The 144,179-nt window shown below is 52.8% G+C and overlaps 3 protein-coding genes across 3 annotated transcripts; 1 reads left to right on the top strand and 2 right to left on the bottom strand.

Moving 5' to 3' along the window:
• The first annotated feature begins 2,749 nt into the window (after positions 1-2,749).
• Positions 2,750-15,835, top strand: LOC133353837 (patched domain-containing protein 1-like). The gene is given in 5 exon segments (XM_061570275.1): positions 2,750-4,780; positions 10,169-10,371; positions 12,043-12,306; positions 12,779-13,615; positions 13,617-15,835. Coding segments are annotated over 5 exon segments (3,012 nt in total). The 5' UTR covers positions 2,750-3,633; the 3' UTR covers positions 14,178-15,835.
• Positions 15,836-32,774: 16,939 nt separating this feature from the next.
• On the bottom strand, positions 32,775-56,514 carry LOC133354007 (uncharacterized). Its single transcript, XM_061570571.1, has 4 exons — positions 55,364-56,514; positions 46,353-46,590; positions 39,908-39,971; positions 32,775-34,181 (listed from the first exon to the last, which is right to left on the bottom strand). The coding sequence occupies exons 1-4, from the start codon at positions 55,407-55,409 to the stop codon at positions 34,140-34,142; spliced, it is 390 nt and encodes a 129-aa protein (XP_061426555.1). The 5' UTR covers positions 55,410-56,514; the 3' UTR covers positions 32,775-34,139.
• A 12,439-nt stretch (positions 56,515-68,953) lies between these two features.
• On the bottom strand, positions 68,954-122,930 carry LOC133355076 (ensconsin-like). The gene is made up of 21 exons (XM_061572368.1): positions 122,061-122,930; positions 103,759-103,851; positions 103,377-103,457; positions 100,688-100,851; positions 99,114-99,240; positions 97,470-97,588; positions 96,641-96,671; positions 94,554-94,676; positions 84,327-84,457; positions 83,650-83,771; positions 82,551-82,819; positions 82,280-82,473; positions 80,436-80,911; positions 80,110-80,290; positions 79,632-79,736; positions 78,995-79,045; positions 78,657-78,723; positions 77,848-77,938; positions 77,312-77,493; positions 72,518-76,832; positions 68,954-72,408 (listed from the first exon to the last, which is right to left on the bottom strand). The coding sequence occupies exons 1-19, from the start codon at positions 122,206-122,208 to the stop codon at positions 77,313-77,315; spliced, it is 2,754 nt and encodes a 917-aa protein (XP_061428352.1). The 5' UTR covers positions 122,209-122,930; the 3' UTR covers positions 68,954-72,408; positions 72,518-76,832; position 77,312.
• Positions 122,931-144,179: the final 21,249 nt, after the last annotated feature.

The following is a 144,179-nucleotide window of genomic DNA, read 5'->3' as shown; positions in this document are numbered from 1 at the left end:
GGGGGGTCGGGGGAGGAGTTGAGGAGTGGGGGCAGGGGGCGCGTGACCTTGCTATAGGGTCACAGAAGAGACAACGGATGAGAGGGAGAGTGGGAGGAAGGGTTGGGGTCATTTAGGGAGATGAGGATGGGGAGTGGGGGGAAGGGTGGGAGGCAAATGGAGGGAGGTGACAGAGGTGATGATGGAGGTGACGGTGGGAAGTAATGGAAGGGAGGGGGAAATGGGTGACGAAGGGAGAGAGGTGACGGAGGAAGAGATGAAGGAGGGAGGGATCTCAGCAGGGAGGAAGATGATAGAGGATGGGGATGGAACGAGAGATGTGATGGAGGGAGGGGAGGGAGGGAGGGGTACTCGATGCGAACGAAGCAAGTAGAGCCGCGATGGATGGAGGGGAGGTGATGGAAGAGAGAGGGGGGAGGGAGGGGAGGTGATGGAGGAGAGAGGGGGAGGGAGGAGGTGATGGAGGAGAGAGGGGGGGGAGGGAGGGAGGGGAGGTGATGGAGGAGAGAGGGGGGGAGGGAGGGAGGAGGGGAGGTGATGGAGGAGAGAGAGGGGGGAGGGAGGGGAGGTGATGGAGGAGAGAGGGGGGGGAGGGAGGGAGGAGGGGAGGTGATGGAGGAGAGAGGGGGGGGAGGGAGGGAGGAGGGGAGGTGATGGAGGAGAGAGGGGGGAGGGGAGGTGATGGAGGAGAGAGGGGGGGGAGGGAGGGAGGAGGGGAGGTGATGGAGGAGAGAGGGGGGGAGGGAGGGAAGAGGGGAGGCGATGGAGGGAGGGAGCGAGACAGTGAGTATAGGGAACTCGGTCGTCCTACAGCTCCGCTGCTCAATGAGACTGAGACATTCCCCAAATGGTCCAGAATCTCCTAAGCTAAGCAGGTTAGTAATAGGATGGGCGACAACCACCAGCACCACCAGCAGTGCTTGCCAGGTGTTGTAGCACTTTGGCGGCTGGAGAACGCGGCGCCGTGATTTGGTGCGATCAGCGGAGAGATGTGGTCCTGATCACTTGGATGGATCGAGTCCGTGGAATGAATCCATCTGTGCGGAGATGCGAGTGCTGTGTCTTTGCTATGCGCGGTGGGTGTTCTCCGTGTGCTCCGGTTTGCATGGACGACCACCGCCACGACCACGACTATCATCAGCAGCATCAGCAGTAGCATCAGCAGCAGCAGGGCTTGCCAGGTGTTGTAGGCGTGGGGACAGACAGTGCGGTAAGTTTAACACGTAGGAGGCTTTCGGGGCAAATAGCTTCCACAATACAGGTTTTTTTTGGGTTAGATTGCGTAAATGTATAAATGTGTCGTTAAACCCGCCACCACCCGACACGGCCAATTAGTAAAGTCTGTCCCGTAAACAGAAGGTGCCAATTCGTTACCAGTGTAATGACAGGGTGACACCTGCTGGCCTGGAAGGGTAACCACGGGTAATGGGCAAGGTTATGCAACAACTAATCAGAAGGGGGCGCATCTGGGTTACATGTAAAAGGTGGGGTTAGTCGGGAAGCTCCGGGAACATGCTCGAAGGTTCTGGAAGGGGGCGTGACCAGAGGCGAGGCCTGGCCACGTCGAGATGAGACATATATATACATCGGCCTGTGTTGTGCCCAGTGTGAGAAATAAATAAGAAGAAGCCCTCTCCACGAGGCTCATTACACTAATTCTAGATTTGAAGCTTTCGTGACTGCAAGCATTCATATTCTTAGGTTTTTTCGGTAAAGTCACGTAGGTAAAAAAAAATCTAAATTAATAAAAGTAAAATAAAATACAAATCACGACGTTTCGGAGGCAACACAAGCTTCCGTCTAGTACGGCACACCCGGTGTGTTGGAGAGCCAAGCCACAACATCCACAATCCGAGTACGACGTTTGGCCAGTAATTGCAACCAGCATCATCAGGCGACAGCCACATTTGTGGAGAAGTCCACCCATCTTGTTCCTAAACGGAGGCGCAGACGCGGTGAGACCGGCAGGTGGCGGAGCATCTCCCCCTCGTGGACGGCTGCGTTGCTGGGCTGTCTCGGGGTTTCTCCCCGTTGCCTCCTCCTCCACACACGAAGCCAAAACTCTCATCGCCAAACCACGGAATTCACGGCGGCGCAAACATCCCAGCGGAGTGGCAGCAGCAGCAGCACGACCCTCCTGACAACGGGTATTGAGAGTCAGCAAGGATGTCCTTCGGTTTATTTATTTATTTATTATGAATTGTATAGGACCACTCCTCATCGGGTTCGTCTCCTACACGTCTCATCAGCAGCTCGTACAGCCGGTTAAACAAATGCCGTTGTAGAGGTCGCGCGCGTAAGGCGAGTCGTACAGGAGTGCGACATCAGCAGCAGTCGCAGCAGTATAATCATCAGCGGTAGCAGAAGCAGCATAACCAGAAGCATTACCATCAGCAGCAGCATCAGCATGAGCAGCGTCGCCGCCTCTCTCCCATACTCACCACCTCTCCCCTCCCTCCCTCCCTCATCCTCCTCCCTCCCTCATCCTCCTCCCTCCCTCATCCTCCACCCTCCCTCCCTCATCCTCCTCCCTCCCTCATCCTCCTCTCTACCTCCCTCCCTCCACCTTACTCAACCCCTCTCCCCCACCGACCTCCCACCGACTTCCCCGTCTCCCCCACCGCCTCCCCCTCCCCGTCCATCCCTGCTGCTCGCTTTCCGCTCGCTTCGAGGCTGTCGCATGGAGCAAGAGGCTCACAGCTGGCAGAGCCGGTGGGCAATGGGGAGGGAAGGGCTGGGCTCTCGCAACAGCAACAGAAGCAGCAGCATCAGCAGCATCAGCATCAGCAGCAGCATCCTCATCAGCAGCATCAGCAGCAGCAGCATCAGCAACAGAATAATCATCACCACCATCGGCGGCAGGAGTATTGTATTATCATCATCATTCACATCACAAGTGAGAAAATCGGCGGAGTAAGCAGAATCAGCAGTAGCAGCTGCAGTGTTGGGACGGAGCGCTGCAGTAGCGTTCACATTATCTTCGTGATTATTATGACTATCTTCAGCAGAAGCAGCAGCGTCATCGTCACACTTCATCATCATTAGCAGCAGTGGCAGTCGTCGCTTTAGCGCTGAAGTCCCAATATCATATTTCCCATAATCTTAGGAATTTTTTATTCTACAATAATTATCATCAGCAGCAGCAGCGTCATCATTACCCTTATACTTCACCATCGTCATCAGCAGAATCCAATTCGTCTTCGCCTATTTATCATCGCCATCCCTCCCGCACCACCATCATCAGCACCGTTAACATCATCGCCATCCATCTCCTCCTCCACCATCGTTATCTGCAGCCTCACCCTCCTCCTCCTTCACCTCCACCCTCTACTACCCTTATCCTCCACCTTCACCACCACTTCTGCCTTTCACCACCGTTACCACCACTCTCAACCACCACTACCCTCACCACCTCTATCCTCTCCACCACCACCACCACCACCACAAACACCATCCTCACCTTCAATACCACCCTCACCATCACGACCGTCGCCACCGTCACCACCAACAGACAAAAATCCCCCCTCCGCCCCCGTATAAAAATAGCCTCAACAGACTGTTGGGAGGGGGGGCACGTGCCGTGTATAGCGAGCATCATCACCCACCCTCGACCCACCTCGTTCTTCCCGCGCGATGCTGGGCGCTCTGCTGCACGCCGCTCTGCAGCGGTGCCTCTACCGCCTCGGACTCCTCGTGGCCGGCCACCCGGCGCCGTTCCTTGTGGCACCCGCTCTGCTCGCCGCTCTGCTCGGCGCCGCCCTGAGCCGCGTCTCTGTCGAGAGCAAAGCTGAGGCTCTGTTCGCGCCCGCTCACAGTCTCGCCAAGCTGGAGGGCGCCCTGGCCGACGAGCTGTTCCCGCTGGAACGATCTCGCCAGCGGCTCTACTCGGAGCTGCACACGCCGGGTCGATACACACGGCTCATCGCGGTGGCGCGCGGAGGAGGCAACGTGTTGGACGAGGGTCGACGCCTCGCACTCATCTCCCTGCACTCGGCTCTGGTCACCATGCCCGTGGGACGCAACTGCACCTTCTGGGACGTCTGCTCGATCGACTGGGACCGCGAATGTGTCCAAGATGCCATCGTGGAACTCATGGGCGGACTTGGAAGAAGACGAGGAGGAGGAGGAGGCAATGGCAGCAGCAGCGCTAGCGACGCGTCACGCCGCCGTTCCTCCATCATCATCCGCTACCCCAAAGCGCGACTGCACGACAATCAGGAGGTCTACATCGGGCATCAGCTGGGCGGAGTGACCCTCTTCCAGACCGACCGCGTGCTCTCCGCGCGGGCCCTGCAGATCACCTACTACCTCGACTCGGCTCACGCGGCCTCCGAGCTCTGGGAGAGGGAATTCATGACGGCCGTGGAGAGCGCTCGACACAGGCACGCGCACGACTTGGCACTCTTCCCCTTCACCTCCTCGTCTCTCCAGACCGACTTCTACCAGAGTGGAGTCGTGGCCGCACCGAATCTCGCCGGCGGATTCGCTCTGGCCATGGTGGTCGGCCCGCTGCTGGTGGTGGCGACGGCGACGATGGTGGGAAGAGGTGGAGGAGGAGGTGGTGGAGGAGGTGGTGGCGGTGGAGGAGGATGTGGAGGGTGGTGGGCGACATTGAAGAACAGCAGAGGCAGGACACGCTCGGAAGATCTGTGTTTCGGGCTGCTGCTGTTGGCTGGGTTCGTGAGCATCGCTCTGACCACGCTGGCTACGGCTGGAGTCATGACTCTCGCCGGGACACCCTACAACTCCACGCTCATCATCGTCCCCCTCGTGGCGCTGGGTAAAGTAGAAACACCGGCGACGAACTCACAATCCGTGATGAATTTTTGCTGATGGCATCGCAGTCGACGACACTGCGTGCGACGCGGTTTGAGTAAATTGCCGCTGCTATATGGACACCTAAACGTGATGATGGTTTTGATGATTCATAATTATTATTTTGTTCTGGTTAGACCATCCATCCCGTAATGATCTGGCCAGATTTGTGTCATCTCGCCCTCCCCCCATTACCCCCCCTCATGACCCCCCCCATACCCCCCCCAGACCCCCCCCCATTACCGACAGTGAAGCCTTCATCCAGCAGTGGATTGACTATACGTTTCGAGAAGCCTCCGTCGTGACGAAACTAACTTTTAATTGACACCCGCAGCACTCTGGCGACGTCACTGCAGGCGGCGTTCCGTCCAGAAGCGAATTGAACAAATCTCTCTCTCGCTCTCGGCGAACTGAACGCTACAATGTGCTCACTATGACGTCGAAGGGCCATTGCCCGAAACGTCGCTTAAAACGTATTTTGTTTTTAGATCCTTTATATTAAGTTCACTTACGTGCTTGCTTGTTTGCTTACGACCGTGCAAATCTTTCGGTCGTTTTTTAACCCACTTCCCGTGATCCAATCGAGCTGACATTTTCCACACAGACTCGTTGTGCGAGACAATTAATGTTCGTGAAAAACTTTTTTTCAAAAATTTTACACTGTTTATGGAAAACAAATTAAATATGTAATTACCAATTGCTTAATACTGGCAGACAATCATCTGACCCATAGGTGGCAGCCATCTCAAGCCAGAGGACGAGAGGACTCTAGCCGCCACGCATATAAAGGATTTATAGTGAAAAACTTTGTTTTTACGGGTTATACTTATTTTGAAGCCCCCGATCACAGTGTTGTTGACGCACGCGTTGAGATCGTTCGTCGCTCATTGTGCATGGCCATCACTGCCAACGTAGCATCACCAGATGATTAGCACGGTTGGCTACGTACGGTGCGAAAGAAGTTCAACGTACATACGCACGCACGCTGTATGCGATGCGGATATGCTCCGGTGATTTCCTAGCAAGGGCAGTCAGCCCTTTGCCAATCCACTGCTGGATGGACGATGTGTCGGTCGTGGAGATTGTTTGACCATACTTCACCACTCTGGTCGGTGAAGAGGCGGGGGGCAGGTTTGGTTCAGACATCACTCGCCACCGATGGGGAGGTAGGGAGGGAGCAAGCGGTGTGAATTAGTGACGGGGTGAGAGGGTGGATGTGTGGGTGAAAGGGTGGATGTGTGGATGAAAGGGTGGATGTGTGAGTGAGCGGATGGGTGAGCGTTTGAGTGGGTGATGGGAGGGTTGTGTGGGTGAGTTAGGAGGCAGAGTGGGGTTGTTCGCATTCATTTGGGTAAAATCGCTTGAATATTAAAACACGGGATATTGTTATTTCCACCCTGAGCCGTATGGGAAAAGTGAAAAAAAAATTGGCCAGACATTTCCAATGGAGCAGGACCCTCTTGAAACTGAGTATTGAGACTCACCGATGCTTTTGTGGATAGTTGGCATTATTACGATGATTGTTCCAACACGGACATAGATACCGATCTCGCGAATGGCAGTACGCGCGGCCAATGAATTGAGTTTAGAATCCACTCACACGCACGCGCTGTGTGCACGCAGGGATCTACCCAGCACCGCGGTGGTTCATTACTCACAGTGGACATTAATAGCGCAGAGATGTGAGTGGAATAACGCAAAAGCCTCGCTCCCACATCGCGTAATTAGACCATGAAACATTCAGACGCGAGTCGTGGCTCACGGAGACTGGGGTGGGCGTGTGGCTGAGTGGGTGAGTGAGTGAGTGAGTGGATGGGTGATGTGAGTGAGTGCATGAGTGGGTGAGTGAGTGAGTGGGTGAGTGAGTGGATGAGTGAGTGGATGGGTGAGTGAGTGGCTGCGTGGGTGGGTGAGTGAGTGGATGAGTGAGTGGATGGGTGAGGTGAGTGAGTGAGTGGATGGGTGGGTGAGTGAGTGATTGAGTGGGTGAGTGAGTGGATGGGTGAGTGAGTGGATGGGTGAGTGAGTGAGTGGCTGAGTGAATGAGTGAGTGGAATTGTGTATGAATGGGAGATTGTGTGGATGGGCGAGTGGGTGGAAATGTGCGTTGGTGGGTGAGTAGGCGAGTGAGTGGATCATTGAGTGAGTTGGTGAATAAATGAGTGGGTGAGCAAGTGGGGTGGATGTGTGAGTGAGTGGATGGGTGAGTGTTTGCGTGAGGGTGGGTGAATGGGTAAAGAGGATTGATGTGCGTGTGGGTGATTGAGTAGGCGAGTGGTGTTGTGTCCGCATTAATTTGCGTAAAATCTCATGAATATTAAACACGGAATCGCGTAATTTCCAGCCCTGGGGACTTAGGCAAAAATGAAATAAATTTAGAACAAAATAATTACAGGGATGAACGTTACAGTTAATTAATTGACTTTCGAAAATCCCCAGTTACCAAATATAAACATTCCTCGTGCAACCTTTCACAAACTGGTGTGGACTAAGCTCTACACACATCGAGACGCACAGACACACAGACACACAAACACTGCATTTGATAACAACAGCAACAACATTTCGATTTAAAGCTTTCGTGACTGCAGGGATTTATCTTCTTGGTTCTTTCGGTAAAGTCACGTAGAATGGAAATAATAAAATAATACAAATAATAAATAATGCAATTAAAACATAATAAAATAATTCTCACGACGTCGTAAGAATTATTTTATTATTCTTATTTTTATTATTTTATTATTTCCATTCTACGTGACTTTACCGAAATAATCAAGAAGAGCAACAACATTTGCTTACCCGGTGGAAGCGTCCGGTGAGCCTTAAGCCATCTTTTGAAAAAAGGTTGGTTTTTCGTTTTTTTTTTATATATTACGGACTTGTCATTCCACTGCTGGATGAATGCCTCTGCGCAACGTTGGTCATGGAGCGGTTGAAGGGGTTTCTTAACCATACCTCACCCTATGGGGGCAAGGATACGCTCAGATCACTCGCCACGGATGTTCGCCCTGACTGGGAATGGAATCGAACTCAGGTAGACAACTTGATAGCGACCTACAATCGCCTGAACGCCTCCTCTCGGCACGACCCTCTGGGATTATATACTAAACTATTTGTTTTTATTTTACCAGGTAAGGCCCACTGAACTATGCAGTTCTTTGTTCAGAAGCGAGCTGGCTGTCACAAATCATAGCTCAACCAAGTGGCTTATCACGTGGACGTTTACAGCAGTGGCCAAATACGCACGTGGATTATAAATGTGGGGGGAGCGGAGGGGCATGGGGAGAAATCCACGCGACCACGAGGAGAGAGAGACACGCAGACCTCAAATATACAGCAGCAGGCGTCAGGGTTGGGATCGAACCCACGACCTCCTGCATACCAGGCGAGGTAGTTAACATCTCATAGCCACCGTGATGATGATGCGAGAGAGAGACACGCAAACTCGAAATATACAGCAGCAGGCGTCAGGATCGGGATCGAACCCACGATCTCCTGCATACCAGGCGAGGTAGTTAACATCTCATAGCCACCGTGATGATGATGCGAGAGAGAGACACGCAGACCTCAAATATACAGCAGCAGGCGTTAGGGTCGGGATCGGGATCGAACCCACGACCTCCTGCATACCAGGAGAGGGAGTTAACATCTCGCCACCTCGGCACCCCAGATATTCTGGAGCCCCAGAGCTGTAACCGTGAATAAGTGCATCCGTCTCAGCTGCACCCCCCACCCACTCATCAGCCCCGCCCCCCACCACCCACGAACCCCCCCCCCACCCCACCCACACTCTGGCTGTGATGACATTTTATAAATGAAGCAGGCGTGATATTTAGAAACGCGAATGTTCAATTTACTCGCCTATCGCGTTCGATGAACGGATAGCCGGTGGAGCGATACAGATATAGATAGATACACACACAAGACAAAGATCCCCCGTATAGCCTTAACAGACTGTAAGGGCAAGTGCTGTTAGCGAGCACCTATGAAGGCCGGAACGGCACACGAGGGGGTGGGTGGCCAGCACCATGCCCGGCCGCCTTTGTCTCCCCAGTCACTATGCTTACACATCGCACCAGGTACTCATTTGAGGCTGAGTCTACCTTGGGGAGGCCCAGTGCCGGTTTAGATAATCGTCACTGGTGTTGGCCGTGAGCGGGAATCGAACCCGGGTCGCCGGGTTCATAGCGCAGCGCGCTAACCGCTACACTACCGAGCTGGTAGGAACGTTGGGTTGCTCGGTCAATGGCCTGCAGGGTCAACGGCGGCGTGGTGTATTCCGCAAATATGGCCGACTGTGAGGGCGGGCACAAGCCAGCGTGTGTAGGTTAAACGTTGAGTTTCATAAGGGCACCACGGGGTGACCAGCCCCTCCCCACCAGCCCCACCCCTCCAAACTCCCACCCAGCCCCTCCCCACCCTCCCCACCCAGCCCCTCCCCACCCAGCCCCTCCCCACCCAGCCCCTCCTCACCCTCCCCTCTCCACCCAGCCCCACCCCTCCCATTTTTTGATGGACGACGGACGGACGGACACAATAATCCCCTGTGGGCTGGTGTAACCAGGACGTTCCTACCAGTAACATCTCCGGTATAGCCTTAACATACTTTTAGGGCACGTGTTGTTAGCGAGCACCTCCAAAAGACACACACACATATACATGTACTGGTACAAGTACACACACACACCTCAAGTCTGAAGATGCTCTTACAGGAGGGTGTTGCATTGCGATGTTTGGCCAATTCCACGTTAAAATAACGTGTTGATGGCTTCCAGTGGCAGGACAGCTGGAGACTAAGGAGAAAACCCATCACGCTGCACAGATGGGCACACGATGCCACTTGCTGGACTGCCAGAAGCCTTCTATGTTCCAGCTGCTTCTCACTCTGTCTCTCACTGTGTTTCTTTCTCTCCTCCCCTCACCACCTCCACCTCATCCGCTCGCCCTCCTCACCTCTCACCAACACAACCGCTCCCCAACCCCATACATCCACCAATCCCCAACTCCCAAGAAACCCTCCAACTGCCCCTCAAAATCATAGAACGCTCTCACCCCTCACCAACCTTGCCCCGCCCCCCTTCACCAACCGCCCCCCACAAATCCCAACTCTCCTCGTGACCACCCCCCTCCCCCCCCATTAAAAAACATCATCCAACACACTCACCTCCCAATCCTCACCAAGGCCCTTCCTCCCCCCCTCATCTCTCCAACCCCCCCGAAATCTTCCACGGTACCCCCCCGCCCCCTCGTGCCCCCCGCCCCCTCGTACCCACCGTCCCCCGCCCCCTCGTGCCCCCCGCCCCTCCCCACTCCGTGCCCCCCCCCCAACCCCCACCCCCCACCTCAACCTCAGGCCACGGCTCGCACGGCGCCACGGAGCTGCTATGGACGTGGCGGCGTTTGGGCTGGGGGGTGCGGGGCCCCCCCGCGCGAGAGGAGGAACGCCTGGCGGCGACGTTTGCGCGCGCGCTCCTGCCGCACACGATGCTCACCGCGCTGCAGATCGTCACGCTGGCGCTGGGCGCCTCGCCGCTCACCAACACGCGCGCCGTGCAGGTGAGCGCAGCGCCCGCGGCGGTGGCGGTGGCGGCGGCGGCGGCGGTGGCGGTGGCGGTGGCGGCAGCGGCCATGCCAAGTCTTCCCAGGCAGTCAAACCCACGTGACACCTGGGTGGTGTCCTGCACCTAGCCTGGCACATCAGTCAACCCATGGCACCTGGGTTTGTCCCGTGGCGTCCTGCACCTAGCCTGGCACAGCAGTCAACCCATGGCACCTGGGTCTATCCCGTGGCGTCCTGCACCTAGTCTGGCACAGCAGTCAACCCATGGCACCTGGGTTTGTCCTGTGACTTTTTGCACCTAGCCTGGCACAGCAGTCAACCCATGCAACCTGGGTTTGTCCCGTGACTTCTTGCACCTAGCCTGGCACAGCAGTCAACCCATGGCACCTGGGTTTGTCCCGTGACTTCCTGCACCTAGCCTGGCACAGCAGTCAACCCATGGCACCTGGGTTTGTCCCGTGGCCTCCTGCACCTAGCCTGGCACAGCAGTCAACCCATGGCACCTGGGTCTGTCATGTCACCTCCTGCACCTAGCCTGGCACAGCAGTCAACCCATGGCACTTGGGTCTGTCATGTCACTTCCTGCACCTAGCCTGGAACAGCAGTCAACCCATGGCACCTGGGTCTGTCTTATGATCTGCTGCCAGCAGCGAGCCTTCGACACTGCACGTGGCCTCAAAGTCCACCTAGCCTGGCACAAGCGCTGTTGGTGGACCTCACCAGCACTAAAGGGGCGAATGCTGGCTTCTGTGTTTGTTGTTGGTGTCTACGCACGTGACCTGCAATCCAGCAGGCAGTAGCAGCGAGGGTTTGTAAATCGCTGCACAGATGTGTGAAAAAGAGCTTTATAGCTCATCGGATTCTCCAGTATGAATACATATTCCGATTACGAGATTGTGTAACCCTGGGCTCGCCCTCAGTATGCAGTACAGCAAAGTGTGGACCCGTTTTGTCTGATGGGATAGAACGTTGCCCCCTCGCACGCACGCGGGTTTTCGTCGGGCGCCTCCGGTCTTCCCTCACATGTAGCATCAAACACTCGCCGCTAATCGGTGGAAAGCATCTTAATAAATAGAGGACCGCAGAGCAACCGATGGGAGCGCCGGACGCCCACAGGCTTCCGGCTCGGTCCGTGGTTTCTGAGCAGCGGTTGTGAGAGATTCAATTCGCATGAACGGACGGACGGACGACGACTCAAATATGTAAAAACGACCCCTTTAATGTTGTTGTTGTAGTTGTCGATGTTGTAGTTGTTGTTGATGTAGGTGTTGTTGTTGTTGATGTAGGTGTTGTTGATGTCGGTGTTGGTATTGATGGTGTTGATGTAGGTGTTGATGTAGATGTTGATGTTGTTGATGTAGGTGTTGTTGTTGTTGATGTAGGTGTTGATGTAGATGTTGATGTTGTTGATGTAGGTGTTGTTGTTGATGTCGGTGTTGATGGTGTTGATGTAGGTGTTGATGTTGTTGATGTAGGTGTTGTTGTTGATGTAGGTGTCGTTGTTGTTGTTAATGTAGGTGTTGATGTTGTTGATGTAGGTGTCGGTGTTGATGTAGGTGTTGATGTTTTTGATGTCGGTGTTGTTGATGATGTAGGTGTTGATGTTGTTAATGTCGGTGTTGTTGATGATGTAGGTGTCGATGTTGTTGTTGTCGATGTCGCTGCAGGTTTTCTGTCGATGCGCCTGCACGGCCACTGCGCTCAGCTACTGCGCCTGTGTCACCTTCCTGGGCGCCTGCGTGGCTCTGGCCGGCAAGGTGCGCGCCCTGCCCCCGAGGTGCTGGCCCGTGCCGTCGGCCACCACCACCACCACGGCCACAGTGGCGGCAGCAGCGGCGGCCACCGCCGTGGTTGTGGCCGGAGGAGAGAGGGTGGCGACCGCGGCGGCAGTCGCCGCTGCCGCTTGCGGCGGCGTGGAGAGCACGGCACAGGTGAGATGGAGGTGACATGGATGGATGCAGGTGAGATGTAGAAGGTGAGATGGGTGGATGCAGGTGAGATGTAGAAGGCGAGATGGGTGGATGCAGGTGAGATGTAGGTGAGATGGAGGTGACATGGGTGGATGCAGGTGAGATGTAGAAGGTGAGATGGGTGGATGCAGGTGAGATGGATGGAGCTTGCGAGATGATATTTGGCCTTGGTAAGTGAGTGGTTAAGTGCGTGAGTGCTGTATATGGGTGGGTGACCGAGTGGATGAAAGGGTAGGGTGAGTAATCAGGCTGAATGAGTGGGTGGGTAGGTGAATGATTGAGTCGATGGGTGGATGGGTGAGTGGGATGAATTGGCTAGTGGGTGAGTAAATGGGTGAGTAAATGGGTGAGTGAGTGAATGGATGTGCGAGTGGTTGGATGGGCGAGCGGAGTGGACGGGCGAGTGTCCGACGTGACACCGCGTGGCTCGCAGGACCTCAAGCCGCCGCGCCGCATCTGCGAGCAACCGGACCTCATCAGCTCCAAGGAGCCGCCCTGCTCCACCGCTACCACCAACACCACCAACACCACCAACACCACCAACACCGCCTCCACCGCCGCCGCCACCACCACCGCCGCCGCCACAACGTCCGGCCCGCACCCGCCGGACGCGTCCCCCCGCCGCTTCATGCGCGACCGCTACGGCCCGTGGATCAGCGGCACGTACGTGAAGCCCTTCGTGGTGCTGCTCTACCTCGTCTACGCCTCCTTCTCCTTCATGGGCTGCCTCCAGCTGAGGGAGGCCTCCGACCTCACGCACCTGGTGGCCACGCGCTCCGCCACGGCGCGCTACCGGGCGGTGCAGGACCGCTTCTTCAGCGACTACAGCCCCGTCATCGGATTCTACATCTACGAGCCGGTGGCCTACTGGAACGCGAGCGTGCAGGAGGACCTGCTGGACATCACCCGGCGCTTCATCACCGTCTCGTGGCTCGAGCAGTACACGCGCTACCTGCGCGCCGCCAACGGCACGAGCGCGCTGCCCCGCGACCTCTTCGTGTCGACGCTGTGCGCCTCGTTCCTGCGCCGCCGCGAGTTCGCGCACTTCGCCGACGACGTGGTGCTCGCGGGCCCGCCGGGCGAGCGGCGCATCGCCGCCTCGCGCGTCTTCATGGTGGCCAAGACGAACGAGAACACGCGCGAGGAGATCGACGGCCTCCTCGAGGCCCTGCGCAAGCTGTCGCTCACCTCGCGCGTCAAGTTCACCATCCACAACCCGGCCTTCGCCTTCCTCGAGCGATACGCCCTCTGGGTGGGCGCCCCCGCGCACTGCCGCCGCCCTCGCGGCCGCCCTCGCCCTCTTCCTGTCGGCGGGGCTGGCGCCGCCGGGGGCCGCGCCGGCCCACGCCTGGGTGGCCCTCTGCGCCGCCTCCGTCCAGTTCGGCGTGCTGGGCTCGCTGGGCCTGGTGGGCGCGCAGCTCGACTGTGCCGCCGCGCTGTGCCTCGTCTACTCGCTGTGCTACGGCGCCCACGCCTGCGCGCCCCTCGTGGCCACCTTCGCCATGGGACGCGGCAAGAGCCGGGCCCACTGGACCGCGGCGGCCCTCGACGCCCACGCGGCGCCGCTGCTCCACGCGTGCCTCTGGTTCTGCGCCGCCGTCGCAGCGTTGGCGGCCGCGCCCTCCAACCTGGCCCGGACCGTGGCACGGTGCCTGGGCCTCGCGTCCGCGCTCTCCGCGGTCCACTGCCTCGTCTTCCTGCCCGTGTTCCTCACCATCTGCCCGCCCTCCAAGGCGGTGAAGCGGCGGCGGGCGGCCGACGGGGAGGCGGAAGAGGGCGACGCCGCGGGGGGGGCTGCCGACGGCGCGGTGGACCAAGCGACGTCCGTGTAGGTGACCGCGCCGAGGAGCTGGCGCCGTGCAGGCGGCGGGCCGGAGGAGGGCCGGGGGAGAGGCGGCAGCCCCTCCGGGGTGCCCCTCCCGGCGGGGGTCGCCGCACCGAGCGCGGAGGGGCACGCCGGCGCTTTGGGCCCCCTGGCTGCCAAATAGCCTGGCTACGGCGCCAGGCAAAGGTAAAAGGAGCAGGCCTTGAAATTGCTCGCTAGCGTCGATACCTGGCCGAATGGAAGGAGCCCCACTTGGACGGAGCTTAGGAGAGCCACTCGACAAGGGGTGTTTTGGCCTACTCTTCCATGCCGGCCGGCACCTCTTGGAAGGGAGCGAGGGTACAGCGCTCTCCGATGAGCGCGCCGAATTTGTGCCGCCCGCTTCGTTCGGCGCGGCGTCCGACGTTCCGCTCCGCACGCTGGTACCCTCGGGCAGGAGCTAAATTCAGGAGCAGGGCTTAATTGCTCTCACCGAGTATCCTTCGCTATGTGGGCTACGGTGGGTGACCCACGTGACCAGGAGCCACAACCCATCGCGAGAGGTACGATTGATGTGGCGAGCCGGGCGTGGAAATTAAGCCCAGGGTGCAAGCAGTCGTGACTCGGTCGTGATCCGATCGTAACTTACGAGCGACTTTGTAGTAACTGGGTCCGCCGCTGGGTACAGAAGGCGACGTGGTTTGGGAACATCAAGGGAAGGGACCCGGGTTGGAATGGATATCCAAGTTCTCCCACCTCTCAGGTCGCAAACCCATAACCGCGTCTGTCTTGGAGTCTCGGTGTGGGTGACCTTAGGTGGGGCGTGTGCGCTTGGAGAAGCAAGGGGTTGGTAGATCACGCAGGGATCTGTGTTTAAAAAAATAAAATCGCTAAACCCGCTGGGCTATTGCTGCGAGGTGGCCATGGGATGGCAGTACAGCAAGTGGGTTGTTTCCACGGGTGTATGTCGATGTGTGTGCGTATTTGTGTGTGTGTGTATGTGGGGAGCGGTATTATAGTGGTTAGTGCGCTGCGCTATGAATCCGGAGACCCGGGTTCGATTCCCGCTCAGCGGCCAACACCGGTGACGATAATTATCTGAACCAGTCCGGGGTCTCCCCTAGGTCGACTCAGCCTCACATGAGTACCTGGTACGGTGTGTAAACATCGCCACTGGGGAGACAAACGCGGTCGGGCGTGGTGCTGGCCACCCACCCCCTCATGTACCGTTCCGGCCGTCATAGGTGCTCACTAACAGCACTTGCCCCTACAGTCTGTTAAGGCTATACGGGGAAACTCTGTATTTTTTGTGTATGTGTGTGTGTGTATATATGTGTGTGTGTATCTATGTGTGTGTGTATGTGTGTGTACGCGTGGTGGGTTTTCTCCCGGGTCTCTCCCGTTTCTTACGGCACGACGCCAAATACGAATTATTTAATGGCATTGATGATTATTGGCCAAACATTCGGCGAGAACAGGAGCCCTCTCTTGCCAAACGAGTCTTGATCCTCAGCGCGGCATTTCTGGAAAAAAAAGAAAGCCAAAAAGTGCCAAATTTGATCAATTACTCGCAATTGTATGCACGTCGAATGTATGTATATGTTGACATTATTTTGCAACCGTACATACCCAACCGTGCTATATCGGAGTTGCGCGGGGGGGGGGGGTAATTGTTTTTTTAAATCTAGAAATTCAACCATATCGGCAGAACGAGGCTAGTTTACATCTTGTGACGCGTAGGGACAGCTGCCACTGGGGGCGGGGGGGGGTCCCCTTAGGCCAGACCGCGTGCCACGGGGCCATTGGAGTTGGTCGAGACGAGCCGCGATTGCCGTCGAGGAATTTTAAACCGCACGCAAATTTCAAACCCTGGCAGTCAAACGAATAAAATGACTTAAATTTCGATTTAAAGCTTTCGTGACTGCAGGGGATTCATCTTCTTGGTTTTTTCGGTAAAGTCACGTGACTTTATCGAAATAACCAAGAAGAAAAAAATGACGTACGCACAAACACCGTAAACACGTGACATGGGTGCGTTTACATTACATGACGGTCACAACGAGGAACGGATTCGGGGGGAAAAAAACTACGACCGCCGGATTCAGAGGGTGGAGGGACACAACGTGGTACAACGTGGTACACACCCCGATGTGTCCTTGAGCATACAATATTCATGTTTCGGTTCATTGGTGGACAATGACAGTGACGACTTCGCTGCAGAGGGGGGGGGGGGTCAGGGGGGAGGGTGAGAGATTGGCAAAGTCTCAAGAGGGCAGAGGATGAGATTTGTATCGGCCCGTGGGTCTCGATTAAACGAGTTCAGGCAACCCCCCCACCCCCCAGTACCACGTGACTCCGAATTAAATGTGAGGTCTCCCATGGGGCAGTGCGGGTGCGAGAGTCAATTAATAAGTATAATTATTTAATTACACAAAGGGTCACCTCCCTCTCCGTGGCTCTCCCCCTCTGTGATCCCTCTTCTCGTTTTAGCTGATCAGACGAAACGTCGGTTCTGGTTTTTGAACATCGGTTCATTAATCACCCCCAGCCCGTTCCTACCCTTCATCCTCCCTCCCTCTCTCCCCCCGTCTCTTCCCCCCTCGTCATCATTCCTTCTCGCTCCCCCCGTCTATCCCCCCCCCCTATCTACCAATTCTCTATTTCCCCCTCTGTCCCCTACCACGCTCTCCCTCTCCTCCCCTCCCTCCACTCCTCCCTTTTCCCTTCTGTTCCCTCTCTCTCCCTGCCCCCTCCCCCCTCTTTCTTCCTCCTACCTCTCTTCCCCCCCTCTCTCCCCTCACTCGCCCCCTCCCTCCTCTCCCCCCTCTCTCTCTCGCCCTCCCTCTCTTCCCCCCCTCTCCCCCTCACTCGCCCCCTCCCCCCTCTCCCCCCTCTTTCTCTCTCTCCCCCTCCCTCTCTTTCCCCCCCCCCTCACTCGCCCCTCCCCCCTCTCCCCCCTCTCTCTCTCCCCCTCCCTCTCTTCCCCCCCTCTCCCCCTCACTCGCCCCCTCCCCCCTCTCCCCCCTCTTTCTCTCTCTCCCCCTCCCTCTCTTTCCCCCCCCTCACTCGCCCCTCCCCCCTCTCCCCCCTCTCTCTCTCCCCCTCCCTCTCTTCCCCCCCTCCTCACTTTCCCCCTCCCTCCTCTCCCCCTCACTCGCCCCCTCCCTCTCTCCCCCCTCTTTTTCTCCCCCTCCCTCTCTCACAGAGGTCACGCAATGTGAATCCTCGGATTACAATTAAGATAAATAATTTTCTCGACAATTATTTTTTTCCGGAACATTGCTCGGCTGCCTCGCCTGGAGGATTGATTAATCGGCATAAGGCACTACTACGAGAGTACAAGGTACGATTATCCATACAGATCCTCTAGTATTGCATTGCGTATTTCCTGTAATATTATGAGCAGGTTTATACAAACGATGAGCACAAGATCGGTCGAGGTGGATGTAAGTGGGAGTGCCACGGTGGTGAGATGTTAACTAACTCGCCTGGTATACAGGGGGTCGTGGGTTCGATCCCGACCCTGACGCCTGCTGGATATTTGGAGTTTGCGGTGTCTCTCTCCCCGTGGTCGCGTGGATTTTTCTCTGGGTTCTCCTCCGGTTTTCCGCTCCACATTTAGAAACAACGTCACGCGTTCAGAGTATTTGGCTGTTTTACATTTCTCCGTGATGATAAGCCGCTTTGGTGAGTTATCATTTGTGGCCAGATCGCTTCTGAATAAATAGTTCTATAGGTCTGTGGGCCTTAGCATGTAAAATAAAAACATTGTTAGTTTAAAATAACTCGGAACGGCATTCCGAACTATTCCTGATAACGTCACCGGACACAATCGCCGACACTTAATTCTCAAAACAATTATTCTAAGCAAAAAACGATTAATATTGAACCAGCAGTGGATTGAGAATGATGCTTAAGAACATGTGTGATACACGCCCCGTAGTTACGAGAGATGAGCCGATTCTTTGTGATGGTCTCGATTTAAAATGTAATGATAGTTTGCATAATTACAGGATCAAAATACAACTACTGCTACGACTGTAATCGTAATTTTGCCATATTCGCTGGATTGTAAAATACGCTTTGGAAAGTAAGACGCACCGAAAACGTGTACCCGGTGTCAGTAAACTAAAATACAAAGATCCCCCGTATAGCCTCAATAGACTGTTGGGGCAAGCGTTGTTAGCGAGCACCTATGAAGACCGACACGGCACACGAGGGGTGGGTGGCCGACGCCACACTCGACCGACTTTGTCTCCCTGGTGTCGATGTTTACACACCGCACCAGGCACTCATTGGAGGCCGAGTCGGCCTAGGGGAGGAACGGTTCAGATAATCGTCACCGGTGTTGGTGGCCGTGAGCGGGAATTTAATTCGGGGTCGCCGGGTTCGCAGCGCTGTGCGCGTGAGCTGCTGCGTCACCGCTCCCCACTGACACACACGCACACACTGACACACACATACTGACACACACACACTGACACACACACACTGACACACACACACTGACACACACACACTGACACACGCACTGACACACGCACACACACTGACACACACACACACACTGACACACACACACACTGACACACACACACACTGACACACACTGACACACACGTACACACTGACACACACACACTGACACACACACACGTACACACACTGACACACACACACTGACACACACACTGACACACACACACTGACACACACACACACTGACACACACACACACGTCTCCCGGATTCTAAGACGCACCCCAACCTTGTGCACTGTCATAATAATTGACGTTAATATTCGCGCTCGCCACCGCCCATCGCCGTCTCAGCGGGCATTGTTTTTTTCAAGGGGCACCCCCAGCGGCAGCTGTGTCGACGATTTGATGCCGTGCATGACCCCCAATTAAAATTCAGGGCACCAAAAAGTGAACTGCGGCGTCGTACGATCCGCAGACATACGGTACGTGTTGTGTGCTGTACATAGATGTTTGGTAGCGATGGGGTCTAAGTACGGCAAGTCCTCATTTAATGCGGTAGATGCGTTCCTGAAAATTGGCGCATTGAGCAACAAAAAAAGAAACGCGTTAGGCGAGAAAAAAAAATCCCAATGAATAATATAACGTAACGCTAAAGATACGATGTACTACTACGCACACGCAGTGAGGTGGCGGGACGAAGAACGGAGCGTACGCCGCCGCTTTACTCTATCGCGCTGCGTACCGTATCGCGCCGCTCATCCGCGCAGATCAAGAAAGTAGTTCGTCGCTGACCACTCAGAAACCGCGTTATAACGGGCGCGTTGTGCGAAGTTTGCCCTAGTGGGAGAACCGCGGTACAGCGTGAACAGCGCGCATTAAGCGAGGACTATCCTTACGTATTGATGATTGGGTCTGTGTGTGAGTATTGCAGTCTGTGTGGCGTATTGAAGTCTGTGTGTGAGTATTGCGGTCTGTGTGTGAGTATTGTAGTCTGTGTGTGAATATTGCAGTCTGTGTGGAGTATTGCGGTCTGTGTGTGAGTATTGTAGTCTGTGTGTGAGTATTGTGGTCTGTGTGAATATTGCAGTCTGTGTGGAGTATTGAAGTCTGTGTGTGAGTATTGCAGTCTGTGTGAGTATTGCTCTAACTGAGTGTGCTGTACTTTTATACGACGGCTTTACCCAAGAGCCCAGTCCTCGCGGCCCACAACGCCCCAGTAAACGCGTGCTAACATTGGGCGAACGTTGACGTGTGGCTCGAAACGTTGGACCAACGACTGACGTAACGTTCACAGGTTTACTGGGACGGCACCGCACGCAATTGCCTTGTTTACCGATCTCATGATTTCAATTGCGAGTTAGGTCTAGGCACACTGCACGCACCTGATGATTGGTAAACGCGCCCCCCCCCCCCCCCCCCATGGCATTGAGAGCTGCTCACACCACCGCAATCGTGAACCTTTCCAGAATTCATTGGGTGCTGCTCCCTAACAACACTTGCCCCAAAAGGTCCGTTGAGGCTATATGGGGGAGAGGGGGGGCCTTTGTCTTTGTGTGCGGAGAGATGTCGTGCAGTGGTCACGAACACAGCGTTCGGATTCCGGATCGCGACCGATAACAGCGGCGAACATTTGAAGCGATCCCGTTCACACCCCCCCCGGTTAGGTCGACTCAGCCTTTAACGAGCACCTGGCTGCTGAAACACTGGGGATACAAAGGCAGCCGCGGGCAGGGTGTTCACCACCCATACTCCCAGCTCGGTGTGCTTCGCCGGTGATCACGGTGCGTCATCGCTAACAGAATCAGGCGCGTGAAGCGTCGATCACCTTTTTGCTCGGGGACAATAGCGATAGAAGGACAGCCGTGGAAAGGAACCGCAGGACCTGGAGGAGTTGGGTTCAACACCGGGTCCGAGAACGCCTTTCGTAACTTTCGCCAGCAATATCAGATCGCCACTGCTGCTCAGGTAACGGAACGGATCATTGTTTTGCCAGCCAGGCCATCGTCGTCATCATCATCATCACTGCGACGATCTTGAGGTGGATAAACACGGGCGGTAGCGATTCATTGGCCTAATATGGGCGAATGCGGGCTAGTGACTACTGGACAATCTGTGAGAAAAAAGCTTCATAGCTCATCGGATTCCTCCAGTATCAATACATATTCGGATTCGTCTAAATTACGCCCATAGGTAGTGGTGATGGTGGTGTACGCAGTGGTGTACACGTAGGCAGTGGTGATGGTGGTGTACACATAGGTAGTGGTGATGGTGGTGTACACGTAGATAGTGGTGATGGTGGTGTACACGTAGGCAGTGGTGATGGTGGTGTACACATAGGCAGTGGTGATGGTGGTGTACACATAGGCAGTGGTGATGGTGGTGTACACATAGGCAGTGGTGATGGTGGTGTACACATAGGTAGTGGTGATGGTGGTGTACACATAGGTAGTGGTGATGGTGGTGTACACATAGGTAGTGGTGATGGTGGTGTACACATAGGCAGTGGTGATGGTGGTGTACACATAGGTAGTGGTGATGGTGGTGTACACATAGGTAGTGGTGATGGTGGTGTACACATAGGCAGTGGTGATGGTGGTGTACACATAGGCAGTGGTGATGGTGGTGTACACATAGGCAGTGGTGATGGTGGTGTACACATAGGCAGTGGTGATGGTGGTGTACACATAGGTAGTGGTGATGGTGGTGTACACATAGGCAGTGGTGATGGTGGTGTACACATAGGTAGTGGTCATGGTGGTGTACACATAGGCAGTGGTGATGGTGGTGTACACATAGGTAGTGGTGATGGTGGTGTACACATAGGCAGTGGTGATGGTGGTGTACACATAGGTAGTGGTGATGGTGGTGTACGCAGTGGTGTACACGTAGGGAGGTGTGATGGTGGTATACGCAGTGGTGTACGCAGTGGTATACACAGTGGTATACGCAGTGGTATTCTACAGCGGTGTAAATGTATATGGGCAGCATCCGTAGCTGCGTGAAATCAACCAAGTTCCATCCACTCAATTCAATAATTGCACGCGTAAGCACGGGGATCGATGGTCATCAATTAAAATTCACGACAACCGCGGGACGATTCGCTTCCAACGCGGACGTCCAAATATAAACTCCTCCTCCTCCTCCCGTTCTCGAGACCCAAACGTCATCGCATCTCCTCCCCGTGGACGACGCCGACTTGATGGACCCATCAACCGCATCATCGGCACACCACCGGCTGGTCCTATGCGCACACACCTCCTTCGTACGTGGAACATGAATGACACGAGCCGCAGCCGTGCGATTGTGGACATGCAACAGAAATTATGGACCGTAGGGATACACCCATAAAGACTCTACATGGAGGAAGATATACATATATACACGTAGAGACTCGGAGATATAGAGACTCGTACAGATACATCGAGATGCATTAAAGACACGGCCATAGCAGTGCGATTGTGGGCATGCAACCCACGCTATGGAGAGTACAAATAAACCCACTGTGATTTAAAGCTTTCGTGACTGCAGGGATTCATCTTCTTGGTTCTTTCGGTAAAGTCACGTAGAATGGAAATAATAAAATAAAAATAAAAAAAACATAATACAATAATTCTCACGACGTTTCGGCCACAACGCAAGCAGCCGTCTTCAGGTGGAGAACAGGACTATCGAGAAGACAGAGTCTGAATGACACACTCCAGGCTTGGAGCGACTATTTAAGCTGGGATGGAGGGGGGAAGGGCGCCTTGACAAAATAATTTGCATATCAAGAGGAATTTAGCATATTTTAATAGTCGCTCCAAGCCTGGAGTGTGTCATTCAGACTCTGTCTTCTCGACAAACCTGTTCTTCACCTGAGGACGGCTGCTTGCGTTGTGGCCGAAACGTCGTAAGAATTATTTTATTATGTTTTATTTTTATTATTTTATAATTTCCATTCTACGTGACTTTACCGAAAGAACCAAGAAGATAAACCCACTGTGCTTTGCGCTCCTTCAATGGAGGAGGAGGAGGAACAGCAACACGAACTCTCTCTCTCTGCTGCTGGCTACGTACGGTGCGAAAGAAGTTCAACATACAGACATACAGACATACATACGAGTGTGTCTCGTCGTGGCCACCGGCAGAGCTGGACATTGACACGCAGCTCCTGAGCGCAGTGCCGCCGCTACCACCCCACACACACACGCGCGCGAGATTACAGGGGAACTTCACCCGAACTGATCGACAATTTGAGCAGCAATTAAATTACCTGTGCGCAGAGACAATCAGCCTCGACTTGCGTGGGGGGGGGGGGGGGCGGATGAGTGGGGGGGGGGATGGTGACATTTGGGGGGAAGTGGGGGGGGGGTGTAATTGGAGGGGGGGGGGAGAACGGGGGGGGGGTGAAATTGATGGGGGAAGTGGGGGGTGTAATTGGGGGGGGGGGGAAGTGGGGTGTGAATTTGAGGGGGGAATTGGGGGGGTGCGTGATTGGGGGTCAGGGGGGAAGTGGAGGGGGGTGGGGTGGGAGGAGGGGTAACTGGGGTGCAATCTCCATCCACTGGCCCCGTGTATCCGGCAGAGTAAATTGTCTCCCTCGGTTCGTCTCCGGCCAAAGACGACGGCTGGGTGAGTTATCGGCGTGTTGACTCATTTACTGCCGAGTCGTTGCTACAGAAGCGCCAAGTTCCTCGACCGCCAACATCATCATCATCGCTCTTGATTGTCGCCTGTTAAAAGGAGGGCAGCGGCTTAGGAAATGAAGGCCGTTTGATATGAAGGCGATGTCTCATTCAATAATTCATCCGCCCACCCACTCACTCGCCCATCCATCCACACACTTATTCACTTACCCACCTATCCATTTACCCGCTCAGCCCTCTATTCACACACTCATTAATTCCTCCATCTATCCGCCTACCCACTCACCTCTCTATTCACACACTCATTCACTCACCCACTTACTCACTCACCCCTCTATTCATACACTCATTCACTCACCCACCTACCCACTCACCCCTCTATTCACACACTCATTCACTCATCTCCCTATCCGCCCACCCGCTCACCCCTCTATTCACACACTCATTCACTCATCCACCTATCCATCTACCCACTCACCTCTCTATTCACACACTTATTCACTTGCCCACCGATCCATCTACCCGCTCGCCCCTCTATTCACACACTCATTCACTCCTCCATCTATCTGCCTACCCGCTCACCCCTCTATTCACACACTCATTCACTCATCCACCTACCCACTCACCCCTCTATTCACACACTCATTCACTCACCCACCTACCCACTCACCCCTCTATTCACACACTCATTCACTCATCCACCTATCCATCTACCCGCTCACCCCTCTATTCACACATTCATTCACTCATCCATCTACCCGCTCGCCCCTCTATTCATTCACACACTCATTCACTCATTCACTCACCCACCTACCCGCTCACCCCTCTATTCACACACTCATTCACTCATCCACCTATCCATCTACCCGCTCACCCCTCTATTCACACACTCATTCACTCACCCACCTACCCACTCACCCCTATATTCACACACTCATTTACTCATCCACCTATCCATCTACCCGCTCACTCCTCTATTCACACACTCATTCACTCACCCACCTACCCGCTCACCCCTCTATTCACACACTCATTCACTCATCCACCTATCCATCTACCCGCTCACCCCTCTATTCACACATTCATTCACTCACCCACCTACCCGCTCACCCCTCTATTCACACACTCATTCACTCATCCACCTATCCATCCACCTGCTCACCCCTCTATTCACACATTTATTCACTCACCCACCTACCCACTCACCCCTCTATTCACACACTCATTCACTCATCCACCTATCCATCTACCCGCTCACCCCTCTATTCACACATTCATTCACTCATCCATATACCCGCTCACCCCTCTATTCACACACTCATTCACTCATTCACTCACCCACCTACCCGCTCACCCCTCTATTCACACACTCATTCACTCATCCACCTATCCATCTACCCGCTCACTCCTCTATTCACACACTCATTCACTCACCCACCTACCCACTCACCCCTCTATTCACACACTCATTCACTCATTCACTCACCCACCTACCCGCTCACCCCTCTATTCATACACTCATTCACTCATCCACCTATCCATCTACCCGCTCACTCCTCTATTCACACACTCATTCACTCACCCACCTACCCACTCACCCCTCTATTCACACACTCATTTACTCATCCACCTATCCATCTACCCGCTCACTCCTCTATTCACACACTCATTCACTCACCCACCTACCCGCTCACCCCTCTATTCACACACTCATTTACTCATCCACCTATCCATCTACCCGCTCACTCCTCTATTCACACACTCATTCACTCACCCACCTACCCGCTCACCCCTCTATTCACACACTCATTCACTCACCCACCTATCCATCTACCCGCTCACCCCTCTATTCACACATTCATTCACTCATCCATATACCCGCTCACCCCTCTATTCATACACTCATTCACTCATTCACTCACCCACCTACCCGCTCACCCCTCTATTCACACACTCATTCACTCATCCACCTATCCATCTACCCGCTCACTCCTCTATTCACACACTCATTCACTCACCCACCTACCCACTCACCCCTCTATTCACACACTCATTCACTCATTCACTCACCCACCTACCCGCTCACCCCTCTATTCATACACTCATTCACTCATCCACCTATCCATCTACCCGCTCACTCCTCTATTCACACACTCATTCACTCACCCACCTACCCACTCACCCCTCTATTCACACACTCATTTACTCATCCACCTATCCATCTACCCGCTCACTCCTCTATTCACACACTCATTCACTCACCCACCTACCCGCTCACCCCTCTATTCACACACTCATTCACTCACCCACCTATCCATCTACCCGCTCACCCCTCTATTCACACACTCATTCACTCACCCACCTACTCGCTCACCCCTCTATTCACACACTCATTCACTCATCCACCTATCCATCTACCCACTCACCCCTCTATTCACACACTCATTCACTCACCAACCTATCCATCTACCCACTCACCCCTCTATTCATACACTCCTTCACTCACCCACCTATCCGTTTCTCCCCTCAACCCTCTCTCTGTTACCACTTTTTCTCTCTCCCCACGAGTGTCTCCCTCCCACGCGGCACTCCCTCGCACTCTCACCTCCCGCTTGCCCCATCTCCATCTCTCTCCCTCTTTCACTCTACCACCTCTCAATCCTGTAACCCCCTCCCCTCTCTCTCCCAATTATCTCTATAATCTCCCTTCTCCCCCCTGTCCTCACCCACATCTCTCCCCCTCTCACCCGCACTCTCCCCTCTCTCTCTAACCCTCCCCCCTTCGTATCTTCCCCCTCTTTCCGCTCCTCTCTCTATCCCCCTCATTCCTGTATCCTCAACCCTTCTCTCTACCACCACTATCCGCTCTCCTCTCCCTTCATATTGTTTCATCCCCCTCCCTCCCCCTCGTTCCCCCTCCCTCCCCTCCCCCTCGCTTCCCTCCCCCTCCTCCCCCTCCCTCGCTCCCCTCCCTCGCTGCCCTCCCTCGCTCCCCTCCCCCTCCCTCGCTCCCCTCCTCTCCCCCTCCCCCCTACCCCTCCCCACCCCCTCCCTCCCTCCCCCTCCCTCCCCCTCCCTCCCCCTCCCTCCCCTCCCCTCCCCCTCCCCTCCCCCTCCCTCCCCCTCCCGCCCCCTCCCCCCCTCCCCTCCCCCTCCCTCCCCCTCCCCCCCTCCCCTCCCCCTCCCCTCCCCCTCCCTCCCCTCCCCCCCCCTCCCCTCCCCTCCCCTCCCCCTCCCCTCCCTCCCTCTCCCCTCCCCCTCCCCCCCTCCCCTCTCTCCCCCTCCCCCTCCCTCCCCTCCCCCTCCCCTCCCCCTCCCTCCCTCTCCCCTCCCCCTCCCCCCCCTCCCCTCTCTCCCCCTCCCCCTCCCTCCCTCTCCCCTCCCCCTCCCCTCCCCCTCCCCCTCCCTCCCTCCCCCTCCCCTCCCCCTCTCTCCCCCTCCCTCGCTCCCCTCCCCCCTCACCCCAGCCTCCCTCTATTCTCCCTGAAGCCATCAAATGTCACTGCCGCCGAGTGCGCGCGCCCACTCAGCCTAATGAGACAGCGCCGCGTCAGCACGCGCTGCCGTGCTGAGGCTGGCGGGGGAGGGGCTGATAGGGGTGATGGAGGGGGTGGGGGTGATGGGGGGTGGGGGTGATGGAGGGGGTGGGGGTGATGGGGGGGGGGTGATGGAGGGGGTGGGGGTGATGGGGGGTGGGGGTGATGGAGGGGGTGGGGGTGATGGGGGGGGGGGGTGATGGAGGGGGTGGGGTGTGATGGAGGGAGTGGGGTGTGATGGAGGGGGTGGGGGTGATGGAGGGAGTGGGGGTGATGGGGGGTGGGGGTGATTGAAGGGGTGGGGGTGATGGTGGAGTGGGGGTGATGGGGGAGTGGGGGTGATGGGGGAATGGGGGTGATGGGGGAGTGGGGGTGATGGGGGAATGGGGGTGATGGGGGAGTGGGGGTAATGAGAGGGTGGGGGTGATGTGGGAGTGATGATGTGGGGGTTGTGATGGGGGGGGGGGTGATGGGGGCTGGGTTATATTCCGCAATGGTTAGCGCACTGCGCGATCAACACCGCAATGTGAGTCCGATAACAATGCATCGAATCGTCGTTTATTATAATTGTTGCTTTGTGTACGAAACCGTCCTGTGCTTCTTGTGCTTCTTGTGCATTCACCAATTCTCCCCCTGTTCTACACGGATCGCCTCCGTGTCCACCCATAGCTAAAGAAAACAACCCGCGCAATGCGAACTAAACTTAGCTCGTTTTCAGAAGCGACCTGGCCACAAACGACAGCTCAAATAAGTGGCTTATCGTGTGGGAAATTGATAGCAGCAGCCAATTCCTCTGAACGCGTGTTTGTTTATACACGTGGAGGGGAAAACCAGATGATGCACGCCACTACGTGCGTCAGGATCGGAAACCGCGACCTCCTTGCATGCCAGCCGAGGTAGTTAACATCTGGCCACATCACTGATATTGGGCAAAACATTTCCTAACGGTGTCAATTTACCAGCGAATTACTCAACTTGCACCACGCAGCAGCAGCAGCAGCATCGGCTCCCCCTACTAGCGAAACATCACGGCAGGACCCTCCTGAAAAAGAGCGTTGAGACTCAAGTGGGTGAACAGTCGAAGTTGGTAGTAACGAGAACCACGACCACCGCCAGCGAGAGAGAGATTGATGCTTCGAGGACGTGTCGGCTTTCACGACCAATCTTATGTATTCATGAATAGCACGCGTGTCGTTCGCCCGGGCGCACGTTTCGTTCGTTCACGTGACCACGTTACTCATTCATTCGTTCACGTACGTTACCTGCGTCGGGTGGAGGAGGGGACGTGACGACGCAAACGTTGGCGTTGCAACTCGACGCGTGGTGACGGTCCGCTCAACGTTGCCCTCCGTGGTTGTGATTTTCGCGTGACCGCTCGCTTTGTGTTAACCGACGAAGTCCGTTTCGTCGTTTGCTTGCGGAGCAAACAACAACAACAACAAAAAAGTGGCCTTATGTGGACATCAAAGAATAATCGAAAATTAGCATCTCAATAAAAAAAAACGTACAAAACTTTTGACTACCGCGTCTCTCGTTTCGCCCTGTTACTTGGAACGCAGCGGTTTGGAGTAGGGAGGGAGGGGAGGTGAGGGAGGGGATGGAGGGGAGGGAGGGGAGGTGAGGGAGGGGATGGAGGGGAGGGAGGGGATGGAGGGGAGGGAGGGGAGAGAGGGGAGGGTCAGGGAGGGAGGGGAGGGAGGTAGGGAGGGGAGGGAGGTAGGGGAGGGAGGATAGGGGAGGGCGGATAGGGAGGAGAGGGAGGGAGGGGAGGGAGGGGAGGAAGGGAGGGGCAGGCTGCGGCATGGATACCGTGCAGGAACACATTTCAAATGTACGCGGGAAACGTCATCAAATCCCCGGGTTCGATTCCCGCACGCGGTCACCATCGAGTGAGGAACGTCTCAACCAGTCCTGGAGCTTACCCTCGGGTGAACTCAGCCGCGAATCGGCACCTAAAGCGGTGTGCGTAATATATCAGCACTGGGGGGGGGAGGAGAGGGGTGACAAAGGCGGCCGGGCGTGGTTCTGTCCACATCACCCCTTCGTGTGTCGTTGCCAGATTTTGTAGGAGAACCACTGGCTGGGGGGGGGGGGGGGGGCACGATCGAAATCCCTAATTTCGATCGGGTCATTGGGGTTTATTAGTAATAAATCGGCATTTTGCGATCCCCACTGCCACTGTGTAGCTATATTATTACGTGCCAGGGACTCTATGAGATGATAGGACAATAGTCTGAGAACATAATTGGCATTAAGTAGCGGCAAAGCGGTTATAAGTGACTCATAGAATTGTGCGCAGTTGCGTGTACAGCCCACGACTTCCCTGAAGGCATCAACACCTTCAGCGAGCGCGATGCCGATCACACAGCGCGGTTCGAATTCGATCCTCGATCGATGGCTGCGCCATCGCCGCACACGCGTCGAATAAAAAGCAAGGGGCAACTCCTTACTTACTAACAACTCCTCTATCATTTCTCATTGCTGGAGGGGTTACCCCACCCCCTACCTGAAAACCCTGGCCCCGCCATTGAGGAGAACTGCTCGCGACCAGCACTTGCCCCAAAAGAACGTTGAAGGCTATACGGGGCGTCTTTGTCTTTGGTGTTTCCTTTTTGTTGTTATTAAATCCAAGGATTCATACTCTTCGTTTTTTCGGTAAAGTCACGTAGGTAAAAAATGAAATAAAAATTAATAAAAATAAAAGAATAAAAATCACGACGTTTCGGAGGCAACACAAGCTTCCGTCTTCAGGTGAAACCGTCACAGCAAAATATCTGTATCAAGCTTCAAATCTAGAATTAAATCCAAGGTCGTAGTGTTCTCATCACGTGGCGTGGGACCCCCCCCCCCCCCCGCAGCAATGTGTTAAATGTCTCGCTGTGAAAGGGGGGCAGGGGATGGGAGGGTGGGGTGGGGGGGCAGGGTGGGGTGGGGAGGGGGCCCACAATCTGGGTGAGATTTGACTCACCACCGCTGTCATCACAGCCGTGGTCTGCAATGGGAAATTGAGAAGTTGCCGCGGTGCCCCCAACCACTGCGCCACCGCTCTCGGCCCATCGCTCTTCACGCGAATCGTCGCCGCGGTAACGGGCGCCTCCCACGCGCGCGTTCTAATCGCCTAAATTTGGGAACCAATTTGTAATTTTCCTCCCTCCCCAGCGAAGGCAGGGCACACGGTGTCCTGCATGCACGTCCCTCCCAGGAACGCGTGACGCACGGAAGGCACCGGCCGCATTCTCTATCCGCTGCTGGACGGTTAAGGCTTCCCGAAACCACGCGTCGGTAACGGGAGCGGGGAGGGGTGGGGGGGATGTTGGCTGTCACGATCAGACTTCTTCACGCCATAGGAATGTGGAATTTGCAACACTGGCTTAGCAGGGGCTGTCAGCCGAAGTGACCAGACCCTGGTACCCGTGCCGGCCCGCTGGTGTGAGTGGAGCGTGTGATACCTCCTCAATCCCTAACCGACCGTTGCGTGTATACGCGACACGCACACTCTGCGTGTACACGCAATCAACATTTGAGAACAACATCGATTTATTGACAGAAGTCACGTGCCTCTCCTACGTAGTACGCGACACCACGCAGTCGGTCACACAAGATCGGCCACGGCAAATATGAGCATTGCCGGCGCGCTTATTGTCGATGAGAACGTCTCAGCATTCGTCGTCAACTCACACTGCGTGACTTTTCAACGGATGCAATGTATAATAGACGACGTTTCGGGCAATCAGCCCCCTTCCCCGTCGCACACCAAACTGCCTACTTGCTGTACTGGCTCCTGTAGAGTCTACAGAGAAGGGGCTATTTGGCTCGAAACGTCACCCACAATATGTTTATCATTCAAAGGAATAATTGACACGCGTGTTGAAGATGTTGTTTGTTTGTTAATTGTGCTTGTGCACCATTGCCAGCAGTAAACATCAGTAGCGTGACCTGATAATATTTTTAAAATAAATTTCTTACAAAATCTATCGCCCCAATGGTCCCCCACCGCCCCCCTATCCTCTCTATTTGGATCTGCCACTGGAGGCTGTGCTTCTGTGACATCTACTTTCGCGGGCCGTTCTCTAATACCGCTCGCGAGAGTGATGGGGATATCCACTGACATCTCGCTACGTGACTACTAAGACGGGAAGAGGTGGGGGGGGGGGAGTTCGATCATAAAAAAATATATCGAATTATTATATTAATTAACCCGCATTATTTATTGTTTCCGAAAAAATAATTATTATAATTTATGATGCGCATTCCATCCTAGGACTCCCAATGCGCATTATTAATGTACGCGGCGGAAACACGAAGCTCCGATAAGCACGGCTGGCTACGTACGGTGCGAAAGAAGTTCAACACACACACATACGTACATACGGAGGCACGATGGAGAGGGCAGAGATAGAATGTGTTCACCAAACAAAAGCTAAACAAATTGGGGGGGGGGGGGGGGGTGTAGTGCCGGAATATCCTAGTAGCACAAGTAGCTATAAATGCTACGGGTCCCGCACTTTCAAGCGCCCCGCGCTAAATGCTTTCGAGCTATCAATTCCGGTTCAGTGATTCTGCACTTGCTCTATCACTATAGTACTATACCGCCTTCAACTTGTATGAACGACTGGGTGTTAAGGTTAGTGATTTGTCGTATTATCTGTCTGTATAGCAAATGAAAAAATACAATTACTTTACTATGCAAGTAAAAAATTAGTTTTTTATATTTAGGTGTTTTTTTTTTAATTCAGGGCCCTTTTATAACATTTCTGCTACAGACACCCGCACTCGCTTAATCCGGCACTGGAGGTGAGGGGGTAACTTTCCAAGCCACGCGAAGTCGTCCGGACGTCGCTGACCGTACAACGACGCAAGGCGTCTCATCGACAGACGCGAAGAAGGGAGATGTCGCAGCAACACCACCGCTCCGCTTACTCCTGGACGCGGTGGCTCTGCGCTTGACCACCTCCAGTTGATTGTTCATCCCGGCGGAGGCAGCGCCACGGGGTGTTGGTGCCTCCACGCCTCTCCCAAAGAAGAAAGTGACGCACCAGAGGCACACCGGCCGCATTCTCAATCCACTGCTGGACAAATGCGCCCCCTGGTAACGGGAGCGGCGGGGGGGAGGGGGGGGATGTTGCTCTGCCATCTACATCAGCAGCCGTACGACAAGAAGGAGGCGGAGACGACGACTTTGATAGCCCAGTCGGGGCACGAATTTATTGTTGTTGTTGCTGCTCAACCGCACCTTTGGTCAGCGCGGTTGGCTACGTACGGCGCGAAAGAAGTTCAACATGGATATATGCACGATTGAAATGAATCACGCGGGATGGTGAGGGGAGGAGAGGCAGATTGTCGGACGCTTAGTCTGTAGTGTTGTCCTTCCCCCGCACCTCCAATCGGCAGGCTTGGCTACGTACGGTGAGAAGGAAGTTCAACGTACAGACACCCAACTCCCGTGCAACCCCCCCCCCCCCCCCATCGCTCACTGTGCCTCTCGCACGCCTCCTCCCCACCCCGCACCGATCGCCACAACAGTCAGTGTCACGATCACTACCCGCGGGCTCCGTGCCATTGGGGCTGATGAAATATTAACGCGCGCTATAATCCGATACACCCCAACAAGAACCGACCTAGCCAGCCACCCACAGCCACCCACCACCGCTAACCAACCCCTACCGTGCAAACGAAATAATTGGCTCGAGGCAGGGTAGAGGGGCAGCCCTGCAATTGCTCGCCTGCTGGCACGGCTGGCGGTAGCGGTCTCGCCTTCGCTGGGCAGCCTCAACAGACCGTTGGGGTTTCGATTTAAAGCTTTCGTGACTGCAGGGATTAATATTCTTGGTTCTTTCGGTAAAGTCACGTAGAAGGGAAATAATATAATAATAATACAAATAAAACAATAAAATGCTCACGACGTTTCGATTGCAACACAAGCAATCATCATCAGGTTTAAAGTGGTTTTCATACCTGATGGTGATTGCTTGTGTTGCAATCGAAACGTCGTGAGAATTGTATTGTTTTATTTTTATTATTTTATTATTTCCCTTCTAGGTGACTTTACGGAAAGAACCAAGAAGACCGTTGGGGGTCTGTGCTGTGTAAACTCCTGGCCCACACCACTGACCCCCCCCCCCCCACACCGTCCACAATGCTGACGTATTCGGGTACGCATTTAATGCTGAGCTGACCTAGGGGAGGCCGTGCCGAGCTGCGCAGGTGCACGTTGACGCGTGCTTGTATGCACGTTGAACTTCCATCGCGCCGTACGCAGCCAACTGTGCTGGTCAGAGGTGCGGCACTTGCCCCAGCAGTCTGTTGAGACTATACGGGGGATCTTTACCTTTGCCCAGGGTGCAAGCGATAGAGAGAGAGAGAGCTCTTATTCAATGTTGAGCAAACAACGTCTTGTGGAGACCATACAAACCATTTAGTGGGTGGACGCTGTTGATTAGCTGCCTGGCTTGGAGAAGGGGTTATTGGTGTAAGGCACTACCACTAGAAATGCAATGGTTGCCTATCCGTACGAAGCCTATACTGCCGTACCCGATATCCCTATGATCGTACGAACACGTTGTTTTACGTAATAATTAAACATGTGAGAACCGATGTTCAGTTGCCCAAAGAAATCGTCGAACGCACTGTTCCGGACCGTTCCGGATGAAATGAATCACTGGCGATGGCCGCGGGACGGAGGTGGCCACGCACGTGGCTGCCCACAACCCAGCAGCAGCAGCAGAAGCAGCAGCAGGAGCAGCAGCAGCAGCAGGAGCAGCAGCAGCAGGGGTTGGTGAATCACACACACGCACACACAGACACATGGTGTTGTTGTGAAACTCCCTTCCCGCGGGGAGCGTCGAGAAATTGCCGTCACACCGCCGGCTCGCCACGAGAAGGCGATAGACGCCAAGTGATGCCATCAACTCCATCTGCTTCCATCCGCACGGGGATAGAGCGTTGCCCCCTCGCACGTGCGGGTTTTCTCCGGGTGCTCCGGTTCCCTCATTAATTGTCCGATAGCACCTTGACACATAGAGGACGGCAGAGCTTGGGCAGGATGGGGGGGGGGGCGTGTGAATTTGTCGTCGGCTCCTCGCTGTGGCGAAGGCCGCTGCTGTTGCTGCTGTCTTCCTGGTTCTTCGTCTGTGGTTCCTCCTCCTGGCACCTCTGAGTCGTCGTCCCCCCCCCCCCCTCTCTCTCTGCGATGCCGAGTTGACGTGATAATTATTGGTGTGAACAACTCTCCCACCCCTCCTGCGCCTCCCCCCCACCACCCCACACCCCGGAGGTGATACATATCTGGTGTGGACTTGAGATTGTCAATCCCGCTGCGTTGGTGTCTTCTCCCAGGGCTGCCCGAGCAATCACGGCGCCTGGAGGCTACTCTGGAGCTTAGCCACTTCCACCTGCAAGATCAACACACGCACACACGCACACACGCACACACGCACACACACGCACACGCACACACGCACACACACACACACACGCGCACACACACGCACGCACACACACACGCACACACACGCACACACACACGCACACACACGCACACACGCACACACACACACACGCACACACACGCACACACACGCACAACACGCACACACGCACACACGCACACACACACGCACACACGCACACGCACGCACACACGCACACACGCCCCACACGCACACACACACACACGCGCACACACACGCACGCGCACACACACGCACACACGCACGCACGCACACGCACACACACGCACACACACACGCACGCACACACACACGCACACACGCACACACACACGCACACACGCACACACACACGCACACACGCACACACACACGCACACACACACACACGCACACACACACGCACACACACATACACACGCACACACACGCACACACGCACACGCACACACGCACACACGCACACGCACATACACACGCACACACGCACACACGCACACGCACACACACACGCACACACGCACACACGCACACACACAAAAGCAAAAGGTCACCCGCATGGCCTACACAGGCTGCTGGGGCAAGTGCTGTTAGCGAGCAGCACCTACGAAGACGGTCGGCACGGCACACGAGGAGGTGGGTGGCCAGAACCGCACCCGACCGCCTTTGTTACCCCGGTGCAGATGTTTCCACACCCCCGCAGAAGGCACTCAATCAAGGCTGAGTCGACTTAGTGGCGGCACAGAGCCTGTTCGGATAATCACCACTGCCGTTCGCCGTGGACAGGAATCCATTCTGTTCCATTTTGTATTAATAAAGCGCCCTTTCACCAAGGCGCTTAACAATGCTCGCTGACGACGGTACACAAACAACAAGGATCAGGGATGGGGGATTGGGTCGTGACTCGGGTGGAGGGAGCGAGGAGCAATGGGAGGGCACCGAGGGCGTTGGGCGGTGCGCTGGTTTGGGGGGGTGACGGAATAGGACGGGAATGGGGCCGTAAACCCGAGGGCAGTGCGAATAGAGGGAAGCGACGGGGGGGGGAGAGAGTCGGACGTGGAGAGGGAGCTTATACTCTTCGTTTTGTCGGTAAAGTCACGTAGGTAAAAAAATGAAATTAAAATTATATTTTCTATTTTTTATATTTTTTATTATTTTATTTTTATTAATTTTAATTTCATTTTTCTACCTACGTGACTTTACCTGAAAAAACTAAGAGTATGAAATCCTTGCAGTCACGAAAGCTTCAAATCCAGAGGGAGCTTATTCCAGGTGTAAGGGGGCAAGCAGCGAGAGTGAGCGAGATGAGGCTCAGGGTGGCAGAAGGACAGCGAGAAGATCGGCATCAGTTTGTGAACTCTCACACACACACAACAAAGACAAAGATCCCCCTATAGCCTAACAGACTGTAGGGGCAAGTGCTGTTTTCGAGCACCTTTGAAGGCCGGCACGGCACACGAGGGGGTGGGTGGCCAACACCACGCCCGGCCGCTTTTGTCTTCCCAGCGTCGATGTTTACACATCGCACCAGGTACTAATTTGAGGTTGAGTCGACCTAGGGGAGGCCCAGGACCGGTTCAGATAATCGTAACTGGTGTTGACCGTGAGCGGGAATCGAACTCGGGTCGCCAGGATCGTAGCGCAGCGCGCTAACCGCTACACTACCGTAGCCGTCGCAGACTCGGGCACGTTGAGCAGCACCACTCTGCGTCACGACACAAAGGACTTGGATTGTGTGCTCCAAGACAGTGGCGTCATGGAGCACGAGAGGCAAGAGATGAACAAGTAACCCCCCCCCCCCTTCTAACCCTCACCCCCCCATCAACATGTGTCTCAAGAGAACAACAGAAGTGATTGTGGTCTCCACTGCGAGCGAGAGCCGACGTGATGAGGTGAGAGGTTTCGGAGTTGGAAGGGCGCGCGGGTATAGCAATATGTTGGTGATTGACAGTAGGGGTGGTGGTGGTGGTGGTGATGACAGGATCATTATGTAGCTCGTTAATATTAATGAGTTGTAATTGCTCATTAATACTAATGACCCAATTCCTGAGTTAGGTCAGAGGTGCCAGTGTTATTAATTGTGATCTGCATCAACGTCTTCAGAATCCCCCATGGAATCATCCACCCTGCCTCTTACTCCCCTCCTCCACGCACTCCCTACCTCTCCCCTCTCATCTCACTCTTCTCTCTCACCTCTCCCCTCTCATCTCACTCCACTCCCTTCCTCCACGCACCACACGCGACCGCCGCTCTCCAAAAAGAGGTGTGTGAGTGTGTGAGTGTTGGGGTGTGTGGGTGGGTGTTGGGGTTTGTGGGTGTGTAGGTGTTTGAGTGTGTGGGTGTTGGGGTGTGTGGGTGTCGGGGTGTGTTGGGGTGTGTGGGTGTTGGCGCACGTGGGTCCATGGACAGCGGGAGGGGGGGCCCCGAGGGGGGAGCCCACACCCGCCCCTCACACCCCCCCCCACAACCCCAACGGAGCTCACAGCGATTTGTCGGAACAATTGTCGTAAATTGAAATCTCCCTGGGGGGGTCGGGGCAGGTCGCGGGTTTGGGCGCCGCGACCCAGCGAGCGAGCGGGGGGGTGGGGACGAGCAGAGGCGGTGAGCGGTGGCGGTCCCACTCGGAGCGCTGGGGGCTCATTGCCGTTGGCTCTCTCGCAATGTGGTGGTGGTAGTGGTGGTGGCCTTCACTTAAAGAGGCGTGAGAGCCTATTCCGTGTGGGGTAATGAGTCAATGTTTGCAAAGGGCCCGGAGCGGGATTGGTATTGTGTCATTATCGTCGGCACTCGTAGGAGCAGTGGAAGAAGCAGCGGCAGTAATGTAAGTCGCAGCAGCAGCATCATCAGTATCAGTCATCATCAGTCCACTGCTGGATGAAGGCCCTCTCCAAGCCGTCACCACGATCCTCCGATGGAACGATCCAGCCAGCTCCTGCACGCGCGAGCTGATTTCCTCGCTCCGTCTCTTCTCGGATGCTGACATTGTTCTAACATTGGAATGCGATTGGAACCCTTGGCCCAATGTTGATCCAACGTTGGCATGCGTTTGGAGTAGTTGGGTCAACGTTGGGTCAACGTCGGGGCAACGTTCATCCAACGTTGACCGCTTTGCAGACAAAGGAGCAGGGCCGAGATTTCGACGCGCGGCCGATTTGTCTCAACGTCGGCCACGCTCGACCCGCTGCTGGATGATCGTGACCCATTGCATCGACAGTGCGATTTTAAGTTGTCACTTCATTGTCTGAATCTTGGTGTGGTCTGCGACTGTTGTTGTCCTGCTGCCTTGCCCAAGCTTGCATAAATAAATCTGACTTATATAATGTATTTATTTGTGTATATTTTTTATTTAGTGACTTGCTTTAGCTTCTTCTCTATTTTGCGCTCCTATCGTTTTTTTTGTAATTGTTGTTGGAACTTGCCAAATCCGCCCCTTTGCTGGACATCCGTGAAAAAAAAAATTGGAGCTTTATAAGCTCATCCGATTCCTCCCGATTCCGAACACCTCGCTCCACTATCGCTCGCGGACCGCACGACGTAGCGATCCAGCCGGCCCCCTTGCTGCGCGCATCGCGAGCTCATTACCGTGGCTCCATCTCCTCTGTGGGTCGTCCTCCCAGGACGTCTTCCGTTCCCTGGTTCCCACTCCATTACCACCCTCGAGCGTCGTACCTTTTGGCCGTGACGCGTCCTGGATGATTATGATGTCATGATGATAATGTTATGCTGATTATATCATGATGTTATGATTATTATGATGTCATGATGACGTCATGATGATTATGTCATGATTATGATGTCATGATGATGATGTTATGATGATGATGTTATGCTGATGATGTCATGATGATTATATCATGATGTTATGATTATTATGATGTCATTATGATGTCATGATGAGTATGATGTCATGATGATGTCATGATGATTATGATGTTATGATGATGTCATGATGATAATGTCATGATGATTATGATTTAATGATGATGTCATGATTACCAACCTGCAGTCTGTTCTCCAATCCACGTGTTCCTTGTTTTGCCTCTCAGTGGAATTCCAAGCAACAATCCCCCACCGCCACCTACCCATGCTGCTTTGCGCACGGCTCAGCGTCCGTTCCGTGTTCTTTTAATCGTCGGCCTGCGGTTCGATGCACACCGGCGGGGATGAGTGCCCACACTTTACCCCACCACGCACGATCTGCCTGCCGAGCGACTCGCTGTGGTGAGGGTGTTGGACCCCTTCTACGCTGCTCGGTGGACAACACGAAGGCTGGGGAACGCATCCCCGTGGCACTCATGTTACGAGTCACTCGGTATACGACGTTTCAGCATAGGAATGAAGCGCCAGGAAACGCATCTACTTTGTAAGTGGAGGTAGTCAGATGCAGATCTCTCGCCTACTTCAGCAGTTCTTTCTTGCTGTGGTTGTCCCACCTGACGACGATTGCTTGTGTTGCGATCGAAACGTCGTGATCTATTATCATTTTTTGTACCTACGTGACTTTACCGAAATAACCAAAGAGTATGGATTCCTGCAGTCACGAAAGCTTCAAATCAATAATGTATGAGATTGTTAAGCGGATTTACAGACCCCTATGCCTTCGTCGCAGTGAGAGGTGTGACCACATTATTCCGATTGTAATTACTGGCAAAACGTCGTACTCAGATTGTAAATGTTGTGGATTTGCTCTCCAACACACCGGTGGTGCTGTACTGGCAACGAATTGGCCACGTTCTGTTTACGTGACGAACCTTACTAATTGTCTGTGGCGGGTTTAACGACACATTTATATTTACCCGATCTGCCATTAATCCCTCTGTAACCCGCAGCTCATTATATCCCAAACACTTAGCAGATTGATACCTTAAAATTGTTACTGGTATCGAAGTAAACGTACAGTTTAACACGTAGGCTTTCGCGACCAATATTATTCATAATACGGGTTTTTGGGTTAGATCGCGTTAGTATAAATGTGCCGTAACCCTCCACCATCCAACACGGCCAATCAGTAAGGGATTTGTCGCGTAAATAAAACGCACCAAATACTTACTAGTGTAGTGTATAGTGTAGTGTGTAGTGTATAGTGTAGTGTATAGTGTAGTGTATAGTGTAGTGTATAGTGTAGTGTATATTGTAGTGTATAGTAGTGTAGTGTGTAGTGTAGTGTATAGTGTAGTGTGTAGTGTAGTGTGTAGTGTAGTATATAGTGTAGTGTGTAGTGTAGTGTACTACTTCAGCCCACCGGTGTGTTGAAGAGTAAATCCACAACATTCACAATCTGAGTACGACGTTTCGCTGGTAATTACATGCAGCATCATCGGGCGTGTGTGTGGAGAGAGGGGGTAGTGTGGCGATTAGCTCACAGCGATACGAACCCGACTCGCGCCCGCGCGTCACCAACACCGGTCCTGGGCCTCCCCTAGGTCGACTCAGCCTCAAATGAGTCACGCGGTGCGGTGTGTCCTAAACATCACCACTGGGCAGACGAAAATGCGGTCGGGCATGGCTGCTGGCCACCCACCGAATTGCACTCGCCCCATCAGTCCGTTGACGAGCTACAGAACGAGGTGGTGACTTCGTCTCTCTGGATTCCAGGGCCCATGTGGCCGGCCACCGATGAGCCCGCGATGAGGATGGTGACCCGAGGAGACGCGGGCACGGCTACTCACCCACAGCGAATCCAGGCAGCGGCGTCCCTCCTGCAGCGTCCGCGTCGCTTGGGCCACGTCGAGTCTACGGTGGGGGGGGGGGGGGGGGCAGGGGGGAGACACGCTCAAGGCCTGCGGTGTATAATGCCACTGCTGGATAGAAGGGTCCTCCTACCCCCCCCACCTCCTCCTCCTTCCCCCCCTCCTTCTTTCCCCTCTCCTCCTTCCCCCCCTCGTCCTTCCCCCCCTCCTCCTCCTCCCCCCCTCCTCCTTCTCCCCCCTCCTTTTTCCTCCCCTCCTCCTCCCGCCCTCCTCCTCCCCCCTCTCCTCCTCCCTCCCTCCCTCCATCCTCCTCCTCCCTCCCTCCTCCTTCTCCCCACTCCTCCTCCCCACCTCCTCCCTCCCTTCATCTTCATCCTCCTCCCACCTCCTCCCCTCCTCCTCCTCCCCCTCCTCCTCCTCCTCCCCCTCCTCCTCCCCCTCCTCCTCCCCCTGCCCCTCCTCCTCTCCCTCGAGTGATAATAATATAATAATAATAATGTATGTGTGTTGAACTTCTTTCGCACCGTACATAGCCAACCGTGCTCATCGGAGGTGCGTAATTATACGAGAGTCGTAGGTGTACGTGTTCAGGAGGGCCACGCTGCTGCTGCTGCTGTTGCGTTGTCATTCTAAAGATGTTTTCAGCCCCGTTAATAATGACTCAAGTTTATCACACAAATTGGAGGAAACAGGAGCACGCGGAGAAACCCCGCACGTGCGAGGGGGCAACGCTCTATCCCCGTATGGAAGGGACACAGATATATATATATATCAGTATATATCAGTCCGCACGTTGCTCCAGCGCCTTCTCCTGCCACAGCCAAGGTACGGCCTCCTCGCAGGCGACCACGGCCAGAAGGGAGTTTCACAACAGCATCATCTGTGTGCGTGTAATCCACCAACCCTCGCTGCCGCTATCGCTGAAGCTGCTGCCTGCACAGTCAGGACCATTCCACGGTTAGCGGCTTGGCGGAGGAGGTGCGAGTACCCACGCTTTACCCCGCCGCACGCGCGTGAGCGAGATGCCGCGATCGCAGACTCACTGTGGCGAACCCATCGACAAACAGCGAGCGGAGACAGAGCAAGTCTCGAGGGGGGTACGGCGAATCCGGGCGACCGTCCCGGGCCCCGCGTTTTGGGGGGGCCCGCACCCAGCCCCCCCCCCCCCCCCCCCCATGGATGGCCGTGGGTGAAAATTTTTTTTTCTACATGACTGGCGTCGACGTTTCAACTGCCTCTCCACGAGATGGAATCGTACCGGCGACCTCTGAGCTGGAAGTGCCGTCGCGCTGCTCACCAATTACGGCGCAGCAGGATGCAACTGCCCCCCCCCCCAACTCTCATACCCCACCCCCCCGCCCTATCCCCCCACCCTTATACATAAATCATGAATGGCAAAAAAACAAGGGGAGGCTTTGAAAGCCAGAAGATGGAGAGGCGGCCGCACGCAGAGCGAGATATTTGTGACGCAGAGGGGGACGGTGCGCTAGCGGGGATATTGGTGAGGGGGTGGAGCGCTAGCGGGGATATTGGTGAGAGGACGGGGGGCTGGCGGAGAGCGTGGGCGGCGAATGGCTCGTGACCTTTACTGTTCATGGGACGATCGGAGGCGCTGCAGGAGAGGGGGGGGGGGCTCACCCCCCCCTCCCCCAGCGCCCCGGGCCCCCTCACTGTGCGGCCGCTTTCCCCAATCTCAGTCTCTATGCGAGTCTACGGGTCTCTGTGTGAGTCTACGGGTCTATGTGTAAGTCTACAGGTCTCTGTGCGAGTCTATGGGTCTCTGTGCGAGTCTATGGGTCTCTGTGTGAGTTTCCGGGTCTCTGTGTGAGTCTACGGGTCTATGTGTGAGTCTACGGGTCTATGTGTGAGTCTACAGGTTTCTGTGCGAGTCTATGGGTCTCTGTGCGAGTCTATGGGTCTCTGTGTGAGTTTCCGGGTCTCTGTGTGAGTATACGGGTCTCTGTGTGAGTCTACGGGTCTATGTGTGAGTCTACAGGTCTCTGTGCGAGTCTATGGGTCTCTGTGCGAGTCTATGGGTCTCTGTGTGAGTTTCCGGGTCTCTGTGTGAGTCTACGGGTCTATGTGTGAGTCTATGGGTCTCTGTGTGAGTCTACGGGTCTCTGTGTGAGTCTATGGGTCTCTGTGTGAGTCTACGGGTCTCTGTGTGAGTCTACGGGTCTCTGTGCGAGTCTACGGGTCTCTGCGTGAGTCTACGGATCTCTGTGTGAGTCTACGGGTCTCTGTGTGAGTTTACGGGTCTCTGTGCGAGTCTACGGGTCTCTGTGTGAGTCTACGGGTCTCTGTGTGAGTCTACGGGTCTCTGTGCGAGTCTACGGGTCTCTGTGTGAGTCTACGGGTCTCTGTGCGAGTCTACGGGTCTCTGTGCGAGTCTACGGGTCTCTGTGTGAGTCTATGGGTCTCTGTGTGAGTCTACGGGTCTCTGTGTGAGTTTACGGGTCTCTGTGTGAGTCTACGGGTCTCTGTGTGAGTCTACGGGTCTCTGTGTGAGTCTACGGGTCTCTGTGTGAGTCTACGGGTCTCTGTGTGAGTCTACGGGTCTCTGTGTGAGTCTACGGGTCTCTGTGTGAGTTTACGGGTCTCTGTGTGAGTCTACGGGTCTCTGTGTGAGTCTACGGGTCTTTGTGTGAGTCTACGGGTCTCTGTGTGAGTCTATGGGTCTCTGTGTGAGTCTATGGGTCTCTGTGTTAGTCTACGGGCCTCTGTGTGAGTCTACGGGTCTCTGCGTGAGTCTACGGGTCTCTGCGTGAGTCTACGGGTCTCTGTGTGAGTCTACGGGTCTCTATGTTAGTCTACGGGTCTCTGTGTGAGTCTACGGGTCTCTGTGTGAGTCTACGGGTCTCTATGAAAGTCTATGGGTCTCTGTGCGAGTCTACGTGTCTCTGTGTGAGTCTACAGGTCTCTGTGCGAGTCTACGGGTCTCTGTGTGAGTCTACGGGTCTCTGTGTAAGTCTACCGGTCTCTGTGCGAGTCTACGGGTCTTTGTGTGAGTCTATGGGTATCTGTGTGAGTCTATGGGTCTCTGTGTGAGTCTATGGGTCATTGTGTGAGTATATGGGTCTCTGTGCGAGTCTACGGGTCTCTGTGCACGCCTGCGGGTCTCTGTGTGAGTCTATGGGTCTCTGTGTGAGTCTACGGGTCTCTGTGTGAGTTTACGGGTCTCTGTGTGAGTCTACGGGTCTCTGTGTGAGTCTACGGGTCTCTGTGTGAGTCTACGGGTGTCTGTGTGAGTCTACGGGTCTCTGTGTGAGTCTACGGGTCTCTGTGCGAGTCTACGGGTCTCTGTGTGAGTCTACGGGTCTCTGTGTGAGTCTACGGGTCTCTGTGTGAGTTTACGGGTCTCTGTGTGAGTCTACGGGTCTCTGTGTGAGTCTACGGGTCTTTGTGTGAGTCTACGGGTCTCTGTGTGAGTCTATGGGTCTCTGTGTGAGTCTATGGGTCTCTGTGTTAGTCTACGGGCCTCTGTGTGAGTCTACGGGTCTCTGCGTGAGTCTACGGGTCTCTGCGTGAGTCTACGGGTCTCTGTGTGAGTCTACGGGTCTCTATGTGAGTCTACGGGTCTCTGTGTGAGTCTACGGGTCTCTGTGTGAGTCTACGGGTCTCTATGAAAGTCTATGGGTCTCTGTGCGAGTCTACGTGTCTCTGTGTGAGTCTACAGGTCTCTGTGCGAGCCTACGGGTCTCTATGAAAGTCTATGGGTCTCTGTGCGAGTCTACGGGTCTCTGTGTGAGTCTAGTGGCTCTGTGTGAGTCTACGGGTCTCTGTGTGAGTCTATGGGCTTCTGTGTGAGTCTACGGGTCTCTGTGTGAGTCTACGGGTCTCTGTGTAAGTCTACCGGTCTCTGTGCGAGTCTACGGGTCTTTGTGTGAGTCTATGGGTCTCTGTGTGAGTCTATGGGTCTCTGTGTGAGTCTATGGGTCATTGTGTGAGTATATGGGTCTCTGTGCGAGTCTACGGGTCTCTGTGCACGCCTGCGGGTCTCTGTGTGAGCCTACGGGTCTCTGTGCGAGTCTACGGGTCTCTGTGCGAGTCTATGGGTCTCTGTGTGAGTCTACGGGTCTCTGTGTGAGTCTACGGGTCTCTGTGTGAGTCTCTTGGGGTCTCTGTGTGAGTCTACGGGTCTCTGTGTGAGTCTACGGGTCTCAGTGTGAGTCTACGGGTCTCTATGCGAGCCTACAAGTCTCTGTGCGAGTATACGGGTCGCTGTGTGAGTCTACGGGTCTATGTGTGAGTCTATGGGCTTATGTGCGAGTCTACAGGTTTCTGTGTGAGTCTACGGGTCTCTGTGCGAGTCTACGGGTCTCTGTTTAAGTTCTACGGGTCTTTGTGTGAGTCTATGGGTCTTTGTGTGAGTCTACGGGTCTCTGTGTGAGTCTACGGGTCTCTGTTTGAGTCTACGGGTCTCTGTGCGAGTCTACGGGTCTCTGTGCGAGTCTACGGGTCTCTGTGCGAGTCTACGGGTCTCTGTGCGAGTCTACGGGTCTCTGTGTGAGTCTACGGGTCTCTGTGCGAGTCTACGGGTCTCTGTGCGAGTCTACGGGTCTCTGTGCGAGTCTACGGGACTCTGTGTGAGTCTACGGGTCTCTGTGTGAGTCTACGGGTCTCTGTGCGAGTCTACGGGTCTCTGTGTGAGTTTCCGGGTCTCTGTGTGAGTATACGGGTCTCTGTGTGAGTCTACGGGTCTATGTGTGAGTCTACAGGTCTCTGTGCGAGTCTATGGGTCTCTGTGCGAGTCTATGGGTCTCTGTGTGAGTTTCCGGGTCTCTGTGTGAGTCTACGGGTCTATGTGTGAGTCTATGGGTCTCTGTGTGAGTCTACGGGTCTCTGTGTGAGTCTATGGGTCTCTGTGTGAGTCTACGGGTCTCTGTGTGAGTCTACGGGTCTCTGTGCGAGTCTACGGGTCCTCTGCGTGAGTCTACGGATCTCTGTGTGAGTCTACGGGTCTCTGTGTGAGTTTACGGGTCTCTGTGCGAGTCTACGGGTCTCTGTGTGAGTCTACGGGTCTCTGTGTGAGTCTACGGGTCTCTGTGCGAGTCTACGGGTCTCTGTGTGAGTCTACGGGTCTCTGTGCGAGTCTACGGGTCTCTGTGCGAGTCTACGGGTCTCTGTGTGAGTCTATGGGTCTCTGTGTGAGTCTACGGGTCTCTGTGTGAGTTTACGGGTCTCTGTGTGAGTCTACGGGTCTCTGTGTGAGTCTACGGGTCTCTGTGTGAGTCTACGGGTCTCTGTGTGAGTCTACGGGTCTCTGTGTGAGTCTACGGGACTCTGTCTGTCAACGCACCACGGGGGACTGCGACGAGCGAGGAGTCGCACGTTTTGATGTTCAGAGTTGGCAGTGGGGGGTGGAGGTGGTTTTCAGATGATGACCCCTTCGCTCGGTGACCTTTCCAAACGGCGTGTCCTCGTCAACGTTCAGACCTCTGAGTCACCCAGCTACGCGGGGGGCCAGGGGGGGGCCTCTCTGTAGTTTTGGAGGGGGTGGGGGAGCGCCTTCCATCCCTTCCCTTCACAGGGAGTCATCGTTGAACACGCTGGTAGCGGTAGTAGATGCGCTTCCTGAAAAGTGCCGCGCTATGCGCAAAAACGGTTGCCCCTGATAATAATGTAACGATCAAGTTTGGCGAGATACGATGTACGACTGCTACTACTAGGTGCACGCGCCCAGAGAGACGGCAGGACAAATCACCGAGGGTGCATCGCCGCGTAACTGTGTCACTGTACCGCTCAGCCATGCAGCTCAAGAAAGTAGTTCATTGTCGACCGCTCAGAAATCACGTTCTAACGGAATACGTTCCGCGTTATAACGGCGCGTGCATTCCTCGTTATAGCAGTGTGTGCTCCTCGTTATAACGGCGCGTGCATTCCGCGTTGTGCGAAAAGTGTTCCCCCATGGAAGAGAGTGGTGTTCGAGCGAGAACGGCGTTACAAGCCTGAACACCGGCCGTGCGTTCGGCGAGGATTCGCCGTTATTGTTTTTCCACCACCACCACCACCGACAGCCGATGATGGCAAACGCTCGGCCGTTATTCACCCTGGCTAACTCTAATGAACGTGGCAACCTGTTCGTTATACCCGGGGGCTCCACCGCCACGCGAAGGGGAGTGGAGTCAAGTATGTGACGCACGGAGAGTGGACCAGGAGAGCGAAGAGAAGGTTAGCGCACCACGCGGGAGGCGGGATGGGTCAATCTGGGCCCCACATCGCACGATATTCACGAGCAAGTTTTGCTGGCTGACTGGAGGGAGACCGGGACCAAATGACGTTTACACGGCAAGCTGCTGGTCAATAACAAAAATGACCACAAAAAAAAACATTCAATGTATATTCTCAACAACCCACCCACTCCCTCCCCCAATCGCCCACACCCTGCCCCCCACCCCCCCTCTTGGACCCACCCCGTCCACACCTTCTCTGTCTGCCGTGCGCCTCCAACTGCGTGCGGAGCTCCTCCAGCTCCCTCCGCACGGCGAGCGGCGCCGTGGGGGTCCCGTGGGGGGCCGTCGGGGTCCCGTGGGGGGCCGTCGGTGTCCCGGCTGGGCACGGGGGCTTTGATGGGCGCGGGGGTTTGGGTTTCACGGGGGGTTGGACTCCGGGTTTATTCGGGGCAGGCGACGGCTTTGGCGGCCTCTCCGATCCGACTTCGTCTGTGGAATCACAAAGACAAAGATCCCCCACCCCCAGAATAGCCTTTGTCAGCCTGTTGGGGCAAGTGTGCGTGCGTTGTTGCGTTGCATCGACGAGCCAGCAGAACCTCTGTCGGTCAACCCATGGCACCCGCTGGGGTCTGTCCCGTGACCTCCTGCCAGCGAGCGTTGGATACTTTTCGCGTGTGCGCCGTGGTGACGTTCGTGTTGTTGTTGTTTGTTGAACTTCTTTCGCACCGCACGTAGCCAACCGTGCTAATCGGAGGTGCGGGGAAGGACAACAAGACTAAACACACAATAACCTGCTGTAGCAGCAGCAGCACCGATGAAGGCCGGTACGTCGGTGGGGTGGCCAGCACCACGCCCGGCCGCCTTTGTCTCCCCAGTGCTGATGCTTACACACCGCACCAGGTACTCATTGATGGGAGTGTCGCGAGACACAAAGCCGGCTTGGTGCCATGGGCTGACTGGCTGGCGATGAACCCACAAGCTGAGTCTCGACAACTTTCCGTGACCCCCCCCTCCTCCTCCTCCTCGATGCGTGATGTCACCCGACCCGTGGCTCTGCCAAGCGCCGTCGTTATCGGCTGAAGCGATCTCGCGCCTCGAGTCGTCCCCTAACCCTCCCTCCAACGCCTCCTTCAATCTCCCTCCCACTCTTTCTCTCTTCTCTCTCCACCCGTGTCTCCCTCCCTCTGAATCCCTGTCTCCCACCCCTACAGATATCTCTCCCTGTCTTCATCAATTCGTTTAATGCCTCCCTCCATCAGTTCCATCTTCTCTCCCCCCCCTGCCTACCCTCGCTTGAGCTCACCCCTCGCATCAATCTTCCAGGAATTAAGTTCTCGCCGACACGTGTTCTCGACCAGGATGGACGCGGCTAAAATGAATCCCTGGTTCGCACCCCCCTCCATCCTCTTCTTCATCCCTCCATCTCCCCTCACCCCCACCCTCACCCCCACCCTCACCTCACCCCCACCCTCACCACCGTCACCCCTCCCCCACCTCACGCCCACCCTCACCCCCACCGCCACCCTCACCCCCACCCTCACCCCCACCCTCACCCCCACCCTCACCCCCACCCTTACCCTCACCCCACCCTCACCCCACCCTCACCCCCACTCTCACCTCTACCCTCACCCCCACCCTCACCCCACCCTCACCCCACCCTCACCCCCACTCTCACCCCACCCTCACCCCACCCCCACCCTCATCTCGTGAAGGAGAAGCGAAGCTGCCCGGGCAGGTTTACTGCCGCAAGGCTCCGTTCCCTCAGCATCTCAAGCCCACACCGCCTCACTCGCCATCCCTCCCATCATCCCTCTCATCATCCCTCTCATCATCCCCCTCGTCATCCCTCTCATCACCCTCCTCATCATCCCTCTCATCATCCCTCTCATCATCCCTCTCATCATCCCTCTCATCATCCCCCTCATCATCCTCCTCATCACCCCCCCCATCATCCCTCTCATCACCCCCCTCATCATCCCCCTCATCATCCTCCTCATCACCCCCCCCCCCATCATCCCTCTCATCACCCTCCTCATCAGCCCCCTCATCATCCCCCTCATCATCCCCCTCATCACCCCCCTCGTCACCCCCCCCCCCCCATCATCCCTCTCATCATCCTCCTCATCACCCCCCTCGTCACCCCCCCCCCCCCCCCATCATCCCTCTCATCACCCTCCTCATCACCCCCCTCATCACCCCCCCCATCACCCCCCTCATCATCCCCCTCATCACCCCCCTCGTCACCCCCCCCCCATCATCCCTCTCATCACCCCCCTCGTCACCCCCCCCCCCCATCACCCCCCTCATCATCCCCCTCATCACCCCCCTCGTCACCCCCCCCCCCATCATCCCTCTCATCACCCCCCTCGTCACCCCCCCCCCATCATCCCTCTCATCACCCTCCTCATCACCCCCCTCGTCATCCCTCTCATCACCCCCCCCATCATCCCTCTCATCACCCTCCTCATCATCCCCCTCATCACCCCCCTCGTCACCCCCCCCCCCATCATCCCCCTCATCACCCCCCTCATCATCCCCCTCATCACCCCCCTCCCCCATCATCCCCCTCATCACCCTCCTCATCATCCCCCTCATCACCCCCCCCCCCCCCCCCATCATCCCTCTCATCACCCCCCTCATCATCCCCCTCATCATCCTCCTCATCACCCCCCCCCCATCATCCCTCTCATCACCCTCCTCATCAGCCCCCTCATCATCCCTCTCATCATCCTCCTCATCACCCCCCTCGTCACCCCCCCCCCCCCATCATCCCTCTCATCACCCTCCTCATCACCCCCCTCATCACCCCCCCCCCATCACCCCCCTCATCATCCCCCTCATCACCCCCCTCGTCACCCCCCCCCCCCATCATCCCTCTCATCACCCCCCTCATCACCCCCCTCGTCACCCCCCCCCCCCATCATCCCTCTCATCATCCCCCTCATCACCCCCCTCGTCACCCCCCCCCCCATCATCCCTCTCATCACCCCCCTCGTCACCCCCCCCCCATCATCCCTCTCATCACCCCCCTCATCACCCCCCTCGTCACCCCCCCCCCCCATCATCCCTCTCATCACCCTCCTCATCACCCCCCTCGTCATCCCTCTCATCACCCCCCCCCATCATCCCTCTCATCACCCCCCTCATCACCCCCCCCCCATCGTCCCTCTCATCATCCTCCTCATCACCCCCCCCCATCATCCCTCTCATCACCCCCCTCATCACCCCCCTCGTCACCCCCCCCCCCCCCATCATCCCTCTCATCACCCTCCTCATCATCCCCCTCATCATCCCCCTCATCACCCCCCTCGTCACCCCCCCCCCCCATCATCCCCCTCATCACCCCCCTCATCATCCCCCTCATCATCCCCCTCATCATCCCCCTCATCACCCCCCTCGTCACCCCCCCCCCCCATCATCCCTCTCATCACCCCCCTCATCATCCCCCTCATCACCCCCCTCGTCACCCCCCCCCCCATCATCCCTCTCATCACCCCCCTCGTCACCCCCCCCCCCCCATCATCCCTCTCATCACCCCCCTCATCATCCCCCTCATCACCCCCCTCGTCACCCCCCCCCCATCATCCCCCTCATCACCCCCCTCGTCACCCCCCCCCCCCATCATCCCTCTCATCAACTCCCTCCCCCACGCCACACTCCACCCACCATCTCACTCCTTCCACACTCCGACCAACCTCCCTGTCCGCAGGCACAATTCACTCAAGGGCCGTGATGACTCACACAAAGACAAAGATCCCCCGTGTAGCCGAACCAGACTGTTGGGGCAAGTGCTGTCAGCGAGCACCTATCAAACGCGCGGCACGGCACACGAGGGGGTGGGTGGCCAGCACCACGCCCGGCCGCCTTTGTCTCTTCCCCAGTGACGATGTTTACACACCGCACCAGGTACTGATTTGAGGCTGAGTCGACCTAGGGGAGGCCCAGGAATGGTTCAGATAATCATCACTGGTGTTGGCCGTGAGCGGGAATCAAACTCGGGTTGCCGGGTTTGTAGCACAGCGCGCTAACCGCTGCGCCACCGCTCCCTGTGCGTGATGACTCGCACAATAACATTAACACGCGCACACCCACAACGCACACGCGCACATAACGTGCACACAACGTGCATACAACGTTACATAAACGTACACCCACACACGCACATACAGACTCTACACATACATACACACGGCGGTACTTTCACAGTTAAACAAAGACAAAGATCCCCCGTGTAGCCTTTAGCAGGCTGTTGGGGCAAGTGCTGTTAGCGAGCACCTATGAAGGCCCGCACGGCACACGAGGGGGTGGGTGGCCAACACCACGCCCGGCCGCCTTTGTCTCCCCAGTGGCGATGTTTACACATCGCATCAGGTAGCCATTTGAGGCTGAGTCGACCTAGGCGATGCCCAGTACCTGTTCAGATAATCGTGAGCGGGAATCGAACTTGGGGGTCACCAAGTTAGCGTGGTGCGCTAACCGCTACACCACCGCTCCCCACATACATGCGCGCACACATATACACAGACATACACATACATACATACACATCCACACACACGTACACACACACACATATACACACAGACACATACACACACAGACACACATACACACAGGCATACACACACAAACATACACACAGACACACAACAACAACAACAACAACCGCCATTCGCCACTAAGTGGCGGTGACGTCACCACGATGCTTGTGCCAGGCCAAGTGCACCTTGAGGCCACGTGAAGTGTCGAAAGCCCGCTGGCAGGAGGTCACGGGGCAGACCCAGGTGCCACTGGTCGACTGACCGAGATGACCGAGATGACTGGCTGATGCACCACCTGTGCCCCCTACTGTGCCAACTTGCTGTGCTTTAGCCACCCGGCGCTCCGCTCGTTATTGTGAGCGTCGCTCCTCCGCCCTCCGTTGTTGTTGGAGGGCGACTGCCTCCAACTGCCCAGTAGCGTCCTTCACGAGCCTCCTCCACTGAGGCCGATCTTGACACCGCTGGTACCAGTCATCGGCAAGTCCACTCAGCTCCACGTCCTCCTGTACCACATCACTCCATCTCTTCTCCAGCCCGTGCCGCGCCCGTCTAGCCCCCTCGATCCGGCCGAACAAAAGCTGTTTAGGCATGCGGTGGCTGGGCATGCGGGCTACATGACCCAGCCAACGCAGCCTTGCCTGCCGGAGGAGCTCACTGATGGGACTTTGCCCAGATCTTTCAAGGATTTGTGAGCTCCTCACACAATCCAGCCTGGTTAAACCCAGGATGGATCGTAGGCAGGCCAGCCTAAATGTTTCCAACCGGCGAAGATGCTCCACCAGGGGGGTCCACGTCTCGCAAGCGTAGAGAAGGGAGGGAATGACCGTGGCCGAGAAGACCTGAAGCTTCGTGCGGAGCGACAGACCAGGTAGCTTCCACACAGCGTTACGCAACCGATGAAAAGATATTGCCGCTCGACTGATTCGGAGTGAGACCTCTGCTGATAGACTGGAGCCGGTCATAAGCATACTGCCCAGGTATGGGAAACTCTCCACTCTCTCCACAACTGCCCCATCACCAATTGGGAGTTGTGGGGGTGGAGTGTCCGATGGTACAAAATACCCAGGCAGGTGCTTGGTTTTGGTGGGGCTGATGGTAAGGCCCCACCTCTTAGTGGCACGCTCCAGTCTCAGCAGCAGCGCCTCCAACTCCTCTTCTGAATGAGCAGCTATTACCAAATCATCGGCATACATAACGTGGTTGACCAATAGGGAGCCATCCCTTGATCGCACCCGGGCGTCGATCAGCCTCCCATTATATCTGTACCAAACGGAAATTCCCCCGGTACAGCTATTGAAGGCTTCACGAACTACGCGGTCAAAATAGATGTTAAATAATGTGGGAGCCAGAGGACATCCCTGTCGCACCCCAAGGTGTACAGGGAAAGGCTCCGACTCCCGGCCACGTAGTTTTACCCGGGCCCGCTCACCATCATGAAGGTCCTTAATGATCGTGAGCAGAGGGTCAGGGACTCCGAAAGCACGAAGAACAACCCAGAGTCCAGTCCTACTGATGGTATCATAGGCCTTGACCAGGTCAATAAAGCAGAGATGTAGGTCTTTTTGGAATTCCCTACACCTCTGCTGTAGCAGACGGACAGAAAATATGGCATCTGTGCAGGACCGCCCTTTCCTGAAACCGCATTGGGGCTCCGCAAGCCCCTCCTCAGCGTGCCTAGCAAGGCGATGTTGAATAATCCTTGCCAGGACCTTACCCGGCACACTGAGGAGTGAGATGCCCCTGTAGTTGTTACAGTCTGTGCGGTCCCCCTTCTTAAAGAGGGGGACCACCAGGGCATCCTTCCAGTCCTGCGGAACCCGTCCAGTGGTCCAGACTGTTGTTATGATGTCATATAGGGCAGTCTGTGCACAAACGCCACCCTCCCTCAGCATTTCGCTTGGGAGATCATCTCTGCCCGGTGCCTTCCCTGGTCTCAGACTCCGGATCGCCCTCAGTACTTCCTCAACAGCTGGAACCTCAGCCAGCCACTCACAGGGGGTGACCTCTTCCAATATTTGAGGCACCGCAGCCTCAGCAGGGTTATCCCCACTTTGTGCCATGATGTTTTCCTGGCTGAGAGAATTTCCCTCCCCCAGGACCTCACAGAAATGCTCAGAAAATCTGCAAACCTGTTCCTGGGGGTCGGAGATTGGATCACCGTTTTTTCCTCTAATGATGGTAATAGGTGTGGCGCTGCAGGTTACTTTTTTGATGGAGTTAAATAGTGATTTGTGATCACGGGCCACTGAGGCAGACTCCATCTCCTCAGCAACCCGCGACCACCACCCATCCTTACAACGCCTTACGGCTCTCCGAACTTCCGAGCGAAGGCTGCGGTAAACCTCCTCATTCTCTGACGTGGGATGCTGTAGGCGATGAGAGTGGGCCTGTCGCTTTTTCTCAATTAACCTGAACACCTCCTCTGTCAGCCAGGGTTTCTGGGGAGGTCTGGACCGCGTACCCAAAGCAGCCATTGCAGCTGCATGAGTCACAGTCTTAAACCTCGCCCATTTACCCTCGACATCAGGTGGAGTGGGGGACGATGCCAACCCCAGCTGCAAGCGATGATGAAATTCTCGCTTGCAACTTTCATCAGCTAACTGAGACCAGGCCACTTTTGGTTGGAATGGGATCCTGGGTGTACACCCACCACCGGAGTGGAAGAAAGGCAGGCGCATCTTACAGATGACTAGTCGATGGTCAGAGGACAGATCAGCTCCACGGTAGGTCCTGGTGTCAAGGACATGGGTTCGCATCCGCTGGTCCGTCACTATGTAGTCCAGCAGATGTTCTTGCTTGGACCAGGCATGTATCCATGATGTTGTGTGGATGCGCCGATGCCGGAAGAGCGTGTTGGTAATTACAAGCCCATGGGCTGCACAAAAATCTAGCAGCCTCCTACCGTTATTATTGAGCTGATCTGGCCCATGCCTTCCAATCACTCCAGACCAGGTGTCAGCATCATGACCAACTCGGGCATTGAAGTCACCCAACAAGATGACTCTGTCCCGAGTGGCCACTTTAGCCAGCACCTGTGACAGGAGGTCATAGAAAGCGTCTGACTCATCGGCTTTGCTTGCATCCCTCCACGGATGTTCGTCTTCGGTGGGGGCATAAGTAACCACGACCACCACTCCTCGCCTCTGGTTGATGGGAAGGCGAGCCCAAAGTATCCTGGGGCTTACAGCTTCCCACACCTCACCGCCACGCTCCCACGCCCCCTTCATTCTTTTGTTCAGAAGAAGAGCCACACCCTGTTGTTTGGCAGTCTCCTGCCCCGAGTAGAGGACTGTCCACCCCTCATGGTGGCAGGAGCCAGAACCGGTCCACCGGACCTCCTGAATGCCACAGAGATCCAGGCGGTACCGGTCCAGCTCCCGACAGAGGAGTGGCAGCCTCTCCTCCGCAGTGAGCGTTCGAACATTCCACGTGGCCATCCGCAATGGTTTTTTGTTGTTTCTGGAGGAGCCCCGAGGGTGAAAATTCAATCTCCTGGCTCCGCCAAATGGGGTTTGGCCAGGAGACGTCATAAAAGCCTGACCCCCCGGGGCCTCCGGCACAAGCTTATTTGTTACAGGTTTATGTTTAATTCGTGGTTTAGTGGTAATGAATTGAAGGTGGAGGGGTTACCAGCCCCTCACACCCGTCCAGAGCCCCCGTTTAGCCACTGTGGTGGTCACAGACGCCATGAGGGGAGAGGCCTATCAGAGGCCTATCAGACACAGACACACATACACACACACAAACACACACACAGACACAGACACACACATACATACACACATACACACACATACACACACACAAACACATATACACACAGACACATACACACAGACACATACACACACAAACATACACACAGACACACATACACACACATACACACATACATACACACACAGACACACACATACACACACACATACATACACACATACACATACACACAAACACACACACAGACACACGCAAGGCACGCGACTGAGTTCACACACTCGTTCGGTCACGAGATATACAGTCGCCACGTGTTTTTTTTTACGATACAGGAACTGTGTGGCGAGCGAGGTTTAACGTCTCCAGATTATAGACATAATGAACACATACAGAGACAAAGACCCCCCGTATAGCCTTGACCAGACCTTCGGGGCAAGTGCTGTTAGCGAGCAACACCTAGGAGGGTCAGTACGAGGTGGGTGGCCAGAACCGCTCCCCGACCGCCTTTGTTTCCCCGGTGCCGATGTTTCCACATCCCCGCAGAAGGCACTCAATCAAGGCTGAGTCGACTTAGTGGTGGCACGGAACCTGTATCGGACAACCACCGCTCCCGTCCGCCGTGGTCAGGAATCGAACTCACACACAACACAAACACTCCATTGGTACCTCATTTGCCAGTAAAAAATATGATAATTGTTTTTTTACCATTTTTCTGGCAACCCATGTGAGACTAGGCTCTAAGGAAAGCTGTCTCGGTGTGGACCAATGAACTTCAAGGACAGTGCATACATTATCAGAGTTATGTTTTTTTTGCATTATGACTGCAGGTATTGTGGTCTATGCAAACATGACTCCTCGTTAAAAAGGTGTCAGTTTTGTTGCCAGATAAAAGGGTAAAAAAACAATTATAACACAAACACAACCAAGGGGTTCATGGAGAACCCATCGCTCTTCGTTACAATCCACAAACATCAACCGCCAGGGTGCAGGAGTCCAACTCTTACCTTCGGAGGTGCGGTTCTGTGTGTTGTTGGCGAGGTACAGCCTCATCGCCGCCACTCAGAGGCTGGGCTCACCTGTAACCGAGCCGCTCTTTCTCTCTCTCTCTGCCTCTGCCGCACAGCCGAGGAATGCAATGCGCAGCCTCCAGCAGCATAGGTCACGCACACGCTCACTAAATCTCTCTCTCACACACACACGGACAGTCTGCCTGCCTGCCTGTCTGTGTAGCTGCCTGTTAGTCTGCCTGTCTACGTGTCTGCCCGACAGTCTATCTGTCAGAAGTCAAGCTGGCCGTGTTGTTAGTCTGACTGTCAACTTGACTATTTGTCCGCCTGTCAAATGACAGTCCTGACACCTGGCTGGCCTGTTAAGCCGTCTACTCGTGTGCCTGTCTTATCTGTCAAATGTCGGTGTGACTGGCTGCCTGTAAGTCTACCTGCCTGTCTGCCTGCCTATCAAGCAGTCCGTCTGTCTGGCTTCTCGACTTGTCTGCCTGTGGCTACCTGCGCGTGCGTTTGTGGAGTTGCACGGAGCGTGAGGCTGTGCGGAGTACGGGGCGAGAGTCAAGTGGGAGGAATGAGACACACATCAGCCTCGTTTCCGTGGGCGGGGTGAGAGAGTGCGGTTGAGGCCTAGGGAGAGTGGGTGGGTGAGTATGTGAGAAAGTGGGTGAGTGTGTGAGAGAGTGTGGGTGAGTGTGTGAGAGAGTGTGGTGAGACTGTGAGAGTGTGGTGAGAGTGTGGGTGTGTGGGTGAGAGTGTGAGAGAGTGTGGTGAGAGTGTGAGAGAGTGTGGTGAGTGTGTGAGAGAGTGTGGTGAGAGTGTGGGAGTGAGTAAGAGAGTATGAGTGAGTGTGTGGGTGTGTGGGTGAGTGTGTGAGAGAGTGCGGTTGAGGCCTAGGGGGAGTGGGTGGGTGAGTGTGTGAGAGAGTGTGGGTGAGTGTGTGAGAGAGTGTGGTTGAGACCTGGGGAGAGTGGGTTAGTGTGACTGTGAGAGAGTGCGGTTGAGGCCTAGGGAGAGTGGGTGGGTGAGTGTGTGAGAGAGTGTGGGTGAGTGTGTGAGAGAGTGTGGTGAGACTGTGAGAGAGTGGGTGAGAGTGTGAGAGAGTGTGGTGAGTGTGTGAGAGAGTGTGGTGAGAGTGTAGGAGTGAGTTAGAGAGTATGAGTGAGTGTGTGGGTGTGTGGGTGAGTGTGTGAGAGAGTGCGGTTGAGGCCTAGGGAGAGTGGGTGGGTGAGTGTGTGAGAGAGTGTGGGTGAGTGTGTGAGAGAGTGTGGTGAGACTGTGAGAGTGTGGGTGAGAGTGTGAGAGTGAGTAAGAGAGTATGGGTGAGTGTGTGGGTGAGTGTATGAGAGAGTGTGAGAGTGTGTGAGAGAGTGTGAGAGTGAGTGAGAGTGTGGGTGAGTGTGTGGGTGAGTGTGTGAGAGAGTGTGGTTGAGACCTGGGGAGAGCGGGTGAGTGTGTGAGAGAGTGTGGGTGAGTGTGTGAGAGTGTGTGGTGAGAGTGTGGGTGTGTGGGGGAGTGTGAGAGAGTGGGTGAGTGTGTGAGAGAGTGCGGTTGAGGCCTAGGGAGAGTGGGTGGGTGAGTGTGTGAGAGAGTGTGGTGAGTGTGTGAGAGAGTGTGGTTGAGACCTGGGGAGAGCGGGTGAGTGTGTGAGAGAGTGTGGTGAGACTGTGAGAGTGTGGTGAGAGTGTAGGTGTGTGGGTAAGTGTGGGAGAGTGGGTGAGTGTGTGAGAGAGTGTGGGTGAGACCTGGGGAGATTGGGTGAGTGTGTAGGTGAGTGTGTAAGAGTGTGTGGTTGAGGCCTAGGGAGAGTGGGTGGGTGAGTATGTGTGAGAGTGTGGTGAGACTGTGAGAGTGTGGTGAGAGTGTGGGTGTGTGGGTGAGTGTGTGAGAGAGTGTGGATGAGTGTGTGAGAGAGTGGGTGAGTGCGTGAGAGAGTGCGGTTGAGACCTGGGGAGAGCGGGTGAGTGTGTGAGAGAGTGTGGTGAGACTGTGAGAGTGTGGGTGAGTGTGTGGGTGAGTGTGGTGAGAGTGTGGGTGTGGGGGTGTGTGGGTGTGTGTGGGTGAGTGGGTGAGTGTGTGAGAGAGTGTGGGTGAGTGTGCGAGAAAGTGTGGTGAGAGTGTGGGTGTGTGTGGGTGAGTGGGTGAGTGTGTGAGAGAGTGTGGTGAGACTGTGAGAGTGTGGGCGAGTGTGTGAGAGGGTGTGGTGAGACTGTGAGAGAGTGTGGGTGAGACTGTGAGTGTGTGAGAGTGTGTGGTGAGACTGTGGGAGAGTGGGTGAGAGTGGGAGTTTTAATGTAAGCTGTGTGCAATTGTCAGTGTAAGAGTGTCTTTGTGTGTGTGTAGGCAGCGGCAGTTTAGCGGTTAGCGCGCTGCGCTACGAACCCGGCGACCCAAGACCGATTCCCGTTCACGGCCAACACCGGTGACGATTGTCTAAACCGGTCATGGGCCTCCCCTAGGTCGACTCAGCCTCAAATGAGTACCTGGTGTGGTGTGCAAACATCGCCACTTGGGAGACAAAGGCGGCCGGGCCTGGTGCTGGCCACCCACCCCGTCGTGTGCAGTGCCGACCTTGATAGGTGCTCGCTAACAGCACTTGCTCCAAAAGTCTGCCAAGGTTGCCTGGGGGATCTTTGTCTTTGTGTAAGACGTACTGCTCTTGCGACTGTTGTGCAACTGTCTGAGAGGCGTGGTGTGTCATTGTCCATTATCTGAGAGTGGCCGTGAGTGTATGAGATTGGGTGAGTGTGTGTGCCTGTGAGTTTGAGATTCGAGAGACGTTGAGAGCGAGCGTGGTTGCTGTGGCCACCCACCCCCTCGTGTGCCGTGCCCGGCTTTTTCTAGATGCTTGCCACTGGCGAACAGCACTTGCCCCGAAAGTCTGTGAAGGCTACACGGGGGATGTTTGCATTTGCATGGAGGGGTAAGTGTAGCGGTTCGCGCACAGCGCTCCAAACCCGGTGACCCGAGTTGGAGTCTCGCTCACGACCAATACCAGTGGCGAATATTCCAACCGGTGCTGGGCCTATACTAGGTCGACCCAGCCTTAAAAAATGTGTACCTGGCACGGCGTTTACACACCGGCACTACGGATACAAAGGTGGCTGGGCGTGCTATTGGTCACCCTCGTGTGCCGCGTTGGCCGTAGCTCCCTCACAGCCACTTCCCCCGGGAGCCGATTGACGGCTACGCGGGATTTAATATTTGTCCTGAGACGATTCATTTCACGTGTGAGGCCCGCCACATTTGCTCTCGACACGTTCTGTGCGATCTTGGGAGAATCAACTCAGCCCCCGGGCAACATCCACGCAACGGCGCAAAAGAGGAGGGGGGTGGGGGCATCTTTAATGAGACACCTCAAGAGTCACGTAGGTAAAACAATTAAATTAATAAAATAAAAATAAAATAAAAATCACGACGTTTCGGAGGCAACACAAGCTTCCGTCTTCAGGTGCTGTGACGGTTCCACCTGAAGACGGAAGCTTGTGTTGCCTCCGAAACGTCGTGATTTTTATTTTTATTTTATTTTATTTTTTATTAATTTTAATTTTTTACCTACGTGCCTTTACCGAAAAAAACCTAAGAATATGAATCATTGCAGTCACGAAAGCTTCAAATCTAGAACACCTCAAGAGGTTGGAAGTTGTTAATCCCCTAGCCCCCCACCCCCTTCCCCTCGTGAGTGGCTTTGCTTGACGCTGCCATCTGCCCGGGTAGGTGCGAGGAACGAACCGTGTGCCTGAGACCGGATACATCGCCGCGTAGGGATGACCTCCCAAGCGGCCCTGCGATGGAGAGTGGAGGGTCACGGTGCAGGATGCTTGCTGTACGTGACATCAAGACAACGACCTCGCCCCCCTCCTCATCTCAAGAGATAAAATTCGTTCCGCGGAATTGGAAGGATTGCCCCCCTGTAGCTTGCGCTGTGCGTAAAGTTTCTGCCTATTCCGTTGTAGACCAAACCCCGGACATAATTGTATTAATCAGTCCAAGGTCTCTTATCGGAACTGTGCGACTTCTTAAGAGAAATATTAACGCAAACGCCCGTTACCAGATCTTGGTACAAATCAGTTCCTGCCCGCCGAACACATACGCCAATTCCTGTGTGCTGTCCGCGTAAAACCCGGACAGGTGGCAACACGATTTATTAGCCAAGAGACGTGAACCCGAGCCCGAACCCTAACCACACTAACCACACAGACACTAACCCTAACCACGCTCACCACACAGACACGAGCCCTAACCACACTCACCACACTCACCACACTCACCACACAGACACGAGCCCTAACCACACTCACCACACTAACCCTGACCATACCAACCACACTAACCACACTCACCACACTAACCACACAGACACTAACCCTAACCACACTCACCACACTAACCACACAGACACTAACCCTAACCACACTCCCCACACAGACACGAGCCCTAACCACACTCACCACACTAACCACACAGACACTAACCCTAACCACACTCACCACACTAACCATACAGACACTAACCCTAACCACACTAACCACACTCACCACACTCACCACACAGACACTAACTTTAACCACACTAACCACACTCACCACACAGACACTAACCCTAACCCCGACCTTGATCCACACCCTAGCCCCACTCGACTCAAAGCGTCCCCCCGAGTCACGTGATGTTCCCTGCCACTGTAGCCATGCCCCCCCCCACCCCCCCTGCGGTGCATGGCACGGCAGTGGTTGCGACCCGGTCTACCCCTCCCCTCCCCTCCCGAGGAATGGAATGTTCCAAGGTGAACGCCTCCCTCACCTGTCTAGCCTTGGGGTGTCTGTGAGAGTGTGTGCGAGTGTGTGTGGGGAGCGCTAGTGTAGCAGTTAGCGCCCTGTGCTACGAACCTGGCGACCCGGGTTCGATTCCCGCTCACGGCCAACACCGGTGACAGTTATCTGAACCAGTCCTGGGCCTCCCCTAGGTCGACTCAGCTCAAATTAAGCACCTGGTTCGGTGTGAAAGCATTGCCACTGGGGAGACAAAGGCGGCCGGGCGTGGTACTGGCCCACCCGCCCCCTCGTGTGCCCTGCTAGCCTTCATAGGTGCTCGCTAACAGCAATTGCCCCGACAGCCTGTTAAAGCTACACGGAGGGTCTTTGTGTCTGTCTTTGTGTCTGTCTTTGTGTCTGTCTTTGTGTCTGTCTTTGTGTCTGTCTTTGTGTCTGTCTTTGTGTCTGTCTTTGTATGTACGTGTGGGGAGCGGTAGTGTAGCGGTTAGCGTCCTGCGCTACGAAGACCGGCGACGCGAGTTCGATTCCAGCTTACGAATATCAAAACCTGTTCTGGTGAGATTGTGTTACGAGATTGGGGCCGTGTTTGCGTGTATGATTGTGAGATTTGGGCCGCCTTTCCTGTTGGTGATATTTTGAGACACACTGCGACATTTCACATTAAGTGACAACACGCACAGCACCCAAATGAAATCACAAAGGTCAAATGTAACTCCATGATCAAACGAGCAAAAAAGGTCAAGATGCAAGCCTCCCAAAAGGTCATCCAGAAACACGAACACCAACCACGCGGTTACGTGTTTGACGGTGTGTATTAGTGGGTTGTGTGCGTTTTGTGTTAGTCAGGAACTCATATCGCGTTGCGTATCAGTGAGTAATGTCGTCGACAGTAGCGGCTCCTGCAAAATCTCTCAGGGGGGGCAAATGTCTGGATGATTGATAAGGATAAGGTCCACCCATGCAATGGATAAATTAACAGCTTAAGCATGTAAAGGCAACTTCACTTCTTTAATATTAATGAAAAATAAAGTGACTCTTACAATACATCTTGTTTGTTTCTATACTCACTATTAATACAATCCACTCAAGTTTCTTTTATTAAAGATTCCACTAGGTGGCGACAAATTATATTGTTGGATGAAACGTGCTTACGTATGATGACGTAAGCACGTTAGGGCGAGCCCTCCCGGAAGCCGTAGAGAATGCATTGGAGCGCCCCCGTTCGAAAAAAAACCATCATTGAATGTAAATCTATGGGGCCACTCGGGGCGATTCTCAGCCGGAGTGAAATCGCCCAAAAAGAGGCGGTACTCCACAGAACGTGACATGACGCTGATTGGACTATATCCAGAGGCACAGTGACGGCTAGCGTGACTCTGTGGTTGAATGACATTGGTGGTGCGTCGCCCAATCGCCCTAATAAAGAAACCGCCCCTGGTCGTCGATATACGCGGACTCATGTCTTCAGAGCTGCTTCTTGTCGTGCTGAGTGTGTTCTCCTTCACCCACGCAACCCGCACCTCCGGTGAGCGCGGTCGGTTTTCGTGCCGCCACGCGAAAGAAGTTCAACATCAGTTAAGCAGGTGGTAGGTTGTCGCGAACAATTTAATCCATTCATTATAATCATTCATAATACAGTAAAGTCACGGCGATAGAAAATTAACTTAAAGTAATAAAATAAATAATTTTAATACAGTTGAATTTATTTTATTTTGTTGAATTATTTTTTATCTACGTGACTTTACCGAAAGAACCAAGAATATGAATTGCTGCAGTCACGACAGTTTTAAGTAAAAAATGCATAATACAAGTGTAAATGTGTCGTAACCCCTCCACCACCCGACACGGCCAATCAGCAAGAGATTTGTCACGTAAACAAAACGCGCCAATTAGTGACTACTTGAGCCCACCGGTGTGTTGGAGAGTAAATCCACAACATTTACAAATTGAGTAGTACGACGTTTCGCTGGTAATTACATCATCCAGCATCATCAGGCGATTTGCCAGAATAGTGAAGCCCTCCACCTGCTTCCGGTCTTAAATAGAGCAGCAGGATGACGTCATCAGTGAACCCACCAGGTGAAGAGAGCAGAGGCGGAGGAGGAGGGGGGGGGGAGGCAAGGCCGTAGCCATGTAGTCAACATTGAGGGGGACCAAATCTTCCAGGGGGTCCCCCCCCACACAGAATTTTTTTTTTTATTTAAAAACGAATTTCCTGCAATTTCCTGCCTAAAATATTTAAAAATTCACTAACACATGGGATGGACTTTTGATTTATTTTTTACAATAATGTCTAACAGTGTATTGTATTACATTGCTCTGCTTTTTTTTACCTTTTCTTGTTTCATTGTATATAATGGCAGCGATTAGAGATTAATAAAGTACAACCATAACCACAATCATATAAACAGATATCTATTTCTAGATTTGAAGCTTTCGTGACTGCAAGGATTCATATTCTTAGGTTTTTTCGGTAAACCGAACCTCACAAAAATAATATCCAGGGCCTACCTTGGCTCCTCCCACCCTCAACCAGTATATATACAAGGACTGTTTTCTTGGAATTTCTCTTACTTGATACAGCTATCGTGGCTGTGACGGTTCCACCTGAAGACGGAAGCTTGTGTTGCCTCCGAAACGTCGTGATTTTTATTTTATTTTTATTTTACTTTTATTAATTTAAATTTTTGAGCATATTTGAATATTGGAGGGGGGGGGGGATGTGTGGATGTGTCCCCCCAATATGTATTATAATTACGGCCTTGGGAGGGGGGCATTATAATATATAATATATTAGTAATAAGTAAATTAGTATTGTGTTTCCCCGATAAGGAAGTGTTATTGTAAGATGTATTACTTAAGAATACGCTTCTAGGCCGCACTAAGCCTGTAGATGTCAGAGCGGTTTACATTTATTAGAATTTCTCTCAATTTTAAATGGATTCTCGAATTAGTCTTGGACAGTAACAATTCGTTTTGCACAACACCGCAACGTTGAACTGAATGTTATCCGTAATAGGGGGTGCTTTAAAAAAAGCGTGAACACTTCTGAGAATTTGCAGCAACGCGACAAGAAATGTGCAGCCCCCGGCCTCTAGAGACCACCTGGAGAAGATTCCAGGCACACGAACAAATGGAGACTAACTTTTTGAAGCTATTAAACATTACATTTGTTATCATGTCACAGTGTAGTATTATCCGTTCTTTGTCCATTAAAAACGATAGTCCCATATGAGTTGTGATTTAAAGCTTTCGTGACTGCAGGGATTCATCTTCTTGGTTCTTTCGGTAAAGTCACGTAGAAGGGAAATAATAAAATAATAAAAATAAAACAATAAAATAATTCTCACGACGTTTGAGTGTTAACATTTTTTTGGAGCACGCTGTATAAGAGTTTTCTTTTTTTAGGGTTACATCGCATAAATATAAATGTGTCGTGAAACCCACACACCACCCGACACACCCCATCCGCGTAAGGCGTGTCCCGTACACAAACCGTGCCAATTAGTTACGATACTCTTAGGTGTTTTCGGTAAAGTCACATAGGTCAAAATAATTATAATAAAATAATAATAAATGAAAATAACTCAATTAAATCACGATGTTTCGGAGGCAACACAAGTCTCCGTCTTCAGGTGGGACCGTCACAGCTAAATTTACTGTATCAAGTGAAGGGAAATCCAAGATATTTAATTGAGTTATTTTAATTTATTATCATATTTTATTATTTATTTTTTACCTACGTGACTTTACCGAAAAAACCTAAGAGTATGAATCCTTGCAGTCACGAAAGCTTCAAATCTAGAATTAGTTACGAGTTCATCAAACCGCTGCGCTGCGCTTCTTAATGACGTACAATACGTATGGGGGGGGGGGGGGGGGGGTCAGCATTACTCCTGCACGGTATCCACGCCGCAGCCTTTGTGGACTCACGCCGGCCTTGAGAGCCGGGGCGAGGCACCCACATCCCCCGCGTTTTGTCGACAGCCTGTCGAAGATTCACCGGGGCGTGCCTGTGGCGCATGTCTGTGGCGGGGGAGCGGTAGTGTCGTGCATTAGGGCGCAGCGCTACAGACCCGGCGAGCCGAGTTTCGATCGCCGCTCAAGACCAACGCGTCAAGTGACGATTCTGAACTGGTCCTAGGCCTTTCCCTAGGTGGAGTCAGCCTTAAATGAGAACCTGGTGCGGTGTGTGTGAACATTGTCACTAGAGCAGGGGTCAGGAACCTTTTTGACTGGGAGAGCCATAAAAGCTAAATATTTCTAAATATATTTCATTGAGTGCCATAACGTATTTTTAACGTATAATACATGAAATATGTCTTACTTTTAATGCGACTTCTGGTGCTGCATGGTTTTGCTGATGGCCTTGTAGTCTGGTTCATACGTGGTGAGGTTGAGCTTCAAGCAGGCGTGACCCGTGAAATGTATCTTCAAAACTAATTTCTGTTTACTTTTAAATGACACAGTAGTATTAAACAATATCACAAGTATTTTAAAATCAGTTCCAAACTGATTTTTCGTTTTTTTTATTCCAACTCAAAATTGTCTGGGAGCCATATGCCGTCACCGGAAGAGCCATATATGGCTCGCGAGCCATAGGTTCCCGACCGCTGCACTAGAGACAAAGGTGAGAGCCGTTACGGTCTTCATAGGTGCTCGCTAACAGCACTTGCTCCGACGGTCTGCTCAGGCTGTACGGGGGATCACTGTCTTTGTCTTATCTCTGTGTGCGTATGAATTAAATTGCATACATTCCAAGCACATTGGGTCATGTCTGACATTTATCCACAGCAGTGTCGTCTGTGTGCGTGCATTGTGCCCAGTGACGAATAATACTCGTAGCACAAGTAGCTACACGTGTAGCTACGGGCCCCACACATTCAAGGGCCCCCGCGCTAAATGCTTTCAAGCTAACAATTCCGCTTCAGTGATTCTGCACTTGCTCTATTACTATAGTACTATACCGCCTTCAAGTTTAATGAATGACTGGGTGTTTAAGGTTAGCGATTTGTCGTATTATCTGGCCGTATAGCAAATGAGAAAATACAATTACTTTACTGTGCAAGTAAAAATTAGTTTAAATGTTTATTTATTTATTTACGGCCCCTTTAACACATTCCTGCGTGGGGAGCTGGTAGGAACGTTGGGTTGCTCGGTCAATGGCCAGGGTCAACGGCGGCGTGGTGTATTCCGCAAATATGGCCGACTGTGAGGGTGGGCACAAGCCGGCGTGAGTAGCTTAAACGTTGAGTTTTATAAGGGCACCAAGGGGTGACCAGCCACTCCCCCCCACCAAGCCCCACCCTCCCCACCCAGCCCCTCCCCACCCTCCCCACCCTCCCCACCCAGCCCCTCCCTCCCCACCCAGCCCCTCCCTGCATGACGGACGGACACAATAACCCCCTGTGGGCTGGTGTAACCAGGAGGTTCCTCCCTCGCGGCTATGTTTACACACCGCACCAGGTACTCATTTGAGGCCGAGTCCACCTAGGGTAGGCCCAGGACCGTGAGCGGGAATCGAACTCGGGTTGCCGTGGTTCTTAGCGCAGCGTTGCGCTAACCACAGCACTGCCGCTCCCCACACACACACCCACAACACGCACACACACACAGCACCCGCATGTGCCACACGCACAGTTGTGAGGCCTCCTCCTCTTCGGCACGTGGCGTTTATATTTGGATTTTCCAATCGACACTGCCGAGCGAAATTCTCCCACCACGCCATCACCACCACCACCACCACCCCATCGCTTTGTCTCGTGCCACACCGCACAGCACGACTCTCTCGCTCGCTCCATCCGCAGTGGCAGCGGTGGCAAGCTGCAGGGGGGGGGGGGGGGGCAAGTAAGTGGGAGCCGCAGCGGTGGCTCGGACATGCGAATTGCCCCGCCTGGTATGCAAGGAGAGATCGTGGGTTTCGATCTCGGCCTTGACGCCTGCTACTGTCTATTTGGAGTTTGCCTGTCTCTCTCTCTCCCCGTGGTCGCGTGGATTTTTCTCGTTTTTTTCCTTCCTCTCCACATTAATAAACGCGCGTTTCGAGTTGTTTGTCTGCTATGCATTTCCAGCACGACGATGAGCCACTTCGCTGGGTCATCATTTGTGGCGAGGTCGCTACGTAGCTCAGTGGGCATTACCTGGTCAAATAAACTATAGTTCATAGTTTAATTGCCGAGGCCTCAGAAGTAGTTCTGCGGTGTCACCTTCCACTGGCCTGTTCTCCAACAGGCGGTGATGTCACGACTCGCAATGGGACATCACAATAATATCATTTGCGTATTTTTCTAGGACAGCTACGCCAAGTACCAGAAATATATTTCACGAGGGTTAATTTTTTCATATTTTAAGATGTTTTCAGCCTACGAATGACGAGTCGTGTTTATTATTCACCTGTGTAGGAGGAAACCGGAGCACCCGAAGGAAACCCACGCCTTGCGCGCGAGGGGAGGGGGCAACACTCGATCCCCGTACAGATGGAAACAGATGGATATCAGTCCACTCTCTGTCCCTCCTTTTCCTGGCGAGCCCAGGGAGTTTCACAGCATGTCTGTGTGTGACCCACCAACCCTCGTTGCAGCAACAGTGCTGGAGTACAGGCAGCCGCGTGCAGCTTAGCCGCCGCCATCCGGCAACGATGCCAACAGCGCAATTTGAAATGCATTGAGAGAAAACTAAAAACACCCCAGAAAGATGTTTAATCATTAAATAAAAACCCAACGTGTGATACACGGAGGACGGGCGGGGGGCAGCAGTGGCGTTTCATCGCTTCGCGTGCCACGTGCCCTGTAATTCCCCAACCGTGGGGGGCGGGGGGGTAGCGAGGCATTGGGGGTTTTGTTGCAATAGTTCAACTCTAAATTGCGTGCGCAGAACGCTCATTAAATAGAAACGAAAAATTACAATCCACAGCAAGGGGATAGTTCAGACAATGCCACGCTCGTTCGCAATCATCACCCTTGGCAGGGTCCTGGGTACGTTGTGTTTCTGTATTTAACACATTCCTGCGGAGGGAGCTGGTAGGAACGTTGGGTTGCTCGGTCAATGGCCAGGGTCAACGGCGGCGTGGTGTATTCCGCAAATATGCCCGACTGTGAGGGCGGGCACAAGCCGGCGTGAGTTGGTTAAACGTTGAGTTTTATAAGGGCACCAAGGGGTGGCCAGTCACTCCCTTCCCCACCCAGCCCCACCCTCCCCTCCCCACCCAGCCCCTCCCTGCACGACGGACACAATAATCCCCTGTGGGCTGGTGTAACCAGGAGGTTCCTACCAGTATATACCTACACATAGTGCAGTGGTTAATATGGACCTTTAGTCAATATTGAACTGACGTTTTGCACGTGGGAGGAAACCGCACCGCAAGGAGGCCACAAGAGAGAGGATAACGCTCACACGTCCGCACGCAAGGCTTCAGCAAATCCACGCGCTACTTCATGATTTATAGTGTGACCACGGTCACACGTGAGATGTTTCTTTAATACTATTTATGCTCGTACGCTTGTGTCGACGAAACTAAAAGCCTACAACTCTCGCAGCGCAGGGCAGTCCGTGCACCCCTACAAGGGTGCGCGGAAGCGGATATCACAGAGCTCCGTCTGAGATCCCCTTTTCCCACAGCTGTAAATCGGCCCAACAAAAGTGCGACCGTGTCTTCTCCCCAATCGTAGCGCCAACGTCACATCACAGACGGTCCCCGCTCGCATCACACACTCACAGCAACAGCAGTTTGGGACAGTCTTTTTATTTATTGGTGTTATTATTCGTATTATCAACATTACGCGTGTCTTCGTGCACGTGCGTGTTCCCGTGCAGTGGGCCGGGGGGGGTTCCATGCCGTCACGAATTCACGTCACGCGCAAACGACAGTCGCGGGCGGGCGCCGCGCTATTTAAACGACGAGACAATTAACTAAACGCAAGCCAGCAGCAGCAGCAAGTCCTCGAAGAAGCGAGCGCGTTAATTCAACTACGGAGCGCGTTACTCGCCCGCACACCCGTCGAGCCACAAAGACGACGGGTGGCAATTCGCCAGCGTTTTTTTTAAATTCACCACAGGACGCACATGCCACGTGCACACGTGTGCGCTTCACAACCAGCTTGGGAAGGCGGAGGGAGGGGGGGACATCCATGCACCCGCTGTGACGTCCTCTGCGGGCGAGCACGTGCCGAAAGATGGAGGTGGATGGATGGACGTCACAATGAACGGTCGACGGCGATGATCAAAACGCGCGGTGTTAATTCGCCAGCGACTTTCCCTTCCTTCCTTCTGCTCGATTACCGCCCCTCCCCCCCAGCAGTCTGTTGCCCATGTCCTACAGCTCTACCCGACGAAGTTGGTGGGGCGAGGGGTGGTTGTGGTTCGGGTGTTTGCCATCGTAAGGGTCAAAATCGGGAGTCGGGAGCCCGCGTGACGGACTCGACTCGAGCCTCGACAACGGCGCGTGCTCCCAGCGACGCACGCGTGTTGTCATCGTCGTCGGGAACACGAACCGAGGCGAGGGGGGGGGGCACAGGGAGCTGTGGGGGGCATGGGGGGGTGGTTCGGGGCAGGACCCCCAACGCATCTTCTTGTCGTGTGCCGAAGCACCGTGTGGGTTGGTGTTACCCCCAATCGCAGCACTCGGTGACCTCCCACGTGTCATCATTATTGTCGTTTATAGATTTTGTTTAACAGTTCAGTATTGTCAAATCCTTGCAGCGTTTAGAAGTGTCAGACAGCAAGCTACGTAAAAATGAAAGCAAAAAAATGAGGTATAGATACAAAGGTGGTGGGGGGGGGGATAGGAGGGGGGGGAAATATGGGCATTTAAGAGTGTGGGCGCAAACATGTACACTTTTATTATTACATACAGACGTTGCAGGTTTTGTCTCGTTAGTTACGTTGTCTTGGCGTGTTGGTTAGTTAACGTGTTCGATAACTCGTCTGTAACACACGCACACACGTGCACACTCGCCACGACCAAGCGAGCAAAAGGCAGGCTCTGTAACGAGCCTTCATCACTGCCATACGACCACAACAACAACGATCATAATAATGAATTAACCAACCTCCTCCCCTCCTCCGATAGAGGCAACTCACTTCTACTACAAGTCTAACGCGGCAACAAGAACATTGAACCACCACGAGACGGAGAGAGAGAGAGATCGGTAAATGCTCGGCGAGTGGGAGCCGCAGAATCTCGTTACTCTCCGCTATTGCAGCAACGAGACGCGAAGTCCTACTCCGCGTCACGCGTTCACGGCGGGGAAGAGGCTCGCATCGGGAGGGACGTCGTCTCGAACCGTTCACGACAAATGATGGCTACACGGGCGGCGAGAATGTTAACTACCTCGCCTGGTTATGCAGGAGGTCGTTGGTTTCAGCGATTCCAGACCCTGACGCCCGCTGTATATTTTGAGGTTTGCGTGTCCCTCTCTCTCTCTCTCCCCGTGGTCGCGTGGATTTTTCGTCGGGTCCTCCGGTTTTCCCCCTCCACGTTTAGAATCAACGTGCGCTTAGAGCATCTCTGGCTGCTATACATTGCTACACGATGAGCCACTTCGTCCAGCTATTAGTTGTGGCCAGTTCGCTTCTGAAAAAAAGAGAGCTACAGCAGATAGCTCAGTGGGGCCTTACCTGGGGAAAATAAAAAGAAACATTTGAGAGTTCAGACAAATCGGCAGAAATCGATCACTGCCGGTTACCAATATCGCTCGACTCATCACAACGCGTTGTCGTTTCAGGGCGCGAATGCCCGATGGGAGTTCATTTAATCGCCGTTGTGATTTTAAATCCATCAACGATTAACGACGGTTAATGAGATGGCAAGTACAGCAAGTGGGTCGTTTCGTCAACCCATCCGTGGCGTGAACCGCTGAGTGTTTTTTTTATATCCAACTTGTATATATTTTTTTATCTTAACGCGTGTTATGTACACGTATCGCGTGGATGTTAAACGATGAATCGACGCATCGTTTAGATTATCTTTGGGTTACAGTGTCACCCCCCCCCCCCCCCCCAGCGTATTTAACGCTAAAACCGAGAACTCACTTACACACATAAACAAAGACCCCCCCGTGTAGCCTTAGCAGACTGTTGGGGAAAAGTGCTGTTAGCGAGTAGCACCGATAAAGGCCTGAACGCCACACGAGGGGGGAGGGGGGGTCAACACCACGCCCGGTCGCCTTTGTCTCCCTAAGTGGCTATAGTGGCTATGTTTATGCATCGCACCAGGTACTCATTTGAGGGCAAGTTGATCTCGGGAAGGGCCCACGACCGGCTAAGATAATCGTCGCCGTTGTTGGCCCTGACGGCGGAAATCGAACTCGGGTCGCCAGGTTCGTAGTGCAGTGCGCAAACCACTACACTGCAGCTACCCCACACATTACACACCGACGCTTATGCACATCAACAGCACATATTGGTCTGGAGTCTCCCCTAGGTCTAACCAACTTCAAATGAGCACCTGGTGCGGCGTAAAAAAAAAATCAGCACTGGGGAGACAAAGGCGGCCGGGAGGCGTGGTGCTGACCACCAGCTCGTTGTATGGCGTGCCGGCCTTCATAGCCTCTTCTGCCCGCTCATAGCACTCGCCCCAACACGTCTGGACTGTACTTAACCGATGTATTCGTGCTGTTTTTAATGCATGTATGCGTTCTCTCCTAACTTTAAATATCTATATTACGTGCGACGAATGATATGTACGTATGTATTTATCAAGTGATTTAAAACAAAAAACAAAAAAAAATTCCCATTTTCCAACACTGTAATGCAGGACTCAACATCTCAGCCGGGTCTGTCTGGGTCGAGAAACCGAACACACATTTCCCCGCGCACGGCGCGTCGACCACGTCCAGTATAGCCCCTCTCTCTCTCTCGCTGTGCTCGTGGCTACCCCGTGACATCGGGGAATATACAGCCAGTGGTCGGGTAACAACAACACAAATATCCAGTGAGAAATTTAAAGTCCTGCACATTGTGCACGTGTGCGCGTGTGCGCGCGTGTGTGTACATGTAACAACAAGAAACACACACACAGTACAACACATAGCAGATAACCCCTGACCACCGCGATACAGGGATTTGCATTTCCAGTTGTAGCCAATATTTTCGCCTTCCGGCAAACGTGCGAGAGAGACACACACCTAAGCCCCGTGTCGCCTTTCAACAGACCGTTTCGGGTACGTGCTGTGAACGAGCACACCCCATGTATGAATGCCGGCACGGCACGCGAGAGGATGGCGTGGCCAGCACCACGCTTTCCCGGCCGCCTTTGTCTCCCCAGTGCTGCTAGTTACACAGCGCGGACCAGGGCAAGTCATTCAAAGCCGAGTCGAAAGACCGAAGAGACCCCAGGGACCGGTTCAAATATTCGCCACTTATTGGTCGTGACACGCGGTTTTGAACTCTGGTTGCCATTTTCGTATCGCAGCTCACTAACCACTGCCCTACCGCTCATCGCGTATATAAACACACACACGTGCATGCACACACACAAACGCACAAGCCTACACAATCATACGAACACGTCCACGGAGATTTGAGAGCACCTGGGCTCACCTGAAAATACGTCTAACCTGCACACAGAGCACGTGGGGAACGCTCTCCTTCACGGACCTCCCGAGCAAACACACGGGCGCGACAACACACACACACACACACGCATAGGGGGTAAACACCCCTACACGCCTGTACCTCCACACACCTTCGCAGCACCCCCTGGGTGCACACCACCTGTTGCCTACACACACCTGAACACGTTTAATTGTATACGCCGCGCGTCAACACAAAACCTTCACACACCGACACACTCCTGTACACCAAACGGGCACACACGCTCACGCATATTCACATAAACATACAAAGGTCCGCCCCCCCCCGTGTAGCCTTTAACAGACTGCTGGGGCAAGTGCTCTTCGCGAGCACCAACGAAGGCTGGTACGGTACACGAGGAGGTGGTATGGGCCAGTACCACACCCGGACCGCCTTTGTCTCCCCAGCGACTGTTGTTTACACACCGCACCGGGTACTCATTTAATGGCTGAGTCGACCTAGCGGACGCCCAGGAGCGGTTCAGATATTCGTCACCGATGTTGGCTGTGAGCGAGAATCAGAGAAAAAAAAGACTCGGGTCGGCGGGTTCGTAGTACAAGCAGCGTGGGATCACCACTGCACACACACCTGGCACACACACCTGGCACACACACACCTGGTGCACACACACCTGAACGCGTATTCACACAAACACCTGACGCACACACACCTGACACACGCACACACCTGGCACGCACACACCTGGCACGCACACACTGGCCCACACCTGACCACACAACCTGGCACGCACACACCTGGCACGCACACACCTGGCACGCACACACCTGACACACACCTGGCACGCACACACCTGGCACGCACACACCTGGCACACACACACCTGGCACGCACACACCTTGCACGCACACACCTGGCACGCACACACCTGGCACGCACACACCTGGCACGCACACACCTGACACACACACACACCTGGCACGCACACAACTGACGCACACACACCTGACACACGCACACACCTGGCACGCACACACCTGACACACACACACACCTGGCACGCACACACCTGACGCACACACACTTGACACACGCACACACCTGACACACACACACACCTGGCACGCACACACACCTGGCACGCACACACTGACACACCACCACACACCTGGCACGCACACACCTGGCACGCACACACCTGACACACACACGCACCTGGCACGCACACACCTGACGCACACACACCTGACACAAGCACACACCTGGCACGCACACACCTGGCACACACACACCTGACACACACACACACCTGGCACGCACACACCTGGCACACACACACCTGACACACACACACACCTGGCACGCACACACCTGGCACGCACACACCTGGCACACACACACCTGACACACACACCTGACACGCACACACCTGGCACACACACACACACCCTGGCACGCACACACCTGGCCGTTGCCTAAATACGCGGAGCAAAGTGGCACGCGGCGTGGCTCGCAAAAGCACGGCGCTCCCAACCCGCGGGGTGACCCACAGCGTGCACGTTCATCGCCGTGGCGACTGATTAAGGGGCGAGAGGGGGGAGAGGGGATGGCGAAGGGGGTGGATGTTCGAACGGCAACCGAGTAGAGACTCGTCCCAAAGGAGGATTCGGCGAAACGCGAGTCGTGAAACCGATTTTGAGACGCGCATCCATATTTTGTTCTTTCCGTCCGCGTTAAACAGAGAGGAGACGTCGAGTGCGCGTGGGAGCCACCGAGCCCAGAGGCAGCGGCGGCGGCGATCCGGAACGCGTCGCAAGCGACCCCGCGGTCACGGATCGGGGGCGCCCCCCTGGGGTCGATTCGTGCTTTCGCCCCCACCCGCCGCCGCCGCCATCACCGATGCGTCGTCGTCCGTCTCCGTTAGACCGGTGCGGGGGGGGGGGGTTCAGCCAACCTGCAGCTCTGGAGGCGCGTGCAGTTCTTTACAGACAGCTTCGTGACACCTGGTGCGTGTCTGTGTTTGCATTCGCATGCATTGCGGCTCTTTGACATTTAGAGTTTTTGCGCACCGAATTCGTCCGGAAAAAAAAACCGTGGCTCTTCTTGCCAATTTGGTTGCCGGCCCCCCTGCGGCGTTCGACATTGCGTCTTGCAGGTCGCACGCTCCCGAGTCGGGCACCCCCCCCCCAACCCAGCAGCGTCTCCCATCACGCGCGGCGTATCCGAGGCATCGGAGACAACTCACAACTCTTGACACGCGCGGGGTTCCGTCAAGACCCCGCGCGTCATCGTCAAGCGTGCGAATCGATTGTTTGTCGATCGACCAAGAATTTCATCCGTAGAGGGCAGAGTCGTTGGGTCTCGAAGCTATTCGAAGGTGTTCCCCCGTCGGCGATACCTATGGTTGCTGCTGTTGTTGCTGCATGTGGACCTCCCGTTATTCAAATGCTGCATCAGCACAACGATAATTAGCAAGTTATCAACGAGACGAAAACAATTATACATTTAAACGAAGCATAAATAATATCGTTACCTCTCTCCCCAAAAGGCGGGCAATCAGGACGGGTTATGGAAAACGTCCCAATGTTAGGTCTGGGACTTACATTTCAAATGTATCTTGGGAACCCGGCACGGCACATCGCGCTCGCCATACCTCTCGCGCCTTCGATGGCTGTGGCTACTCATATCACGTGGCCCACACGCCCGCGTCGATGCCCATTGAATATTCAGCGAGAAATCCAATCGCTGGTTCGATTGACTAATAACGTACGGGTGATCCATTTATAGACCGCCTTAACCGATATCTTGACAAAGTGAAGAAGAGAGCATTTAAAACATTTCACGAGTTCTGCTGAGAACGGTGGGAGGCATGCAGAGGCATTTTCTCTCATTTCTCATCGTTTTAAATGTCGTGAGTGTCCTACAAATGTTAAAGGCGCAGCCCTGCAATTGCTTGCGTCACTGCTGGCGCAAAGGCCTCCTCACAGAGGGAGCTCTGGAGTGCCACCACCAGGCGGTCTCGATAAACGAATCACCACCAGACATTGGAAATCTCAGTGTCCATGTTTGGTGGCTATTTATGACGACCTGGCTCACGGCAACACTCCACCGGCGCGCGTGAGTGCGTGCGTGCGAGAGCATGTGTGTGCGCGCATGTCTGCGTGTGCACACCAACCACAGCATCATCATCACGGCGCGACGACAGACCATGCCGCCCGTTTCCACGAGCAGCGTGATGGTGGCGATTGCGCCGATGACGCAAGCGGTTTCAATCCGTCACTCGTGCGGAACGGCGCACATTCATCCCCCGCCGGCACCGCGGTGACGCCGGACCTCCGTCGGTCAAGCGCACGGAAAACCATCGTCGGACGACCGGGATTAGCGACGACACTGCCTCGATGTTATTGGCCGACGCGTAACTCCCCACTGCCCCCCCCCCCAGCCCCCATCTCATCGCGTCCGAGCGCTCACGCCTCCCCGGTGGGGCGTGACGCGAGTGCGGTGGTGCGCGGCGGCGGTGGTGTCACGAGGGTTGGAGACCATGTTTCATCTTGCGAGCTTCTCGAAAAAGTAATCGCAACTCCGTCCACATCTGTAAAATACATTCCATGACCCCGAAAAAATATAACGTTAACTCTCAACGAGTATATTCAACACCTACCCTCCTCGCTTTGACGGTATCAACCCGACCAAAACCCCCCACGCCTTAACGCTCCACTCTAACCTCCCAACAAAGCCTAAACCGTCAGCCTAACTCTTAAAACGTTACCCTAAATACACGTAAGGGCGGTAAATCTTCAACCTCCGTCTTCAAAGTGCAAAACCCGCGGTGGGGGGGGGGGGGGGGGGGGGAAGGGGGGGGTTGTGGGACTGTGAGACAGACCCAGGAAGGGCGGTGGTGGTGGCACCTGCTTCTTTTCCACTGGCACAACCGAGCCGTGCTGGGGCCACGCCGAGCCATCCCGGCATGGCTCGGGAGGCGCCGGGGGGGTTATTTTTCCACTGCAGAAGCAGAGCCGTGCCGCCGGCGTCACGTGCGGTGAACGAGTGGAAGACGTCTGCACGTCGAACTTCTTTTGCACCGTACATAGCCAACCGTGCTAGTCGGGGGTGCGACACAGCGCCCGGACGCGGCGTCCTCGGTGTAACCCGACGTCGCGCGCGAAATTAACGCATGGAGACGCGTGGGGATGACACGGTGACGACGCGCACAGTGAATGCGTCGTTAGGTCCGCCCCTGGCGCTGCTTGACCCCGAGTCAAACTCAAAAGTATGGCTCAGGTTCTGGCTCGGCTCTGCAAAGAGCCAGTGGGAAACCGCCCTGTTCCCTGCGTGCTGGCTGGGCTCCGGTGTGCCAGTGGGGGGACAAAAAACCAGGGGGGGGGTTGTAGAGGCGACGGTGAACGTTGCGGGGCGGTTGACAACTGATGCGGCGCGTCAGCCACACCCAACGCGCTCGCCTAACGGCACGCCGCTTGCGCCATCGAGCATCACGACGGCTCGCAGACGGCCAGCGGATAGACGGCCCCACGGCCCCACGCGCAGCAGCAGATCGCAAAGCGGCCAGCGGCGGAGAGGGAGGGGACAGCCGGCCAGCCCGGCCGCGTTTAGTGTTGGTCTGAACAGCCCCGAGTGACGAGAGCCCCGCTATACAGCACTGTGGTACACAGCTTCACAAGTAAATCCTCACGAGCGACAGAGATAAGAGAGAATATTCAACTTCTACAATAATTTTACATTGACAATATTTACAATCGTGTTCCTTTTCGTTTTTTCCCCGCTTACTTACTCGAGTTCTGCTTTTCTTAAAACAGATTATTATTTTTAAACTGATCGTTTTCATTTACATTTACGGTTTCCCCCCCAACCCCCCCACACCCCCAATCTATTTTTCGTTGCTCTTCTCTGCTTCCGTCTTCAACTACATTCACAACTCGGGTGACGCGTCCATGGATTTTTCCCAGCAGCAAAACGACGCGCGACGGATTTGCGGCGCGGTGGCGAAGGATGAAGCGTGACAGTCGACACTCAAAACGATAACGGGCGGGGGGCATAAAAAAAAAATAAACAGTGGGTGTCCGAGCGCAGGAGACGCCGGTTCCCTGCGAGCGGTGGACAGCGCCGGCGGCTCCAACGTCGGCAGACATCGTCCGTTCCTCGCCTCCGTCCTAGCGGGAAGGTGGCGCACGGAGAGAGAAAAGCGAACACGGAACGGCGCGCGATTAGGCGACAGGGGTGGGGTAGGACGCGAAAAGAGCAAAGCAACAGAAAGGGGTCGAGTGTTTACTGCGCGACGTTACGAGCCCCGCCGCTGACCCCACAGGAGGTCGTGGGTTCGATACCGACCCTCACGCCTACGGTGTCTCCCTCCATCCCCGCGGATGTGCGGTTTTTACTCCCGGTCCTTCGTTTTTTCCCTCCACATTTAGAATCGACACGCATTTAGAATCGACACGCATTCAGAGCATTTGGCCGCTGTAAATGTCCACGTGGTGACGATAAGCCGCTTCGCTGAGCTATCATTTGCGAAAGCGAGGTCGCTTCTGACAAAGAGCTACATAGCTCGGTGGCCTCGCCTGGTCAAATAAAAATAGTTTGTGAGTTAATGGTGAAAGGCGGGTAAGTGATGGGGCGAGTTGTGCCGCACCTCAGGCCAACGAGTCTCCGTTCTCCTCGAAGGCGATGAGCGGGGGGTTTGGCGGCGGTGCCGTCGTCGTCGCGCTGCCGACGGCGTCGGCTGGAGCGTCGCCGCTCTCGTTCGTCACCGCCGCCTTCATCGACCGCGGCTCCATCGCGAGGTCGATCAGCTCCTCGAAGTCTCGCCCGTTGCTGGAGAGGGAGGGCGAGAGAGCGGGAGTGTGGGGGGCGGAGAGGGAAAGAGGACAAGAGAGAGATACGGGGTGGTGCAGGGGGGGGGGTGGCAGAAGTGTGGGGGGCGAAGGGGCAGGTATGCACGCGTCACAGGGTGGGTGGGAAGATCCAACTTAAAAACGAATAATTTCCCCTTGAATAACCGTGTGGCAGAGCTGTGTGATCCGTTAATTGAGCCGCGTGTCCGTGGGTCATTAATCGAGGCGCGTGTCCGACTCATACACAGCCAGGCGTGCGATACATTCAGGGAGCCGCGTGCACGAATGATTCATAGAGCCGCGCACGCCCCGCTCGGTCGGTGCGTGGCCTCACCTCCCCTCCGTGGTCAGGCTTCCGACTGCCGCGCTGCCGTTCCCGGTGGGCGCCTCCCGCGCATGCGTCTGTCCGTTCAAGCTCAGGAGCCCTGCAAACGCGGTCACCCCACCGGCACCGCACGTGCCACGGCCTCCGTTTTAGCCGGCGCGTCTACGCAGTCGACCGCAGCAACTTCCCCGTCGTTTGAACACGGCGAGGCGCTCAAGCGTGGAGGACGACAGGGGTAGGAGACGCATTCGCGAGATCGACACTCTTGCCAACGATGTGAAAACTAGATTCAATTGTTGGATAGTTAGGAGGGTTATTGTTGAAAATGTGCAAATTATCTTCACGGTGATCCAACCCAAAAGTAGCTAATTATGAATGATAATTACGACCAGTTCAGTAAATTAGAGGCAAACAAAGGGTAGAAGATGATACCCAGTTCACCATGCTGAATCGGCGACACATCACCGATGGCACGGAAGAGGTGGCTCTGTAATAGGCCTGCTCAGTTCATAATAAACGTTTTTGGGTTAGATCGCGTTATTTATAAATGTGTCGTGACCCTCCACCACCCGACACGGCAAATCAGCAAAAAAGTGTCACGTTGACAAAAGACAAATAGTTCACGTGGATTTTTCTCTGGGTCCTCCGCTTTTACCCTCCACATTTATAATCAACATACATTGAGAGTATTTGGTTGCTATGCAATTTGTCGATCGATCATTTGTCGCCGGGTCACGCCTGAAAGAGAGCTAGCTATATAGCTCAGTGGGCCTTACTTGGTAAATTAAAAAAGTTTAGTTTATGCTTGCAGACTTTACCTGGCGAGTCTCCCGTGTCACCGTTGCTCTGCTGATCTGGAGCATCCTCAATATCCTTCCCCTCTTTCTGCTCAAACGCACTCGGCACAAACGCACGCGACCGCACAGTCAGGGCCTGGCGTTGTCAACATCATGCGCATCGTGAGTACTGGCATTACCATCACCACCACAATCACCATCATCATCATCAGCACCATACAGGCATCAGCAACAGCACCAACAACATCAATTGCAGCATCGTTGCACGCCTATATCCCTACACCCACGGGACTGAATTGTTACAGAGCCAAAGGTAGTTTTCATTTCCACGCCCCCCGTGCCCCTCGCCCCAGATGTACCTCCTTGTTGGGTTCCGATTTCCTTGTCCGCTTCATAATTTGCTCCAAACGCTGCAGACAGAGAGACACGACGCAAGGCTTAGTGAACAACTGGTGAACGCTAAGAAAGCTACGATTCAAAGTGGATACATGGGAAGGGTTGTCGTGGCAAATGCTATGGGCGATTCAGATTTGTAAAAGCTTTCGTCGAAATTAGTGGGAGAGTGCGTTGTGGGGAGTAGAGTGAATTGAGAGGTAGGAGAGTGCATGGATGGGAGTGGGATTGAGATGAGAGGGGAGAGGTGGGGGAGTGCGTTATGGGGAGGGGAGTGAGATGAGAGGGGAGAGGTGGGAGAGTGCGTGGAGGGGAGTGGAGTGAGATGAGAGGGGAGAGGTAGGAGAGTGCGTGGAGGGGAGTGGATTGAGATGAGAGGGGAGAGGTAGGAGAGTGCTGTGGAGGGGAGTAGAGTGAGATGAGTGGGGAGAGGTAGGAGAGTGCGTTATGGGGAGTGGAGTGAGATGAGAGGGGAGAGGTGGGAGAGTGTGTTATGGGGAGTGGACTGAGATGAGAGTTGAGAGGTAGGACAGCACGTGGAGGGGAGTGGAGAGGGGCGAGTTGCTGCAAGTCGGAGAGGTGCGTGGAGCGAGCAGGCGGCACCTTTTTCCTCTCGAGCCGCTCCTGCTCCTCTTTGTGAGCCTGGCGAGCGCGCTCCACGCGCTGCTTCTCAGCCTCCTCCCTCGCCCGCACCTCTGCCTCCTCCCTCTGTCGCACGCACACACAAAGATCCCCCGCGTAGCCGTTACAGACTGGTGGGGCAAGCGCCGTTAGTGAGAAGCACCTATTAAGGGCAGCAAGGCACACGAGGGGGTCGGTGGCCAGTAGCACGCCCAGCCACCTTTGTCTCCTCGGTCGCGATGTTCATTCCACACAGCACCAGAGTTGACCTACAAGAGGAGCAGGACCAGTTCGGCTATTCGTCCACTCATGTTGGCCGTGAGTGGGAAGTAAATATGGGTCATCAGGGATCCGTAGCGCAGCACGCTAGCTACTGCGTCACCGCTCCCCACACACGCACACATGCATACGGACGCACAGAAACACGCGAGTGACGTGCGTATCGGGCACGGACGCGCACCTGCTTCTGTATCTCCACCTGCCGCTCCCGCTCCTCAATCTCCCGCCTCTCGCGGTCCTCCTCCGCTCGCCGCCGCTCCTCCTCCTCCTGCACCCGGCGCTCCTCCTCCAGCCGACGCGCCTCCTCCTCACGCCGTGCCCTCTCCTCCGCCTTGCGGCGAGCGATCTCCTCCTTCATGCGCCTGCCGAGAGCGGAGGGAGGGGGGCGCCGTTAAATGCCAACGTCCGTAGACCGGGACATCTGCATTTACGTGGGCGAGTGTTGAACTTATGCGAGTGCGTAAGAGCACGTGAGCGAGTGCGAGCGAGCAATCGTGCGGTCGTCACTTCTCGGCTTCGGCGTGAGCGATGCGCTCCTGCTCCTCCTTCTCGCGCTGCTCGCGCGCCAGCTTGCGCTTCTCGGCCAGGGCCCGTGTCGCGTCCTCCGCGTTGGTGCTCCCTGCGAGACCCTTCCCACCGCCGCCACCGCCGCCGCCGCCCGACGACGACGCCTTGGCCTCGTCCGAGCGACCCTTCCCGCCGCCCGGCGTCCGCGTCGTGGCCTCCTCCGTGGCCGCGCTCGGCCGTGCCGCATCGCCCTCCGCCGCTCCGGACTTTTTGGGAGTCTTGGTCACCGCGGTGGCCGTCGCGGTTGCCGCCACCGCCACAGCCTGCCGTCGCGGTTGCCGCCACCGCCGCCTCCGCCTCCGCCGGCCGCGCAGTTTTCGGCGGGCCCCGTCGTCTCGGCCGATTTGGCGACGTCGTCGGCGGGTTGCTCTTTGGGCGACGGTTTGCCGTCGACAGGGCTTTGGTCTCCTTGCCCTTTACCGCCCGCCGGCGCCTCTTGAGAGGAGACGGTGGGGGGTTTGGTGCCGGCGGCGGCGGTCTCGTCAAACCACCCGGTAGCCGAGGGCTCTTCCGATTCGTCACTGTCGACCACAGGAGGGGCCTCTTCCACTGTGGGAAAAGAGGGGTGAGGTCGGCACGTTAGGCACGGTAACTGGTAAATCTACTGGACATCTGCGAAACTACTGGATGTGTGTGAAAAAGAGCATCGTAGCTCTTCGGACTCGTCAAGTAATAGATAGCGATTCTGAAATGGTTCATCCGCGTTTTTTTTTTGTTCCCAACTGCAGAAAAACACAGCAACGCAGGGAAAAATGTATAACAATTGCAGAAACCCTTTAATGGACTCTACTCTGGACCACGCTGTACAGAAAGAGCGAGCAAATTAATTAGAAAGAGCGAGGGACAGCGAGAGAGAGAGAGGCAGTCAGTCAGTCTTGGTCAGAGGAGATGGGGAAGGGGTCTCGAGCCTGGACTTGAACAGGTGGGCAGGGAGTCGACAGCATGGATGTCTGGGGGAAGTGAGATTCAGACTGTGGGAGGACAACGAGCAACAAATATTTGACACGTGAAAACCTCTCCGAGTCCTGTCATGTGGCTCCTTTTGGAGGACACAAGCTGCCCACTAGGATTGCGTGAACTGGTGAGCGGTGAGAATCAGGCGAGTCTATGACTGGTGAGAGTCAGGTGGGAAAGTGGTGAATCATTTAAGGCCAGGTGAGTGTCATGGGAGTGTCACATCAACCCCGCCTGTAGGAAGGGCTGTCTAATTAAAAAGAGAAAATGTCACGAGTGATTTCTTGCTGCTCAAATTGGCACCGCGGCAGTCCTCGTCACTTGCTTACAGCCCCTGAGCTAGTGGTGAAAATTCCACGTTCCTATGACAGCGGCAAGACTCCCATTGCGCAAACCACTGTTGACTTCCCGGCAAAGTTCTACTCATTTTATCGACCCCCGGGGGATGAGTGACGATGGGGCCGAGTCAACCCCCAGTCAGAAACTCGTCGCAACCTTTAAATTGCAAGCCGCTTCGCTCTCCTGCAGAGCCACCTGGCCGGCTGGTTTACAGTGCTAAGTCAACTTGGCATTTGTGCCATTCCCACAGAGCAAGGCTCATCACGAAGGAAGGGGCCGCAATTCAACACAGAAGTCTGCCTTGTCGGCAGCGATGGGCGCCGTGCGGTTTTGCCCAAAAAAAATACATTTTTAAATGTAATGTAATAAATAAAAAAAAACACGGTGCGCGTACCGACGATGGTGGGCATACGCATCATCTCTCCTCGTACTCTCTCGGCACCCGGCTTCTCCTCCTCCTTCTCCTCCACCACCGGCACCGGCGCTGGTGCCGCCGCCACCGCCGCCGGCGCTTCATCCACTTCCGCCGGTGCCCCATCGGCGCCTCGTCGCTCCGTCGCCGGCGCGGGCGTCACCGCCGCTTTCTCGCGGTACCCGCCGGCGGCCTGTGGTGAAGACGGCGGCGGCAGCGGCAGCGGCGACACAGGCGCGGCCACATTGGGCGTGGCGACCTTCGACCCCGCCGCTGGGGGGGATGACAACTTGGGCTTCTTGGCAATGGCCGGCCTCTTCTCGTCCTTGGCGGTGGCGGCATTCACTCGCTCCTTCTCGGCCTTCGTCTCCTTCCTGTCCTTCGTCTCCTTCTTCTCTTTCGCGTCCTTCCCTTCCTTCCTTCCTTCCCTTCCTTCGCTTCTTTCGCTTCCTTCACGTCCTTCCTGTCGACACGGGGCCGCGGTGTTTGCGGCCCTGACGGTGGCTTGGAGGACACGAAGGCGGCGGTGGCGGCTGGCGACGGGTGGTTGGCTCTCAAGGGCCCCGAGGTCTTGCCTGACGTCACGGGCGTGGTGGTGCCGCCGGCCTGCGGGCTGGACCTGCGGCGAGCAGACGCGGCGCCGATGGTAACCCAGCACATTTGGTATTCGCGCGTGTTTCTTACAGTGCGGGGATGACCGTGAAGGAAGGAGCTAAGTTTTAAAGACGCGGCGTGCAAGTAGTTTAGCGGCCGGGGGCGATGTGTTGCTGCGTGTGATCCCGATCGAGCCATTTGCGTTGTGCAACGTTGTCAAATTTGGCAGATTCGGACCGTGACGCAGGCATGGGCGACTGTGAACGTCTGTCGAGGTTTAACACGCCCACGGTAATATAACCGGGGCGGGCCAGCTGGATTCGAGACCGCGAAAACCCCTGCGACAGGCGGCGAATGTGCCGGCGTCCGGGGGGCCATGTCGAGTCACCCCGGGAGGGTGATGCGGAGGTGACCGACTGCCGGTGGAGCGGGGAGGGACGAATCGGTGAGTGCCGGACCGTCGACCGACCCGACCGTAACACGTCGTGGCGGCGTCGACGTTGGACTCGTTCGTGAAAAGTCTCAACGCACCGGTTGGGGAAGAGGAGGCGGAGGAGGGTCACACACTTTTGACGATTGCATTGGTCGCGCGTACAAAAATCGCCCGTGCAAAAATCCCGTGTGAACGGGGCAGTCTGGTCGGGTGGTGGCGGTGGGTTAACGACGACATGAAGCTAGCGCCACGTGACCTAACCCAACGCACAAACACGGGATCGTCGCATCGTCTACGAGAACACACGTTTTGCGGTAACCGTAGAATTCTATCAGTAGCTAGGAAATGTGTTGCCGATGATGATAACGATTACAACGACGAGGACTGTAGAGGGAGGGTGAGAGAGGGGATGAGGGCACTACCGAGGAGGGGGGGGAGAGGACCTGGGAGGGGGCTCGGAACGCCGGGGAGGGCGCAGAATCGGCGAGGCGCTGAGCCCCGCGCCTGGAGACGAGATCCGCTTTTCTTTCTTTAACCGCTCCACCTGCACGGGAAACACGCGGGGCCACAGTCAATCCTCGTCTTGTGTTTTAAATCATCATAGCAGAATAATAATCATCATCGTAATAATCACTTATTTATTCCAGGAGAGCCGCACTGAGTCCAAGGACTCTTTTTCCAGAAAAGTTGTAAACTGCACATGGAAGGGCATCCCCAAGGCGGGACTCAAACCCAGGCCCTACAAGCTGCGAGGCGCGAGCGTCACCACCGCGCCACCAATCCTGTCGCCCGGTCGGTACCAGTCGGTACGACGGACAGGGCGGTTTCATTATTCACAGTTGATTCTTTAGGTTGGGCCACGTCATGGTCCTAACAACGGCACGTGGAAAATCATTACACATTTACTGCCCGTGCGCGACGCCTGCCAACCTGTTGCCAGCTCGTTACATAGTAACCCAGGCCGGTGCCCCCCCTCCCCCCCCCCCATCACTCCCCCAACTCGTCCGTCTGTCAAGAGCGCCGCCATCGTTTTTAAGAGCGGTCGACGATCGGACGACGCCGGTCCGGCGCCCGCCCGGGTCGCCCGCGCGTGCCTCACCAGCGGCGACGGCGTGCTGAACGGCTTGAACCGGCGCTCCTGGCTGCGGCTGCGGTGTCGGTGCTGCTGCTTGCTGTGTGTGGGGGTCAGCGCGGGGCTTGCAAAGGCTGAGCGAGGGCACACCGGGAACACTGGCCCGTTAAATCATGCGCAGCGCACGTGCGGACGTGCGCGGGCACGCGGGTGCGCGCGCACACACACACGCACGCACGTATGCGTGGAGTGGGGGAGGGGATGGACGCAGGCGACAAGGAAGAACGAACGCACGCATACAGGCACGCGCACAGACGCACACGTGCATTCGTTCAAGCAGGCGCACAGGGCGATGGATTCACGCACGCATGGGGACAGATGAACGCGCGAGGGGCAAGTGCACACACGTGCACGCGCATGCCAGCACGCACGTGTGTGTAAGATTGAGGCGCACGCACAAACGCACGCGTGCAAGAATGCGGCAAAGCAAGCGCGCGGACAGGCACGCCAAGACACACGGAACGGGGGCAGTGGGGGGGGGTGTGGATATGGGTACCCAAGCAATCCACGCGTGACACACAATGGCAGATTCAACAGAGTAGCAGAGATAAAATGTTAACGAGAGTCAGTTGAATGACGTGGGCGCGTGGGTTTGCAGACAATCGCGGGGGGTGGGGGATGCAGAGGGGTGGCGCCGCAGAGAAGAGGAAGGTTGGATGAGCGGTTTCCAAGGGGGAATGGGGGGGGGGAGCAAAATGCGTGGTTAATGCAGACGCGTGAAGAGCAGCCGTGCAAAAAAATAGTCGGGAGGAAGAAAAACGGAGGTAAAATAAATAAACGTGAATGCAACAAAAAAAGTGTGGGCACACGGAAAGAGGAGAGAGGAGGAACAGAAAAAAGAAAATCACATTAAAATCATTGAAATTGAGCCGGGTTTACGTGTGCTGCTCACAATCAACATATGCGGCAGAAGCCACCGGCGAGCCAAATCATCGCGATGGGTTTCACGTCTCGTTTGTGTTGCTCCAGACCCAAAAAAACCAAACACTCCACACGGCACGCCGGAGTGTTACACGCAATTGGGGTTATTACGACGGGACCTGAATAAATTTCGATGTAAAGCTTTCGTGACTGCAGGGATTCATCTTCTTGGTTCTTTCGGTAAAATCACGTAGAAGGGAAATAATAAAATAAAACATAATAAAATAATTCTCACGACGTTTAGGCCACAACGCAAGCAGCCGTCCTCAGGTGAAGACCAGGTCAGACGCTGTCTCCCCGACAGACCTGGTCTTCACCTGAGGACGGCTGCTTGCCTTGTGGCCGAAACGTCGTGAGAATTATTTAATTATGTTGAATTTTTTATATTTTATTATTTCCCTTCTACGTGACTTTACCGAAAGAACCAAGAAGGGGGACCTGAATACATTTACGCGAGACTAGCTGCCTGGGAACTATTCGTATATCTCCCCCCGAACCCTAACCACCGCAGATCTAAACAATTTGAAATAAACTAAGGTGCTTCCCCGCCCCCCCCCCCCCCCCGCGTTTGCCGCGAGCGTTTGGTCATCAATTCGAGCCCGTTGGCCGTAACGTTTGAGGTCAGGCGGTAACGGGCCTGCCCCAAGACATTCGCTCGCTGACGCGCGGTTTTTCGGACTGTGCCCCACCGCCACGCGCCGTTCGGCACGTCATCCCAGCGCCGCGCTTTCCACGTGTCGGGGGAGCTACGGCAGGAACTGAGTTTAGCCACGGCGCCGGTGCTCTGTTTGGTTACAGCACCGGGACCATGGTGAGTGGTGGAAATTCCACGATCCAATGGTGGGGGGGTGGAGCCCAATTCAAAGTCTAACGGTTGACATGCCACGCAAAGTGGGTACGCATTTTCTATGGACCTCGGAGAGATCGAGAGCTACATCGCCTCCTGAGAATCACCAACCCATCGTCTCTTTTCTCAAACTCTCAGAATCTTTCTCAATTCAAGAAGCGAGTTAACTCTCATCTATTACAAACTTGAATTATGCCATTTGTTATGGTCCGCGTGGCGTTACGGGCCTTTGAGCCGGCGCTCAGGAACCGTGATAAAAAAACACATTTTAATTACAATCAGTTCCCGAAAAATCTCCCGGCACGTGGCGCGAAACGTCAGACGTCGTGACGAACGCCGCGCGGTACAACCCCAAAACAAGTCGGGGAGTTACACAGCGCAACCACGAATGCCCCTACACAGATGCCATTAACATGACCCCGACTCACAGCTCAATCCTGGTCGCCCCTTGCAGGTTACCCCTCACAGAGGTCGGACTCATGGGCTGGCACACATCACCCAAGTTACGGGGCAGGCGGCGGCTCTAATCTTTCATATTGCGCCATCGTTTTAGCCGATGACGGCACACACTGTGCTAATCGCGCCGGTCGCTGCGGGGCGCAGGGAAGGGGGTGAGGAGTCGCGCGAAGGCGGTCGCCGTTGGAGGCTGGATCAGTGTGAGATTGGTGGGGAGGGCGGCAGGGAGACAGAGGGTGGAAGCAAGGTTAGTTCACTAAGGGGTTGTTAAACAACGCCGCTAAACCACAAGTCTTGCCCGAATCGCATGTAGTGTTAATCTAGCAACATTACAGGATGATACACAGCCCTTAGTTAATCCACTGCTGGATGAAAGCCTGATCATTCTGTGTTACGGTCATTGGGTCTGTTTGACCGAACTTTACCAGGCTGGTCAATGCAGGTTGGTGACAGCAGGACCGGTTCAGATATCACTCACCACTGGTAGTGGCCCGGGCCAGAATAAAAGTCAGATTATGTGGCTATGCTCATCTTTTATTTCGAGCCATAAAAGCTAGTGGTGGAAATTCCATGTTATTATGGTTGGGACGAATGTACATCCAAAGTTTAAAAACTGTTGACATCTCACAAAGTGGTTCTCATTTCATCGTTCATCGACCCCCAGAGAGATTAAGGGCCGATTCAACTCCCATGGAGAAAAGGAAAACAAAATATTTTTGTATTTTTCTGAATTTAGATAGATCGTTTATTGCCATTGTCACCAGTACAACGAAATTTAAAATGCTCACCAGTCAGGGCCTCATTCATAAATTTAAATTAAATAAAACAAGAAAATAAAAATAAAATTAAATGAAAGATAATCAATTTATACTATATATAAAAACAGCCCAAGTATACCCACATACCCACATAATGTTACATTTTGTCATTGCACATCTCTATTTCACAGTCAATTGTAAACGCTATTACTTAATAATTAATTAGCATTATTGAGTGTGGTGATCGCTGTAGGATAAAAGCTCTGTTTGAATCTGTTTGTCCTTGTTTTGACTGATCTGAATCGACTGCCTGATGGCAACAGCTCAAACAGTGAGTGTCCAGGGTGAGAAGAGTCCTTTATAATGTTCTGTGCTTTTTTGATGCAACGCGAACTGTGTAGTTCTTCCAGTGTGGGGAGATGGCAGCCGGCGATCGCAATTGTGGTGTCGGAACCGTATCATGCAGCGAATAATCCAATTGGAACACTCGCAGAGAAAGTGGATATCACAGAACTACTTCTGAAATGTTTTTAAAAATAAGTCAAGACAATAAAAAAAAATGATGTAAAACCATCTTTAATATGACAGAGGTCTAGAAAAAAAAGCAATCACTGGTGTCTGCTGGGTTGCGACCATCAACTCACTGCACTTGAGAACCCGGTTTTAAACACAACTCAGTTACAGGGTCTCTATGTGAGTCTACAGGTCTCTAAGTCAGTCTACGGGTCTCTATGCAAGTCACTGAAGACAGGGTTTAGATCACCAATTCACATCACTTGCGAAACCGGTTTAATCGCAAGCAGCTGCTGAAACCCAGATTAGAACCTAACATCTCAGCAGTGCCCGCTCAGGGTCTTTCAACTTCCACCACCACCACCACCACCCCTACCTTCCGAGATGGATTTGAACGCAATCTTCCAATTAAGAGTAGCACACTGATGCTGCTGCTGCTGCACGATCTGAGTGGGTATTAATCATTAACGAGCGATAATCCCACAATCAATAGTCGGGCGGTAATTAATTAAAAGGAGAAGAAGTGTTCTGCCTATTGAACTGACGTCAGCCGAGAATATCGATCGCAACGCTCGTCAGCGAAAAACGTTGATCGCATTTTGCTCTTGTGAGCGGAATCGTGGCGTGCATTGAAACATCTTGACATGCCTTGCCATCAATAATGATAAAACCCATCGATCGAGAGTGAAACACCGCGGGTTGAAATCCGTGTTTAAACCGATCTTTACACGCTGTTGGGTTGCTGAGAGTTTGGGGAAACTGACCCCGGCATCGTTGATATCCCTTGGCTGGTAATCCAGGGGGGGGGGGTGTTTGGGATTTGAATCTGGGGATCAAACTGGGATTTTACCAAGGGTGTAGTGAGACTGGTTCCCAATGAATGCACAGACACATAATAAAAAAAAACGCATTAGGTCTGTCACTTAAATTGGCAAAAAATTGGAGTGTGAAAAGTAACAAAATTCAGTTATGGAAATTTCTCTGCAGTGAGGCACGTTGGAAAGTACAGTGTGGATATGAGGTCACCACTTTAATGAACCTCAGAAGTGGCTCTGTGATATCTCCTTTCCAGGGACCGTGTTCCAACACGGAGGGGGGACCTGCGCTGCCTATTGTGAGCGTTTCCACCCGCGACGCGGCGCCGACAGCACCATCGCCAATTTAGATTACGGAAAAGAAAGACTTAAAAAAAAAATATATATATTTATATTTCGATGAGAGCTGTGGGAGATGGAGCGATCTTGACGGGAAATTATGAAATCGGCTCGTGCATAGGGTGCTGGGAAGGATGGCATGCGGAGCCCTTCATCCAGCAGATGGATTGGTCATGCTGATGATGGCTACAATGACGATGGTGCGTCCCAGGCAAAAAATGCCCACCCACCATGTCATATGACATCACCATACTGAGTACGTAGTGCACAACCAGCCTTGTTTTAGACCAAAATAAAATATTGAGTTAAGGCAGCTGCAGGACTCATGCAGAGAGCCAGACTCACGCAGAGATCCACAGACTCACGCTGAGATCCAGAGACTCACGCAGAGACCCAGAGACTCACGCAGAGACCCAGAGACTCACGCAGAGGCCCACAGACTCACGCAGAGACCCACAGACTCACGCAGAGACCCACAGACTCACGCAGAGACCCACAGACTCACGCGGAGACCCACAGACTCACGCGGAGACCCACAGACTCACACGGAGACCCACAGACTCACGCGGAGACCCAGAGACTCACGCAGAGATCCACAGACTCACGCAGAGACCCAGAGACTCACGCAGAGACCCAGAGACTCACGCAGAGACCCAGAGACTCACGCAGAGACCCAGAGACTCACGCAGAGACCCAGAGACTCACGCAGAGACCCAGAGACTCACGCAGAGACCCAGAAACTCACGCTGAGACCCAGAGACTCACGCAGAGACCCAGAGACTCACGCAGAGACCCAGAGACTCACGCAGAGACCCAGAGACTCACGCAGAGACCCAGAGACTCACGCAGAGACCCAGAGACTCACGCTGAGACCCTGAGACTCACGCAGAGACCCAGAGACTTACGCAAAGACCCACAGACTCACGCGGAGACCCAGAGACTCACGCGGAGACCCACAGACTCACGCAGAGACCCACAGACTCACGCAGAGATCCACAGACTAATGCAGAGACCCACAAACTCACGCAGAGACCCTGAGACTCACGCAGAGACCCAGAGACTCACGCAGAGGCCCAGAGACTCACACGCAGAGGCCCAGAGACTCACAGACTCACGCAGAGACCCACAGACTCACGCAAAGACCCAGAGACTTATGCAGAGACCCACAGACTCACTCAGAGACCCACAGACTCACGCAGAGACCCACGCAGAGGCCCAGAGACTCCTGCAGAGACCCACAGACCCTAGCAAAGACCCACAGACTCACGCAAAAACCCACGAGTTGACGATGTACTCCAATGTATGTCGCGATGCACCCCAGTCCCGTTGAGATTATTTTATTTTCCATTTGTGAAAAGTGCACCTGCCATGGCCAGATCGGACACGATGTAAGGTAGAACCTGTCGCTTGCGAGGCAGAGAGCATTCCTGATAGCGAATAACACTACTGATGCAGATAATGATGAGGATGATGATTAAGGGCCTACGGCCAGACAGACAGACTTGTGGTTCGGCTGGCTTAACGCTGCGCAATTAAAGCAAGGCAAAATCACACGCAAGCGGAGAAGGTGAGATGCGGTTACCACCCCGCGCGTGCATGCAGGCGACATGCACACACAACATGCGCTCCGTGTGGGATGGCAGGGTGGATTCAACAGACACACGCGTGCACACAGACACACGCGCTCACGCTTGTTCGCTCGCTCACACGCGTGCACACATGCGCTGACCGGTTAATGTTACAGGAGCAATTCAGCATCATGCACAGCTTGGCATCATGGTTACATGAACAGAGTTAACATGCGGGACTCACGAGTTTAAGTGCAGGGTCCGTCATAAGTTACTTGCTCTTGATGTTAGTTTACGGTACTTATATTTGCTTATGTTCATTGTATGATGTTACCTGTATTCTCCGGACTAATTCGGCGCATTTTTCCCCCTCTGTATTTTCAAGCGAAAGTTATGGGTGCGTCTTATATAATCTGGTAGGCGCGTGTGCTAGTGTGTGGTTACTATCTGTGAGTGTGTGTGTTAGTGTGTGTGGGGAGCGGTAATGTAGCGGTTAGCGCGCTGCGCTATGAACCCGGCGACCCGGGTTCGATTCCTGCTCACGGCCAACACCAGCGACGATTATCTGAACCGGTCCCAGGCCTCTCCTAGGTCGACTCAGCCTCAAATGAGTACCTGTGCAGTGTGTAAAAACATCCCCACTGGAGAGACAATGGCGGTCGGGTGTGGTGTTGGCCACCTACCCCCTCGTGTACCGTGCCGGCCTTCATGAAGTGCTCGCTAAGAGCACTTGCCTCAACAGTCTGGTATGGCTATATGGGGGACCTTTGTCTTTGTAGGGAGCAGTGGTGTAGAGGTTAGCACGCTGTGCTACGAACCCTGTGACCTGAGTTCGATTCCCGCTCACGGCCAACACCAGCGACGATTATCTGAACCGGTCCCAGGCCTCTCCTAGGTCGACTCAGCCTCAAAATGAGTACCTGTGTAGTGTGTAAAAACATCCCCACTGGGGAGACAAAGACGGTCGGGTGTGGTGTTGGCCACCTACCCCCATGTGTACCGTGCCGGCCTTCATTAGGTGCTCGCTAAGAGCACTTGCCCCAACAGTCTAAGGCTATACGGCAGATATTTGATTTTGTCTTTGTGACAGAGATCCGTATTACGTTATTGATACCAGGGTTGGGTCTTACTTTCCGAAGCATCTTATCATCTGTAGAATAAAGTAGCCAGTCAAAGGTTAAGGTTAGGGCTTTGCCCACTTTGAATTGGCTCTGCAGGTATTAAAATGCCGACTCAGCTTTATTTGTGGAAAATGTTTCAGCTTTAAATCACCTTCCGTAACATTAATCAAGATTTGAAGTTTACTATAACATTATAAAATATTACAGTCAGTCACTCAAGACAGGCTTTTCAATGTGTGCTTTGTCATCGTGGCATGCAAGTGATATGAGAACTTCCTTCACGTAGGAATGTAATTGGATTCATGACAAAATTTATATCGTATCTTGTCAAGCTACAGTGCTTGGCGCACTGCACATTGAACCCTGCCGGGTGCTCGAGTTTGAATCTTGTCCATCACCACATCTACGCCTCTATATAAGGAACGAAACAGGTAGATATCTCCACAAATGTGGCTGTCGCCTGATGAAGCTAGTTGTAATTACTGGCTAAACGTCGTACTCAGATTGTAAGTGTTGTGGCTTGGCTCTCCAACACACCGGTGTGCTGTACTAGTGACAAATTGGCCACGTTCTGTTTACATAACAACCCTTACTAGTCGACTGTGTCGTGTGATGGCGGGTTTAAATGACACATTTATATATTTACGCGATCTAACGCAAAAAAACCCTCTATTATGGACGATATTGGTCGCGAAAGCCTCCGTGTTAAACTCCTAATGAATGGCAAGGTGTGGGGGGGGAGGCCTTAATCCGGCAGGGGAATAAAAAAAGGGCGATAAATAGTATAACTCTTCTATCTTTTAGAGCAAGTAACTTGTTGCAAACCCTGTACGTATATTTATTCATACATGTAGACACAAAGACATACATTAACCTGTTATGTTGTTAAAAAATTGTCAGGGATGGCTTGAAATGTCACACAGGGCCAGCAGAACACATCCAACAACAAAAATGGAAATGTTAAAGGGAAAAAAAAACACGTGGATGCACACACGTTGAGACTGCCGGCTGACGTCGGGACTTGCTTGCGAGGTTAACGAGTGAGATGTGGGACACCGTGGTCTCGGACAGAAAGATGAGTCGGCCAACGGGGTCGAATTTGAATCGAGGCGGGAGAAAAGGGACGTGGGCCTTCACACCAGGTGGCTCAGCAGTAGAGCGAGCGGCTCACAAATCGTAGGGTTTGCAGCGACGAGTTCAAATCCTGGTTGCGGGGGTTGACTCGGCCCATCATCATCAATCCTAAAGGGGTCCATAAAATGAGAACCACTTTGCGGGGAAGTCAACAGTGGTTTGTGCGCTGTGGATATAATTGCCCCCAATGAATAGGAACGTGGAATGCCCATTAGTAGCTCAGGGCCGAACATAGAAGATGAGCGCCGATGCCTCAATGGTCATTCGAGCAGGAGGTCATTCTCATTTTTTGACCTCAGGATGAAAATGTTACCGGTCGTCTCAAAAGACTCTTTGCGCATCTAAGTAGTAAGCTGCTGCCTATGCGCAGAGCTCCGCTCAACGAACGATTCTGAATTTGTAATGCACGAAAGAATGGCTCGGAGGCACAGGAAACCAGTCAAAGCGGCGAAAGCAGCGAGGGCGTCAACAATTGCCCAAGCTCTGTTTTGGCCAGATTGTGCCTCTCAATTCCGTTGTTGCTGCAGGCCCTTGTTGTATACATGTGTGAGGTATGGTAATACGTTTTAAATATAAGATGATGATGATGATAGGAGTCATTTAGGCTGTTATGGTTACTGTTACGGCCTGTGGTTAGTGTTTGTGTTAATAGCCCAGTCATGCTGGAGGTCAAGTAACAGTTAGACAAGCGGGTTAAGTGTGGTAAGTCCAGGTCTATGTTAGCTATTATTTTATTGTCGTTAGGACTTGGGGGGTTAGCGACTCGTGGTTATATTTCAGGGACTGAGACGTTCATGGTTTTCTTTTAAATCCCCGCAAGATTAAGTCACATGACGTCGTTAATACGCTCGGGCTCACCAGTAAATAATCTATCACGCAGATTTTCTCGGACAATGTTACGATTCTTCGCAATTGATTTGTTTTGGGCAAGGCCACTTGTAAATGCCTTTCGACAGACATTTGGCCAGATCGTTACAGCAGCCTAACCCAACAATCAATTATGAACCCGTTATAATCTATTTGCTGGATTTAATGGGGGTCAACGCCAGTCCCTTTGCTATAGACACCAATTAACACACTGCTGAATTACATTTGGCACTTGAAGACGTGATCATTTTAACTTTGACCGATGTTGTGAAAGCTCTGCTGAGTGCTATTGATTTCGCTTTTGTTCACTCGTGTTATTTTTCTTTGAACTGGCCGCTGGACTTCCAGAGTTTGGATTTTTCTGTCTGGTATCTGTTGTCAACAATACTTTTATCAATAAACATATCTGCACGTACTCCAAAACAACACGTGCACGCTTTTTAAAATCAACCTAAATTAGTTCACATATGGTCGTTTTAGTGATTAACGTTTTCTAATACGTCATAAAAATAAAAAAATAAACACGTCTGGCCAGCATGGAAGACTAGGCCAAAACACCTCTCGAATGGGGCTCATTCTCTAGCGCTCCCCTCCATCTAACGGAGGCTCTTCTGCCAGCATTGTCCTGAGCAAGACATTACAGGGCAGCACCTTCACCATTATAATTTCGCCCGTAAAGAAAAAACCAAAAACTACCAACGAGGCTTGAAGCTAGCGCAAACATTTCAGCTCATTTATTCTTCCACTGGGCTGGGCTGATCCAAGCTACATTTTGCCCAGGCTGGTTGGGCCGACTTGGCCGGCAGTCTGCTGTGAGGTGCAGCCTAGGTGCTTGGCCAGCGTGCAGGCCGGTACCTGGGCAGTGGCCTTCCCCTGAGAGTGTGGCGACACTTCGGCTGCGCGCCATCGACGAGTGCGTCGGCGTCAGCAGGCGGCTCACGATGCTCATCTCCATCGGCGTTAGCTGGGACCGCCGGCCTGGGGAGTGCAGACGCGTGCACACAGACAAACGGGCGCACACGCAAGACGGGCAGACGCATACAAGCACGCTCACACACGCAAAAACGCACAGAAGCATACACGCACACGCGTTCACACACAAAGACGCATACGTAGGCAGATGCACACATACGCGCGCCAACACGTACATACACGCACGCATGCACATTTACACACACAATCGCGCGCGCACACGCACACAAAGGCACACAGTTAAAAATAACCAAAAACTCAACCAATGGAGGCTCAACGCACACAATTGGCAGCATTGAATGGCACTGAGCGGGCAAAGCCGAAGCCCAAAGCCACGTCATGGAACCACTGCCCAGACCAAGACTTCACTTGGCACAATGCGGCTCCTACGGGTCGGGCCGTGCGATTATTAAGACAGAAAAACGGTTGATAAATTCATCTGTTCTTCTGCTATGGGCCCGTACGTGACCTTCATTGGTCAGACCCCGGACTCTCGCTGGTCCCTTAAAGACCGGGCTTCGCTCCACGGGTGAGAGAGCGGTCTGTGTTCCTCCGCTGCTGCAGCAAGGCCATGGAATTCTTTGCCCCAGGCCATCAGAGACTTGGATTATGATGGTAATGTTTAAAGCTCATCTGAAAAGCAACTTTTAGTCACTGGAATTTTTAAATGACACCATTGTTTTGTTTTGATTGTGACAGAAGTTGATGTGCTGTGTCCGAAATTTTAACTGTTTTTGGATTGAAAGTACTTTTTTTTTAGCATTCATTTTTTGTCCAAGGGGCACATATAATGTAAATATTATGATTATTAATGTGTTTATTTTGGCAGCCGATATTATAATTCTGAATCAATTTTTGGGTTAGGCCTCGCAATGATCTGGCCAGATTTTCCTGACATTCTGACTTCCTTTAGTCCAGCCTGAAGATGCTTGGTGCAGTTTAAGGCAAAGTGAAACGTTGCAAAATCCGATTACAAAATTTAGCTGTGAAAGTCATTCTTCAACTGAACCAGTGAGAGTGAGCTTAAACAATAATAACTTGCCCGTCGCTAATGGCTTGCATCCGTGACAATTTAATTCGTTGGAGGCTTACAACGACACAATATTGGCCACATCATCATTTACGTGGCCGATCCTCGAATATCGATGTACGTCTGATCAGCCGCTACCACTCGTTAATATGGGAGGGGGACACGGGCGCTGACGACGATACGGAAATATTACAGCTCATCAGCACCGCGCGCGGCGGAAAGGCGTTGGAGCCACTCTGCGTGAAAATGAATTGGCCGTTAATGCGGACTCGGCATGAAAAGCCCGCGCGTGCATGCACACGATAGGCGCTGAAGCAGCAGGAGATGGTTAGCTCGCAAAAAACGGGAGTTTTGCCGGCAACAATAATGAGTGCTGGCGAGTTGGGGTCAGCGGTGGCGGCTGTGAGGGCAGCCGATGGTGTCTGATGGGCGGACGCACGCTGCACGTACCAAGCCAGACACTCCGATACGGGCAGAGCAGTCCAAATAGACATACCCAACTGGACACACCGATCCACATACACACCGTTACGGACACACCAATGCACATATACACACCTAACTTGACACACCGATCCACATATACACACCAATACAGACACACCGATCCACATATACACACGAATTTAGGCAGACATAACCAAGCTGGACAGATACTCAAATACTCCAGGATACTCAAACCTGGACAGATATAACATTGTGGACACACACCTATCCAAAACAAACGCAAGTCGCTCTGGACACAACGCTATAACCACACCATAACGAACACACCACTGCAGACAGTACAGACACAGTGTGTCCATGGAGGCGGTGGGTGGTTGGATGGGGGTTGGCGAGTCGCGCATCGAAGGGAAGGCATGACATGCTGCGGCATCGGATTAAGCGTCTGCACGGAAGCGCGCGCGCGTCTCACGCGTTCATTACTCGGTGGATTTACCGTTCGTTTTCTTCCTCTTTCCGGACGAACCTACGGTAACCGGACGGAGGTGGAGGAGGAGGAGGGGGAGGATCAACCACAAATGTTTGACCATTTTACGGAAACTGATCGTGCGCTTCTATAACTGGGGACGATTCCGACGATTGGACTGTCCCAGTCGGCCTGAAATTCCCTCGACTAACGCTGGAGGAAAAGGCAGCGGAGGAGTGACATGATGCAGACGGGAGGGGGAGGTGGAGGTGGTGATGTTGGGTATGTTCTAAGAATTAATTATGAAATTGAGAGCTGTCTGGGTGACCGGGCACAGGACAGTATTGGTACGTGGCGCATCCCGCCGCTAGTTCCGACATGCTTCGCCGGCAAAGGAATGAAACTGCGTGTCACCGCCGTCACCGCCGTCTAACGCCACCGGATCGCGTCGCCTGCAGGCAACGACGCTGCGCTGCCCCCCACTGCCAGGCCGGCTCCACGCACCCGAGCGATCGCTTGCGTGCAACTCCATCGCTCTGTTGCGTGGACGTTTCCGCGACCGCCGCAACAGCTAACTTTTTTTTATCAACACAGTTACTGAGCACAGGCACCAAAAGGCCCAAAGACGTCAAACGGCCAGCAACAAACAGCACTACCATATTTGTAAGAGGTCGGGGCACTACGAATCGACACGACTGCTTTACGTCAATATCGAGCGCGCCGGTGTGCTCCGAATTGGGAGCTCCACCGCAGGATTTCGGCTTCACCCGAACCTGCGCCGTGCACAGCAGCCGTACCCCTTCGCGTCGCTGGGGCGGCGCCCCGTGTGCCCGGCACAGACACGCGGCTTCCCCTACCAGGGCCGATCCGGCGAGTTCAACAGCGTTGCCGATGACATCGATAGCCTCTTGCTGACGACCGAGTCCGGCGGGTGTCGTGATAGGTTCACCGTGGAGACGGAACGCCGGTCAGGGTTGTCTGGAAGCCACGCGCAAAACACAACCCGCAAAAGGCCATAGTTAATTCTCGCTCAACCGAGCGTTGAGGTGGTGTACATTTCCCGATTACTATCCCGAGCCAGTGGTGGAATTTCCACGTCACTATTGCAGGGGTGAGTCATTCCATAGGACAAGTACTGTTGACCACAAAGTGGTACTTGTTTTATCACGCCTGGGGTGATGGGCTAATTCAAACCCCCAACATTGGGAGCGATGGATGGAAAGCCCCTTACAAAGTAAATTTTATCATTATTATTATGATTGCAAGCCGCTCGCTCAACCGCAGAGCCACGTGGCCAGTCAGCTCGTGCGGCTAACAATAGTAATTGAATAACTGAAGACAAATCATAGACACGGCACACGACACATGCACAGCCCACGCCGCATGCGCAGAGGAGTGATTTCTACTCCCCTCTGAATGTTGGCGGTGAACCCTGCCCGGTGGTGCCAGAAAGTGCTCCGAGGGCCGCAGCCGTCAATTCCGGTTTATTGACCTAAGCGACACTCGTTTGGTGTGCTTCCCCTGAAAGAGCCGAAGATTTAACGGCGGCTGCATTAAAAACGATTACTTGTCGGCCGAAAACGCAACGGCGCGCGCGCTTGACGCCTGCACTTTGGAGAGGCCAAAGTGACCCAAATGAGCTGAGCAACGGGGGACGTAACTCAGCGCTGAAATGCAAACGCGAGCACGGAGCGCGCCGAGAGCCCGCGTCGCGATTTTTATGTTGATGGGGCAAAAGTGTTGTTTGCGAGCGCCTATTAAGGCCGGCACGGCGCACATGGAGGCGGTTGTGGCCAGCGCCATGGTCAGCCACCCTTGTCTCCCCAGTGCCGATGTTTACACACCGCACCAGGTGTGTAAACATTTCAGTGCTGGGTGGACCTAGGATAGGCCGTGACAGGGTGTCAAACTCAAACGCGATGCCCCTCGCTTTGAAGCTCAATGCACGACTCCCACACTGTGCCACCCCCTCTCCACCCGTTCACACACTTGTACGTAATATAAGCATTGGTTTTACCCTTTCTGGCAATCAAACAGGTGTTAAGATGTTAAAACACCCAACAGAAACCTATGGCAAGGAATCATATCTGCATTATCCACACATACTTGCGGTGGACATGCAAACAAAAACATGCTCTGGTAATATGTGCATTGTGTTTGAAACTGACTGGTCCACACCAGAGACAGCTTTCTTTAGAGCCTAGTCTCAACCAGTGTTAGACCAGAGGACGGCAAAAGGCGAACAGCACAAGGACAATGCACTATCAGGGCATTTATAGCTCGTGGCGAGCAGATACATCGTGGCAACTTTCTTGCCAGTATCAAAATATAAGAATTGGTTAACAGAAAGGGTAAAACCAATGGATATATTTTGACACTGGCAAGAAAGGTCCCATGGCACTTGCTCGTGTCTGGGTGCGTGCGCGGTGGCGAAGGGTACGCTCTCTCACCGCGGTGGTGAGCGTGCAGGCGAGCCTAAGGTAGCGGGGACGGGCTCACTCACCGAGGTGCTTGCGCGGCGAGGCCGTGTGGTTGGAGGGTATCGCGCCCCCCCACGACCAGCGGTTGCGTGGGTCTCGACGGGGGGGCCCCTTCTCCTGAGCTCGGCTTATGGACGCCTCGTATCGTGCCTGTGCCGACACAAAGACAAAGATCCCCCGTGTAGCCTTTAACAGACTGTTGGGAAAAGTGCTGTTACAGCGAGAACCCACGAAGGCCGGCACGGCACAACGAGCGGGTGGGTGGTCAGCGCCACGCCTGGCCGCCTTTGCCTCCCAAGTGGCGATGTTTACACACTGCGCCAGGTACTCATTTGAGGCTGAGTCGACCTATGGGAGGCCCAGGACCGGTTCAGTTGATCCTCACCGGTGTTGGCCGCAAGCGGGAATCAAACTCGGGTCGCCGGGTTCATGGTGTGGCACACTAATCGCTGAACTACCGCTCCCCACAAACACCCTCTACACCACCACCACCACCCTCCCCTTGCCCCAGGTCTTGCACCTTGCAAAATAGGCTTTTGTCTCATTGGGTTCTGACCGCGGTAACATATCAATGCTCATGCATTTTGCAAGGGCGCTCCTATAAGAGCCGAACCGGTCACACAGATCAAACAGATGACCAAATGAGCGATTGCACAAATAAACAATTAAGCTCTGCGGCAATATTTAACTTACTAACTGCCTTCCCTAGGCCTGACTGGTGTCCCTGTATGTTTTCGTTTGCACTGGCAGCTGAGCTGGGTACCAAAGGTCGCCATTGGCAGCCTTGAAGTGCGTGTGTGTGTGTGTGTGTACGTTTGTGTACGTGTGTGGGGAGCGGTAGTGTCGCGGTTAGTGGACTGCGCTATGAACCCAGCGACCCAGGTTCGATTCCCACTCATGGCCAACACCAGTGACGATTATCTAAACTGCTCTTGAGCCTCCCCTAGGTCGACTCAGCCTCAAATGTGGACCTAGTGCAGTGTGTAAAAAACATCGCCACTGGGGAGGCAAAGGGCGTGGTGCTGGCCACCCACCCCCTCGTGTACAGTGCCAGCCTTCATAGGTGCTCGCTAACAGCACTTGCCCCAACAGTCTGTTACAGGCTATACGGGGGATATTTGTCTTTGTATTGTGAGAACTCCACTGCCCTACTAAACTTTTATTGAGCGCCAGTGTGGGAAGAGGCGGAGTTGTGTTTAGTGCACTGTGCTACGACCCGAGTTACGATTCCCGACCAAAGATCATATTATTGGTGACAAATATCTGAAACCGGGGAAGAAGTAATAAGCAATGATGTTAATCGCGACCAGAAATCGAACTCGGGTCGGCAGACACACAAGAGAAATACCCCCCATTACCTTAACAGACTGTTGGTGCAAGTGCCGTTACCAAGCACCTATGAAGGCCGGCACGGTAAACGAGGGGGTGGGTGGCTAACACCAACCCCGGCCGCCTTGGTCTCCCCAGTTGCGATGTTTTTACATGCCGCACTAGGTACTAATTTTATGCCGAGTCGACACACACACACAAAGACACACGTACACCACCCGCCCCCCACACCACCGCCCGGGCACGCGCCGTGCGCCGTCTCTCTCGCCTTGTCCTCGGCGAGCTTCTGCTTCCTCTTCTCGTCGACGGCGACGCGCCTCTCCTCCTCGCGCTGCCTCTGCTCCGCGAGCCTCCTCCGCCGTTCCGCCATGAAGCGCTCGTACAGCTCGCGCGCCTTCCGCTCCTTCTCCTGGAAGAGCTCCCCCCGCGACGCTGGCGCCCGCCACGAGCCCCGCAAGTGCGCCACGGAGACGAGAAACACACGGACGGAGACAAGAGATACGCACACGTGCACACAGACACAAATGTGGACACGCCGACAGAAACACGAGCAAGGACACGCGCAGACGGATACAAAACACACGCAAACACACAAATACACAAACACACGCAGACATACAAATAGACAGACAAAATCACGCATAGATGCACACAGACACACATAAAGACAAATACAAACACACACAAACACACAGACACAGGGAAAAACAAAAACGATTTAGACAAAGATCGCACTTAATATCCTTGTCGACTGTTGGGGCTGTTAGCAAGCACCTATTAAGGCCAGTATTATATACAGTAAAACCTTGGATTGCGAGCATAATTAGTTCCGGAAACGTGTTTGTAATCCAAAGCACTCGTCTATCAGTTGTGATCACGTGACGCTCGGCAGACAAAGTGTATACACGTACTACTTGTATTGCAAGACCTCGCTCGTTTATAAAATTATTATTTATTTAAAAAATTTGCTCGTCTTGCAAAACACTCGCAGACCAAGTTACTCACAATCCAAGGTTTTACTGTATTTATTGTATAACGCCGTAGTTCTGAAAAGTTGTTTTTGTTTCTATGTTCCTTGTTGTATTTCTGTATTTAGTTCAATTCCTGTTTTGTAATTTTTCTGACCCGGCTCACCGTTGCCAATGAGACCACCCCGGTCCCTGAAGGTCTCCGCCGGTTAAACAAAACCAATGTGAGCACGCCGGTGGATTTGCAGACAATTGCCGCAACAGTTTAATCTTCGTCAAAGTCATCAGGGCCAATGTTGATGCCACCACACCTGGCCGCACGAACCCTTCCTCTGCTGCTTCCGTAGTTTGGGTAAGTCGATATGCAATTCCATTTTTTAAACTTTGTACATTCGGACAAAGGCGCTGGGACACAGCGGTCAACACGTTCCGACCAACATCTTGGGATTTCTCTCGTCCACTGTCAAGCAGAAGTAGTTGATGGTTAATACACCCCGTGGTTACATGCAGGGCGGTCTGCCAGTTTTGAACCACGCGCCACCGCAACGAGCGGCGAAAGCGCTGGCAACGGGCAACTTTAGCCGTGCCACTGCTCCACCAATACTGTAAATACAGTACAGTATATATATATATACCTCCTCTTTGCTGTGATGGACATGTCCCAGTATTGTGCACAGCGTCTTCAGACGAGGCTGCTTTTAGATGGTCTATGAATCAAAAATTGCATGCATTGTATGACTTCAAGAATCACGCAATTATCTTCAACCACCTCTTTCGATTCAAGAGTGTGGTCGCACGATGTGACCATGACAAAGGTTACCTCCCCTCTCCTCCTCCCTGGCACCGGGCACGACAGCGGTACGGCACGCACGCGAGTGCGAGTCACGCGCTGCCGTGAGCCTGAGCGCAGTCACATGACCGCACGTGAGCACGCGTTCACACTCGCGCAAGCACGCACACCGTCTAACAAAGACCAAGATCTCCCGGGTAGCCTTTAAAAAAACTCCTGGGGAAAGTGTTGCTTGGCGAGCACCGATGAAGGCCGGCACGGCATGCCAAAGAGGTGTTGTGGATAACACCACGCCCCGGCCGCATTTGTCTTCCCAGTGCTGACATTGCTCACCGCACCAGGCACTTGTTGATAACCGCCAGGTTCCAAGTGCAGTGCGATACCCGCTACACTGTCGCTCGGGGCCCACACACAAACACACATACGTTTCTCACAATGACTGCTGGCCTTCTCTCCTATTAAGCCGTCAATCCCACCGCCCTTTGTTTTTTTTTGTAAGGAGTGCCCACCCCACCTGCGTGCGTTCCCAGAAGACGCTAAGCGGTGGCCACTGCTGCAGTACTGGTGTTGAGTAACGAATCAACTTTGTGCGGTATCGTTTGTTAATAGTATATTTTTATCAGCTTTGTCCAGTATTGATTTAATCGCAGCAGGTCAGCAGCCTTCCTTAAGACAGTTATATGCAAATAAACTTGAATATTTACAACTAAAAATACAATTTCAAAAGCGACAAGATTAACACTCAGTTCTTGTAGATCTGCCGATTGCTCACTATCATAACTATCATCGTCATCATCATCATCACTACCATCTTCATCATCATCAGGACTACCACTACCTTCATTATCCTTATTATCAACTACCATCATCATAAGCAGCAGCATCACCACTACCACCATTAATATCATCATCATCATTACCATCATCAGTACGAGCACTACCTTCATAATGATTACGACCGTCATCATTAGCAGCATCACTATCAGCTGCATCATGATTCTCATCATCATCAACATCCGTAGCACTATCCGTAGCAGCAGCAGCAAAAGCACCATCATAAAAATCATTACCGCCATCGTGCCCACCATCATCAACACAACAACACCTGCCATTCACCACTAAGTGGTGGTGACGTCACCACGGTACCTGTGCCAGGCCAGGTACACCACCTTCATCACTCAGCACCTCCGGCCACTCACCCTGCATCTTCTCTAGCTCTTGCCGCCTCTCCTTGGCCAACCGCACTCTCTCGTCCGTCTTGGCACCGCCGTTATCAGCGCCTGCGGGCGAACAACGAGCGGGCGACGGCAGTCCGGTGAGCGGGTCGCCTACCAAGCCTCATCCCGCCGCTGGCTGGCGGGGCATAGCGTGGGTAGCAACACCGCCAGGTCGCGACCGGCCAGCAACACGCGGGAGCTCGAGTGGCACGACAGCCGAGGTGTCTAGTCAACCGCCCTTTACAACAGGAAGTTACGGAAATAAATGGGTCAGCGATCATGTGTGTGTGTGTGTGTGCGTGTGGGGCGGTTGCAAAGGCAGCCGCACAACACCACCGTCACGTCGCCACCACGTGGCACGTACCTGCTTTGTTTGCCATGGCCGGGGGAGGGGTGGAGTTGGCGCGGCTCTCTGGTGAGCTCCGGTCTTCCAGCCTGGTGCGGCCCGGTGTGGAGGCTGCGGGTGGTTTGGTAGTGCAGGGAAATATTGGGAGAAGGGTGGTGGTGGTGGTAATAGTAATGGTGGTAGAAGAGGAAGTGGTGGAGGAGGTGGTAGCGGTAGCGGTGATGGTTGTGGAAGAGGATGATGGCAAGGTGGAAAAAGTGTTCGTGGTGATGAACATACGAAGTAGGGGGGCAATAGGGGGGCACAGGAAAAGAGAATGACATCAGTCAGTACAGGTACATCAATAACAACGCAGAATGGCACTAGTACTGCAAGAATGACCAGGCTTAGACCTGCCTGCATCATATTGGCATGTTCCAAAAAAAATAATTTTCATCATCGTCAGCCAAAATCACTCCGCTGCTGAATGAAGGCCTTTCCAAGCCGTCTGCAAATCCCACGGTCCTACAATGCATCAATTCACGTAACTCCTGCGCACACGAAGCGCAAGCAACTGTATGTTTGCACAGATATTATACAACTAAAACGTGGAATGATGCCACAACCATTCTGCTATTCATCACCGGTAATAAAAGTGACTTGGATGGCAGAGCCCCACATGAATGAGAGTAATGCCAGGAGGAAGAAGTAGAAGATAAACACTCCGGTATTGTATCACGCGTAAAATATCCGTTGTACAAGGCCACACCTGGGTGATAAGCGGCGTAAAACCCTTCACGGACACAAAAGCCAGGGCTGGGTGCAACGGTTGGGTCGTGGGAGCCCATATCAGCCGTTGCCCTCTCACTCATTCATTAATTAATTCACTCAGTCACTCTCTCAACCACTCACCAACTCACTCACTCACTTGCTCAGTGTCCAACACAGTCGCTCAATCACTCACGCGCTCATAAGCTCTCTCACGCAACTCACTCACATGCTTGTTCACCCACTCATTCACTCGCTCACCCATACAAATACTCATCCATCCACCTATACATTGTCTCATTTGCTCACTCACTCACTGAATCAATCGTTCAGTCACTCACCCACCTACTCATTCAATCACTAGCTCACCCACCTACCCACTCACTCACTCAGCATCCAACACAGTTTGCTCAATCACTCACCCGCTCACAAGTTCTCTCACTCAACTCGCTCACACGCTTGCTCACCCACTCATTCACTCGCTCACCCATACAAACACTCATCCATCCACCCACCCACAGTCTCACTCGTTAACTCACTCACCGAATCAATCGCTCATTCACTCACCCACCTACTCATTCAATCACTCGCTCAACCACCTACCCCATCCCACACGCTCACCATCTCATTAATTCACCCACTCACACGTTCACCCACCCACCGCGCTCTTTACAGCTCTCGTGTATGGTCACGTGTGCCTACAGCTGCATAAATGCGCCGCACTAACGCCACCCGGCGTCACGACATGGCAGTAAATGCGTTGTGCAACGCGGGCTGTGGCCTCAGGCACACACAGCACAGCCACCGCCCACGGCAAGGCGGTTAACGAACTCGGCAAAATCGGCGACTCGGGAGGGAAAGAGCGCGAAGCAGAGTCACGCGCGGTGCAGAACGATCATCGGGAGCGGATCTCAAAAAAAATATTCCCGACTCCCCCCCCCCCCTTCCCTCTGCCTTTGATCTTCCCCCAGTATGTTTGTTACCATTCCCCTCCTTTCCACCCCCCAACCCCCCACATATAAATATCCCCCCCCCCTCAACGCAGTCCCCACTTGGTTTGGGGCAGCGAGTCCAAGAGTTAACCTTTCCCCCTCTACGTCCGGTCACGTGACGCCAAATTTGAACTTTCGCGGAGTTTCTGTTCATCCCGACCCCTGACGCCCAGCCCCCTCTATTAAACTATAGAGGCTGGATTGTAATATAGAGGCTGGCAGGTAGGCTGGGAGGCAATGTTCTAAAACTTATAACAAGAACGAAACCATTACAATTCACCGAGTCTCAAAACTATTTCACAGCAGGGTTCGACAAACACTCGTGAATGGAATTGGCCAAACATCACAGTGTCAGGTCCCTTCTGAGAAAGAGACTTGAGAGTCAGAATGACTTTTTTTATGATAAACGAAGGGCAGTGTGTATTGTATTGATTGTTTTGAGAAGGGTCGTGCTACATTGGGTTGTTTTCACCCATTCGTGTGAGACGGAAACCATGGTAACCCAGCACACAGAATCGGAAACTTTATTTACCCTGGAGAAATCCGACGTGCTACAAATCTCTTTTTCACAGCAATCCCCGTAGGGGCGGGTCAGAAAACGCTTCACACAGACTGATTCGACAATCCATTGCTGTCCTGCCATCTTCATTCATCTGCTGGGTTCAGAAGGAACGAGAGGCCACGGGCGTGATGGCCTCACACCCATCGTGCCGCCCTTCACAGGTGCTACCCGCGAAACTGCACTTGCCCCGACAGACTGCGAAGAGGCTACACGGGAGTCATCTTTTGTCTTTTATTGTCGCTGCCCTTCCACCGACAGCTGTACGGTTACATATCCACCGCCAGATGCCCTCAAACGCTTTGGGGGCCGGTTTGAAAGGCCCGGTTTGAAAAGCCCGCTTGAAAAGTAACTTTACGAGCTTACTTTGGCACGCCGGCCGGCCTGCAATGCGTGTCGAGCCCCTCCCTCCCGGAGCACAAAAAAACGTCAAGCGGCCAGCAACAAGCAGCACCATTAAAGTTGTAAGAGATAAGAGTTAATACGTTTCCAGAATTGAGCGAGCTTGTTACAAGAGCTTGCGAAAAGAGACACTGAGTGGGCAGCAGCAACCGGAGCTACCAAAGTTGCAATCGATGAGAGCTGACACGTTGCTCGAGTTGTATGTATGTACGTTGAACTTCTTTCGCACCGTACGTAGCCAACCGTGCTAGTCGGAGGTGCGGGAGTTGAGCGAGGTTATTGTTAGAGCTTGGGCAAAACGGACAATGGGAGGTAGTTAAAAAGTCGGGCAACGCGAGCGAAGGAATGTTCTCCGTTAGAAAGAATACGCCAAGCACATGCGGGATCTGGAAGCCAATCGCTGAGAACACGGAGATAAGGGACAGACACGACAAAGCAATGGAGCTGCTAGCATGTTCTCCCGATAGGGAAATACAACTCCGCACAAGGTGATTTACGGAGAGCAAAGCGGTGCGATTGTGTACCACTGGATCGGTTCTTGCCATCGTACCGCGGCGTGTCACGGAACGTCACCATGCGTGCATGCACACGGGCAGAACTTTTTCACAATCTCTCACATGCGGTGTTCAGAGCACCACCAAATCAAGTCCCATCTTTCGGTGTCTATAAATCACATTTTGCGCGCATTACTACCACTCCCGCTGCGACGTAGGTCACCGCGGTTTTCCACTATACGGCTCTCCTCCGTGCTCTTGGGATGTGCCGCGTGCTGTTTGGCACCATGTCCGAAACGTCGGACATCATTCCGAACAACAACACGACGCGAGACAACCCGACCGCACATCCGAGAGCGACACCGTTACGCCTATTTATTTCCAGCCGGGACCGCACGCATCTCTGTCCGATGAATTTCTCACCAGTTCTAGGGCAGGTGGCACGGTGGTAAAAGGGGTGGGGCTCCCAATAGGAAGTTCAGTGATAAACAGATATGAGTACCGCCTTGCGGGCAACACGACAGTGATTGTCCAACGAGTTGACCGACCTCTCCGCCAGGGTAATGAGGAATGTTCACCACTGGCTGTACAGAGGAGACAGGAGCACCGATGCCGCCTGAATGCTCACCGAATTTTTTGTTTGTTTTTTTGTTACACCAAATTGCAAGAACTGGCCACGACGCAGTCGCCGAGTCGTACACAGGGGGCCATTAGCAGCCAGCGGATACGCGAGGCACTTAAGAGAGCACTGTTGTGGGGGGGGGGCAGGTGTGGCGGTGGATGCAGCCCACAACCACCACCACCACTACCACCGGATGCGAAGACGCTAAATTCAGAAGTTGGATTTAGGCAATGCTCTCTCTAGCTATTTTCGTTCTGTTGCGTTGTTGACCTTTGGCTTTCATAATAGACGACAGGATCACGCCTCAGTGCGTACTCGCATTAAATAAATACAAATATCTCTCCGCCCTACCCAACCGTGTAGCCTTTACAGACTGTTGGGGCAAGTGCTGTTAGCGAGCACCTATTAAGGCTAGCACGGCACACGATGGGGTGGGTGGCCAGCACCATGCTCGGCCGCTTTTGTCTCCCTAGTGACGATATTTACACATTGCACCAGCTACTCATTTGAGGCTGAGTCAACCTAGGGAAGACCCAGGACCGGTTCAGATAATCATCATTGGTGTTGGCAGTGAGAGGGAATTGGGTCGCCGGGTTCATAGCGCAGCGCGCTACACACCCACCCACACACAAATATGCCTCCTCCCATGCAGCCTTTAACAGGCCAACACGTAGTATGACGTTCGTAGCCAACATGGACAGGGCTTCTAAATCATCTGGCCAAACTTTTGTCGTATAACCCTCCACTACCCAGCGTAGCCAAACCAATGTAAATTGTCACGTGTTGGCCAAACATCCCAATATAGCACCAGAGCTTTGGCAATTGTACGCCAACATCACATATGTACACACAGACCCTCACTCCAGACACGCACATCTCACACACACACACGCCATTCCCTCCAACACATTCTTCCACACACAACAACAACCGCCATTCGCCACTAGGTGGCGGTGACATCACTACAATGCTTGTGCCAGGCTAGGTGCGCTTTAAGGCCACGCGAAGTGTCTAACGACCGCTGGCAGGAGCTCAGGGGACAGATCCAGGTGCCAAACACAACATACCCTCATACCCTCACACCCCTGACACGTAGATAGAGACACACAGCAGACAGGGGCGAATATGTTTGACAAAAAAGTACAAATACACACCACACCCTCTGACAACACACATTCTTCCACTCACACACACACACCCAGACACCCACACAGCAGACACGGGGTTGTGTGCTTCTGGCTGTTGTAGAGCCGGGCTGGGCTTGAGTGTTATGGTATGCCGAGCATCTGCTTTTAACATGAGATGGCGGGCGGCTTTGGGGAATAACACAATGTCAGAGAGCCACTGAGCCGGCACTGCTGAGAGCCTGGGTTAAAATCCGGTTTGCAGCCACTGCCTGCGATTAAACCGGGCTCTCAATCGTAGCGAGTCGATCGTTTTAGCCCGGTTGGCAATGACGGCACAAAAAAAGCATCGTTAAATTTTGACTTTGAACTTATTTGACTCTATCTCGATTGATTAAACATTTGCATTTGACATGTGGAGAACTAACGACGACGGAGTAGTGGCAGCCCGAAAAGTACGTCGGGATGGAGCGATGAGATAAGTTCTAGATTTGAAGCTTTCGTGACCGCAAGGATTCATATTCTTAGGTTTTTTCGGTAAAGTCACGTAGGTCAAAAATTAATCAATCGTGCTGTGAAGCTTGTGTTGCCTCCGAAACGGCGTGATTTTTATTTTTATTTTACTATTATTAATTTTAATTTTTTACCTACGTGACTTTACCGAAAAAACCTAAGAATACGATGAGATAAGCTCGTGTGCGGGAGCTAGATTTTTTTTGCATATCGCAAGACCGTTAAGAGATGGCGATGGCTTATGGAGGCCTTCATCCAGCAGTGGGAGTGGGGGGGGGGTGGTTGGCGGAGGCCCAGGATCAGTTCAGGTATCGCTTGGCACTGATGTTATCCTTGGCCGGGAATCAAACTCAGATTGCCAGATTTGTAGTGGGATTGTGAAAATCTTATTTTTTTCGCATGAAAATGCAATACGTTCTGTGCCCTGACAGGAATTACTATTGGTAGCCAATAACTGCAAATAGAAATATCCTGACGATTCTACACATTCAATGCACGTGGGTTGAGCGCCCAACCTGATTTCAATCGATGCATCGTCCCCGCGCTGAATAACAGTCGCGTAGCCCCCATCCTCGCCACTCGTGAAAACCGCGTCCGGCGACTGCGACTGTGAGAATCAACTAATTGCAATTAGTGCCAGCGGTGAAATCGATGGAAAAAGGGCAGAACAAGCTAAAACAATAACCCTGGACCCGGTTGCACCCAAGAGAGTCAACGTGTCAAAGCCCACGCTCCCCGCAGAGATTTTTCCATTGCGTGCTCAGTCTCACGAAGCCCCGCGGCTGATTGTTTGCTTACTATGGATCGCACGATTCAGGCTGCTAGCTCACGCCGCTGCGGTCGCCGCCGACAGCGACGATGGCCAAGCTAGGACAGCAAGGTGGCCACAGTGGCAAGACTTGGGCCTCGCAGGAAAGAAAGTGTCCCGAGTTTGATCAACGAATCGGGCGCATCTCTGCGTTGTGCCTGAGTTCTGCAGACTGCAAGTGTTGCGTGCGAGTGTGACACAAACCAAATTTAGCAGCAATTACACTATGACGCTTCCCTTGAAACTGTGCCAAGCGGCATCCGGACAGAAAACCAGCAAGTCAGAATAATTAAGAATTTTCACAATGCACATGAGTAGGCCCCGGGTTTATGGCTGCAGTTAGAAACATAGGTAGGGGGCAGTGGAACTTTATTCAGCTCTTTAAGAATGCAATTCATTCACAATCTCAGTCGTTCATCATTTATCGCTCTGCCCTGTTGAACGTGAAGTCCTCTGGTCATTACAGTGTTCTTGCCGGCTGTGCGAGCTGCCCTTGCCGATCTAGCAGCTGGATGCCAGCTGTTGATGGAAATCATTTAGAAACCCTCGCAAAGCTATGGCCAGATGGTTTCTTTTTTCTTTTTTTACACACAGTTTCTGTGCACAGGCCCAAAAACGTCAAACAGCCAGCAACAAACGGCAGAGTCAAAGATGTCATGGATAAGTGCTCTTTGTGGTTGGCCGTTTTCCACTTCAGATAAAGATGAACACGTGTTCGCGAAACGAGCAAGGTTATTACAAGAGCTTGGGAGACAAAAAATTAGATGGTGGGAAGGAATTCAAATGTGGAGCAGTGCTGGGAAAGACGCAGAGACACAAAAGTGTTGTGTGTGGGATATGCTATCCATGTACAGCCATTTCGTTAATCCAATGCTGGATGAGGACCGCCTCGCCACGCCATGCGGGTCACGTGGAGAGGACCGTTCCGTCGCAAGATAGCAAAGTATCCCTTTAGATTTCTCACTTCTGAAATTCAATAAAAAAAATTACGTAGAAAAACCACACGACCTTAGCGCCATCACAAATGCAATGGGGAATCACTCAAGGGCTCCACATGGAGAGCAGAGCAGTTTAATTTGTGGAGCAGAAAAATGGAGCACGTGGAGAAAACTCACCCCGAGTGGATAACAGATAAAACACAGCGGCACTACAGGTTAACGTGTCCCACTTGCTGTGCTATCTCGGCCATCTCGCAGCCCAGCGGGTATGGGAGTTTTGCAAATCTGCGAGTAGTCCACCATCCCTTGCCTCCAAAGCACTGGATCGCAGGAGTCGGCCAGCATACCACGGTTGTTCAAGGTTAGGACACCAAATAGGGGCAGCGATCTGTAACGTAATATCCATTGTGGTGCCACCATCAGGCAGAGCGTGGTGGTGCGATACGCTCAGACCTCCCAAAAAACATGAACACTGGCAATGAAAACAGATCACAACCTAATAAGTGCACAAAGCATCATGCAGAGGTGCATGATGGCAATTCCAGAGGCAGACGGCAGGAGGAACACACGAAACGGAGAATACCATCGAGTGTAGCGGTATCATATTGACCGCTCAGAAAATTCAGTGGGCTTGAGCAGGACACGTCGCTAGAGGTGATGATGGGCCGGCGGTCGAGACTAACAACAGAGTGGCACAGTCGGAGTATGGAAGATATCAGAGAGGACGTCAACTGCAGAGGATGTGCAGTGCTAAAATCAGCTCCTGTGCGCGTGTTCAACCGATTGTCCCATCGTGGGACGCTGAGGGATGGCGACGGCGAGGGGAGTGGATGAATCATGACTGGTGATGATGATGTGTCACAGTCCTAACTTGCTCACCCAGCATGCTGTGCGTGTCACATGACATCGCCGTACTGCATGCAAAATGCACAAGAGCCTTGTTGTCGACCACAGACATGATAATTTGAGTGCATATTATTTTAGGCAGCAATAGAAGAATGCGAAAACGACTGTACAATGGTTCCGTCCACGCTAGGAATTGTCGGCACAATATAGCCATCATAGCGCATCTGACGAGCCTCTCGTCATTTTCAGAAAGTATCACCACAATTAGGTTTTCAAAACGCGGACAATGCTCGCTGTGATAAACACTGGATTCGGCACCACTGTTCTCGCCGTCACTCTGAAGATGCCATCGCGTCTCCGCCGCTTCTCTTGCGCCACGTTTGCCCGTGAGTGCGCGTTCGTGCGGATTTCTAGACGCGTGAAAAAAAAGTCTATTTATGTCGACGCTCATTCCGGTCATTCCTACCGCATTCGCAAGTGGGGCCGCCCACCCCGCCCCACCACCTCCATTCTGCCCCATTGGCATGGGCGCCACTTGGTAGCCGGCGAGTCGAACCGGTCGCAACTTCTCCGCCGCCCCACTCGCCCCGGCACACTTGCCGCTGATGTGATTGCCTGCGAAGGGTGTGGGCCTCGTGGTCAATTCTGTTGAAAGAGCTTGGCCGACTGACGAACAGCGTTTCAGTTTTAACTTCCCCATGAGCCCATTGACTTGACATTGCTGCTGGCAGTGGCTGCCGACGGGCGGGCGAGACAACCGCCAATCTCGGCAATCGATATCACGTCGAGCTGTCGACGCCGATTCGCACAGCGCACATTGTCACTGACGCATTAATGGAATTATCGTAGTTGTCATCATCATCAACCATGAACTATCCCACCACTGGCAGCAGGCCTCCCCGAGCCGGTCTCACGATGAGACGATCTAGCAACTGCACGCGAGTCAATTTAAATCGATCCATCTTCACGATTTCACTTCCTCACACGCTTGCGTTCCCTCCCTGGGCTGGGGATGTTCGGAGGTAAACCCACTGTGCACATGGCGCTCCTCAAAGGTCCTCCAGCAGCCAGCTCACAGCTGCTACCTCCAGCCAGCTCACAGTCGAGCACGTGATCCGCCAACCCTTGCCTCAAAAGCGCTGGATCCGTAGGCGCGTGTCAACACACACACACAGGAGCTATCCGCCTTCAGGTCTTACACCATAATGGTTGTAAAAATACAGGGTGCTTAAAAAAATGTTAAAACTTCTGAGAATTTGCAACAATACCACAAGAAATATGCTGCCTCCGGGCTCTGGAGACCACCTGGAGAAGATTCCAGGCACACGTCAGAGGTCGCAACCGGGTACCCGATACCCGTACCCTACCTGATACCCGTACCCGGCCGGGTACGGGTAGCCGTTTGCGACCATGGTGCGGCCGGGTACGGGTAAGGAATCAAAACCCGTTTGCGACCTCTGGCACACGTTGACAACGATGGCGAACAAGTGGAGACTCTCTCACTTTTTGAAACTATTAACATACATTTTTTTTTATCATGTTACAGTGTATTATCCGTTCTTTTTCCACTAAAAAGGATAGTCCCATATAAGTGTTAAAACATGTTTTAAGCACCCTCGATACATAGGTCAAAGTGAAATCGCTAAGTTCGATCTTTCGTTAGAATCACATTACACGGCGAAGAACACTTGCACCATAACCAAACATTCAGTGGCCCAAGCGTGATTGGTATGGGCCCTGGCGCAAGGAATAGAACGTGTCTCCACCACCCCCCCCACCGTATGGGCCCCTCTGGCCCGGCAAAGTGTGAGACCCACGCTCAGGGGTCAGCTCCGAATGGTAAAGGTGCAGCCTCTGCAACTACTCGCTCACGCCACTGCTGGCGGAAAGGCCTCCAATAGAGCTCTCGGGAAGCCTTTCTATAGTGCATCTTGAGACCACTCTTCCATCCTGGCCAGACATCTTGGGGTGGGAGTAGCCACACTTTATACTCCACCGCACCTGCCAATCCAATAACGTGACCTGCCAATCGAAAATACTGCTCATTGCACAGAGGAAGCGGAGAGGGAGGAGGGCTTTAATAAACTTGCACCACTGTTTCAACTATCGCGCCGGGAGGTGGGGTTGAACTCGGTGACCTCCGGACGGCGTGTCTGGCACGCTGACCGTTATATATTGCTGCGGTAGCAGCAGAAGCATCCCCCGCTCCGTAAACACCCCGAGTGGGTCTCGTAATCGGGACGAGTCTTGGTGATGAGAGGAGGAAAACGCGAGCGCCCTTGCCAGGGAACTGAGTCAGCAGCGCCGAGCCCGGAGTGTTTGAGCCCCGGGGCAAGTGAGCAGAATTAATGAACGCGACTGTCATCAGTTCTGATGCCTTCTCCGCCCCAGCAGCACAAGTGAGAAACGAAACTTACAGTGGGGCAGCAATGTCTGTGGTGTACATTTTAAGAAGGTCAACAAACCCTCGTGAAGCGACACACGGTGCGCGCGGCGTGGGAGGGGGGGGGGCCTTCATCCCAGCGGTGGATTGACAAAGGGCTGTGAATTCGTCGTCGTCGTCATCGTCGTCGTCAGTAGCAGCAGCAGCGGCCGTGATCCATACACTACAGGATGAAGGACTCTCGTCCAAGCCGTCGCTAGTCTCGCAATGCGACACTCCATCAAGCTCGCACTCCACGCGATAAGCCACCTCTCGTTCAGCTATCATTTGTGGCTAGGTGGCGTGGGCCTTACCTGCAAAAATAAAAATCGTTGTTTCATTTGTAAATTGTTGATTTCATTGCTCTGCCTCCGCAGTACATGCCCACGAAAAACTTCTCTAAAGTGAGTGTGATTAAGTCTCTAACGAGCATCAATTCTCTAATCTGTGTGTTCCTCTTCCCATCTCCATATGAAATTCAAAGCATACTCCTCTCCACGCATCTGAACGCAATTTTATCGCATTTTTAAAATTGTATTTGTCAGTGTTCACAGTTGTGGTAAACGTGTCTCTCATAGCAGGTCACATGCAATGATTGAAAACAACTTCCTTGTTGATTTCCATTTTTTATTATAACTTATAAGGCTGGGTGGTAGCTGCTGTGGGTGAAGCACTTGGCCCATCCTCACTTCAGGTCAGATATACCAAGTATCACTCCGTGAAAACCCAAGCAGGTTGGCCTACGTATAAACTGAGCCCCATCAGAAAATCCTGCAATTTAATAATTTCACGACTTTGTTTGTGTGCCAGTCATCGGTGACCGGGGCTGAGATCATCCACTCGCTACGTAGAGAGATAACAAGCGCCATTTGCAGAGCCGCACAGCCGTCCTCGTTATCAGTCATGTCATCCGAGGTGACTAATTTTATGGCGTGAAGCAGCAGCAGCAGCACTGCTATGGACAAAAAAAAGAGAAAACCAACGCTCGCTTACCGCACACGGGAAACGACACGGTGACACATCTGGACCAGTTCAGCCTCTTTACAATTATCCTAATCAGCCCAGTTTCGCCAACACTTATCTCTGCCCTCTCTGACTCAACCGCGCTCGCACTGTGCCACGCTCACCGCCTCTGACGTGTCGCGCCTCTGACGTGTCGCGCCCGCGCACCGGCGGTTAAAACGAAAACCGTCGAACCGCCAATTTGGCAATTCTTCGGCTTTTTACAACGTCTGCATTTTATTTTACGATCCTAAATAACGGAGCGGCGAACGACGAATGGGACGCGTCCGAAGAGGACGTCCACCCGGGAGAGATGGAGCGATCGGTAATCTAATTTCTGACCAGCTCTTGTGCAGGTGCCAAGGTGGATTATAACGTCATGGGCGATAGCCTTTGGGAGGCCTTCATCCAGCAGTGGATTGACCACGCCGGATGATGATTTCAGCCCTTTTCACAATCCACTTGCCGGTGAAGGCCTCCTGCACTGCGCCAGTCATGGAGGTTGAGTAACCATACTTCACCACCCTGGTCAATGCAGGTTGTTTAAGAGAGGTGAGGCCCAGGGTCCGTTTGGATGTCACTCGTCACCACTGATGCTATCCGTGGTGGGGAATTGAAATCAGGTCACTGGATTCACACCTCAGGTTTCGTGACTATATTACATTTTATTAGATTTTTTTTCCCACCAATCGCATTCCAATGCTATCGGCGTCGTGTCACGTCACGAAGACATTCCCATTCATTACTCCGAAGCTGCCAGTGCATCACCCCTTGTCAAGAGAACGGCCCCGAAATATGACATCATGCACGTCAATAGGCCTCTCTATCCATGCAAGTGTTATCATAACGATAATAGTCTATCCACGCAAAGGGGATACACCTTAAATTTTGATTTAAAGCTTTCATGACTGCAGGGATTCATATTCTTGGTTCTTTCGGTAAAGCCACGTACCGAAATGTACACCACAGACATTGCTCGGTAAAGTCACGTAGAAGGGAACCAATAAAATAATTAAAAATTTGTTTTATAATTTTTTTTGTTTCCCTTCTACGTGACTTTACCGAAAGAACCAAGAATATGGGGCACACCTTGTATATGCCATGCAAAGTGTTCATTGCATGCCAATCAAACTGAAATATGTAAGTCCTCAGAGCTGGTGCCAGCTCCCTCTAAGTGGAGGCCGTTTCGCCAACGGTGATGCGAGCGAGCAATTGCGGGCCTGCACTTTTCCCTTTTAACATATTTTAGAACGCCGGTCTTTACGGGCAGGCAAGTGAGAGAGTGCGTGCGAAGACGTGTTGCCAAAGTTGCGGCTGTTGTGTAGACATATTTTCGCGGAGCTAAGTGAGCCAACGGAGCCCGGTGCCACGCTCACAAAGGGAGGGACTCATTCAGATATACGACACCGCAGCAAGCAGCTAACACCACCACGCCACCTGAATATTAAACCTTGAAGGGAGACGCGACCAAAAAGACAAAGAGGCTCTTATTTTGCTGGATGAGTCACCTAGGAGCGGTGCGCGGTTCACAGGGCGTCCGGCACGAGCTGTCAGATTCTTTACCGTGAAAAAAAGGATTTTAAGTTACGTTTTGGGAGGAGATCGTGAGACGCAGCGGCGTCTTGGTGAGGGCGTGATCCAGCAGTGGACCGACCATGACTAACGATGAAGATGATAGCAGCACCACAAGATTGCAATTATTTTTATTTTCCCTCCAACTTTTTCCTGATTGCGCTATCATTCAGAAATCTCCCAAAGCGGTGCGTCCCCCTCCTTCGTGCATGAGAACAGCCCGCGTAAGTGGATACCACAGAGCTGCTTCTGAGATCTCTTCAAATGACCTCCGATTCACACACCTGTGGGCAGCACTTTCACACCTGTCGTGCCACGGAGAGTAATGTTCGTCAAATTTATATTTTTAATTACCGCAGATGAAATACGTCATGACGAGTACTGCATGGGGGAGCCTGCCCTATAGTTGCATCATGAAATATGCTGGCAGAGTGGTGCAATGGTAACACTCATGCCTTAAAGAAAGGTTAGATTCCTGACTCGGGTGCCCTTCTGTGCAGAGTTTGCATGTTCTCCCCATGTTTTGCATGGGTTTCCTCTGGGTTTTCCAGTTTAATCCCGTCGCTAGACAAAAACCCCATACAACGTAACAGACATTGGCTAAAACATCAGCAACACTGGAAAATTACCTGCAAATTACTCACTTGGGATTACACACAGCAGCATCAACCACTACTTTGAAAGACTTGGCAAGACCCAGCTGAAAAAGAGTTCCTTGAGACTCAGCAAGGCCTTCCTGGGGAACCGAGCATCATATCAACTCAACGATCATGGTAAATTTTCCAAGGGGCCTGGCAAGCAAGACGATAGACCTGACCAATCTTCACGTCACATCGCTCGCTCACACGCTACAGGACACAGGCGTCGTGTCGTCCCTCCTAAGTGGACGTGCGGCGACTGTCCCGCTCCTGTGTCTGACCGATCATCACGACTCGGGGCCACAAGTTGATTCACGTACCAGTTCCTTCTCTCATGCAGCACACGCATGATGTGCAGCGTTAAGAACCGATTGAGCCCATAGTGGGAAGATGGGTGGGTGGGTAGATGGGTGGGTAGGTGGGTGGGTGGCAAGGTGGGTGGGTAGACGGGTGGGTGAATAGACAGAGTCAGGTGGGTAGACGAATATGTAGATGGGTGGGTAGTCAGGTGGATGGGCAGATGGGCAGGGTAGAAGTGCAGGTGAGTTGACAGACAAGCTGGTGGGCACGCAGTTGGGTTGGTAGGCAGGTCGTTAGCCCGGGTAGTGAGGCGGATTGTTAGACAGGTGGGGAGACGGGCAGGAGAAGCTACAGCGAGTAGCTGCTGCAGCAGCAGGCCAGGCCACGGAGGCAGCGCCTGTAGGCGATGGCGTCATTGCTGAACCACGCACATCATCACAACGCCTGGCGCGGGCCCAACTCATTACAGCGCTCCCATGGAACGCTCGCCGCCGCCACCACCAAACAAGTTTGTGTTTGCTAGCTATGCCGCACGGGGGGAGCGGGGCCGCGATCACGGCTGCGTGCAGAGGCGTGTCCGCAGAAACGCGGTCAAATTAAACTCGAGCTCCATCATTTACATAATTCTCTGTTTACTTCGGCGCCTGTGACGCATAAGTGTGGCGCGAAAACCTCTACACAAGCAGCGTGAATACCAAACTCTCTCCATTATCACAACCACGGATGACATAATGCTCACCGATTTGGCACAGATAGGCGCTCTTTAATTGCACCGCATTGCCTTCACGTGCACTGACCACCCACCAAGCTTCCACAGAAGCCAATAGGAGTGGACAAGGTGGGTGAGGAGTTAAAGCGAGAGGTCGGGCTGACTTTAAGTTCTATCGTGGATGGGAGGCTGCCTGCCGGGTCTTCCGGAGACCGTTGCAGGAGGTGCTGTTAACGAGCACCTATTAAAGGCCAGATGGCGCACAATAGGGTGGCGAGTTCCTTCTGCGAGTGAGTTTTTGCTCTGCGCGGTTTAATCCTCAGGCCCTTCATCGCCAGTGGTGGGCAACCTGTGGTCCCGCATGTGTCTCATGGAGCCCCCCTCCCCGTGGTGGCCTGGTCTCAGTGTGTCTTTCGCGTGATGCTTGGGGCCATGATGCGTGCACAAGCACGGTGTCAAGCTTGCGGCCCACTGAGGTGAAGGAGGCTCGCTCACGTGGCCCAATGACTCGCCTGGGTTTGCCTGTCACTGCTTTTGCCTCGCTTCCACACGTTCGCCACCGCAGAATAGAATTCTGACCGAAGAGATAGAGTACAGGTATTTGGAGATGTGTACGGGCACACGAATCGGCGAGCGAAAATCCAAATGAAGCCAAACTCCCTCGCAGAATTGGACAAACAACTCAATGTGGCAGGACCCTCCTGAGAAAAATTCTGGAAGTTTGGTGAAGATTTCCTGGGTAATGAAGGCATATGAATCCTGCGCACAGAAAACTAAAGTCTGCATTGAGGTTTCAGCAGAAAAGTTAATGTCAGAACTCAGCAATATAAACGTTACACTGCTGTGCTCAACTGCCAAGGAACCATACATTTTAATTTCCCTAAAATGCTTGTATTTATGCCGACTGTGCTATCGGCGTCGCGTCACGAGACGAATAATCCATCCAGATCTTCTACAGAGCAGCGCGACCCTTTGTGCCAGAGAATGGTGCGCGGAAGCGGATATCAGAGCGACCACTGAGATCCCTTTCGGAAGCAATCCCTCACCCAGACAGTTAGGGGAGGCACTTTCCCAACTCTGCCTTGCCACCGAGAGTAATGTTCATCGTACGACAGACAAACTGAGATTTTCTGTCATTCCGAGAGCTTACATTTATCCAAATAAAGTTTCTGCAGTAAATCGCAGTTTTTTTTTTTTTGCGGTGACCGCACTGAGTGCTGAACGCATGCCTTTGGGCTTGACGACGCAAATAATATTTACAGTCCTACAGCTTAGCACGGTTGCTAATCTCTCTGCAAATGTTGCTCACGTGGTGGCAAATGAGAACTCACTAAGGATGAAGTCACCGGGAGGCGCCCCAGTTACCGGAATAAGAACAGACACTGGCAAATGAAGGGAAACAAACGTAGCAGGAGGTGCACGCAGATGAAACGTGGAAAGGTGCTTGCTTGGAATGACACTGGGAGAGAGGAAGAGGGGTCCATGGACTGGAGAACAAGTGGTGGCGAGTTAGAGACGTACGATTGACTATTGAGAAAAAGTAAGCGACGGCCGTGAGTCAATAATGAACGTGAGAGTTGCAGCTAAGGGACGAGGACACACCTGAGAAGACATCTGCCGCCGTGCTGAAGGGAGGTGTGAAATTAGCCGGCGTGCAGGACGGACAGACAGATAATTGTATCACGGGACCGTGAGGAATTGTTGAAATCCAGCTGGCAGCCCTGGTTAACAATAATTAAAATGTATAATGCTCAATCCATCATAGGATCCCAATGCACAATGCATGGACTGCAGGAAATAAAAACAGAACCAGGGCAACCGAACAAACTAAAGAGGGAAGACCAGTTTAAAGAGCTGGGTTTGCAAAGCAGACTTGAATATATCTACCGACTCCTATTACTTGATTTCATGTGGCAAGGCGTTCCATAGTTTGGGTGCCACGCGAACAAAAGCCCGATCACCAAAAGAGTGCAAGCTAGACCTGGGAGTGCTGAGCAGTTGGAGATGAGAAGATCTTAAGGACCTTGATGGAACATATAAATGTGTTAGTTAATGCCGGTATATAATCCACTGAAATGCACGCGGTCTGCTTCACAGTGGATCGTAAAGATCCCACCGACATCCTTCAAAATGGGTAGGCCATTATGTGCTGGGCGTAACAGTCCAAATTTGCTAAATTAGAAAATAGCTGCAAATCACTAATTTTGGGATTACACATGGTAGCCATCATCGGCCCCGTCTGGCAGGTGCTGAATCACATTGTGCCGCATAGGGGCAGTTGCCACTGGGGGTCCCCCCTTCGAACGAATAAGTTGAGATGCGATGCAAGTCGCTTATCGCGTGTGAAGCGCTCCGAGACGCCACCGCGTATAGGAGGGCACTCTATCAAAAACAACGCCTTATTATTGTTGATATATATAGATAGACAGATATGACATCCGCTCTGTCTAGCAGCTTCTCAGTGAACGGCCGTTCCCCCCCACGAGTGACCACCATCCGCACCTTCAATGCAGAAGTCGCAACCGGGTACCCGATACCCGTACTCTACCCGATACCCAGCTACCTGTACCCGGCCGGGTACGGGTAGCCGTTTGCGACCCTGGTGCGGCCGGGTACGGGTAGGCCGTGAGTCACTGGTGAGTAACCGTTTGTCACTCATTTCGGGTAGGGTACGGGTAGGGTACGGGTACCCGGCCGGATACGGGTACCCATTTGCGACCCTGGTGCGGCCGGGTACGGGTACGGGTAAGGAATCAAAACCCGTTTGCGACCTCTGCTTCAATGTGACACAAGCCCTCTGCGTTTCCACGCGCATCATTAAAGTTGCACGCGAACTGGAAACACTGGAAAATATTACACCCCGGCGAGGCAGCGGTGCAGTCGCGCCGGTGTTCCTGCCGCCACAGATTTTTCCCCGAGCAGCTGGATGAAAACTCAACGCCAAACTACAGTCTGAACGGGATAAAACTTTCGCCCCAGAAAACCTCCATTTCTCCCGCCGCATCTCGTGCCACGCTTTAGTAAACACAACGTTCACAATGCAATTGTGCAACGCGTGTCCCGCATACGACACGCTGCCTCCGTACAGTAGCAAGCGCACACAAACAGTCCACTCCCTCTCCTCCTCCTGCTGCCTCCTCTCCTACCTCAACCTTTGCCACTATGATAGATGTTCTACTGAAAGACACATAAGCAAAGATAAAAATACGTGGATACATCGAGAGAGAGAGACAAAGGGATGCACGTAAACAGAGACAGATACATAGATACATAGACAGATGAATAGAGAAAGATATGCACAACGATAAAGATACAGTAGAAAGATACATAAAATATTCATCTGTCTATCTGAGTAGAAATATACATAGACAGATAGATACAAAGATAGATTAAAATATATATTTTTTATATTACACTTGTTTACCCGCGAAAGCCTCTTGCACAGATTCAGACAGCCATACAGATACACACATAGCACAAAAGGTATACAAAAAGCTAGACTGATAGATACAAACACAGGCAAAGAGATCGACATACAGAGATACGTAGGCACAGAAGAAACGACCAGCGGACAAACGAACAGATGGACGCACAGACGGACGGTCGGACGGCCGGGCACACAGCCCCCTTACAGTGCTTCCCGCGAGACGGCTTCACACCGGCGCCGTGCACACCGGCCGAGATGAGGTCTGGAACTCCGGCCGCCACCCCACCTCCCCACGCCGGGTTCAGCACCAGGTCTGGCTCCCGCCCGGCGCTCACCTCCATCCCAACTTCCATGGTCGCTCGCAAAACTCAAGAGTGCGTGGCTCCGCGCGGCTCGCTTAATGGGCTTCTCGCTCACCCAATCCACTTGTCATTCGCTGAGACTTCCAATGTTGTGTTCCGACAACTGCTGCACACCCACGTCACTCACCCCCGCTCCGACAGCATGTGTGCGTGTACAAACGAGCTGGCTGGTTAGCAAGCTATCTAGTTGGCCACCGACTGGTGGACCGACTTGCGGGCTTGGTAGACCGACTAATGAACTAGCTGGCTGTCGAACCTGTTGGCTGGCTGGCTCACTGGTGGGCTGGCTAGCTGTCTGGCTCGTTGATTTGACAAGACTGATGGGTCGGCTGGCTGGCTGGCTTGTTGCTGTGCTAGCTCGCAGGCCCAGCTCGCCGGCTGGCGGGAGGGTGGGTTAAGCACGCAGTCAGCCAATTAATCGCCCTTGCCCTTAGCTCTGAGCCGCCCAGGCATTAAGGTCAGCGGGCGACATTGCGGCAGAGAGATTTTATTTTTAACTCTCGCTCTCTTACGGGCCGCACGGCGCACCACCGACCGCCGATCAGTCGCGTTTCGTTCCAGCAGATTTCAAAACGGCGCTACGGCGAACCCCTGCAAATCGCTGCGACACAAACTCCCGGCTCGCTCAGCCTCTGTTTCCTAGTTCTCTGTCGGAACCGCCAACGCTAGCGACAAGCCGAGCGGCAGGAGGAGGGCGGCTGATAAATGAAGCGTTCGCGGCTGGTAAACATTCCTGACGGTGGCGGGCGGGAGGGAGGGCGTGCTACGGCGTGCTGGAGGGATGCATTAACCGCTTACGCCACCGCTCACACGCTCGCTCACTCACAGAGGGTCTCTCCGACTGCGGTGTCAGTCGTCCAAACGGCAACTGGGTAGTTGAACAAATTAGGCGATCCTCGCAGTGAAATATTTTAGAGCAATCCAAAACGATCCACACGGGAGTGTGGGTGTCACTTTCAAGGACATTATCTGTGGTTTTGGAGCGTGAGCATTATTTATGGGGTAAGCCAACAGGTTTGACACGTACACGGAACTGCGTGCACCGTCAGTCAGTACTCTCGGCGTTGGTGACTAAAGTCTATCATCCAGGCACGTCCCACACCGTAGTAGTTTGAGCTTTACTCCCTTATCGAGCAAGGCGGTCAAAGTGTTTCTCTCTGAATTACAGTGCTAATTTGTTGACACGTGATTCCCGAGGTAAAAAGCCACTCCATGATTACACAAATTATTACACGCACCTTTAACGTGCCTGAGAAGTCTATCCAAAATATTGTGTCAAAATCACCATCATCATCAACCATGATTAATCCACTGATGGATGAAGTGGTCACAATCTCTCACAGGCTTGCGATCCAACAAATCCATGGAGCGCATCACTTTATTTCAGAGCTCCATCTCCGCAGTACACGTACTCTCTGGAGCATTCCCTCCATTGAATGTGCACCGGATTACGTCCCGATGACTAAATAGTCATTCGTCGTCTGTGGACACTGTTGCTTTTGAAAGATTAAAATAGTCGAGGAAAGGTTTCGGATTCATCACCAAAATAAAACGCGATTTAAGTCCGTAAAAAGTCACGCTCATCACACTAGGCCGTATCCCAATGAACGGTGTCACTTAAAAAGAGTGTTGAGCAACGCCAGGGCTATTCCACATCAATGATCCTCCCGTAGCTATGGCTCCAGAGTGCGGTGTTTGCAAAGCGAACAGTGGGCTACGTGAACAGAGGGAACGTGAGCCATGCACAAGCCCCTGGACAGAGACCTGGGGTTGGTTGCAATTCATCGCCCGGCATACCTGTTGACAAATGGCCACATTGCAATCGTGCCACCGCCACTGATGTCAACCTGTAACTTCGGGGGACCACGGTGGCGAGATGTTAAGTAGGTCGCCTGGTATACACAAGATATCGTGAGTTCGATCCTGACCATGACCCCCACCTTATCGCCTGGTATACACAAGATATCGTGAGTTCGATCCTGACCATGACCCCCACCGTATATTTGGAGTTTGAATGTTCTCCCCGTGATGGTGTGAATTTTTCTTCGGGTCGTCCGGGTTTTCCCTCCACATTTAAAAACATGCGTTTAGAGTATTTGGCTGCTATAAATGTCCAGATGATAAGCCACTTCGCCGAGCTATCATTTGTGGCCAAGTCGCGACTGAAAAAGAGATATTTAGGTCAGAGGGTCTTAATTAGTAATATAAAAAAATCGTTATAGTTTAATGTCATTTAAAATGCCTGTCTCTCAATCTGGATTGGGTCACTGTGGCAGAGAAGATCCAAACGCCCAGCCCCAAACCATGGAAAGCTCAACACAAATGTGCCCTCACCACACCAATGGTAATAAGATTTGAGGTTTCCGCAGGCTTGATTCAAATAGACATCTCAACTCTATTTGGGTGTGACTGCGTGTGAGAATTCAACATCAAGCTCCACTAGACCTGAAGCAGCCTGAAGTATAGGAGGCAAATCTGATGCCAGATAAGTCTTCATGAACTGGCCTACAACAGGACTACTGGTGGACTACTGCTGCTATTGTGCGTTCTACGCGTTTGTTGCTGCTACAAAAGCCACTTGGTCTGCAATAAGTGAATTGGTAGTAATCGGTATGCACATTGAACTTCTTTGGCACCGTACGTAGCCAACATTCTGCACTCACTGATAACAACATTTACCACTGTATTATATTCCGACTGCCAATTAGCGGTTTCGGCTTCGTGGTTCAATGAGCCCGAGCTAAAGGAGGGTGACTCAAGCAACAACTGGTGACAAAGTCAAACACGGTTACACCCAAACGCAGTTGAGACACGAGTACAACTATGTGTTGACGAATCGCAAGATGTTTGTTACTTTCAATCATTCAACAACGATCGATCTACTTGCATCACAAACTGAACCAGGCCAAACATCCGAAATCAACGCAGATCGGAGGAGCCACTGGTGCTCCTCGATTCGCAGGACTTCCCGGAGGGTTGCAGGCGTTGCGGCGGATAGGTGGCGGAAGAGATTTGTGACAGCAAATTGAAATGGAAAATTAAAAACTCTCCTGTAGTTTGAGACTGTGGAAATCCAGAACAAACCATCGAACATGTAGTGATGCAGTGCCCGATCCAAAAAATACTAAGGAGACATCGCAGCGATATACACTGCTGCTCCTGACACGATTGTCTGGCTTGACCACCTGAAATTGAAATTGTAATTGTTGCTCTGCATCTACATCAGCCGTACGAAAGAAGAATACTGTGCTCCTTTTGTCGTACGCCAACATCTCTCGGAGCAAACCCAGATGACGGACGCTTGGGAAATGTGTCACAGAGGGCCGCGGCTGATGCATGCACACAGCTGCGACGACGTTCGCCTGGCGCAGATTCCTTCCTCGCCGCCGCCTTAAATAGCGGACGGCCATCACCGACAGCCGCACGGCACCGCAGAGGGGAAGGGAGGGAGAGAGGGAGGCTCCCTGGCGTCCGTCTCAGAGCATGTGTCTCGGCCAATGCCTCTCTTTAAATAGACGTCGTCAGCCCTTAGATTGAGAGTTTTTTTTAAGTGCTGGGATAATACGATTTTTTAAAGTAATCGATTACTCTACCGATTATCGGTTCAATTAATCAAATAAAATGATAACAGTTGGGGGGGGGTCTCATTTGTGCCGCTGGACGGGAGGTGATGGGGGCGGTGCTCGGTGATATCATCGGCACCTTCAGCAGTACAGGGTTTTCTGCCTTTGGGCGTCAAGATGTGGGAGTAGACACACATTTTAAAGAGGCCCTGGTAAGAAAAAAAACAATAACAGTCATCCATAATATTGCCCTACAAAAGAAATTTAATAGACGACGTTTCAGGCAATTTCCCTTTCTGCCTGTGCACCACTACCAACGCAGCGACATCTCCACCAAACCATTTGTTTGATTACGAAGAAGAGGAAACAAAAATCCGATTGAAACGTAATTTTTCGTTTCTAGCTTTTTGCGGCTTTCGTTGCCCGTCGCAATTGCCCCTAGAGGACTCCCCCAGCCCTCGCAATGGATCAGCGGATGGTGGCATTTAAATAAATAACTGCAGTTGAAGACATAATATATATATAATTAAGTGCGAGCTTGCTTTATACGTTGGGGGCATACTATGTCTTTTTTCCAGGATTGTCTTAAACTGCTGCAACAAAGGACGGCTTTCTTTCTTGTAGAATCCGAGCTGGCACGAGTTTGTTTCTTTTCTTAAGGAGGTGGATGGGAGAAACTGCAGTGCAGGCTGCTTTAAAGCACCGAATAAAACCACCTAAAACACCACGTCGCGTATGTTTGCGTTAAGAGTGTGACGGTTTGTGCAGGTGAGTAGTGTATGTACGTCTGCGCTTGTGCTCGTGAGGATGCCAGTGTGTGTGTGAACTGCTTGAACGAGGTGGGGGCGGTAAGTTAAGGCGCTGTGCTACCAACGTCGTGGCGATTTTGGGCTCTTCTTCCTGGCCAAGACTAACATCCGTGCCGAGTGGTAACAAGATTGGGACCTGGGTAACCCCTACATAGACTCAGCCATAAACGTCTGTACTGGCGAAGAAAAAGCTGGCTCGGCATGGTGCCTTCATAGGTGCTTGCTAACAGCTTCCGCACCTCCGATTAGCACAGTTGACTACGTACGGTGCGAAAGAAGTTCAACATACATACACGCAGTACCGTCTATATACGCTTGATAGAACTTCCTTGCCTGTTTCGATTTAAAACTTTCGTGACTGCAGGGATTCATCTTCTTGGTTCTTTCGGTAAAGTCACTTCCCTTCTACGTGACTTTACCGAAAGAACCAAGAAGATTAATTCCTTGCCTGTATTCGTGTGTGTGAGTGCGTTGAACGTATTTCGGCCTAGCTCACACACACACACATTGCTTGCAGCTTCCACAATGCAGCCTCGTCTGGAGCTGCACCTGCAGACGCTTAAGAAGCACACACACGCCTCAACGCGTACCCTCCCCATCATGCTGACCATCTGACCATGCCGTCACATTCCGGCCAATCGACCCTGTCATCAGACACCCATCGCCGACCAACAATGCCTCATATCTCCCATTCACAGAGCCCTATTGCCAAGTGGTGGCAATTCCACATTCCTATGGAGTGGCAAAGTCTATTCACAGCATTGCCACTGTTGCACGACAAACAAAGTGATGAGCAGGATTTGAACCTGCGCACTTACAACTGTGAGCTGACAGAGCACTCCAACCACTGCGTGCCAACCCTGAGCCAAACAATATTAGCGACTACAAACTCTGAAATTTACCAACTCATCTATCTGTACGTGTGGGTTATGTCCCGGCACTTGGCAGCCAGGCTGGTTTTGAGCCTGGTTAGTACTTGGACGGGACACTGTCTGGGAATACCACGCATAGCAGGCTTGCCCTGTGCGTTGTCTAGGAGACAGCAGCATAGCAATAGAATTTCAGAGATGACTTTGTTGAGTTTTGGAGTGTTGCCCCTTGCCACGTACGCGTGGCGAGGTTTCTCGTCTCCTCCCACATGAAGCCAAACACGCAAAGAACCGCAAAAACACATCCCAATGTAGCAGGACACTCGTGAAAACAAGTCCTAAAACTATTATCTATTTCACTCGCGTTTTCTAGGACTACTAAACATCGCCTCTAGTCATGCGGAAAATCCTTAAGCTCACAATGAAAAAACTAACCGTACAGCTCTCTTTCAATCCACCGCTGGAAGAATGCCTGCAAGCCGACTCTGTTCTCGTCATGGGGGTTGTATGGCCATACTTCAACATGCTGGTCAGCGCGCGTTGGTGAAGTAGGTGGCCCGGGAACCGTTCTGATAACAAGCGTCACCGATGTTAGCCGTAGCCAGAAACGGACGCAGGTCGCCAGGTTCACTCGGGCAGTGCGTGAACCACGGTGAACCTATTAACCCGATATGAGCTCACAATTGGGGTTTTATTCCAGCAAGGGTGCATACATGGATGGTAGAAATGACAAAAACTCAACACCATCGTCAATAACACTGCCCTACAAAGGGTTTGTTTTCATTCTTATATCATAATCATCATCATCAGCCACGGTAAATACCTCAACCGCCACTGCCGCCACCTTTCACGATACTGAGATGCAACGATCCAATCCGTGCATCACCTGCAAACGAACTAGCTAATCTCATCGCTCCATCTCCGCGGTGGACGTGCGAGACAGACGCATTCCATTGCCTGGCCGATTTTTTGGGTTTTCTCTTGAGAGCCACCGGGTTGTTGACCAAACAAGTTGAGTTTTTTCCACGTTTGCGAACCCACTGCCAAACCAGAGTCACCATTTTTTGGGTTTTGACGCAGGGTAGAGATCGGGTGACCCAAAAAAATACCGTGACAAACGACACCAACTTTGAAAAAAATACACAGCAATTTCGGCGACAATGAGGATACAGGACCCGGTGATACCTCTTCAACAAATTAAATGGACTCCACACCCTCATAATTATCATCAACAAGAGAGGAAAATGGCCCAGTGGGAGCGAGCAAAATCACAGGCACGAAAACATTCGGTCATCACTCTTGTCCGCAAATAAATCGAAGGTTAGGTTGGTAATTGAACGGTGGTGGTAATGATGTTTGGGTAAGCTCTTGCCATTGGCTGACAGGGATAGTGCCATGGAAATAGGTGACCTTTGCCCTGCCCAGAACCCTGCCCACATCCCAGCCCCAATTCACCCAACCCATCCACCCACAAAACCAACCTACACACACAGGGAACGGCTGAGCTAATCATCTCCGTACCAATCACAGACTCTCACTCAGAAGCTGTATGAAGAAGTGATGAGCAATACAGATGAGCAATACATTTAACCACACCACGTGATTTTGACATTGGCCATTGCGTCATCGCTTTCAGATGTTCTCTGTTCATATTTTGTTTGTTGTGGTTGCACCCGACTCAAGAGCCGCATGGCTCACAGGGCTATAACTAATAAATGAAACTTGAAATGTGTGTGCGCGTGCAGGGCAGTGAGCAGCGGTAGCGTAGTGATTAGAGAACCACCCTATAGAGCCGGTGGACCTGAGTTTGATTCCCACTCACAGCCAATATTCTGGTTCTGTGCCTCACCTTGGTCGACTCAGCCTGAAATTAGTACCTGGTGTGGATATGTAAACATTATCAGTGGTTCTGGCAAAACCACCTCCTTGTGCTCACTAACGGCACTGGCCCCAAAAGTCTGTAAAGGCCACACGGGTGATCCTTGTCTTTGCGGCAGTGGGGAGCACAGGTGGTGCATCTGCCAGACACGTCAGCGAGTTTAAAACCCGCAATACCTCGGGTCTGTCCTATGGCCTCCTGCCAGCGAGCCTTCGACACTTCAAGTGCACCTAGCCTGGCACAATAGCCATGGTGACGTCAAACCGAAACTCACTGGTGAACGGCGGCTGTTGTTGCCCGTACGATGTACACACCATGTACGCACGATGTCGCACTCTCAGGTGAGTCCATTCAAAAATTTAAATGCCACCTACGTAATTTAAACGCTCATTTGGCTTGCAAGCACGATCTACTTGAGCTGGTTTCGGGGAAAAATATAAAAGATACGGCACAGGGGTACGGCTCATAAACAACACCGCTCACTCAATTATGCAGGTTTCAAAGCAGAGCAAAGCTCGTATGCAGCACTTGAAATGTAAATGACATCGCGCATACGAAAGCGCACGCACACACGACCTGCACTGCTGACCTAGAGTTGGCGGCCACACATCCCAATATAGGACCGCCCCCAGAGGTCAGGCAATTGTTGGGGATTGAGCGCAAAACCCCCTCGCGTGTGCGGGTTTTCTCCAGGCACTCCGATTTCCTCCCATGTGTACAAACGCTCATTATGAATGCCGCTCACAAATCATCCCAATATAGGACCACAGAGGTTGTGCAAATGTTAGCGCGAATTCCGGCTCATTTCCTTCCCGCTCTGTCTGTGGTTTCCTGAACCTCCGTGCGAAATCTGTGCGCGGCGTTACCAATTTTACAGCGTTTGGACCTGCAATTTGCGTGAATTACACCATATACATGGGTGATTGGCAGTTGGTTACGTATGGTGCATAAGAAGTTCAACGTACATACATTTATATAAAAAAATCTCCAACGGATAGGCCTTTGTGACTTTAATATTAGTAGGGGCACAATGATATATCAATCGATGGATTCATATGGAGTACTAAGCTCAACAATACGTGCACGAATCAATACGTGTTTTATTCGTATTTAAACTAAACTATTTTTTATCTTACCAGGTAAGGCCCACTGAGCTTTCTAGCTCTTTTTCAAAAACGACCTGGCCACAAATGATAGCCGAATAAAGAGGCTTATCATATGTATATTTATAGCAGCCAAATCTTCTAAACACATGTTGATTCTAAATGTGGAGGGAAAAACCCGAAGGACCCTGAGAAAAATCCACACGACCACGGGGAGAACATGCAAACTCCAAATATACAGGCGTCAGGATCGGGATCGAACCCACGACCTCCTGTATACCAGATGGGGTAATTAACATTTAGCCGCTGCGGCGCCCCTGTATTGTTACCCGTCCCTTCTGGCCACTACGTGTCCTGCCCAGGCTCACTCACTCTTCTCAACAGTTAATACGACGTCTCTACCGTGTGGCTCTCCTCTGTTCCGCGCGTTTCTCTTCCTGCCTCGCAGTGAAATTCCAAATTCTCACCGGGTGGTCACCAGTGCTCGAGACTAATGATGGAGCGGCAGCCAAAGGGGTGACAACATCGACTTCGCAGTGGATACCAAAGAGGAGGCCAAATTAACAGAGGGGGCCAGCGCAAGAGACGGCAAGGTGACAAAGAGTTTGGAGGCCATTGCTTTGGGGCTGTGTCGTGTGCCAGCGGTTGGCACGTTCGCTAATTGTTGCAGATGTTTCGCGGTTCTGTCCTGGCAGGTGGCCCCAGTTAATACTGCGCTTGTGTATCAAGCATAACGGTCTGCTTTACAGTGGACCTCAAGCATGCCGTGATATCATTCGAAAAAGAGTAGGCCATTGTGTGCCATCGTCACGATTGAAATGAACCAAATTTGAATGATTACTCGCAAATTACTTAAATTGGAAATCCATAGAAAATTGTCACCGCCTACCAGAAAAAAATTCGTAGGACCCTCCTTAAAATTAGTCTTGAGACTCGTTGAGACTTTGCTGGGTAAACAAGTGCAATAATTATAATAGAACTACTAGGCTGGACCAACATAGGAAAGGAAGGAATGGAAGAAAATGGAAAAGGCCTCAGCAGTGGGAACGTACAGGCTGACAACATCTACAATACGAGTGTGGGTCTCTCCGTCTGAGCCTAAGGAAATAACGGAATGCAAGAAAATTGTGGAGACTTGCACCCAGCGGTGGACAATAACAACAAAAACAACAACACCAACGCGGCGTATCTGGCATGCCAGTCAAGCAGCAGTTTGAGAGGGCCCCCATTTCACTACAGACGCGGCCCCTGCATTTTCTCTTTGCGTGGCCACGACCGCTCAGTCACGCGTGACGACGAGCGTTGTCCTCCTGTTGTCCTAGGTGCCGGGGATCTCTGCCAACCGTGCGTGTCTTGTTTTAACGAGCGAGCTCGTCGTGAAAACGGGGAGCGGGGGGGGGAAAGAGAGTCCTCCCCTGGCTTCAGTGGGGCACGGGACATAAAAGGAGGGGAAAGGACGAGGCCTGGTCAGGGGCAGAGCCTAGTGTCGTGTGATGGGGGAGCAGACAAGTACAAGAGTGGGAATTAGAGGCATTCTGTGCGTAATAATACACAGAGAAGCTAAAACAATAATAATAACTGGTTCGTTATTGATTTGTGGGTTCAAACTCTGGCCAAATATGTGTTGATCAGACCCTCCACTACCCGGCGCGTCCAGTCAACACATTTTGGCTACGTTCGGACGTGGGTCTTGACGATACAAGATTTGGCCAGATTATTACATAGCCCAACCCAAAAATCAATAATAAACCATGTTGGCAAAGCAAACTTACGTGTGACATTAATTTATTAAATCAACTTTTTATGTTCTTGTCTGTTTGCCAATATTCAGAAATACCAGAACAGTGAATCACTCCTCCTTGTTTAGTAAATAGCCCGCAGAAGCAGATATCACAGAACTACTTATAAGAACCTGTCACGTGATATCTTGATGCACACAATAGGTGGCAGCACTTTCCCCACCTGCTCTGCTACAAACTGCAATATTCATCACACAACTTGTCAAACCAATATACTTATTCTCAGAGATGAAATTTTTGTACAAATGAAATTCACCACCGAATTTAAGGTTAAGGAATGACTGGGCTTGAACCATCAACACACAAGACATGAGAGCTCAGTTTAATTTCAAGCAGCAGCTGGACAAAGCCCTTGCCACACAACAGTGATTGTGATTTTACTTCACCCCGGTGCTCAGCGCAGGAGAAACGATATCGCACGCCACTCATACTGGCCTCGTCAGGGAATCGAACTCAGGTGACCAGGTGTTTCATAGGGTAGTTCGCTAACCACTGTCCTACCGTGCTCTCTCTATGGCAGCAAGAATGCAATCTCAATTATTGCAGCAGACAGGTCTATAAATGGTGCAGGATTAAACTGGGCAATTCTGCTGAAGCCTCCTATCTGCTGGCAAGGGACCAGGCTTGGCACTAAGAACACTTTCCAGACCACAGAACACAGATCAATAGCAATGGAAACATGAACTACACACGAGCACATACAGACAAAGATTGCCCCAGCCCCGATTCAGCCTTATAGACTGGCAGGGGAAAATGCTGTTCGTGAGCACCTATCAAGGCTGGCGTTGCACACAATGGTGTGGACAGCCCTAGGTCCGGCCGCCTCTACATTGTTTGTTTCCAGTCTGCACATACGTTCTGTCCGATGAATCTCACGCATTTACAGGGTAGGTGGCTCGATGGGAGAGGGAGCAAACTCGCAGTTGGACTGTTGTGAGCTCACATCCTGGTTGGGACGTTAACTCGGCCCATCTTTCCTACGGGACAACGATGAACAAACACAAGTAACACTCTGAGGAAGTCAAGAGAATTCGTCCTGTGGATAAAAGCTAGTCCCTATCAAAGAAATGTGGAATTTCAAACACGGATTCTGCAGTGCAGGAGCTGAGCACCAATGCGTTCAGGCTCAATGGAGCAGAGAACCACTCTGACATTTTTTTTTAATAGAAATTGGTTACTGCGATGTTGACATTTCACCCGTCGCGATGGAATTCCTACGAGGGGCAATGCGGGGGCCGAATCGCGTGTGCGCATCGCTCATCTTCCCACCGTTATCCCACGCACATCAGCATCAGCCACTCACTGCTGGCCACTCACCACCGCTGCAGTATAAACGGCCGTGTGCGTTCATGGCGCATTAAGCATTATACGCGATAAGCTCTTACAGATGCTGCAGGCTGTTGTACACACATGCTACATTAAGTCCCTTAACGCACCGTTAATGTTTACATTGATAGCAATTGTCGCCCTGCTATGTGTTTACATGCTATTCCTTAAGCGGTGATGCATGCCAGCAATCCATTAATTTTGGAGCAAGGCAGTGGTGGGGGAGGCTATGGCCCACGGACTTGACAGGGCTCGTGACTTCATTTCATACGACCCACGCTTTCTATCCGTACAGCGCCTGACATCACTTCGTACAACCCGTGACTTCAATCCTTACGGCCCAAGACTTAATTTCACACGGCCCGCGGTCACATGAGGCCTGCCTCTTCGAAACTGCCCACCAAATGATAATTATCCGTCACTGACACCATGTCGGCCGCACTAATCGTGCACGAGAGGAATATTTTCAACCTGGAAACATGACAGTGTTGCTAATTTTGGCGCACTCAGTCATCTGCACAAATGAGCCGTAATTATTTTTATCGTTGTTATTGGATAAGCGCTAAGGTGCGTGCTCATGAGCGGCCTATGAAAAGTGGGGACTGGGGGAGCTTTGTCCGAAGCGGCCCTCAGTAGGAAAATGTTTCCCACCTCTGAAGTAGAAGGATTAGGGTGCATTACACACAGAATTGTGAAACTCACAAACCCGCTGGGGGCTGCGAGTTGGCAAGGAGACATCAGTACAGCAAGTGGGTTCATAAACACACCTGTCAGCATTTCCTCTCATATGCATGTGGTTTCCTCCCGGTGCTCCAGTTTCATATCACATGCAACCCATTCCTCAAAAGGTAACCAGCTAAATACCCCAATGTGACAGGCAGGGCTCTGCTGCAAAAAGTAAAATATTGTGACTCAATGAAGCTTTTCTGGCTAAGCACATAATATTGTATAAAGGAATGAGAACACTTTTTCAATAATAGTGGTGAAATAGCCCACTCTGTAATGTATGCATCAGTAAGCCGAGTGAAATTCCAAACTAAAATAATGATGCCACTTAAGAGAGTAGAGCCTCACTGAGCCTCAAGACGATTTCAGGAGGGTCCTGCTCCATTTGATTTGGCCAATTGCATTAATAATTAGAATTTTACTTCGAGTTGTAGAAATCTACCACTGTATAAACTTTGCACTGCCATCTCCTGGCCACGCTTTGTAGCCCCCATGCCTCACCTACAACACCTGGCAAGCACTGCTGGTCACCAATCCAAGTACTCACCGGGCTCAAGTCTGACGAGCTCATGAGAGCCGATGGGATCGGGACTCGCCCATTTCAAGCAACGAGCGGGTTTAACCTTTTCTAACAGACGTTACTCACCGAGTTTAACTTTATATAATCCACGTTCCAAATGACCACGGAGCATGACACATGACACATGCCACCGTCACCGTCCCCGAAATATAAGGTTCTCACTTACAGCGTGTAATCCACACTCATTGGGCACCGACGCTACATTGCGGTTGCTACCTCCAAAGTGCAAACGAACAGGGGACATACCATGGGAAAAAGATTAACAATATCTCAATTACCGGAAGAGGGCAGAAGAATGTCTAAATGCGTCGTCTTGAGTGGTATACTATTACGCTCATGTTGTTGTTGATGTTGTTGTTGTTGATGTTGTTGTTGTCGATCTGTAGCTTCTCAATACTGGGCAAAGGTCTCTCCCATTTTATTTCATCCCTTGCTTACCTTAAGACTCCCACACAGAGACCTATAGGCTAGAGGTAGCTGTTGTCATTGTTGTTGTGAGCCTAGAACTTCCCACTGCCAAGGCATTGGACACACCCCATCATTTTCACCCCCCCCCCCCCCCGTCTCTACTGCCCATCACTGCAATTGTTTACCCAGGAAAGCCTCGCTGAGTCTCAAGACTCATTTTCAGAATCCTGCTATGTTTTGACTGTAGAATGTGAAGATTGCAAATGCTTTACAAATGAAGTAATTTGCACATCATTCACCAAATTTGAAAAAAAAATTGGACCATGATGCTGCACACAGAATGGCCTACTCTTTCTTACAAAACAAGGGACCCTTCACGTGCGTGGAGGACTGCTTACAGATTTCCCAGGACAGCAGCTACTTCTAACGAAAGAACGATGCTGGGAAAAACTAGGATAAGTGGCTACCCTGGACTGCCAACGGCGGTGGGCGGTGGATTTCACCGAAAGCCCGGCACAAGCCAGGCGAATCACCACACCCAAGCAGCCCCGGCTTTGCCGGCACAGCTGAGGCGAGTAGGCGGCAGCCAGCTACCTTGTAGGGAGAGCTTATTTCCATAGCACATCACGTGTCATAGCAACCGTGCGTGTGTCCGCCAACACACGACTCGAGCTGACCTCACCACCGCCCCTGCAGATGTGAGGATTTTTTTCACCCCATGGCAGCAGCCAACCCACCCACCCCCCTCCTCTACCTCCTTCCCACAGGAAGTGGAGAGGTCCCAAAACATTGAAAGCCTTGGAGACGCCCCCCCCTATCAACATCAACGTAACTATGATCTTCGTCGGTATTGTCACAAGCATTACCGCCACGACCCGACCGTCATCACTGTCAGTCATCGTCCTCAACAACGCCACCACCACGAATAGGTACACACCAATCGTCACCATCATCATCACTGTCAGTCAAAGTTGTCATCGTCATCATCACCATTATATCACGATCACCTTCACCACTACCATTATCACCAAAGCATGACCAGCATAATCACCACATGCTTTTTCACTATCAGTCATTTTCATCACTATCATCATCACCACCACTACCACCAATACCGCCAACCACATGATCACCAGCATAAACACCATCCCCATCATTATCAACATTATCATGAAACACCATCACTACATAATAGCAGGAAATCCAGCGATGAGCAGAATTTGGACTGGGGAAACTGGGCATTTTCCACACACTACATCAAAACCCAAGCAATTTTCTGGCTGAGTGCATGTGGCTGTAAAACTCCCTTTCACCTTGGCTTTTCCTAAGTAAATAAATGATATCATTATCATTTGCCAGATAAGCTGTCTTGGAAAACGTCCATGTGGCTCATCCATGGACAAAGAAAATCCCACAAAAGCTGAAAAAAGTACAAAGCATCATAAGAGAGGTGCACGCTTGAAATTACACTGAGTCACAGGAGGATTAGTGACATCATATCAACTGTAAATGAAGTGGGCTTCCGCTGGACACACAGCTAATTCTGATGATGTCCCAGTGCCGAGACTAATGACAAAGTGGCAGTGCCACAGGAGGCAACCACACACGATAATACATCCGCCGCGGAGATGGAGCCACGAAATTAAGTCGTGCGCAGGTGTCAGATGGAATGTTAACATCGCACAGGAGCAGGAGTGATGGTGACAGCTTGGGGTGGGGGGGCTCCATTCAACAGTGATCCTATCATGGTTACCATGCATTAACAGAGAGGCCAGAGAGGTAGAGTACCCACCTCTGTGGCTTTATTTATGTGCAATGATGAAGGACCATTGCCCAAAACATCGGCCAACGTGTACTTCTACTTCCAAGGCCACAAAGTGTTATTGACGAATGCTTTTATTTTGTTACTTTCACTTGTGCGCACCACTGCCAATTTACTCGGAATGGTTGATGACCGTCGTTTGCAAAAGCTATTCAAAAGACGAGCAATTCGTGGTGGCAATGGCAAAATTTGGCAAAACGGTGACCCTCTTGCACTGGACTAAACGCCGTGTTCGAACGACAACATATGAAATATTAACTTTCCCAAAAGCCAAAAAGGAATGTGGTCGCTATTCTGCAATATGTCTGCACATGGAATTAGCCCGATATGCTTTGGCCCGTGGATTAAGGCCAAACCCAGCCAACACCGAAGGCGCATTTGGCAGGATGAAGGGGAATTGCTCCACAAACAGCTCTCGCTAAGCATGGAACGACTGTATCTCCTATCGCCCCCATCCCCACTTTTAATCTCCCCCAACATTCTGATGGATTCTCACGATTCAGGTTTGAAAGTTTAAATCCTGGTTTTGGACGAACTCCCCCCCCCCCTCCCATACTCAATGGCTGAATTCATTAGGCCCAATCTCAGCACTGGAGCATCTGATTGATACGCTCAGAGACAAGAAGAATACACACGTACATGGGATCCATTCCTAAACCTTAGACCAGTCTTAAATACCTGAGCCCAGAATGGCAATGCACCCCCCCCCCCCCGCCTGCTCTAATGAGTCCGGTGTGCCTGATACCGTCGATGCCCCTGGTAATGACGTCCAGAACGTCAGGATGTTGCAATGTATGATGTAGGCCTTGGCAAGGTAAGGCAAAAGGTAAAAACAACGAGCCTACCTTTACCCTATATTTTACCCTTATCCCATACAAATTACCCGATTACAGGGTAATTACTGGGGCACTACTACACATGAACAAGGTTTATAACAGGTAAATGCTAGGTAGAGCGCTTTATTCATATAGAATACTCTCAATGATTCCAATTTAAAATGGAGGCCACGGACTGCGCCACGGAGCTTTTAGCGAGCGGTAAACATGGTATTTACCGGGTAATACTTCGCGCTAGCTTTACCCTACTGGGTAATTCTTCCGCGCTACCTTTACCCTACCCTTTACCTTACCCCTTGGCATGTCGACACCTTTACTCTTTACCCTTTTACCTGGTAAAAAAGGTGAATTACCTTACCTTGCCGAGGCCTAGTATGATGTGAGGGAGGATGTGGAATAAAACATTTTTTTTAATAAAAAAAAAAAATCCTGGTTTGGGGATTGGCTCAGCACATTATCCCTCTGGGTTAATAAAAGAAGTACAATTATGATCCGTTAGGTTGCCAAAGAGAATAGTTGGTTGGTCTGCTGATGAATGCATTCAATGATTTGGCAATTCTGCGATGTGGCCTACTCCGCACCTCTGCCTAGCACCGTTGACTACATACGGTGTGAAAGAAGTTCAACATAATACATATGCATCGCCCGACATATGTTTCATCTTGTCATAATTTGGAAGCTAAGCAGGGTTGAGCCTGATGAGTACTTGGATGTGAGACGGGCTGAGAATACTTGTATGTTGTAGGCATGGGCAGTGAGGTCGGCAGGAGATGGCTGCACAGTACCGTAATTAAGTTTAGAATCTAACATTGCAGAACTCTTGAGTGTTACCTCCTCGTGAAAGTGCTTGGATTTTCTCCAGATTCTCCTCCCAGATGAAGACAAACTCTCATGGACAGTATAGCAGGACCCTCCTGGAGGCTTTTCTGCATTAAAACAAATTTTGCTACAGTTACAATTCTATGTTTTCATCATAACTAAACAAAAATGAGAAAGTCTCAGGCTGCTGTACCTGGGATGTATCTGGACGGTTTGGCACGCGACGGCCTCTCTTGACACTTTGTGGTCCGCGCGCTGATGGAGGTCACGTAACCGGCCACAAACAAGCAGGCCCCGTTCTCACTGGACGCTCGGGCGCTTTCCACTGCACCACCGGCATATTTACACGTCGGCGAACCTCTGGGACTCACTTTTGAAAGGACAACACTGACAGCTCTGGGACCGTGAGCTTCCCGTCTCTGTTTGCGAACTCCTTTGCTGTGCGACTGCTTCCCATGAGAATGGTTGACTTTCGGCTCAAACCGTAATCGTTTTTCCACCACGATTTTTGCAACGGGGAAGCCGGCGGTACCATTGTGGTTTGGTTCGTGACCAACGCTGCCCCCGACGTCAGCATCCCTACCACCACCGCAATGGCTAACCCCGCCACTACCACTATCCCCAATACCACCACCATCAATATCACAACTGCCATCGCCACTACCACCACCACTAATACTGCCTCCACTACCACCACCACTTTTGCCATCATTACCATGTCCACTACCACCACTGTTACCACCATCACCGCCCCGAACGCGACCGCTACCCCAGCCACCGAAATTTCGATTGCCACCACTGCCACTATCTCCACGACCGTCATCTCGATCACCACGACCGCCGCATTCTCCCCGCCGGATCGTATCCTTGCCGGACGGTGGACTCTGGTAATCATGAGCGACCTTGAGAGATGACGGCACATGCTGCCACCGCCGGTTTGGCCGCCCACCTCCCCCCCGACCCTCATCCTGCTCCCTGATGGTGAAGAGTCGCCCGCTCGCCATGGCGGCCCGAGGTGACAGCGCCGGCACACGATGCGCACTCGGCCCCTCGTTCCGGGCCATGGCGCCTTCCCCTGTTCACGCCACCGCGGCAACCGCTGCCACAGCCAATCACGGCGCCTGACTGTGGGTGCACGTGTGTGCAATGCGGAACCCAATGACCCCAAGCTGGACCGATGATGCTGCTGCTGCTGTGACGGCGGCGGTGCGAGTTGCTATGGAAACGCTCATTCTTGTGGCTGTGCGCAGAAACAATAGCGGCTGCAATTTACAGAACGCACTGGAAGGAAGGCCGGAGAGATTAAGGGGTAGGGGGGGGAAGGGAGGGTCACGTGCCGAGCTACGTCACCGTCTCTACGGTGACCCTGATTATAAGCGACGGGGCTTGCGCAGAGCTCGCATTAATAAATCCACGGACGCTTCTGTGGCGCACTTTGAAAATGTAACGTTGACACCATACCCACTGCGCAACTCAAGTGCCTGCGTTATTTGGAAATCGCGGTCCTGTGGACAATGAGCCAAATGACATCTGACCGAGATACAGATGCGTCACAAGTATATTGCTTTCTATGTATGTAGAGTAAAACTGTGTGCGTGTATGCGTGCAGGCGTGTTTGCGTATTTCAGTCATATCAGTCGGTTAACCCATAAAAAACTGGGACTGGTCGTGTTACCTCCTGCCAGTGAACCTCGACACTCCACGTAGCCTCACTCAAAGTGCACCTAGCCTGGTACTAAGTGCAGTGGTGATGTTACCGCCACCGAGTGACAAATGACAGTTGTTGTCGGCGCTACTGTTCTGCGTGTGTGTGCGTGTGTGTCCGTGTGGTGGAGCGGTGGCGCAGTAGATAGCCAAGTGAACCTGGTCACCCGAGTTACTGCTGACGGCCAATATCAGTGACGAATATCTGAACCGGTACTGAGCCTACCCTAGGGAAACTCAACCTTAAAACGAGTACACCCTCATGTGCCGTGGCGGTCTACACAGCCGCTTGCTAACATTCTGTTCGAGGCTATGCGGGGATCTTTGCCTGTCTTACCGCCTGTGTGCACGGCCGTAGATGTTTTTTTCCAAATCTGCGTTTTGCCATCGCGAGGCAAAACACGCCAGCGACAGACGACCTTCACGACGCCATCGTGTCCCAAATGGAGTTTATGCAAATAGAAAGGACCATTGTCCGCCGTTTGCACCCCGGCCTCCAAGAACAAAACGGCAGTGATTACACATTCTCTCGGGCCGTATTTATAAATCAGCCCCCTTGCAAGCGCTTGCTTCCCCGTCCTCGTTATTTCGCATTCAAGCTGCAACATCGGCAGGAAATAAATCCGCAGTGGATTTTTAAGGGCGCTTTCGCACATCCAGTGCCGGTAAAGCAATGCTGCTGGCAGGCTTTTAATTATTATTAGATTTGTTGTGCTTGTTTTGGCAGGGAAGGCTCATTGAGCCTTGCGACTCTTTTGCAGGAACGATCTGCCAAGTTTTCGCAGTAGGGGGCAATGCTTGCTATGTATTTTCCAATTAAAGAAGGCAAACAGCTCTTATGCCATCGACAAAATAGCTGTAATCTTGTAGCTACTCACCTCAACTGTGCATCCTGAGCTGTCCAAATTAATACGTTAGCTAAATATCCATAATATAATATTTACAACTTAATAACACTTTGGAAAATCTCTCCCATGTAGTTTTGAGTGACTTACCATCATAAAGAAAATGGTGACAAGGCTGAGCACATCATGTCAATACATTTGAGAAACTTTCTTAAATCGCAGGTAGCTCAAACCTGTATTGGTAGCCACGAGTGGGAGCTACATTCACAATAACAATAATAAAAATATATTATTTGTAGATTAACGGAGGGGGGTGGAGAGAGTCGTTGTACCCTAAATTTAAATGTTTCGGAGTGATGCGAATCTTTCTTCCTGGAGCTGACTTATTGGGATCCGTTGTCCTTCATATGCATAACCAAACCGAGTGCGGAGACACAGGTTTGCTTTGCTTAAACAAAACTGATATTGGTGCTGGCAGTCCATGGCCTGAAGGACAAAATAACAGTTAAATAAATAATGTGAAGGCACGCAACAGAGTTTTGATAAGCATGAATTTACTCAGAATGCTCAACAGCAAAGCACAACGAGTGTCGTAACCAGTAGGCTAACATCGTGTCTGCTGGTGACATCAGAAGCTTGTAATACCACGGCTTTTCATTGTCTGCACCAACATGCACTTTCCAAATGTACCCGCATGTGCAGGCGTCCCCCATGCGACACACTGTGCACATGGGAATTACACAACTAAGTGGCCTCGCTTGAGAATATATATTTAGTTGGGCCAAGTAAGGGAGGGAGCAATTTATTTTGAAACAAAATGATAACATTCCCTACCTTTTAGGCAAAGCAAAAATATGGTTGTTCTTTGAGTACAACTCGTGCCCCCGCCAACGCAATTAGCATTTGTAAAGCATGCGCACGCTAATCCGCCACGCACCAGCATGCTAACAAAGGCACGGGATGGTTAAAGCTCCTCAGCAGGGCATCTTTCACGGAACAATGGCCACAAATCTGCAGTCACCTTCCGCAAAATACCAGCTCAGCATGTGAGGGCGCGAGGAAGAGAGGAGGAGGAGGGGGATTGGGCGAGGCTGTTTGGAGAGGGAGGTCACACAGTGGGAAGGGTAGAATCCTGGACTTTAAGAGAGTGAGCGTAGCGATGGGTCTAAAAAGGGGACTCTCAATTGTGCTGGGCACTCATGCGTGCGTCACCTCGCACTCTCTTGTTCGCTGTACACAAGCAAAAAAGGATGGCCAAGATCCGTCCATTCGGATTGTAACTGTTTGTGGACTATAATTAATTGTTTTGCTCAAGAGAGGCGCATCGAATCGTGTGTGTAGAGATCGACTATTCACGACGCATTCAAATTGTATGCAATGTAAGTGGGCAAATGCAGAGGGGTAAAAAACTGAAATGACAGTTCAAACTCGTGAAATAAATGTAATTGAGGCAGTTACAAAAAACACACAAAAGAAAACGATTATTGATTCAGATCGTTTGAAGACCGCAAGACATGTCATTACATTGCATGGCAGTGAAATTGTAATATTCCTGCCAAACTGTCCTTTTAAATAACCAAGCTGTACTATCCCGTGGATGTATATGTTAACTTTACATTTAACACAAATGAAACCTGCCTAACTTATGAGATATTAAGGTAGCATCATTAATGGTGATGATCACTTTCGTCTCACCCAGACCTGATTTTCACACACACACCAAACACCACTAGCAGACCAGGAGAAGCAGAAAAGTGAACTAAATACTCTTTGGTTCTTTCGGTAAAGTCACGTAGGTATAAAATAAAATAGATCACGACGTTTCGGGCGCAACACAAGAGTCCGTCATCAGGTGGGAAAGCATGGTCTGCTGCTGATGCATTCCTGCAGTCACGAAAGCTTCAAATCAAGTGAACTCAAGTTGAAGGGATCCTAGCTCAGTGCATTAAATATTGTGCCAATGCTGCCAACCACGCACACAACACACACACATATGCAATAAACGTGAAAATGCAAAACAAATATATACCCATGCAACCAGACTGCTGGGGAATTGCTGTTAGTAACCGCCTGCACCACGCACGAGGCGGTGAGGCCAAAACACCAAGCTACCTTGGTGCCCACTGCTTTTATTTACACGCTGCAACTGGGTTCTCATTTTCGGGGCGAGTCGCCGCCCTCGGAGAGGCCCAACACCAGTTCGAATATCACTCTGTGGCCAAGTATCAAATTCAGGTGGCAGACAAACGCACAGTACACCAGCAGGAGCCAGCGATTGGCACCGAGTGAACAGACAGCAATAGCCAATTGCCATGAAGCTCCCGGAATGTCAATATGGTGCTTGAGCCAAGCTGGGTGCGCTTTGAGGCCACGTGAAGTGGAAAAGGCACACTGGCAGGAAGTACCAGGTTAGAAATGCACCACCCACTGTGCCAATACACACATACACGTAAATAAACTTGCATATATAGTGGCAAACCGACCCTTTCGAATATTCGCCACTGTTATTGGTCGTGATCGGGAAATGAACTGGGGTATTTGCAGTGTGCTAACCACTGCACCACCGCTCCCCACAATGTATATCTGTTAGCGAGCACCTATGAAGGCCGACAAGAGACACGAGGAGGTGGGTGGTCAGCAGCACGCCCGGCTGCCTTTGTCTCCCTCGTGGCGATGTTTACACACTGCACCAAGTACTAATTTGAGGCTGCGTCGACCTAGGGGATGCCCAGGGCCGGTTCAGATAATCATCACGAGTGTTGGCCGTGAGCAGGAATCAAACTGTGGAAGCCGGGTTCATAGCGTAGTGCCTTAACCACTGCACTACGGTGATAACACCACGGCGTCTGTGCCAGGCCAGGTGCACTTTGAGGC

The sequence above is a fragment of the Lethenteron reissneri genome, chromosome 6 (assembly GCF_015708825.2).
Source record: "Lethenteron reissneri isolate LAM-NWPU_2019-01 chromosome 6, ASM1570882v1, whole genome shotgun sequence".
Taxonomy (NCBI): Eukaryota; Metazoa; Chordata; class Hyperoartia; order Petromyzontiformes; family Petromyzontidae; genus Lethenteron; species Lethenteron reissneri.
This window is presented reverse-complemented; position numbering and strand designations above follow the sequence as displayed.

Excerpts from the sequence above, each read along its gene's own strand:
- LOC133354007 (XM_061570571.1), bottom strand. The coding sequence starts at position 55,409 with ATGAGGCTGTACCTCGCCAACAACACACAGAACCGCACCTCCGAAG. Across the intron at positions 46,591-55,363 it reads ACAGAACCGCACCTCCGAAG|ACGAAGTCGGATCGGAGAGG; the intron begins GTAAGAGTTGGA and ends GTGATTCCACAG. Across the intron at positions 34,182-39,907 it reads GCTGCCTGGATTCGCTGTGG|GTGGAAGTGGCTAAGCTCCA; the intron begins GTGAGTAGCCGT and ends TTGATCTTGCAG.
- LOC133355076 (XM_061572368.1), bottom strand. The coding sequence starts at position 122,208 with ATGGAAGTTGGGATGGAGGTGAGCGCCGGGCGGGAGCCAGACCTGGTG. Across the intron at positions 103,458-103,758 it reads GGCCATGGCAAACAAAGCAG|GCGCTGATAACGGCGGTGCC; the intron begins GTACGTGCCACG and ends GTTCGCCCGCAG. Across the intron at positions 100,852-103,376 it reads AGAGCTAGAGAAGATGCAGG|CGTCGCGGGGGGAGCTCTTC; the intron begins GTGAGTGGCCGG and ends GGCGGGCGCCAG.